At 33.0% G+C, this 136,726-nt stretch overlaps 8 protein-coding genes across 8 annotated transcripts; 3 read left to right on the forward strand and 5 right to left on the reverse strand.

Annotated features, from left to right (window-relative positions):
- Nucleotides 1-4,256: 4,256 nt before the first annotated feature.
- Nucleotides 4,257-15,519, reverse strand: LOC133187625 (uncharacterized). The gene is made up of 2 exons (XM_061323044.1): nucleotides 15,503-15,519; nucleotides 4,257-6,342 (listed from the first exon to the last, which is right to left on the reverse strand). Exons 1-2 carry the CDS (start codon nucleotides 15,517-15,519, stop codon nucleotides 4,257-4,259), a joined length of 2,103 nt encoding a protein of 700 aa, XP_061179028.1.
- A 3,541-nt stretch (nucleotides 15,520-19,060) lies between these two features.
- On the reverse strand, nucleotides 19,061-41,834 carry LOC133187527 (thioredoxin reductase 1, cytoplasmic-like). Its single transcript, XM_061322931.1, has 19 exons — nucleotides 41,751-41,834; nucleotides 41,018-41,181; nucleotides 35,599-35,659; nucleotides 35,010-35,096; nucleotides 28,570-28,697; nucleotides 28,172-28,244; nucleotides 27,387-27,455; nucleotides 26,953-27,003; nucleotides 26,796-26,833; nucleotides 26,268-26,372; nucleotides 25,432-25,547; nucleotides 24,988-25,213; nucleotides 24,372-24,461; nucleotides 24,068-24,141; nucleotides 23,555-23,711; nucleotides 22,723-22,830; nucleotides 22,087-22,182; nucleotides 20,500-20,634; nucleotides 19,061-20,284 (listed from the first exon to the last, which is right to left on the reverse strand). Exons 2-19 carry the CDS (start codon nucleotides 41,123-41,125, stop codon nucleotides 20,222-20,224), a joined length of 1,785 nt encoding a protein of 594 aa, XP_061178915.1. The 5' UTR covers nucleotides 41,126-41,181; nucleotides 41,751-41,834; the 3' UTR covers nucleotides 19,061-20,221.
- A 2,408-nt stretch (nucleotides 41,835-44,242) lies between these two features.
- LOC133187539 (aminoacylase-1-like) lies at nucleotides 44,243-65,232 on the reverse strand. Its single transcript, XM_061322939.1, has 16 exons — nucleotides 65,117-65,232; nucleotides 61,363-61,427; nucleotides 61,019-61,123; nucleotides 57,645-57,716; nucleotides 57,106-57,128; nucleotides 55,468-55,547; nucleotides 55,025-55,114; nucleotides 54,841-54,897; nucleotides 53,715-53,788; nucleotides 53,420-53,469; nucleotides 52,884-52,947; nucleotides 52,708-52,756; nucleotides 49,374-49,480; nucleotides 48,882-48,961; nucleotides 45,948-46,008; nucleotides 44,243-45,420 (listed from the first exon to the last, which is right to left on the reverse strand). Exons 1-16 carry the CDS (start codon nucleotides 65,190-65,192, stop codon nucleotides 45,268-45,270), a joined length of 1,206 nt encoding a protein of 401 aa, XP_061178923.1. The 5' UTR covers nucleotides 65,193-65,232; the 3' UTR covers nucleotides 44,243-45,267.
- A 761-nt stretch (nucleotides 65,233-65,993) lies between these two features.
- LOC133187626 (uncharacterized) lies at nucleotides 65,994-68,503 on the forward strand. The gene is made up of 4 exons (XM_061323045.1): nucleotides 65,994-65,998; nucleotides 66,402-66,706; nucleotides 67,700-67,879; nucleotides 68,298-68,503. Exons 1-4 carry the CDS (start codon nucleotides 65,994-65,996, stop codon nucleotides 68,501-68,503), a joined length of 696 nt encoding a protein of 231 aa, XP_061179029.1.
- Nucleotides 68,504-77,017: 8,514 nt separating this feature from the next.
- On the forward strand, nucleotides 77,018-81,925 carry LOC133187867 (uncharacterized). The gene is made up of 5 exons (XM_061323259.1): nucleotides 77,018-77,685; nucleotides 77,836-77,868; nucleotides 80,882-81,033; nucleotides 81,141-81,422; nucleotides 81,751-81,925. The coding sequence occupies exons 1-5, from the start codon at nucleotides 77,037-77,039 to the stop codon at nucleotides 81,919-81,921; spliced, it is 1,287 nt and encodes a 428-aa protein (XP_061179243.1). The 5' UTR covers nucleotides 77,018-77,036; the 3' UTR covers nucleotides 81,922-81,925.
- An 810-nt stretch (nucleotides 81,926-82,735) lies between these two features.
- LOC133187627 (uncharacterized) lies at nucleotides 82,736-90,546 on the forward strand. The gene is made up of 4 exons (XM_061323046.1): nucleotides 82,736-82,781; nucleotides 82,958-83,001; nucleotides 89,988-90,047; nucleotides 90,198-90,546. Exons 1-4 carry the CDS (start codon nucleotides 82,736-82,738, stop codon nucleotides 90,387-90,389), a joined length of 342 nt encoding a protein of 113 aa, XP_061179030.1. The 3' UTR covers nucleotides 90,390-90,546.
- An 11,239-nt stretch (nucleotides 90,547-101,785) lies between these two features.
- Nucleotides 101,786-111,171, reverse strand: LOC133187869 (uncharacterized). Its single transcript, XM_061323260.1, has 6 exons — nucleotides 111,103-111,171; nucleotides 108,246-108,384; nucleotides 107,853-107,930; nucleotides 104,929-105,070; nucleotides 104,350-104,499; nucleotides 101,786-103,593 (listed from the first exon to the last, which is right to left on the reverse strand). Exons 2-6 carry the CDS (start codon nucleotides 108,372-108,374, stop codon nucleotides 103,322-103,324), a joined length of 771 nt encoding a protein of 256 aa, XP_061179244.1. The 5' UTR covers nucleotides 108,375-108,384; nucleotides 111,103-111,171; the 3' UTR covers nucleotides 101,786-103,321.
- Nucleotides 111,172-124,270: 13,099 nt separating this feature from the next.
- On the reverse strand, nucleotides 124,271-127,890 carry LOC133187628 (proprotein convertase subtilisin/kexin type 5-like). Its single transcript, XM_061323047.1, has 3 exons — nucleotides 127,715-127,890; nucleotides 125,199-127,097; nucleotides 124,271-124,351 (listed from the first exon to the last, which is right to left on the reverse strand). The coding sequence occupies exons 1-3, from the start codon at nucleotides 127,859-127,861 to the stop codon at nucleotides 124,271-124,273; spliced, it is 2,127 nt and encodes a 708-aa protein (XP_061179031.1). The 5' UTR covers nucleotides 127,862-127,890.
- Nucleotides 127,891-136,726: the final 8,836 nt, after the last annotated feature.

Genomic DNA, 136,726 nt, shown 5'->3' on the forward strand with positions numbered 1-136,726 from the left:
TTTGCATACAAATATCAAGTTTTTCATTATGAATATAAACATTCCACAAGTCTCTGAGTCTATACCCTGGATTTTCTAAAAATATTCATTAACTGTTACTTCCAAACTATTCAAATGTAAACAAACCCTACAATGTCTAGACACTGAACATCTAAAACAAAATCCTCTTCTTGCTCTTCCTTTTTTTTCAACAATAGTCCAGCTGCACACATCATTGCTGATGATGTTAGTATACAAATGTAGTTGAAAATAACCTGAAATCAATCATTTTATGGCACTAAATCGAGGAATCCCTATCTTTCAAATGGTGACAGAACTTCATTTTTATTATGAAATTCTGTCGAAAATTATGCGAGACAATGGGCGGAATATGAAGAGTACCTTTTGTCTTGACACCTTTTCAGAATTGATTCATTATTACATTTAAAAATCGGTTAGTAAGTTAAAAAGCCAACCATGAGTTTTAATTTCTTACATCACTTGCATATTTAGAAAAATACAGGGTCAGTTTGGTATTGAAACCGTACCTTGTTCCTCACGAATACTGGTTATTGCTGTATTTATATAAGCTATAATCATAAAATATTACTTGAGAGCGAAATTTTTGCGAGTAAACAGTCTCGCGTAATAACGCCAAAATAAAGTTCTCGTGAAAGTGTTTTACAGTATAGTGTTAACTTTGACACTTTATTAACAGGATTTTTGGATGACAAATGCTCCTATATAAAGAGTTTTTCTTAGTAACACTCAGGTAGAAAAAACATTATCTTCGAGGTTGAGCCGTCTGGACATACCATTGCTTACAAAGCCATTAAAAATTTGTTAAAAAATAAAATTTATGATTTATAGTTTATTATATACATAGAAAAGATTATGCTAATTAATTGCTCAAAAATTCATTGATGTACTTTGAGCGGTTTTAATTTTATGGGACAAGTCCACGAACTTTTTGATAGCTCCTCGTATATATTATTTTTAGACATATAGCAAAGGTATCTTACAATTTGAATAAGAAGAATAATGTTTTAGAGACTTAAGTGATGTTTTAGAGACTTTTGGTATATTTTCATTAAAACAGAAGAACAAGCATTAATTAGCTATCCATTTTGTAAGGCAAATAAAAAGGGAGATGCAAGCAATTTTAACCAAAACTGCAAGTAAAACTTTCATATAACTCCAGTAACCAAAAAAAAAAAAAAAAAAAAAAAAATAGAATCAATTAATCATATATCGACCCTAAAGTGCAATTAATTTATGTGCTTTACATATGTTTCATCTTTGATTTTCTGGATGCTCTCCTTTATCAGAGGAACAATAAATCTTGCATAAAGAAGAAACATCAATTCTGTTCGAAAATATATGTAACTCGATGCGTTGATCCAGCAAACATCAGTTCTTCGGAACAAAAAAACTCAATCTATTTTCTTCTAAGTGTATTTAATTTGTCCGAAGGAAGAACTTATTTGTCCTCACAAATATTTTTTTCCTAACGAAGACCAAACTTGTCAGAATAATTATCTTATTTGGCAGAACATATATCAATTTCTGGGCCTCAACGGCACAATGGTATTCTATTATTTTCCGTATTTATAAAAGTTAAGGATTTCAATGATCTAAGTTTGTTATTAAGATTCTAAAATTACAAAATGCATAACCTTAAAAAATATTTTTTTTTAAAAAAAAAAAAGGAAAAATACTAGAAAAAGTGTTATGTAAAATGGTTATTATAATGACCCAGGGATTTTCAAAAATACTGACTTTGATTGAAACTGTTGAAACCCTGTAACATCATCTTATTTGTCAGTATCCTGCCTCTGTTTATAAGATCGTCCTCCCGTTTGTCATATAGTTAACATGTTAATTGGCCATTAGGTATATGATCAGTAAAATACGAAAAGGATAATGTCAAAAGATTAAGATAACAGTTTTTAATCAAAAGCCACTATAACAAATCGTTCGATTTTTATTGTGTGCTGAAAACACGAGGTTAGATATGAAGATAACGAACAAGGATCATTCTCAAAAGTTCATTGGAGCATTACATGGGAGAAGGGCAAACACGGACCTCCAAAAATATAAGAGGTGGGATAAGGTGCCGTTTAGGAGTAAGCATCCCCTTCGACCGCTCTCACACTTGCTGTGTGCTCCTTGTCAAGATTGGACAAACTGAAAAATCAGTAGAAAATTCGGTGTAAAAATAATGTATGAAAAACGTCAGTCAACATTCGACTTAACGATAGATTGTATTTCCTTACAAGATCATTTCATCGACCATAGAATTTGCGAAATGTTGACATCAAATGAGACTGTTGATATCCTTATATCATCAACTCATTTGTCAATAGCTTGCCTCGTTTTAGACATTGCTTGTACGTAGAACGTAGAAGACGCTCTTGCGTTTCGAATCAACTGAGAAACACAAAGCCCATATACAGATGATAATAATATATTGTAATATAAACAAGCATTCTGAGAGTATTGCATTAGCAATACTAGTCCCCTACCGGCAAGTGTAATCTGGTTCCGGCTAAAAACTGAAAATGCCATAATTCTGTCAAAAATCAACGAAGCGGAATGAAATGCAAACTTGATATATAACTCATCAAGGTAAAGTAACATACCAAAAATCAGCTCAATATCTGCAAGCGTTTAGAAAAAAATTGCGGAAAACCTTGAAAAATTGTAAAGGTCGTGATTCCGCCAAAAATCATTGAAGCGGAAAGAAATGCAAACCTGCTCTGTAACTCATCAAAATACACTCACATATTAAAAATCAGCTCAATATCTGCAAGCGTTTAGGAAAAAAAGTGCGGAAAACTTTGGACAGTCTCTGTCAGTATGGTTCATTTTAGCTGCAGAACTGTATAGCTCTCCGAAAAAAAAAAAAATAGTCACAGACCGGAGAGCTACAGTGCCACCCATTGAAAAAATGTATATTTATTGCGCACAAAAAAGTGCTCTGTTTCTCGATTTATTTCCACCAGTTTTTAAAACTGCCAGCTCAAAATATTACTTACCGTGTGTTCCTAACATATTTTTTTACCGTTTCCACAACAAAACATTCCTTAAAAGTGTTGTTAATAGCCCTCCTGGCCCTGAAATTGAGGCCAACGAAAATTCCGCCTATTTATACTGCCATTTTGGTTTGCGGTCCAACGCGCTTCGTGTAGATGTCAACTACGAGAGAATTTGATAGAGGTGTAAGGATTTTTATGAAATCTAGCCTTTTTGTAATTGAGGTAAGAATTTGGAGAAATTAAAATCCAGTAACGAGCGCAACTTTTTGTGCGCAATAAATATACAGTTTTTTCAATGGGTGGCACTGTAGCTCTCTGGTCGTCCATCCCAATTTTTTCAGAACAACGAGCTACAGATCTGTAGCTAGGTTCATTTACTCTTTCTATCTTATAACAGGTCAGGGAGTGTTTTTCAGTGAAGGAAAATCCCGAGTTTTGTTGCACTTCTGATATTCTTTCACACTGTACCAGATTCTTTCACACTGTGACAAAACGTAATTTTTATTCAATAAATGATTTACAGTACTTCACTGATGAAAGATTTAATAAAAACATTTTAAGTATCATTCAAACAGAGCAATCAAAACCTAATAAGAAACAAGAAACTAAGCCAATACTAGAAAAAAAACATATTATAAGAAAATTAGATTTTATTTTTACAAATAACTGATTTATTAAACTCGCCTTAAATTAGCATCAATATACAAATTCGGCTTCAACCAAACCAATCCGTTTTATTGCATAGGATCTGTATTTTTCTGAGAGATGAAGGGAGCATGTAAGAAGTCCTTGTAATATACCACAAGGGAAGGATAAAGAGAGTCACATCATGTGAAGAAAACCCTATCCTAACTCTAATAGGGAGTAGGTTAATAGAAAGAGAGAATTTAATTATGAAATATATGGGATCCTCCCATATAATTTGGAACATTCAATTAGAAACAAAATTATCCTCTATGTCATATTAAATGTAAAAAAAAAATAATAAAATGTTTTGATCTCTGGCAGTTAATTTTACTGTACTCTTTCATAATTGTCACTAGGACGAAAGGGAAATTTATTTTTCTTCTTTGCGTAAATTAGACATGCAATGGCAAATATCACAATCCCTATGGTAATTACAAGAGTCCAGCCTAATACGTCGGCACTTAATCCCAAAAATCTTGAATTACCAGTATCTATAAAAAATATATACATATACATCTTAAAATATTATATAAATATTAAAACTTAAATGATTCACTTGAATTTTATAATGTAGCTTTGGTAATACTCACCACCATTTGATTGTTCGTTTTTTATTTCATTTAACCAACACGATGTATAACCATGTGAAGGTTCTGGAAAATTTGGAGCACCAGTTGAGTTAGACGGTACTGACAGAATCATGCCCATTCCGTTAGTATTATGTAGATCAATATGACAGTGAAAAAACCATGGCCCAGGGTTACTGGCCTTGAATCGGACAATAACATACCCGCCTGTTGGAACAATTATCGTGTCTTTTTGTGGTTGGTATTGCATTTTTAGACCGGGAATAGAATCAGCATTGTTCCATGATTTGTTTCTCCAAATTTCAGCATTGCAGAAGCTATTGTTGCTCTTTCCTTGACATTGGATATCATTTGTTTCTGAGATAAACTTTGCCGATGTTCGATCATAAGAACCAAATCCCATCTTGACAACGTAAAAATAATGACCATGCAAATGCACTGGATGTGACCAACCTTTTCCGTTACCTATATTCGTTAAAACAAATTGATAAGCTTTTCCTTTATCCAGTTTTTCATAATACGTGCACTTACATATGCTGTCAATCCCGCAATTAGCATTTTCGCAACTTGATTGTATATTTGAAAATCTGTACAAAACTGGTTCACTGGGAAATTCAAACTCATGTCCATTAACCGAACCCGGTGTATAACCATGATCCCCAGGAAACGCAAAATTGAAAAATAAGGTTTCTGAAACATTCTGTATTTCCGTGGAATCAGATGATGGTTCATTGCTGTAAACGTCATCAAAATTCATGCAATATCTAAATGATTCTGCAGGATAATACAAATAAGGACAATTAAATGTGTAGCAAGGTTTCTGTGACGAACAAGTAATTGGAGTTGCCTTTGAAGGATATTTAAATGGAGAGCCTTTATAATGAATGATTGCCTCGGCAGCATGATATTCGTTGAGGGAAGGATCCAATACCTCAAGACTTTCGGCTACGAAGAGGTAGGTGTCAGGTTCTTTCGATGTTCGTACAGTAAAATCGAATCGCTCCCCTGGATGAATGATAAACGATTCAACAACAAGATCTTTACTTTGTTTTCCCACCCCTTCAACAATCTCAAATCCATCGGAAGCTCGTATAGTTAATTCGGGATGGCCTTCAATGTATACGCGAAAGGGATAAAGTGTTGCTGCACTTATTACACGAAATCTATAGGTTTTCATTTGATCTACTTCAAAAACTTGTAAAGGTGATCCATTGCTTGTTGATGAAGTATCATAAAAACGACCCATCCCATTAATCAATCCGGAATGAAAATGAAATCGGCTAAAATTGGCACCATCCACAGAAAATGTCGTCGGAATTAATTTTCTTGTGCCAGGATCATAAACACCATTGAGCATACGCTGGTATAGAGTCTCCGGGTCATCATTATGGTTCCAGTCTTGTAAAAGCACAGTGAATCCCACTTGCGGCTGGGAGAGAAATTTATTTTCAGGATATATAATTAGCGCACCATAGAGTCCCATGCTTCGCTGATCTCCAATATGAGCGTGGTAGAAATGGGTTCCATGAGGTTTCGCTTTAAATCTGTAAGTATAGTTTTGACCTGGTAGTATCGGACACTGAGTTATAAATGCCACTCCATCAGAGTATGCAGTATTGAGTTGATGTATTCCATGCCAGTGGATTGTTGTCGAATCTGTATGCATAAGATTTCGGACATGAACAATTATATCCTGATTCTCATGAGCGACTATTGAAGGGCCTGGAAACAAACCATTTACAGTTATTACTAATCGAGAACCAAAACCATCTGCAGTTATAACGTTTTGTGTTCTGTTAGCTGGTAGAGGGGAGCTTCCACTTTCATCATCGAAACGATAAAGATTGCCATTTTTTGGCCACACAAGAACGGGATTTGGTAACGTCATCAGCGTAAGTCTGTGTTCTATTGTGAGGTAGCATTCACAAGTCTTGTCTTTTTCGCTACAAGTCCCAGGCTCTTTACATGTTGGCCCATCCATCGATCTATCCCACCACGTATGTGTGGCAGAAGGCTTGGATGCATGCACCACCAACACCAGTAGTGTCAATCTGTAAAAGGAATTCAGGTTATCCCTCAATAAACCATCGTAAATTATCTGCCTCTTCCAAAATTGTGAAATCCATGGCCCTAGGATCAGGGGTTCTTGAGTAATCTCTCTCTCTCTCCACCTCTCTCTCTCTCTCTCTCTCTCTCTCTCTGTGTGTGTGTGTGTGTGTGTGTGTATTATTCACTTAATCAGGGACAGTGATACTAGGTACAGTACCAACCAGACCCAACCTGACACCTAAGCAGTCCCAGAAAGCAGTCCCGGGGACTGCTTTTGGACCGCTCTGGGACTGCTGTGGGACTTCTCTGGAACCGCTCTGGAACTGCTCTGGGACCGCTATGGGACTGCTCTGGGACTGCTGTGGGACTGCTCTAGAAAGCAGTCCCAGCAGTCCCTGGGACTGCTTTGTTCACTCTTGCGTGAAAAAGGTTCTGAGTGACATGACAGCTCCGCCCCTTGTGTATTCTGAATTTACAGGCTCTCTGTTGTTGTTTTGTTTACTTTCAGCAGAGAGATGTTTAAGATAAAACAAGGATTTCTTACAAAATTTAAATAGGTAGAGATAGTTATACATGTAATTACTAAACGTCTTCAGGGGCTGTTAATTTACACAATTTTAGTCTAGAATGTCAGGAGATGATTTTTATTCCTTAAATTAAACTTTAATACAGGTGTTTGAAAAAAAATTATCTAGGCCTATTTATTTAATTAATGCTGTCAAATTATTTACTCAAAGTTTGCATTAGCACTATGAAAAAAACAAAACAAATAAAAATCAAGCAAATTTGTCATTTCACTAAGATATTCAGGGGGACATACTGTAATGGATTTTTTCTCAATTAAAAAACTAATACCATGCTAGAAAAAAGAGTATTCCATGCTATTTTTTACCGCCCTCAAACAAAACCTAATAAATTGTAATTAATTAATTGATCAAGAAATAAAATTAATCTACCATTCCTCATCACATAAACAATGTGAATAATTATTGGGGATTTATTTATGAATTACATGTAGTTTTTAATTTATAAACAACTTATTAAAATATTTTATTTATTTAAAAAATAAACATTTGAAAATATCGGGAATTGTGACTTATTTCTTATTTGTTTGTGTTTACCTGCTCGATTAATAAAATGCAATACAATTGTATAAAATGGTGTCAACACCTGAGGTTTCAATTGCCTTTGGGCATGATTAGCAGAAAGTCAATGCATGTTATTTGGGTATCAGTGTTACACATCACTGAACACGCTGGTCGACAATGACACTAATTTCAATCTATGTACTGCAAAAAATCTTTGTTTCAATAAATTTATTTCGGGATTAATTAATTTTGAACATAATCTGAGGGGAACATTCGCGTGATTTACAGATACACACTCGAACGTTTATATGATAAAACACTTAAAACTGAGTGTTATTGTTTTCTGTTACATAGAGAATCTAACAATAATTAAATTGGCAAGTCAGTGAAAAAAATCATGACTGAAATATTATATTCGGCAAAACTTAACAAGGAATTTTTCAAAAGCTGCAATTCTTAAGAAAAATGCATTCAGAGTATAGTATGTGAATCGGCCTTGCTCTATAATTATAAGATCTATTTAAAGCTAATAAAAACAAATTCAAGTTTAATTTTCTTTAAAATATAAATAAATAAATAAATATGGAAACCAATAGCAATCACAGAAAAAAATGATTTATTTTGGCGAAAAATTAAAATAGCACATAATTGTGTTTAAATAGTAGGTGTGAAGGTCTTCTTCTTTCAATAATTATTATTTGTTTCTATATGCGTACTAGGATTTTCTTAACAGTTCAGAAATGACTGTCGCGTAAGAATTGTAAAAATTTGTCGATGCTACTCAGAAAGAAATGCATCATCAATTTCAACTGCCTTTTATAGTTACATTGTTTATCGGTAATCTCATTTCTGAGTAAGCTCCGCCCATTAAAATAATTAACCCCGCCCACTGGGACTGCTTTCTGGGACTGCTTTCTGGGACCGCTGGGACTGCTGGGACCGCTGTGGGACTGCTATGGGACTGCTTTGGGACTGCTTTGTGTCATGTTGGGTCTGGTTGATATTGTAAATATCTTAATCAATAAGGTGTACTACATGCCTATACCCCCCACAAGATGAAACACTTCCTTTAAGTTTGGCTTAATGGTGGCTTATAGGTCCTTAATGATGGTTTAATGGTTGTCTTTAAGTCACCATTAAGCACCTTTAAGCTACATTTAAGTAATAAATACACCACCATTACGTTACCATTAAGCCATTTCAATGTCCTTAATGGATGCTTAAAGGTAGCTTAATGGTGGCTTAATGGTGGCTTATAGGTGCTTAATGGTAGCTTCTAGACAATCATTAAGTCACCATTAAGCCACCATTAAGCTAGACTTATAGGTGCTTAATGTCCAAACTCCATTAAGCTACCATTAAACGACCTTTAAGTCACCATTAAGTCACCATTACGCAGTCGATAAAACTGCTTTTATGGGTTAAATATTATTTTTATAACGATTTCTTCACAAAAATTATAAATGTCGAGTTTATACGTTTGTTAATTCGGCGAAAATAATGTAAAAGAAACGAAATTAAAAAAAAAAATGAAAAAAAAGCATTCCCAACAGGATTCGATCCCACGACCTTTGGATTGAAGGGCGAACGCTTTAACCACTGAGCTATCGAGGCTGTGAAGTGAAATATAAAACCTTTATTTTTAACAAATCTTGTTTGAAATAGTTACAAATATTTTTCTCTTATGTTTATATTTATTAATCAATAACACAAATAATTATATATATTTAAAAAAAAAAGAGAAAATTTTATAAAGTTTTATATTACGTTAATATTCTTTAACCGTGGACCGGAGTTCGGTGTGATGGTGTGAAACAACTTTTTGATTTTAAGTAACTGAATTCCTCGTTCTGATATTCGCAGATTTATAAGCATGAAAAGATTGAAATTCAACAGATATAACAAAATTTTGTTATTAAAAAGGAATATATCATCGACAGAGAACGATGGGAAAAAAGCCAGATTATAGTTCTTATAAATATGTTGCCGATATTTACGATTTTTGACAATCTTTGCGTAACAAATAAGTTATAAAATATTTTTGTAACACATCATCTCCAGTTTTAATTCTTTTTATATCATTATGGGTATCAAAATAATTGTCTTTTTGTGTACAATCATAATTTCTAATTTGCTATATGCTTGCGTAAATTTTAAGTTTTGTAAAAATAATATATCATCAAAATCTGTCACTGTACGTTCCCGTGTATAGTTTCCCGTTAATTGATCGGAAACTGGTGGGGACACCTAATTAAGGTCTATTGTCTAACTAGTCGATATACTGTACACTGATTATTTTACCCCGCTTCTCAATGTGTATAAATCTGTTCGGATGCCCTGTTTAATCTGATCGGCTGTTCTTCTGAAAATTGATTTTGAAATAACAATCATTGAAGACGGACTAAATTTTGATCAATTCTTACATCTGCATTATTTTAAATAAATTCTTACTTTTGCAGTATTTTAAAAGAAAGGAAAAAATAAAGGCACTTAACCACGAATTTATTCAAATTATTCATGAAGTAATTCAATGATTGGCAATATAATCTATACCTATATATTTTTTTCTATCTTAAACATTTCTCTACCCAAAGAAAAATTAAGAGACTTAGAGATATTCCAGAAGAAAATGACTCTAATTAAAACATTTCCTATGAACTCGGCGGCGGAACGTGGCTCTCCAAACACGAAAGAAAAATATGTGATTTTTAAAAAAAATAATATATATTATGTATTTATGGATAAAAATAATTTTAAAACACGTATTCAAACAAACTGATTTTAGGGAGCGAAAATTTTAAGGCATTTGGTGAAGCTGTTCTCATTTCCCGAGTTTATACGCATTGACAAAAATGTTAGAAATAGCGAGAAAAAAATTATGAATTGAATAAGTATTTGCGTAAATGATACTGAAACAACTTCAAACTTAACAAGTTAGTTTAAAGACTTGATACTGGATGCGTTAAGGTGGTTTAATCAAGTTTGGACATTAAGCCACCATTAAGCTGTAGCTTAAAGGTGGCTTAATGGTAGCTTAATGAAGTTTGGACATTAAGCACCTAGAAGCTGCAGCTTAATGGTGGCTTAATGGTGGCTTAAAGGAATTAACTTCTATAAGCCACCATTAAGCTACCATTAAGCCACCATTAAGCGATTGCTTAAAGATGGTCTTTCGTCCTGTGCCCAAAAATATGATTAAATTTATGAAATATGTAGGTATATAAGTAGCTAATTCTTATTTCCCAGTATTTTGATCCATATTTTAGTCAGACGTAGTGTGTAAAGGTCCATGAAATGATGAAATGAATCCAGCTATCCCATTTGGGTTTATTCATGTAACTGAAGAAAGATCTCAGAAAATAGTTCAGTGTAGAATATGGTGTAAATATCAAACCAAAGGCCTTTCAGTTCTACTCAAGTTAATTATCTCTAAAACAGGAGTACAAAAAAGCAATTTGCTAAAATAACATGATTGATTGTAATATATAACTGCAGTGTTTATATAAGGATTAAATCAAGTTTATTTTGTTCTTGGGTTTATAATCAATAATAAAGCTTAATAATTTTACAAAACTGAAAAGAAATTTGAATAAGCTAAAGCTTCAATTTTGTTCTCAAAATAGAGCCAGGGAAATGTTCTGCTACAGAATGCCTATTGGTAAGGGACCATGAGTAGTGATACACTCTGAATATGTTAAATTGCAGTTTGAGACATATTAAATAATATTCAAATTCTGTTTTTATGTTTATTTTATTTCGGAATTTTGTATAAATTGAATGAATTTAAGAAATAAAAAAATGAGACTTTGTGTTCCCCAGTATTTCCCAGCTAAGAGAAAATTTGTAGCATTTTATCGGGGCGGGAAATACCGGTATTTACCACTGGCAATTCCCACTACTTGTATTTCCCGTCCAACCTTGATATATATATATTTAACGAAAGTATTCAAGCTCAAAAGTCCATTAAACATTACAAAATAGGAGCAGAGCAAACATCTCAGTTGATTCGATATGCAAGAGCATGCTCTACGTATGTACAATTTCTAAAAAAGAGGTAAATTATTGACAAACAAGTTAATGAAACAAGAATATTAGCAGTCTCGTTTAATGTCATCATTTCGTAAATTCTATGGTTGATACAGTGACCTTGTCAGTAAATACAATTTATCATTGAGTCAAATGCTGACCGACGTTTTTCATACTAATTGTTAGGCCATTATTTACACACTGAATTGTCGACGGATTTTTCCGTTATTTCTCGATCATGACAAAGAGCACACAACGGATGAGATCGGTCGGCAGGGGATGCTCACTTCTCCATGGCACCTGATCCCACCTCTGATGTTTTGGAGGTCCGTGTTTGCTCTGCTCCTATTTTGTAATGTTTAATGGACTTTTGAGCTTGAATACTGTTCGTTATCTCCATATATTTCATATATATATATATATATATATATATATATATATATATATATATATATATATATATATATATATATATATATATATATATATATATATATATGAGGGGCATTTGAAAAGTTCTGAGAATTGTGTTTGATAAAATATGAACTGTTTCATAAAAGTTAATAAATTTGATACCATTGAAAAGAGCTGGAAAATTTGCACTTATTTCGATGTCACTTTCTTATTTTTATGACGTATCAACTCCGAAAAGGACGTCTGAATCTCGAATGTTTAGCATACTGAAAAGTCGCGTTTTTGTCCACATGAGAAGATCGAAAAGTGCTGTCAAAGGCTTCTTTGAAAAGATATTTCAAAGAAAATTTGTATTGAGGTAGAGTAAGACTGAAATAATGGTACTGTTTATCTACAATTCCATATTTCATTTTATGGTTGGTATATAAGCACGGTTTATGTCCGGCTATACTATCATACGCATTCATTTCAGATTTTTATTTATGTGATACAGCTGGACTTTCGCTCTATTATATAGCTCTCCATTGTATTAAACAAAACATATTCTGTATAAAACTGATGTGTTTCAATGCAGTTTTCCACAAATGTATCTTGAGTAACAGAACTCTTACCGTTTAGGAATAAAACGTATAAAAGTCTTCCCCCGGACTTGTTTCTGTGCGTATTTTTTTCCGTATTATTTCGACTTTGGCGCTCCTAAACTCACTATTGCTTTAGACTTTCGCCTCAAAAAATGAATCCGATTCATTGCCATGTTCAATCCTATTTATTTTCCATGAGTTAAAATATGCAAATATATTGAGTTATGGTGGGGTTACAACTATGCCGGCGCCATTTTGGTTTTTACAAGAAAAAATGGGGCACCCTAAACGTAACTTCTCTTGAGTTTTAATCGTTTCCACAGAATTAGTTTAATCAGCTGACGAATTAATGCCAGCAAATTTTGTAACACCGTCCACTATTCTCCTTTGATTGTAAACTTTGTCTTATTTACGCAATATTTTGAGCGAGATTCGATAATAACATGCTATATTTGATACACTCTTAAACCATCTCAGACCTACATGTATAGGATCTCCTAAATAAAAAACACCATATGATAGAATGTAGTCTATGTAAACATTATCCCATCTGGCATTTGTCTCCGTTAGCGTGCATCCGAGTAATGAGAAAAAATTGACTTTAAAATTTGAAATTGTGTCTCTTGTAACGTCATTTTTATTATCACTATCCTAAACACACGGGATTCTGTCGTCATATTTTGGAGTTATTACGTCATAAAATGAAATATATGGAGATAACAAACAGTATTCAAGCTCAAAAGTCCATTAAACATTACAAAATAGGTGCAGAGCAAACACGGACCTCCAGAACATCAGAGGTGGGATCAGGTGCCATGGAGGAGTGAGCATCCCCTGCCGACCGGTCACACCCGCCGTGTGCTCCTTGTCATGATCGGGAAATAACGGGAAAATCCGTCGACAATTCAGTGTGTAAATAATGGCCTATCAATTAGTATGAAAAACGTCAGTCAGCATTTGACTCAATGATGAATTGTATTTACTGACAAGGTCACTGTATCAACCATAGAACTTACAAAATGATGACATATAACGAGACTACTGATATTCTTGTTTCATAACTTTTTTGTCAATAATTTACCTCGTTTTAAAAATTGTACATGCGTAGAGCATGCTCTTGCGTATCGAATCAACTGAAAGATATAAACCCCGTATGCAGGTGATGAAGGTATATTGCTGCATAAGTAAGGGAAGTTGACGATTGAAAGGTTAAAGTCATCACGTTTATCATAAAGCTTGGTTGTTAGATTACCATTAACGTCTGTTTCAAGTAAAATGTCCAAATATGAAACAGATGTGTCAGACTCTGTAGTATCTTTTATCTCAAGTTCACCGGGATATATCGTATCGACATAAGAATGGAAATAACAATTGTTAATTGACAATGTGTCGTCGATATATCTAAATGTCGAGTTGAAGGCCACAGCAAGTATTTTCTTCTTATCACGTATAAGATTTTGGACAAATTCTGCTTCATATGAATACAATAAAGGGTTTGCTAATAACGGGGCGCAATTGGTACCCATGGGAATTCCAATAGATTGTTTGAAGACCTGGTCTCCAAAAACCACATAGATATTGTCAATCAGAAACTCGAGCATCTTTTTAATGTTAACTTCAGAGTACTTGTTTGTACAATCAGAATGTTTTTTAACAAAATAATTTTGCGAATGACCAATGACAAGGTAAGTAAATTTACGAGTTCCATTATTGAAAAAGCAGTTGTCAATGATATCAAAAAGCCTGGATTTTAATTTATCGTTGGGAATGGTTGTGTATAAAGTTGAAAAGTCGTAAGTTTTAAAACTGTTGATTTTGGTAAAATCTTGTGATTTCAAATTTTCCAAAAGTTCCTTGGAATTTTTAAGTATCCACATCTGATTTATACCACTTCTCGAATATATTGTTGCACAGTACTCTTGAAGTTTCCCCTTCACTGCTGTTAATATCTTAGTGAGGAGTAAAGAGAGAGGCTTGGTTGAACATTTACTGGAACCCGCTATGTATCTTTGTTTGTAAGGATTTTTTATGAAGTTTCGGAATCCAATATAGATATGGTAATTCAAATTCATTTTGGTTGTTGGGAATATTAAAAATATTTAAAACTGACATATGATTTTGAAGAATTTCTTCCTTAGAAAGAGGACTATGAGTATAAGTTGGATTACCACTTGTAGAATTCAATCCAAGTTCATCTAAAATACATATAATATAATGAGCCTTACAAACAAAGACAATGTTGTTACCTGCTTTGTTAGCAGGGACCAGTACGTACTGATCATGTAATCTATCTAATTTTTTTTCACTTCTGGATTATTGAATACAGAAGGATAGATGGTTCTCATATTGCCCCTCAATCCTTTAATGCGCGATTTTAACAAACATCTGATACATTTAATCCATTCTAACAAAGTGTCAAAGTCTTCTTTTTCATGTCTGGCCAATCGCCTGGCGTAATCCTCTACAGAATCCATAATATTTATGAAATTCCGAATTATGAAAAAATAAGAAACTGGCGTCACAATACGTGTATTTTTTTTTTTTATCTTTCCATTGATATCAAACTCAATTTCCGCTTAACGGTTAATATTTTATCAAACAGTTCTCAGAACTTTTCAGATGCCCCTCGTATAAGTAAAGGGCTTGATAATAGATTTTGATCACGTTGCAATCAGTATTCGAAAAGGTAACTAATTTACTAAAATTTTATGTTTATCGTTTCTGTTTTTGTGCTTTGTTTTATTTTTTTAAGATGTCTTCTTTCCTTAAAAGAAGATATTTAAAAAAAAAACAGAAAGCAGATAAAAAATAAACATAAAATTTTAGTAAATTTGAAATCTTATTGTTCTTATATTCAATTTTACATATACACTGAACATGTATTTTTAAAAATCAGACGAAAAAATACATCCCTGAACAAAATTTTAAATGTCTTTAGCTTCAGAAATACTTCAGTATTAATGAAGTGTATTTGACCTGATACTTACATGAGAATTCAAAGGAATATGCAATTATCAAATACAATAAAATCAATATATAAATAAATGAAGTACCTGATACGTAAAGCCATCATTATCGATATATGTCTAAGGTTTTCCTACAATGCATAGATTACATTCGATTATGTTTCAAATAAAGGTAAAATCAATAAAAAATTAAACTTTGTACAGTTGGATAATTAAAACAATGAAATGGTTAGAAGCACAAGATAAAAAAAGATAAAAACCTGATTTGATGCGACATGAAAAGATTAATTCTCGGCGTGAATCCATTTTGATGAACAAGTTTGTCATCACTATCTGTTGCTTATCTGAATGTAAGATTGCATCCTGTGTCGTAATAGGAAATTTTATAACACTTTTAAAGTATTTGTTTCCACTGTTGGTCTTGCTTAAAAAAATATTGTGAAATATGGAGATAACGTACAGTATTCAAGCTCATAAGTCCATTCAAACAATACAAATCGGGAGCAGAGCAAACACAGACCTCTGAAACATCAGAGGTGGGATCAGGTGCTATGGAGGAGTGAGGATTCCCTGCCGACCCGCTGTACTCCTTGTCATGATCAGAACAAGAGGCCCATGGGCCACAACGCTCACTTGAGTAATTTTGGTCCTGCTTTTCCTCACCAGACTTTCCCCCATGTAATACCTATTGTGGCCCCATCCTACCCCCAGGGGTCATGATTTGACATTTTTTAATCTACACTACTCCAGGATGCTTCCGTATAAGTTTCAGCTTTTCTGGCCCAGTGGTTCTTGAAAAGGAGATCTTTAAAGATTTTTCGTGTATATTTCAATGTAAAAATTAGATTCCCTATTGTGGCCCTAACCTACTCCCATGGATCATGATTTTAACAATTTAGAATTTACAGTATCCCAAGATGCTTCTACAAAAGTTTCAGCTTTTCTGGCCCAGTGGTTCTTGAGAAGATTTTTAATATAAAAAAAGGTCTTCTAATTACGGGGCTCAATTGGTACCTGGTCACCAAAAACTACATAGATAGTGTCAATCAGAAACTCAAGCACCTTTTTAATGTCAACTTCAGAGTGCTTGTGTGTACAATCAGAATGTTTTTTAACAACATAATTTTGCAAATGACCAATTGCAAGGTAAGTAAATTTACGAGTTCAATTTTTAATGAAAGAGCAGCTGTGTTAAAACCACTATTGAAATAACGACCACTGTTAAATAATTATTTCAATAGTGGTTGAAAATGAATTTCAAAACTAAAAAACCTGGTTGAACTACTATTGAAATAACGTTCACCATTGAAATAGTTATTTCAATAGTGGCTAAGAATGCATTTCAAAACTAAAATCTTGGTGGCAACTACTATTAAAGTAACATTCACCATTAAAATAATTAGTTTAATAGTGGATAAGAATGCATTTCAAATTCAAAACCAGGTTACAACCACTATTGAAATAACATCCATTATGGATTTTTTTTTTTATTAATTGTTCATTATGTTTCCAACTTTACAAATGAATTTGTTGAGTTTTAGATATGATATGTAATTTTATGTTTTCCCTTTTTTTGTAGAATTGTAATATTAACACACGGACATCAATGATTTAACCGAAGTACCTCATCAGAGACTTAAAGAGGCTAGGGGGTTGTGGCCATTTTTAGACTATATTGATCTCCTTTAGAAGAAGAGCTCCATATGAAGATATAGAAAATGATCAAATTTTAAAACTAAAATTTTTGAAATTTTTCTTTGCCAAATGATAGTTGACAGCTTAAGATATCATATCTAAAAAAATAAGTTAAATCTGGTGGTTAATTTGTGGTTAATTTGTTGACCCCCCAGCCTCCTTAATTTGTTCATGTCACAAGGTATATTTCTATGTTGCAACCACTATTGAACTACAGTGTAACATTAAATAACATTAAAATAACATTCAAATACCTAATCAAAGACTGATACTTACTAATGAGAATATGGTTATGTTTTATCAAAGTATAAAGAACAGACCAAAAATGTATCTTTCATTTTATAACAAAAGATTACTTTTCCATTGAAACGAGCATTTATTTTGAGTTTTCAAAGTTAATATGAAAAATTTAAATGCAATCATAAAAATGACCTACCGGTAAGCTTCACACTGTAGTTTCCAAAGCTAATATTTATCTTACCCTGCCACTTTATTTTCCTATATTAAATTTAATATCAGTTTATTGACTTAGCTACCACTATTGAAATAGTTATTTTAAAGACGATTGTTATTTCAGTAGTGGATGCAATAAAGTGTTGTTTTTGAAACACATTTTCACAATAAATAATTATATCAATAGTGGTCGGTATTTCATTAGTGGTTACAGTATAGTGCTGTTTTTGAAATGCACTCTCTTCCACTATTGAATTATTTCAAAAGTGGTCGTAATTTCAATAGTGCTTGGTTGCAACACAGCTGTCAATAATGTCAAAAAGCCTGGACTTTATTGTGGGAAATGGTTGTATAAAATGTTGAAATAAGGTCGTACGTTTTTATGTTATCGATTTTGGTAAAATTTTGTGATTTCAAATTTTCTAAAAGTTCCTTGGAATTTTAAGTATCCATATCTGATTTACACCACTTCTTGAATATATTGTACAGTATTCTAGAAGTTTCTCCTTCACTGCTGTTAATATTTTAGTGATGATTAAAGAGGTGAAGTAGAACATTTACTGGCAACCGCTACATGTATGTATCTTTGTTTGTAAGGGATTTTAAGAAGTTTAGAATCCAGCATAAATATGGTAATACAAATTCATTTTGATTGTGGGAATATTAAAAATATTTAAAAATGACGTATGATTTTGAAAAATTTCCTTCTTAGAAAGGGAGCTTTGGGTAAAAGTTATATTACCACTTGTAGAATTTAATCCCATTTCTCTAAAATACAATTAAAATAATGAGCCTTACAATTTACAAACAAAAACAAAGTTGCTACCTGCTTTGTCAGCTGAAACCAAAACAATCTGATCGTGTAATCTGTCTAAATTCTTTTTTCACTTCTGAGCTATTGAACACAGGATAGTGGTTTTCATATTGCCCCTCAATTGCTTAATGCGAGATTTTAACATCCATTTGATACATTTAATCCATTCTGACAAAGTGTCAAGGTCTATGTTTGGCCCATTACATTATACCCTAGTCCACATCACAGGGTCTTGGACAATATTTGCAAAAACTGGTATTTTCACCTTTTTGCCCAGATTGTTTTAAGAGCCTGTGGTCCAAATAGATTAATCTAGAATCAATTTAGCTGGGCGCAGGTACACAAATACAAAGTTTATCACAAAAAAAATGGCATTTCTATCTTAAAAGGGGGGGGGGGGGGGGGTGTCAATATCAAACTCTTGATCCGCAGTTTATGAAAGAAGGGGGGGGGGGGGGCTTGTCAATATCAAACTCTTGATCCGCAGTTTTTGAAAGAAAGGGGGGGGGGGGTTCTCAATATCAAACTCTTGATCCGCAGTTAATGAAAGAACTGCTTTAAATCCAAGAAACTAAGGCCTTTTAGACCCTTATCTTTTCGTAATTTTCTTAATGGGAATAGAAAAAAAAATACCTACATATACTAGTATTTATTATCATGCAACAATAGGGAAAAAATACGAGTGTGTTGGAAACAAAAAATTTAATGTCAAAAAGCAATATATAACAAGATTGTTTTACACCAAGTTTCAACTTAATGATAGCACTTGTTGATTATGTGATTTCCATAGCAACGGTCACATCAGGTCATGCCCTGCCTCGTTTTGAGGTTGATGAGTATGTCCCTCATTAAGAACACTTCACACGTGTTACAGACGGTTATCATGGAATCCAATGATGACGTTTTCCTGCCGCGGAAAGCTCTAACTCCACACCCCATCACAAAACAGTGAAGATTACTGAAAATTACATATTTGTGGCAATGCCACTTCTAAAATGTTTGCATTTTATGTCACTCTATACAATAAAAGTATATATGGAACTCATTTTAATATGTCTAAAATAATTTTACAAAAAAAGTAAACTCAGCTCAATAGTTCTTCCAAAGAATAATATCTACATAATAAATGGTGAGCAATGCTGGAAAATAAGCTAAAACTCAATAAATAAACTTTTAAATACACAGTATTTAGAAAATGTAGATGATTAAGGAATCATTCTCAATACCTGAGAAGCTCTACATAGTAAAAAAAACATACCAAGCAATGTACAGATTAAATTCTCATTAACTACATGTACTTATGAAATAAATGCCAGTATAAATACATGCATCAGTAGATTAAAGAATACATGTTAATATCAAAATTCTTTGACATATATGATCCAAGATTTTCTTCCTGATAATTAAAGCATGATTTTCCTTCTTGAATAAACAGATAATCTAATATTATTTTTTCTAAACTAAAATGACAAAAATTATATCTACTCCGATTGATTAGCAAATGAATATCTGTAAATTAAACATATGTACTATGCAATATCTGTATAACAATACAGATATTGCATAGTACACTCATTTTGTGGCTCAATGTCTGTTTTTACTATTGAAATTCTCCAATGTAACATCCTACTCATTTTACAACAAGCTTATCACAAGATACATGTATGTGCAATTACTATCATCAACCATATCCAGATTTGTTTAAGTAGATATGAGATGACAGAGCAAAGTGTATTAGTATGAAGAATGTATTTAAGTCTACAGTTTGTTCTGGGGGTTTTACAGTCTAGAGTTTGGCCTGGGGTGGGGGTTAGAGCTTGCTGGTCCAGCGGCAGGGTTTAACCTCAGCAGCCCGACTGTTGAGTGTCCATTCCACTTCTCTTGGTCACGTTCATTGTAGTAAAGGTCTAAAAATTGAGCATCAATTTGAATTCTTTGTACATTTACAAAAAGTACATGTATATTTTTGGAGTTCATGAGCTTTACTTCTGTTGAATAAAAATTTAGATTTCTTAATGAAAATGTGCTCTGAAAATTAAACATGTTCAGATATGTTATTTTTTCAAACTGATACATATGATATGGTGTTTTAATTTAATGAGAATTAAGTACAACTCCTAACCTCTGCACAAGTAGGATGGATTCCAATAGTGGCATCAAAGTCAGACTTCTTAGCCCCTAGTCTCATCCCCACTGCAAATCCCTGTGTCACCTCCCCTGCATTGGGACCTAATACATGGAAGCCAATTACCCTCTCCTGAAAAACAAAGTAAGTATTATACATAAACAGATAACAGAAAAGGTGGAAAATGCTGTACTTGCTAAAAAAAAAAACATCGGAGTATAAATGTAATCTGATAAGCCATATGGCTTAAGGAATAAATAAACAAACAAACAATAAATTCTTTGAGATCTCAATACCGGTAATGCTCAAATTTAAGAAGAGTCCCAAGGGCCTTAACAGTCGCTGAGTATGTAAAGGATCCATAGAATGGCCATTTGATGATTATATAATAAAAGAAACTAAATTCACAGAGGAGGTGATGTTGCTCATAAACAAAAAAAATAGGACAATCGTTGATCAACAAAATAGTTGTCTAGTAATTTGCAACAACTCTGAAAGTAGATTTACAGTTGAGTTTTGTTAATCCAGACACTTCTGTTCCTAAGCAAATCATCCGGATCATACTTGGTATATATGAATAAAAAATTGTTCCCCACAAATTTCTTCGGAAAGTGAAGTATCTGGATTATTGGTGTCCAGATTAAAGAGGACACACTCTAATTTTCAAAAAAAAAAAATCTTCCTTACTCCACATCAAGCAAACTGCTGGCATGATACAGTAAAACTCAGATATAACGAAGTCACTGGGACCTGTGAAATTACTTCGAAATATCCATAATTTGTTATATCCGTATAAGAAATTCGTTAAATTTATATAGCTGGGGATCCAAGAAAATTTTGCTATATCCGTGAATTCGCTAGATCCGTGTTCGTACTAAATGAGTTTTACTGTAATAATCAGCATTAAGCCCTCTACTGAAATTGTGAAATTCATGACACGTTTTCTGGTGTTAGGATGAGGCTCTATTGATCATAAATTGCAAAAGCCTAAATTCTTTAAAAATCCCTCCCCCATGTTTTTTGCAGGCAATATTAAGTGCAATGATACGATGAACAACTATGCTTCTACCTGAAGGATCTGGTGTTAGTGTGGGGCTCTATTGCTCTTATAGTAAAATTGCATGGTTATGATCTCCTAATGTATATTGAGCAGACAAATTAAGTGTATAGCTATCATGAGCAAGGGTGCCTTTTCCAAAATTGTGAAATTCATGGCCCCTTGGTCAAGGGTTCTGGTGATTGGGCACAATTTCTCTACAAATTATAAGAGGAACCTTACATTAATCTGGATGCTTCAATAACCCAGATGATTTGCTCAGGATCACAAAAGTCCAGATTTACAATGCTTAACCATACATTAATTTTGATGGTTTTGGCCCCATCCCTCAGGTCCCAGGGAGGCAGAGACTATGAAATTCACAATTTTTGTTCCCCATACCCATAAATGCATATAAATACATATACAAAAATTGGTTGAAAACTGGCTCAGAAGTTTAGGAGAAGACAGAAAATGTTCAAAAGTTTACGACAGATGAATGGCGCATGAAAACAGCAGATAAAGATATTCAAGATCAGACATAATACCTTTTCAGGAATGAGGCAGATGAGTTTAGCATAGCAGGAATTCTCTGGTCGTTTGGCCACTGTCCACTCCAGAGGCCAGAAGTTGGTGTGATAAACCTACAATGAAGAAATCAGTTATTGTGGAATCATTAGATTTTGTGGTGGCTCAAAATTTGTGGAATTCATGGGTACTCTGCAGTGCATCCACAATTCACAACCTTAACGAATTAATAATTGGGGTTCTCGAGTAATCTTTCCTTTTGTAGATATGAGTGAATGCACAAAATTACATCCCCTCGAACCTGTAAAATTTAGGCTATCCACGAAAATTGGCCTCCACAAATTTTAATGATTTCACGGTAAGTTAAGCCAAGCATGAACTTCTAAATCAAACTTATGACAAGGACTTCAGTTTCATATATCAAACATACAAACATCAATCCAACACTAATTTAAATCTCAATTTTTATTCAGTCTCCTCTGAATACTCAAATAGCCATTTTATCTTGATTCATATCAATATATCTTGACTTCCTAGTTACCACTAAAAAACAGATTGTTGGAGGGTTTTTTTTAAATGAAAGTTTGCCGAGCACCAGGCAAATATACAAGAAAAAAGTTCCAATGTTTAGAAAAGAAAATCCCATGTTAAATTACCTCAAGTTTGTCCTCCCCAAACTTTTTGATGGCGTCTTCCTCTGAGTAACCAATACAGCCATACTCTAGGGGGGTGAAAACTGTGGTTGGCACATTGATGTAATCAGTCTAAATCAATAAAGAAAAAATATTCATGATTGGAGTAACATGTTCTTCAGGACAGATGGCAAACAAACCTTAATTTTCAAAAAAAAAAAAAAAAAACAACTACAACAAAAAACAACTAAGTCTATGTTTACATAAGTAACATGAATAAGTTTATCTGAATAAAATTTCAATTTTCATTCAAAGCTTCTCAGCAGTGTCCTATAAAGTGTGAAAAATTTGTACAGATTTATAAGAGTGATGACAAAAAGGAAGAAATTTGAACATAAAAGAAAGTCTACAATTTCTCAATAATTTAGAGATTTGATGTAAGCATCAATTACAACCAAATTAAGTCCAAAAATGTATACCAATCCATGCATCCATTTTTTTTGTTTGTAGTATGTGTCTTAATTGAACATGTAAACGGTACCTTCAAACAGGTGTTTAAAAAAAAATTTTTAAATGTGTGTATATCAGAGTATTGTACATGTAGCATATCTAGGTGAATGGAGGTGTGTTAAAAAAAAAATAAAACCATGTATCCAGGTACTATGTTTTAACAAGGTTATAATGTTTACCAAGAATAATTTAGTTCAAGTGCAACATAAACCAACCAAAAAACCAGAATATATGGTGCAGTGAATTTTTAAAACAGCAACAACAAAAAAAAAAGAAAAAAAAGAAAAAGAAATTGTTTAACTGATGATCTTGTGTATAGTCTACTCACTACTGCGTTAGAACTCACCAGTTCCTTACTGAGCCCATACAGTCTATTTGACAGGAGTTTTCCGGCCTGAATCGCTACAGGAGTCAGCTCAGGCTTCCCCTCACAGATGTCCCCGATAGCGTAGATATTGGACACATTGGTATTCTCCTCCTCATCCACAGGGATAAACCCATTCCTGTAAGATAAGTGGTTTTCTATGTTTGCAAAATGGTGGATATTATGTAGTTCGCCATTCGTTGAGTCTCTGCGTGCATCTTGCTTTGAACAAGCCAAAACCAGAGAAAAAACACTCAAACACATAAATTCTGTGGTCACAGGTTCAGTACTTGTTTTTTTCCCCAACATTTTGAATTTTGCTTTAAATTTTTTTTCTCAAAAATTGATAAAAATATGCCACTGTAGGTTTGTTTGTGTCTGTGTGTGTGTTTGTTTACATGTAAGTAGACAGGCTTTTCAATTATAAGCTGAATAGAGAGAAAATACTTGGAATGGCCCTATATATTTGAAATTGTACGTAATAAACTTGCTCACTTGTTCGTTTTAACTCCCACTTTTTCCAGACCAATGCTTGATGTACATGGATCTCTTCCAATTGCAAATATCACCTGAAAACAGCATCAAGAATTTAAGAACAAAAGATAAATGTTGTCTCCAACTACATGTACAGGTATATACAAAAGTAGAAACCAATTTTGTAATACATTTCTTTTTCACAAAGTCCTAAAAAATTGGAGTTGATTTTCGACTTTAAGATATTTATCAAAAAAAAAAAAAAAAAAAAAACGATTCATCATATTTATAGTTTAATCAAAAATTACTTCTGATGATTGCTTACAGTGTTAAATTCATCAGTAAACTCCATTCCATCTTCATATTTCCCTGTTACCCTGTATTTCCCAGGCTTACCATCCTCTAGCTTTTCAATCTGTCAATTCAGAAAAGTCAAGTGAGGCAAGCTAAACACACACACAGATGATGTGAATAACAATAATAAGCCATACAATTTTTATTTTTTTAAAACAGATGATGAAAAATTGTGCACAAATTATACATGTAATCTGTAATGATGGTCTATCTTCTCTGCTAAGTTTTTTTTTACATAAAACACACATCAGGATAAATAGCACACGTGTATCTGCAAATCCTCATGCTCTTACAGTTAATTAACTCATAGTCATGGACCCCCCATCCCCATATTTCAGACTCCAAAGAGCTCTTCTTCAAACAAACTTTATCAATAAACTAAACATGAATCCCCTAAATTTCAAGTTGCACTCATATAATCATGGAACTATAAAACTCTTATTTCCATATAAACTTTCAAAGGTAAGTTGTGTTTTGATGCAACATATACAACATGTGTCAGTGTTTGACATCTTGTGATGCACATCCACTGCCAACTAAAACGTCCAAAAAACTATGGATAAAACTGTACTATGAGGAGGATTAACCTTGGTAGGCACACAGGGCCTTATGAAGTTGATCCCCTCCTGTTCCATGTAATCTCCAATCTTCTCTGCCATCTGCTGGTCAAATCCTCGAAGCAGGATGGACCGGACCATAATGGTGACATTAAGCCCCAGGGCATGAAGAAAGCCCCCACACTCCAAGGATACATAGGAAGCTCCCACTAGTAGTGTTTTCCCAGGACAGTATGGCAGGGAAAACAGATCATCACTATAAGAGGTAAAAAAACTTTTAATATAAATGTTTATTTAACCATGTCATGAACAGCCATTTATATTACATAAAAAAAAACAAACAATAAAATTAGACAGCTAAAAAAAATGCACGTATAAAATTCAAGTTTTAGTAATCTTTCAGTGTGAAATAATTTTAAACATGCATGGCATTCACATGAAATTATGTAGCAATTCTTTTAACCCTCAACATACCTAGTGATTCCATATTCCTTGGCCCCTGGGATGTCTGGGTATCGGGGTCTCTCCCCCATAGCTAGGACAAAATGATTGGCTGTCTTCTTTATCTCCTGGCCTTTCTTATTCACAGCCTGCAACAGACAGCTAGCGATTATTTTTCATTATACATTGTATACATGCATCTTATGTTGACTGTCAAGATGTCAAAGTGAATTTTCAAATTTTGATTATACATAATATAGCACACATTGCACGATACATAATGTGTTGTATAAGAAAAAGGAAGAATATATAATTTCTATAGACATTATTAAAACTTTACATTACTTGATCGCAGTGTTTGAAATAACCTTGGTCCTACAGCCTGAGATACATAAATTTTGCCGCAGGAACAAATTTGCTTGTATCAACACCCTGCTGTATGTGATTAGCAGTAATTAAAAATTTACATTAATAAATCTGTCTCATATTGTTTTATTGTCCGGGTAGCAAAGTGTAACAAGCAAAGTGGCAGAACTCATAATCACTTCAATAGAAGAGACAACACATCTTTTGAACAACTTTTTAGGATTGGCACCTGCCAGACACAAGGTAGTCAATGTAACAACTTATGTGGTTTATTATACTAATGTATGTAAATAAAAATAATTTTTGAAAAAGGCAATTACTTTCTCTGGCTTGTAGATCTTTGGCAGGGCTGACAACTTTTATCAGCAATTGGTCCTGCATGTCTAGCTATAACCTTATGGTGAGTTTCAAACACTGTTAATTATTAAGCCCAATCACTTATTCAGTCCAATATGCTTAATAAAGACAGTCTGTGCTTGTGTGAATGAGTTTATATATTATACCTTGATAGTGTGTTCATCTATGAACTCGGCATAAGCATTGTGGTAGTCCACCTTTTTGTCCCTCAGCTGGACCCTGTATCCCCAGTTTAGGGATCCAATGTAATCCTGTAACACATATGTACATGATTTTACAAACGTCAGTTTGTCACCCATATCATATCACAGATCTGGGTGCAAAAATAAATAAAATTCTACTACCTGGTATTATGAATAAAAATTTAAAAGGGCATTAAGGATATCTGATAATTTTTTTCCCCTGATTGTTATATATTTCAGCATATTTTCTTTTAGCCTATATTCCATATTCAGCATTAAAAATGTTACATACTTCTGTTAAATTCAATTAAAGAAATCGTAAAGTTTTTCATTATTCACAATCATTTGGTCTTTTCAATTTCTCCTTAAATTCTCCACATGCACTATTCTATTGATATCATATGCATTAATGAGACACAAATCAATATAAACGTAGATTTACTGTGTACAGTAATGAGCACACCATCAGGTGTACACAGTTCAATGACTTACCTGAATGGCATCCTTCATTGTTGTCCAATTATGTTTAACTGCAGAATAAAATGTAGAATTCTGAATTAACATGCAGTTTATTATCTTCTTCAAATAATTATATATTTTAGAAAAAGGTTCAAGTTTCTGGCAAAAGAATCCTATGTATTGAACTGACCATTTTCTGGGACTTCCCATCCAAAGTTACGGGCATCCTGGAGTCCATGTCCTTAAAGAATTCAAGAAGACATGATCAATACTTGAAATCAATTAAGGCATCAAAACGCAGGATTCAATCTCTTATTTCTCTACTGCCATGAGCTATACTATCATTTAACGAACAAAAAAGCATGACTGTATATCATTTTATTTCACAAATATTCACTATTACTACACGTACCTACATTTAAGAGACACAGATCAAGAGATGTTTGTTGTGAAAGCAGGTTGGGGGAGTGTGAAATTTTGTGTTATGAAAAGAATTTTATGTAGCAGGAAAAACGTTCTTGAAAAATCATGGGGTTATTGAGAGAATGACGATGAATTTAACAGCAATAATTCAAGAACTGACTGTAGATTGGAAACAGTTCAAAAGGACAAATCTTTCCTTACCTAATATAGCAGCCTGATGCATCAGCTTCTTAGGGATACATCCAACATTGACACAAGTCCCTCCCAAACCTACAAAAATGTACAGACATTGTATGAACAATGTCATGTACTTCTTATTTACTGTGCAGTAAGATTTCATATCTTTCCAGTAGGTTTCTTGTCTAATATAATTTTTTTATCCTTTCTCTGCACAGAATTATGAGCTAGAATACCGTAAATAGATTTTATTTGGTGTGTACGATATTTGGCGGAAATTGATTTTTTAACAAGTTAGCATAGATTTGAATTAGCACTTTCTGAACGTGCTTTATATATAATGAATATATGTAAACAAGACATTTAGCGAATTACTTGATTAAGCGGAAGATGCTGTCAGTGAAAGGCACTAAATAGAATACACAGTGAAATGTAATACAATTACAGTATTCATTTTATTTTCCTCTTTTGCAGAACATTACCTGACATCATAAATGTACTCAAAATAATATGTTGTGCAAGTCTTGCAGGTGCATTTTTGTTTGTTTTTGCACTTTGTGAAATTACATGTCATGATTAAAAAAAATGAAATTTTTAAAGTCACTTCATTAAAAACAGACTCTAAAAGGTTGCAAGCCGTTATACGTTAACATGGCTGAAAATAAATTTTACCTTCAACAACTATTTACTTTTGCATAACTATATCAAAATATGTAACAAGTAGACAGATATTATGTGCATTTATCATGTTTATGTCCAGACTTAAACTTTCTTGACACCCCCTTTTCCCTCCACTAAACTGTCCATACCCCAGGTTGTTCCTATTGGAGTTGGTTTGACAAAATCAAATACAGCCACCTTCTTTCCAAGGCCTGCTGCCTCCTACAGGAAAAATTACAATAACTATTAGTGAACTTAAATAAAATGTATGACAGGCCTCCTACAATAAACATGATTAGAATAACTATTAGTGAACTTAAATAAAATGTATGATAGGCCTCCTACAATAATATGATCAAAATAACTACTAGCATTAATTAACAAAGTAAAATGAAAAATGGGACAAATGAAAAAAGACTTCTACGACATAAGCTACACTACATAAACTTCATAGCATAAAGCAAGACAAATTTTTATTCTATAGTTATATCTTTTACCTGCAGAAAAAAATCAATAGTAAATCTTAAAGGAATATTGTATAACATACCTTAGAGGCTGCCAAACCACCTGATCCACCACCTATAACAATTAGATCATAATCATAGGAAGTTCCCATATTTAACATCTGCTGGAGTCTTCCTTCCTTGTGAGCCTTCAGTGTATCATCGCATCCTCCTTAAATATATATAAAGCATTGCGTTACATACATCCAAGTCAGAAAAAAATAAATAATAAATAATGGATGTAAAAAACAGGGTTCACTAAGGAATTCACTGTGGAATCATGATTGTTCTGACCAATGTTCTGGGATTTTATAGGTCACGCTCACTGTGCTTATATACAAATTTACGTCCCCATGGGAACAATAACCTTGACAACATATTTGTTCATTGAATTCTCTGTGTAAAATTTTGTCCCCAGGAACCAGTAAAATTTCAGGTGCCAACTAAAACTGGCCCCAGACCTTGTTATCTCAAACTCAATGGGACTGGGAAAAAAACTTTGAGACATCCAAGGATTCAAAACATCAAGGTTGAAATACATGATAGAGGAAGAATAGTTCAGACTTCCAACTCACTTCAACATATCCATGGTCTTAGAGATATTAATGTTCAAAATAACAAAGTTCAACTGTAAAACAATTCCACAATATTTATAGCCCTGTGAAATTTCTCTAACAGCAACATCAATTACATTGACTTTAAAACATGCACCTAAAATAACAGCTAATTACTGGACTCTCAATATTCCTAACATCTAATAACACTGACAGTTTTTTCTTGCCAACTCAATCTATTTATTATCATGACACTATATTATATATTAAACATAGGTAATCAGAGATTACAGAGCTCACCTCAACGAATGTTGTCTTTAAGTAAGGCAAAGTCCCACACTAAACTAATAATCTAGGAGTGTGCATCCCTAGATACAACATTTATGCAATTTTGGTCTGATAGGGCTTGCAGTTATTTGGGAATAGACTTATCTGAAAACTTAAAACTAGTCACTCATCCAGAAAATGTAAGTCAAATCCAGCATCCGAAGCAAGTTTTGAGATTGTTCGTCCCTTGATGCATCATCCATGCAAGTTTGGTTCAGATAGGCCTTATAGTTACTTGGAAATGAGATCTGCTCCAAAAACTTTAACCTGGTCACTCATCCGGAAAATTTAGGTCAGATCCAGCATCCGAAGCAAGTCCAGTAGTGTGCATCCTTAGATGTATCATCCATGCAAGTTTAGTCAATATAGGGCTTATAGTTACTTGGAAATGAGATCTGCTCCAAAAACTTTAACCTGGTTACTCATCCGGAAAATATAGGTCAGATCCAGCATCCGAAGCAAGTCCAGTAGTGTACATCCTTAGATGTATCATCTATGCAAGTTTGGTCAATATAGGGTTTATAGATACTTGGAAATGACATCTGCTCCAAAAACTTTAACCTGGTCACTCATCCGGAAAATATAGGTCAGATTCAGCATCCGAAGCAAGTCCAGTAGTGTGCATCCTTAGATGTATCATCCATGCAAGTTTGGTCAATATAGGGCTTATAGTTACTTGGAAATGAGATCTACTCCAAAAACTTTAACCTAGTCACTCATCCGGAAAATATACGTCGGATCCAGCATCCGAAGCAAGTCCAGTAGTGTGCATCCTTAGATGTATCATCCATTGAAGTTTGGTCAATATAGGGCTTATAGTTACTTGGAAATGAGATCTACTCCAAAAACTTTAACCTAGTCACTCATTCGGAAAATGTAGGTCGGATCCAGCATTTGAAGCAAGTTCAGTAGTGTGCATCCTCAGATGTATCATCCATGCAAGTTTGGTCAATATAGGGCTTATAGTTACTTGGAAATGAGACCTGCTACAAAAACTTTAACCTGCTCCAAAAACATTAACCTGGTCATTCTTTAGCTGAAATTGCAGCATCTGAAACCTTGACTGGTACAATGAAACACATTAGAAGCATCCTCCATGCATCTCTGACTAATATAGGCCATAGAAGTACTTGAAAAGAAAACTGCTCTAAAAACCTTAACCTGGGACGCCGACACTGACGCTGAGGGTATTACATAAGCTCCCCCAACTTCGTTGAGGTGAGCTAAAAAGCACTGTAAGTTCCACTTATTAAAAATTTCATCCAAATTGATGCTATATAATATGGAAATTAAATGATGTCAATAAATCTTGATCTACGTTCGAATATTTGAAATACAACACATGTGATGTTAGCATACCTTGATAAAAGCTTATTTTAACATTCCTTAATTGCAATGCTTATTTTCTCTTCACTATACTAATTAACATAACACTTCAAAATTCCTAATTCTTGGAAATCAATACAGATACCAACACTTACCACACATAAAACACATCATGATCATGTCACCAAAATCCCAAAATTATAGATCCTTTCAGCATCTCACAATTTACGATATTAATCATACTCATTTTTCCATTCCTGCACACTGAAACAATCCCCTTACTCATACATTTCCCCGATAATCTGACAGCATGCTGCATGCATCTTTTCAATCATAAACTCTTATTCCTTAAATTTGAAACAATTTCCGGCAAAAACAAACACTGACCAATTTCTTGTGTATTAGTGCTTGTGTATTAGTGCTAAACATTATAAGGTCACAAGACGAAATTCATGAAGCCTGTCATCAGAGTCCAAGTTTTTTTTAATTATCTGTCAGGCAGGTATTAACACTTTCATCTTCACCTGGGTATTCACGAGCTGATTAAATCTCAGCTCTTTTATTGAAGCGGTTTCCAGATGAAAAGTTAATTAGTAGATAGCCATACATGCATATCCTTGAATTAAGATACTGCTGTTCATTTGCATCAAAAATTAGATTGTATTCATAGCTGAAGAGCAATTTAATACTAGCAAGGAATATCACATGGGAACAAATGTTTGAATAAAAAAAAAAGGTTTATTAATTAGTTTAGGTACTTCCACAAATAAGAGGTTTAGGGCTTTTTAATAATATCAATTACTTATCAAGCATTATTAGTTAACTTTTTCAGCTCTTTGACAGAGATATGTGAATAACAAACAGAATTCATTTGGTAGAGAATTGAAGGACACAAATATACATAGCATGCCTCCTGGGAGGAAAAAATCTATTATATATAGAGGATATTCAATGTTTTGTAGATGAATATGGAATTTATTTCACAAGTGGGACAGGATTTTTTTATATTTTCACAAGTGCGAAGCACGAGTGAAAATATCAAAAAATCCTGTCTCACAAGTGAACTAAATTCCATATTCATCTACAAAACATTGAATTTTCTGTTTATTACATTTTCTTTGATTTTCCCTTTGCCTCTGTCTTTTCTTAACACAGTGTCATAGGCTTGACGTCATAGATGAACGGTTGAAACGTCATAGCTTAGAAGTTGTGCGACTGAAAACATTACATAGCATGGATTTTAGCAACATATTTGGGAAGAAATTTGCAGTTTTAGCTCTATCAAGATGCTTAGTCACTATCTCTATCTTATGACAGGCCAGAAATTATTTTTTACTTACTTTGATATCCTTTCACACTGTGAGAGAATATCATTTTTGGTATCCTTTCACACTGTGAGAGAATATCACTTTTATTCAATTAATAAATCACAGTATTTCACTGTTGAAAATGTAATAATATGAAAAATGTCACAATAATTCATCATGTACAATATATGTATAATATGAAAAGAAAATGATGACTTGCAAGACAAATTGACTGAACATACTTGGGCCTTATAAAATTCTTAAAATACCAATACTTTATGTGTGTGTGTATAAAATTACCTCTCTGACAGATGTGTAAAATTCTGCCTCAGAAAGTTTAACTTTTGGACAAAATTTACCAACTCCATCCTACGGTACATTAAATTAGCCTACTTTCAATCATGACATAAAATAATTTTTTGGAAACTTTTGAGTTAAAGCCTTTGAATCTCTTTCATCCCTGCACAACCTGTACTGAAAATCACTTCTTTGGACTTTTCTGTGTAAAAAAGAGGAAGAAGTGAAGCAATATTTTTGTCTTGGGCAGAAAAAAAATTTCCAAAAAAGTAGATTTCCTTGGTTCTGAAACCTGTAATTTTCTGAAACCTAATACTTTCAAAAATTGAACAAAATTTGCATGGATGATGCAAAAATATTCTATTTTTATAAATTTTCCCATTTTGTGTCGCTTTAATAATAATCTCTCTGATGTTGATACTATCCAAATGACCTTGGTTCATTTTGTAAATAGAGCATCAGGTCAAACCAATTCAACAGAATAAGGATACTTGATGTCTTTAAGTATTTTTTTTCACTTTCAACACGAAGCCTCAACCATTTGGACAATTTTTTTTTTTACAATTTTGAAAGGAAATCTTTAGGAAATCTTAAAAATCTGCTAACTTTACAAAACAAATTTAGTTGTAAACAAATTAAAATTGATTACCTCATTAGTGGTTCTTGTGTACTCATTAGAGATACTCAGCACAAAACGGATCATTGTAATGAGGCAGATAGAACGTTGCCTTGCCAATTACAGGGAACACTTAACAATCACTTTATTTGGAGATCGACCTTGAATTCTTCAGGTTACTGCTACATGTATTAATGAATATTGCTTCAATTAACATTAGGACCTCGCAATCGGAAAGGTACATTTATATTCACTCATGAGATAGCATCATCCTAAGAAAACAGGTAATCAGAAATTGCAGAGCTCACCTCAACAAATGTTGTCTTTAAGTAAGGCAAAGTTCCATACTAAAGTAATAATCTAGTAGTGATCATCCCTAAATGCATGCAACGTTACATTTATGCAATTCTGCTCTGATAGGGCTTGCAGTAAATTGGGAATGGTCTTATAAAAAGATTCTAATAGTGTTGAAGTTCTAGCAAAAAAAAATTAAAAAAAAATGTTTTCCACAGCAGAAAACAATTTAATTAACTGTATAAATGCCTATGCTAGGTTACAAAATGTTCAAGTTATTGCATGACAAATTAATGCTCATAGTAATCCTTAATCTCATCCCTAGACCTTAACCATGATTCCAAAATTTACAGATACCTTCCTCAAACTATTCTCCATCTATACACTATATATATATAAATATATATATATATATATATATATATATATATATATATATATATATATATATATATATATATATATATATATATATATATATATGAGATCTATAAGATACAGATCTATATAGTTACACTGTATTGCATAACAATAACCACATCTATAGTCTGGACAGCGATTTTTTTCTACCCATTGGGAAAGGGTCTGGTACCGGTTCAGTTGGGAAAAATAGCATCGAAGTAGATCAAAGGAGAATTTTCTGGCATTTAAACAAATGAAACATATTTTCAGTTTATTCCAACTTCATTACATATTACCCCGTGTTTTAAAGAATAAACAACAAGTATTTATTGTTTTTCATATCACTGTCCCTTGTTTTCACATTTTCATGCTTTCAATTTGTCAAAATGTATGACATTACGCTGTCTACACCACAGGTCCTGCCATATTACGACTAATCTCTGCTTTCGATTCAAGCGGAAGTGAAACAATTAGTCAACTTGTACAACATGTACAATGTTTCATTTAAAAAGAAATACAATGTCATCATCGTCTGTTGCTTGGCAGTTGAATTGGGAATTTTTAGTCTCAAAATTGGGAAAAATTAACGTTTTTTGGCATTGGGAACGGTACCGTTTATCGGTACCAGTTATATAAGGAAAAAAAATGCTGCTGGACCTTTGACCTTGACCACTGACCTCGATACATAAATCTTTCTGACCATTCTCTCCCTATACACTTATAAATGATTATAACAAAATGCCCTAGTTGGTTATGTACATCAAAATGATTATCAACAATCTTGACCTCAACCAAACGACCCAAAATCAGTAAGTATTTTCTATCTACTCTCCATCTTTCTAGTAAGTAGAAAAAGATTTTTCAGATTTATCATATACAAGATATTGCATAAAAATAAGCAATGATAATGGTATCTAACTGAACAAATGACCTTGACCTTTCACCTTAAGACCCCAAAACTACACTTGTCTATCTCTATCTCTAGCTATTCACCACTTATGTTGAAATAGAAAGAGATGAAAGGTGATCAAGTTATAGCACCACATAAAATTAACAATGAAGAAAAGGACACATGGACTTTGTGATTACAATAGGGTATCCACGTCTTGATGCAGGGTCCCAATAAATACCTTTCTTTAAAATTCATTTTTTTTTTACATTTACATATTCTATGGTTTAATCTAAAACTAAAGATAAGTTTTCATATGAAGTTGAATTTCTGAACCCTTATAATTATATACATGCTTATACTTCTCAGTGTTTCTTGTTCACAAATTATTAGCTTATACATAGTACTAACATACAAAAAACAGTCATTGACCTTTGCAGGCTGTTGCCATGGTAAATGTATGTAGACCTACCTAAATGTTGTCCTGCTACAAACACGTTAGGAACTGTCCTCTGTCCTGTAATCTCTAACAAAGCATTCTGTATGTCACTTCCATTAGCTAGCAGAATAAGAAAAAACACATCAAAATTCAGGAAATCCTATTACAACACACACTGTACTAAATGTAGAACACACGGATATCTTTAACCTGACAGAAATGATGATCCTGGAGGCAATGTTCTGAATTCTGTCTAGGCATAAATATTATTGAAACAGTAAAAGGAGGCAATGCATATTTTATTGATTGAGAGAAAATTGTGCTCAGGTGGAAAAGCTTATATGGTTGTACTACAAATTACACAATGTTACAACCATTAACCAGAATAAAAGACAGTCCAGATTCAGAAATCAATAAGATTTCTGTATTTCTTGCTTGTGCAATGTCAATTGAAAGTTTTATAAAATATGCAAAGGACAGTCTCAAGTTCTCACTAATTTCATCTGAATGTTCACCTCAGCAAGCATTTATAGCTGATCTATAATCTGTGTATACTAAATATAAACTATAATCAAAGAGTAGGACACAGAAGTTATAGTTGAAATGACAGTTTTAAACTCACCTTGTTTATCCAATTCCAGCACCTCAAAACTTACATTCATCGACTTAAACAAGTCTTTCACCTATAAAATGAAAATTTTTAAAAAAAATCAATAAAGCATTCTTAGCAATAAGATATCATAATGTTCAACTACCATTTATGAAATCAGACCTCTCTGACGTCATCTTTCTTTCCTAACTGTCTATTTAACTGTTTTATTTTACTGCTTTATGTCCTTATGTCCAATAAATTACCCATCAATGCCCAATAACCTAATAATCATTGGGATACTACGACTAGAATGGAAAAAGAGAGAGGCCCATGGGCCACAATGCTCACCTGAGTCACCATGCCACTTCTGTTCATTATCAGCAGATTTTTTTTCCCTGTATATTCCTATGTAAAACTTAAATCACATAGTGTGGCTTCATCCTACCCAAGGGGAAATGATTTGAAAAAACCTGAATCTACACTGCCTAAGGATGCTTAAAAATAAATGTGACTGATCATGGAATTGCTGTTCTTTGAAAAGATATTTCCTATATTACTCCCCTATAAAAATTTGATCATCTATAGTGTCCCCACCCTATCCCTAGGGGTCATGATTTGAACAAATTTTGAATTTTTTCTGGCCCAATGGTTCTTGAGAAGAAGATGAAATGTGAAAAGTTTTATGACAAGAACAACAATGACGATGACAGACAACTGACAAATTTCAATCAGATTAGTTCATTTGAGCCTTTGGCTTAGCTAGGTGAGCTAAAAACAACAAGCAAATTAAACTGTTGAAATCGTCTGGGAAAAAAAATAATGACCAAATTACCGGTATATCATATTTGTGATGAATCTGCTTTTAAAAAATGAAAAGAATTTCTTTACTTTCAGATACAATTTACTCCTTTCAAGAATTCTAAATTTGATTTATCCACTAAAAAAAAATTTAAAGACATATTATCATGATTATCTGAATCTGTACACATATTCATGTTAAAGCAACTTTTGATCTCTGAATTAAATCTAGACTGAGGCTTGCAATGGGAGATTTTATATAATATTCAAGATCTATATTTACTTATCTCAAAGGGGAATTTTTACTTATTTTTGTCACTTGACATAAAATGAAAGAGCATGAATCTTTTAGTTACCATGGTAACATACAAAAACATCAGGTAATGATGCTTGCAGAAAATTTTAACATCTTGTTTTCAAGCTCGGAAATATCAAAATGGTCAATATATATATATTCCAAAACTTGCAATTAGGAAAATTATTGACTTTAGTTTCTTCTTTCATTGGTATGATTTCAACCAGGAAATGTATCTTGTCTGGCAGATTAATAGGATTTTTTACTTAAATGAAATAAATGTTAACTACATGCACATGCATGCTTTCTTTGCCGCAACCTACCCCAAAATAAATTATCAAACTGAAAAAAGCACAAGTCATTATGTACACTTTTAAGGCCAATGACTGTCAAACTTGTCATAGCCTAAATAATGTTTTCAACAAGATTTACACATTAAATGAACAAATTGTAAAAATGACTACACAATATATACAGGTATACCTTAGCCTATCTTATCATGCCTATCGGTTATGTCATGTCATTAATCTCATTCATTACCAATCAGGCTATATTTTACTGACCAAATTGAAAAACCATTGCATTAACATGTTCAGGTATATATATATTAAAGCCTAACTTATTGGATATGGTCACAGATGTATGTGAAATATGAAGCAGTATAATGAGCACATGGCATTGTTATAGCAAATAGCTAAAAACTCACCATGAAAAAGAAATGTCTCAAGTAAGATGTACTGTAGAGATTACTCGCTATATTATTATTAACAGTAAAATCAATAATTTAAGAAATATGATGCATTTATCAAAAGAACATTGCATATATTACAGTCTAAAGACATATAACTTCTATTTACACAAATTCAAACATCTGTGAAGTGCCAAAGTAAAAAAAAAAGCAGAATTATACATCTGCAAATTAAACCTTAAACCTCAGTAACATTTTAAAAAACAACCAACGACAGACGGATTTTGAGGTGACAATTGGCAGTTCATCGGCCATTATCTTGCCCAATTTTGACCTATTTTTTCGTTGGCAGACCAATTTTGTGTCCGTTGGGCCCAGTTATAATTTTTTTCTGTGTTGGTGACTGTTTCTTCAATTGAAGCAGTCTTTGAATTGTCCGTCGACCAACCCTCGATCAATGTCCGACTATCTGCAGACAGTTTGTTAAGTCAGTCGTCGGTTGGTCGACATTTAGCCACTGGGTTTTTGTAAATGTGGACCGACAAGGAAAATCAAACTGCGGGTCAGCTCTTGATGATTGGGCGACCATTGGCTGACTTATGAATAATTTAATTTTTTTTAAAAATTATCTGTGTTCCTAGTGATTAATGTGACTGCTCCACATTGCCCAATACTAGTGTCGGCTGATCATGTTTTTCAACATATGATACGATAAAAATTTGGTCGCCCATCCATCGGCTTAAATGTGACCTAGGTATTACACAATAACATGTATAAGCCCCTGTCAGATAATTTTGTCAGATATTGGGATTCCACCTTGAGATGTACATCCTTGGACTATCTTACATCTGATATAATGAACTGCTTTAAAAATTAACAAAACTGTGAGCATGTTGGAGATAACAACACAATGAAACTGTATTTTACTTTCACTATTCATGCATTATTCGCTAATATTTGGGTCAATTGAGGTGCTCTCTAAATGTTTAAGATTGAAAAAAAAAGTTTCAAATTATCAAGAGATGAAATGCATCTAAATATAGAGAGATGATGTTGGATTTTTTAGACTGTGAAAGATGTTTTCCTTTTTTCAAACATAATATAAAAGCTACAAAGAAATAGAACTTAATTTGTTTTTGTATTTTTTTTATTGGGAGGTTGGAGAGATAGAGATCTCATCTATATTTTCAAGGCAGATAAACATACAGATATATGTGCACTGAGGCAAAATATTCTTTAAACTATGATAAATAGAAATTTCCATTCAGGTGACCCATTAGGCTATGGATATTGATCAATACGCTCTTCTTTTTTAATGTAAGCATTCTGTTAAATTAATATTTGTCTTGCTGACAACATCTTGAAAGCATTTGAAATCCTTTCCTCTTTTATCCCTAATGAGAGCTGTGAGTAGGCAGAAAGAAAATTTACAGTTCTAGGAAATGTGGCCATCTCAAAAAAACTAATCATAAAGTCATTAAGCTGAAGTTGAAAGATTTATAATGAAGTGCTGACTCAATTTGATATTAATCTCTCTACAAGACACATTTTCTTTGGATCAATAAAACACAGGTAGCTATACCCTAGCTGAAACAATGATTGCTCTCTGTAACTGGAAACAGTAGGATATTATTTATCACCTTTTTTCTATAAACTTCTCAATAAAAAACCTCATGAACTGCTGCAGTATAAAAAGGGTACTTTAATGCAACAAATATGTGGGTACATACCTCTAATTATTTTTAGAATCGGTAGGGAAGAAAGTAGTGCAGAAAAAATTACAAAGTTCCTTAATTTGCAGACCTGAATAAAAAAAACTGTGATAATGTATTAAACTGAGCCTCATCCTTGTTGATAAGGAGTATGTTCCCTTGCAAAAAAGCTTGGCAGATGTAATTTATCAAGAAGATCAGCAGAATTATTTTATGTATTATAACACCAGTGAGAAGTCTGGAATTCACCTACTTTCACTTTCATTTTCAGAGGTTAACGCAGACAGACGCATTTTGCAGGAAAACGAATCTGACATGCCACCTTGAGATTTTAACCAAGGAAAGACAACTTGATGTGCTTTGATTTGAGGGGTCACTCACTGCTGAACAAAAATTAGAGACATTGCTATGTGAAGAAACGTTTACATTGCCGCCTATGGGAAAACAATTAGTGGACTGTACCCATGTGTGAACATATATTCCTGTACGACATTTTCTATATTTCTGTCTGAAAGACCACTACTACCTTGCATATAAAATAACCAGACAATAACAGTTCTCCAACAGTCGACTAAACATCAAGGACACATTGGTACATTCTTTGCAGTAAATTTCAATAGTTCCTGTGCCAAATTAGGTCTGGAAACTAAAAAATAAACACCCATATACAGAGAATTCATCATATACTGATTTTTTTTTATGGTATGTCCTGTTCCCCTTAAACATGCAAGTGATATTATTATTATCCAGGTCCAATCAAGGGTGTATGGGGATTTACCCTGGGTTTTATTCCATATACCCTGAGGCCGAAGGCATGGACCTGGATAACAAATTTATTTCATATGTACCCAATTAACATGATTAAAGTCTTTCTAAACAAGTCCAATCAACTGTGTTTCAAGCTATATATAAGATTTACTATGTCCTACAATGCTTCATGACTTCATGTTATCTGCTTTTATAGAAACTATGCATTAATTGTGACGTCACATTTTTTTACTACCGTCTCAAGTTGAAAATTTACATCAGACTTTGTAACCAATCAAAGCTTGTGTTACAAGCTACATAGGAAATAAAGGTATATATTGCTACACAAATGAGTGAACTTGACGATAGAAAAGTTGAAGTCACTACATTTAGAGTTTAGAGTAAAAGTTTAGATGTTAGTTTGCATTGTCTTTCTGCAGTAAAATATCCAAATATGAAACATGTGTCAAATTCTGTGGTGTCTTTTATAAAGCATTGAAATTAATTAATTAAGCAATTTTCTACTGCTCATGCCCGTGCAAAAAACCCCAGGAATATCGAGAAATCTTTTTTTTAATTCCTTGGTAAATACTTGCTTTGAATCGTCAGATATTTGAACTATTTTTGTTATACCATGTCAAACACCTGCAAGGATGAGCATTTTTTATATAGATCGACATAACAGTATATATAAACCAAGTCTGATGATGTGCAAATTTTAACTATGTGGTTGACAAACAGGATGCAAATTGTATCATTTTATGCACTACAAATACTTGATAAAAATTTCCTTAATAGCTGAATTTAAGTGAAGATGGGTGTCTGAAGTTGTTTGCCATTACACCAGTATGAAAGGTATCCAATAAACACACATGATACACAGAAAGTGATATTTAGCTTCAGTCTGAGTAACCATATACATGTACATAGTAACATTATTTGACTTGTGTAAAGGCAAATAATGGCAAATTACTTCTCTGAATACTCTTTCATAAATTGGCATTGGATCTTAGTAAATAAGTTTATAAGTGTTAATTAATTTTCTCAGATTTGGAGGGAAAACATCTTCACATATCTTTCACCGGTACTAAATAGATAAATTCAAAACATGGAGTATACGTAGAGAAATTCAAAAATCAGTTTTTCTGTCTAGATTAAAACTACCTATTTAGTATTAGCAGTATTAGCATCATTAGTAGAGTAGCTCACCTTCTTACAGAATGGACATGTGGTTTTACTGAAGATCATAACCTTGTTGTTGGAGACATAGTCACTGATGGTCTCCTTCAGACCCCCATTACCAGACACGGGGGGCATCTTGCCTCCTCTAGCCTCACTCCGATCTCTGTTAATTCGTTTTATATTGTTTCAAACTACATGTGAAAAGCAGAAAAAAAAAAATCTGACATAAAATCTTTGTAGAAATATTAAGTCAATTTTACTAAAAACGTGTTCATCATGCTGAAATATATATTTTTTTCTGTGGAAAAATCAGAATGCATCATGCATATACCATTTACCATCACCAAAGAAAAAAAAATACATGAATCATACTATGAACAAAGACATGAGTCTTTTGAGTTCATGCATGAGCATTACCAACTGTTTAGCATTGTGATACAATGTAATAATAATCTTTAAGACGGGTCATCATAATTATAAAAGTTTACAAATCTGAGGAAATTCGAACTAAAAAGTGTCCCATTCATTATAATCATTCATTACCAATATTCCTCTTTGTTTTTCACGCAAGTACAGTTAATTACAGTTTTCCTCTTATATTATGATTCAAGAATAACAGTATAAACAAATAAAGACTGAATTAAACTTATTAGGCCAACCGACAATCAAGTGTCTTCACACTTTATCCATTTGTAAACATGTTGTAACAAAGTGACATCGTAAGTGAATACAAAATCATTTTTAATATAAAAAGGTCTACCTGTCTTAATTTGGCATGGACAGATTCCTTTCGAGTACGAGTCTCATTTACTGACCCCTTCAAGACTAAACCAACTAAGGCCTAAGCTAAGTATAGAGATATTGCCAACCACGTGGTACAAATCTGACGTCATATGTATTTTCTGCCTCGTCACGCTGGCATTCCCGGGTTGACATTCCAAGAATGTTCACAAAATTTTCCTTCCAAGAAGTAAAATATCTTAAACCGGGAGGAGATAAAAAGGGGGATACATACACATAGATCTATAAACTAATAATAATAATTCTTAAAAAAAAAACTGTTCAGTTGCCCCAGAATATCCATGCATTGAAAATATATTCTTTGTACTTCTGATATCAGAAAATAAACAGATTAGGGGACCCTAGCTGATATCAAAAATGGTTTTTCATATATCAAAAAATTCAACAATATTGCTATTAGCAGTGCTCATAAAAATAATTTATTTTCCCCTTGCCTCGCAAGTAAAATCTTGCAAAAACAGTCCAAATAACAGTTGAATAAAGAAATTATTCTTAATTATCATTAATTTTTAAAAAATTACCATTATTTCCAATACGCACCTATAAAACTCAGTGCATTGCATAACAAAAGTATATTTATAGTTACAGTCATAAAAGAAGAATGCTGTCAGTCAAGTAGTTTATTTTCATTTTTTTTTTTCAAAAGATTCAGGACAGAATAGGGGGTTCTAGATGGCGGTTTTGAAAAAGGAATTATCTTACTAAAGGCAAATTATTCTGAATGCAATTGTCTCATAGTTTTGAATCTCTTCCAGTTGATATTTTTATTTGTTTTGACATTTAAGGTCGAGATTCTAAAGCAGGAGGGCTGGAAACATTCCAAGAATGTAAAGTACCATATCACTTCCCTTCTAAGAAAGAAATACATGTATCTAGACCCTCACGTTGCAAAAATTTTTATGAGGTACATGTACTCGTATATCAGTGTGACTGAAAATTTAAGTTCGAGGGTTGTTATACTAAAGGGCATTTACTACTACTTTGAAAATGACATTAACTTTTTAAATTTTGGATAAATTTTAAGATACGATGCAAGCATCGGGGGAGGGGGCCTGCCTCGCCCCCCTACTTTTTGCCAAACATAACTTTTTACTATTGAAAATGTTCATGGTAAGGCTGGTCCCTCCCCCTTTTGGTTGCAGTATATAGTCAAATAAGGGTAAAGTAAAATCTGGTACTGAAATAAGTTGGACCCATCCACCCACCTACCCTCTATGGGCCTCAAATTACAATCAATGGAGGACTTCTTCAAACATTAACCTTGGTCATAACTTTTGAAAGAGAAAAATAGGACTTTCATATGTAGCTTGTTCATTACCTGTGACAAGACCTTTCCATTCTTGAAGCTTGGCGTAAATTTTGACATTGGCTTTAACTTTTGAATGAGAAAAGATAGGGCTTTCATATTTGACATGTGTATTACCTGCGACAAAACGTTTTCAAACATACTATGATTTTTAAAATCGTGACCTTGACTTTCAAGATTGACCTAATTTTCAAGCTAGTTGATAGAGTGTTCATATTTGTGAATTACCTGTGTCAAAAAGTTTCGAGCGTGCTATGATAGTCAACCCTTTGATCTTGAAGTTTGACCTAATTTTCAAACATTTTTCATTGCAGCTAACTTTTGAAGGAGTGTAGATAGGGAATTCATATTTAACACTATAATTGCCCATGACGGGCATTTTTCAAATTTACTATGAATTTTAACCCCGTGACCTTGAACTTGAAGTTTGACTTAATTTTCAAAAATGTTAACATTACTGATAATTTTAAATATTGAGATAAGATAGGGCATTTACATTTCCGAATGTACTGTTTTTTTTTTACTTCGTGACCTTGACCTGAAAGTTTAACCTACAGGCTCTTTCAAATTAATTTTACTTTGGTAATAACTTTTGAATGAGAGAAGATGGGGTTTTCACATCTTTACATGAACATTACCTATGACAACACCTTTCAGAAAGATAAACCGTGACATGTATATCATTTTTGACTTCATGGCCTTGAGCTAGAATTTGACCTGCTTATCAAAGATTTTAACTTACCTATTTTTTTTGGGGGGGGGGGGGGTGTTAATTTTACTCCCAGACCTGCCATATGCTTACTTTGCCGAAATAATCTTTATTCAAAACTTTTCCAGAGAGGCTTATCAAGAGGGCATTTTGACCAAAATATGCCCATTAAAATGAGTCCTAATTGGAAAAAAATTGTGTCATATCACACAGTATTATTGTTCATTTACGTAGCTAGAAATAAAACTATTTAGCACGGAGAAAGATTTAATATTTTGGACAAAAACACAGAAGAACAAATTCAAATTTTCTGCACTCTGTTTTTGCCGATTTTCATTCTTTTTTTTCCCTTAAGGCCATATGATATTGTCCCTTTAAGCTTCAGCATTAAAAAATGAAACAAAATAAATTTCACATCTTTATTATCAATTTCATTTTTTAACAAAAAATAATGTGTCATTCAAATAAACTATTTTTATAGATATTAGCACCATTCATTTATTGATACTAGGTATTTCAAACATATCCATGTGTTATATATATAATTATATATAAAGAAAAACTCGGTTATAGCGAAGTTCTGGGAACCTGCAAATCCACTTCACTATATCCGTATAACGAACTCCTAAAGTATACATAGCGAATTCACAATAAAGATTTTATGTCAGTTCATATTTCAAAAATTTAGATCTTTGAAAATTCGCTATGAAAGATGTAAATTTCGTTATTTTTAACTTCCTGGGTTGATGGAGGAATCAAAATTAGTTCGCTATATAACTGTAAATTTGTTATATCCGAGTTGGTTATATCTGTAAATTTCACAAGGAATTGTTAAAAATTTCACTGGGAATTTCATAAAACTTCGTTATATCCATGTTCATATTAAACAAGTTTTACTGTACCTGCAATTTTAAAATTCTCTTGTTAAATTTTTAGTAAAAAAATAGCATTTGATATATATACATGTAACAATTATTCATAACAACACAAATATTGTTTGTACACAGTTTTAAAAAATTTTAAACTGAACTTAATGGCACTGCCTAACACATGAAATAATTTCTGGGTATGCCCTTAATAAACTCCGATTCAATTTTTTCTCTTGCAACACATGTACATGTACTGGTATAATTTCAATTCATATATAGACAATGCCACCGTACATTGTAATATGATCATGAATACAATACAATGAATATTGGTACATGTATAAATATACATAATTAAGCAAGAAGAAAATAAATTTTTTAAATAAATTTTCAATCACAGATATTGCTCTGACTAAATATATTTGAGACAAATAGACGTACTTTATATCAGTGAATATAAATATTTAATTAACTGATGTGCCAAGAATTTCACATTCAGTTGTGAAGAGAATGAACTTTCTGTGTTGATATTGTTAATCATATGATTTTCATGCCTTTTTCCAGCTGCCTCAATGATATCATAATGTTGACATTATTTCTTTGGTACATTGGCTAAAGCTGGGATAAGCTCACAATAAATGTCGATTCCACGCAGGAAAACTCTCTCATTCAGAAACTCATTGTGGTCGTGCAGCAGTATTGGGGTGTTATTCATTGGAGAAAAACCTAGAGCTGGAATTCCCAGCTAAAGAAAAATAAAATAGAGTGAAATAAATATAAAAAATTTAGATTTTAAATCAAGCATATCAATTGTCCTTCAAAATGACAAATTTTTATGCATTCATTCACCGTGAGTTGGGTATACATGTTATATAGCAAATGTGTCGGAATAATCCATAAAATTAGTGCAGTACACATCCAATAGATGTCATCCATATATAGTTGGACTTCATTATTATCCAATGGCAAATGCATTCTACTCCGAGACAAAACAAATATATACCGGTATATAGAGGATTTCTAATTTTTAAAGTTGCTTGGATAATGAATTTATTTCACAAGTGGGACAGGATTTTTAAAAAAAAAATTTTCACAAGTACAAATCACAAGAAAAAATATCAAAAATTCATGTCTCAGGAGTGAAATATATTCTATTGCTTGCATAGACTTGAACTGGTGAAAAATACATTTAAAATCACAATACTAGTATCCATGTTGACTATAATCCTGTTTTACTGTATACTGATATCAGCTACATTGATAGATACCTACCTCCCTGATATATCTGATATCTGTAGCAGCAGGGAATATCTCAGTCTCTATCTTTATATTTCTATAAAATCCCAATGTAAATAAATTATAGATTCAACATTCAAATATTTTGAGAAAGATCTATACAAAGGGGCCAACTATACCTAAATTCAGACAGACAGATGATAAATTGAACAATTTGTGTCTGCCAAGCTACTTGTATACAGGTTTATTTTCGCCCCATGTTATTTTGGCCCTTTCATACTTGCAAATAATTTTGCCCCGTTTTAAATTTGCCCAATCACAGTTCTGTTTAAGAAATTAAACTGTGTTTTTTGACTTCACCACGTTTTAAATTCACCCACCTGTGAGTAGGGCGAAAGGTGCGAAAATAAGACAGGGGCAAAAATTTCCCTGTATACAGTATGTAGAAGAAACCGGAAGTTTCTGACAAGACTGTAGCTCTACTGGTTTATAATAAAAACAAGAAGTCTCTGACGAGACTGTAGCTCTACTGGTTGTACTTATAAAGGAAGATAAAAGAAACGCTTGGACTTGAAACTTTACAACAGCAATACATAGAATAATGATCCTTGGTTTAGTCTCTTTTTGTGGCACGATTTATTGCAATCAGACTAAAACTGTAGGAGGAGTAGCCTTTTAAAACAATTTTACAGAAATTTTGATTTAAGTAACCAAGGCAACATCATTCAACAAAATCCAAAAACACTAACGACAATTATTTATCTCAGTGTAGTCTACTTGTATGCCAAGCTATACTGAAATCAGACAAAAAGTGTAGGAGGAGTAGTGTTTCGAAAGTATTTCAAGAAAATTTCTATTTTTAGTAACCATGGCAACAATGTTCACTGAAATCCAAAACTGGTAAGGAGAATTATGTATCTTTGTGTAGTCTGCTTGTGTGCCAAGTTAAACTAAAATCAGACCAAAACTGTAGGAGGAGTAGCATTTTGAAAGTATTTTGAGGAAATTTCTATTTTTAGTAACCATGGCAACACCATTCATTGAAATCAAATACTGATATGAAGAATAATGTATCTTAGTGTATTCTCCTTGTATGCTAAGTTATATTGAATTCAGATCAAAACTGTAGGAGAAGTAGCATTTTGAAAGTTTTTCACAGAAATTTCTATTTTTAATAACCAAGGCAACACCGTTCATTAAAATCAAAAAATGATATACAGAATTATGTATCTTAGTATGGTCTATTTGTGTGCCAAATTATATTGATATCAGACCAAAACTGTAGGAGGAGTAGCGTTTTGAAAGTATTTTCCAAAAATCTCTATTTTTAGTAACCAAGGCAACATCGTTCATTGAAATCGAAAACCGATACACAGAATTATGTATCTTAGTGCAGTCTACTTATGTGCCAAGTTATATTGAAATCAGACCAAAACTGTAGGAGGAGTAGCGTTTTGAAAAATTTTTTACAGGCTGACAGACAGCTAGACAGACGACGGACACCATACTATCGCATAAGTTCTTCTGGTCTCTGACCAGTAGAGCTAACAAAAGAAGAGAAATTAAGCATTTGGAATTGAAACTTTGCAAGAGCAATAAATACATAATAGTGATCCTTTATTTTGTCTCCTTTTGTGGCAAGATTTATTGCAATCAGACTAAAATTGTTAGAGGAGTAACCTTTTGAGAGAATTTCACAGAATTTTAATTTTTAGTAACCAAGGAATACTAGTGTTCATCAAAATCAAAAACCGATTTATATAACTATGTGTCTCAATGTAGTTCTACTTGTGTGCCAAATTATATTAAAGAGACATCGTGATGGACAAACGGGAAAATTGACAAAAGTAGAATTTTTGCAAGACACACACAAATTTTATTCAACTCTTGAACATATTAAGTTTCAGAAAATTACAGATTTCAGAACCTAAAAATCTACTTTTATGGAGAAAAATACAAAAATAATGCTTCACTTCTTCCTCTTTAAGGTACGCATGCGCAGAAAAGTGAAGTTACCATGGTGTCAATTCCATAGATATAAATGTCGGATGACCAAGAATTTTGATATAATCTTCAAAAAAGATGTTCAGAACTTATTCACACTTCTGATTGCTCCAATTCAATGTTATTTACTAGTTTCACGCTAAAAATAAAAGACACATGACCTTGACAATAACAACCATGCCATAGATAGGACTTTTCTTTTTCCGGCACTTACATTTTGCAGTCTTCTTACTTTCACTGTGCAGTTCATATCTCAAAACTTCGTCTTTTTCATATATCTCATAAATCTTTAGCTATATGATACAATTATCTTAAAAGAAACGCATGATATTGACTCACTATGTAACTTTAAAATAGACCAAAACTGTAGGAGGAGTAGCATATTGAAAGTATTTCACAGAAATTTCTTATTTTAGAAACCATAGCAACACTGTTCATTGAAATCAAAAACCAATAATCATATTTAAGCATCTTAGTATAATCTACTTGTGTGCCAAGTTATACTGAAATCAAACCAAAACTGAAGGAGGAGTAGCATTTTGAACAGTTGTTTACAGATGGACAGACAGCTAGACGTACAACAGACACCTTACTTTATTGCATAAGCTCTTCTGGTCTCTGATGAGTAGAGTTTAAAATAAGAATTTTCTGATACCTACTGTCTTACAGTATCACACTGGTATATTGAAAATGATATTACATTACTGTAGATAACCAATTTTTCATGACGCCTTATTTTCACAGTATAGTTATTTGGTATTAATAAGCGAGATACCAATTTTGGTTTATGTAATACATGTATAAAATCTTTGATAATTTGAAAATACGTGAGAATGATATTTTTGAGAGCAGAGGGTCTAGTGTAATATTAAACACAAAAATAAATTTCTCGTGAATAAAAAATGGTTACAGTAATAAGAAAACTAACAGCAATAGGTCAAAGATGCAGAGTGCCTGTATACTCACAATTTTTCAAACACTGAACTGAAAGTGCTCCACCATGGACAGTTTTTGTCTGTAGCTGTCACACCCTGCATGGGATTGTACTTCAAGGAAAAAAGATAAATGACCATGCAACTCTTTTACATGTAGCAACACATCATTTATATTACAGGCAGAAAACATCCCTAGCTGTATCAATTTTTTTTTTTATATGCATGAAAGTGGTCCCACATACATGTATATATGCTGAATGAAACAAAATTAAAGTACGGAAAATGTACACAAAATTCTAAGTAAGAAATACTATCTTACTTTACTATTAATTTAAAAATGATACAAAAATTGTACTACATATAGTTACAGTATTTTGATTATGTTGAGTATTGTTCATCAAGTAGGCTGTTGCTATCTTATCATGGGAGAGCTTACATAGACAGTGTTTGCTACCTACATGTAACAGCCTAATTAGCATATGTTTGATGTTTAAAAGTATTAATAAAATATTGACTGCTTCACCTGTACAAACTCATAGGTAACATCTTCTCCCGCTTCTTTCAGCCAATTCTTCATCATTGCCTCAAAGTCCTCCAACTTCTCAGTTGGTGGAATTCTGATGTCAAAACCTGTAAGACAATCATACTTCACAAAACATGACTCAAAAAGTAAAACATGCATTTTTTTCTCTAGCAAACGTCAAAGATAAAAATGCTTTTAAAATGTGTTGTTTTTTTTTTTTTTAAGACATTTTTACGGTTTACAGAAATGTGCTGATATCATGAAATCTACAAATAATAATAAATCTGACATGACAATCAGTCACATGCACATATACAGTCAAATCTTGTTATCTTGAACTCAATGGGACCAAGAAAAAATTTCGAGATTTCCGAGGATTCGAGATATCCAGGGTAAAATACTTAAAGAACAAGAGGCCCCTGGGCCTAAACGGTCACCTGAGTATAAAACAACGCTGTAAAGGATCCACAGACATTTAAAACAAATTAAATTAATTGACAGATGAAGCTCTTTTGCCCAAAAATTTCATGAAGCTCTTTTGCCCAAGAATTTAAAAAATCTGGCAAAAATACCTTGATCTTCTTGGGATTGTACTTGGTTTTCCCTAGTATTACAGGAATGATAATGAATGCAAAATATACAAATACAATGGACACTTTCCTAGTGTGTAAAATATTCAATATATACAGATATATGTTTGTTATTTGCCTAGTGCTACAATTAAGTACACAAAAAGAGACTTTGCTATACAATATGGCTATTTGCCAGTATTCACTAACTTCAATCAAATAACTTGCTAATTAAATTATATACAAGGATTTCTTGATTTAACACAATTAAGCAAAGGGGAATAACTCTTAATGGCTTCACTTATTACAATTTTTGTACTCTCTTTGCATTGCCTCCTAGCTATACAGAAACAGAGAAAAGACACATTTACTTATATTTATATAATTTACATTTTATATTATTGCATTTAGTCTGTTTGCTTAATACTCAGGGACAGAGGAGAAGATTTTCAAAGAATTAATGCATTTTGCTACATACTCAGTAGAGCCCCACCCAAATACCAGAACCCCTGACCCTGGGACCATGCAATTCACAATTTTGAAAGAGGCACCATTCCTCATCATAATTATACATTTAGTTTGGTTGCTTAATACCCAGGAGCAGAGGAGAAGATTTTCAAAGAATTAATGCATTTTCACAATATAAACATTAGAGCCCTGTCCTAACATCAGAACCCCTGACCCAGGGGTCATGAAATTCATAAGTTTGGAAGATGCACCCATCCACATCAAAACTATGCATTCAGTTTGTTTCCTTTATATCCAGAGTAGAGGAGAAGATTTTCAAAGAAATAGTGCATTTTCACTATATAATCATCAGAGCCCCGCCCTAAAACCAGGCTCCTGGGTCATAAAACTTAGTTTAGCTCACTTTTAATCTCAGTCTCACTTTTCCACCACTAATTCCTTTTGTTAAAGTGAGATTGAGATCAAAAGTGAGCTTGTCTAAGTTTTATGGTCTCTGAGCCAGAACTCCTTACTCAGGGGCCATGAAATTCACAATTTTGGAAGAGGCACCCTTCCTCAACATAACTAGGCATTTAAAATTTGTTTCCTCTACAACCAGCAGCAGAGGAGAAGATTTTCAAAGAATTAATGCATTTTTGCTACATACTCAGTAGAGCCCTACTCAAATAACAGAATCTCTGACCCAGGGGCTATGAAATTCACAATTCTGGAAGAGGCACCCTTCCTCATCATATATACCAGTATGTACTTAATTCTTCAGCTCAATACCCAGGAGCAGAGAAGAAGATTTTCAAATAATTAATCATTTTCAATGTATAAACATTAGAGCCCTGCCCTAACACCAGAACCCCTGACCCAGGGGCCATGAAATTTACAATTTTGGAAGAGGTAACCTTCCTTATCAAAACTATGCATTCCTTTATACCCAGGAGCTAAGGAGAAGATTTTCAAAGAAATAATGCATTTTTACTGTATAATCATTTGAGGCCTGCCCTAAAACCAGAACCCCTGACCCAGGGGCCATGAAATTCACAATTTTGGAAAAGGTACCCTTCCTCATCAAAACTATGCATTTAGTTTGTTTCCTTTATACCTAGGAGCAGAGGAGAAAAATTTCAAAGAAATAGTGTATTTTCACTGCATAATCATTAGAGCCCTGCCCTAAAACCAGAACTGACTCAGGGGCCATGAAATTCACAATTTTGGAAGAGGCACCCTTAGTGAACATATCTATGTATTTAGTTTGTTTGCTGAAAACCCAAGAGCAGAGGAGAAGATTTTTAAAGAATTAAAGCACTATATATTCAACAGAGCCTAACCCTAGCACCAGAACCCCTTACCCTGGTGCCATGAATTTCACAATTTTGGTACAGGGCTCAATGCTTATTACAATCATGCAATTAGTTTGACTGCTTGATGTCAAGAGTAAAGAAGAAGATTTTTTAAAGATTGCATTAATTTTGATGGTTTTAGCCCCACCCTTCAGGCCCCAGGGAGGCAGGGACCATGAATTTCACAATTTTTGTTCCCCTTCACCTATAGATGCTATATGCCAAAATTTGTTGAAATTGGTTCCGCCCTCTCAGAGAAGAAGCTGGAAATGTCCAAATGTTAATAAATGACGGATGTAGCATATAACACACGACGACATACAAAAAGAGATAGCAATAGGTCACCTGAGTGACTCAGGTGATTTAATAAGGGGTCGGGACCTCCAAATCACTTCAACATATCCATGGTTTTCCAGATATCAGTGTTAGAGATACTGATGTTCAACTGTAAAATGTACTTTGATCTTGATTAAAACTAAATCCTTGTCATTTGTGTGAGTATTACCATATTAGCAGAAATTTTAGTGAGGATTTAATTTTGGCATTAGCGAGGGTGCTGAGATTGATAAAATTGAATATCACTAAAAATTAATTGCGTTTTATTTGTAATAGCTTTCTTAAGTGAGGATTTTAAAATTGCTAAAATTACTTCCTAGCTAAAAATAAAATACCAATTTATAAGGACAAATTGCTAAATTTGCGTCTCGCTAAAATTTCCACTTATATGGTAGTTTAATAATTTCAATACTGTACACAAGGAAAGTTTTGCCTCTGTGTTTTATTTTTGCTCCATTTGCCATCATCACTAGAAGGTGAATTGAAAACATGGTGAATTCAATGAAGAAATCTCATAAACACAGCTGTGTCTGGGCAAATTTAAAATGGGGCAAAATTGTTTGCAAATGTGAAATGGTGAAAATAACATGTGAAGAAAATAACTGAATACACTAGATTAATAGCACGTACCTAAAAACATTTCTGTAGGAACAACATTAAAAGACCCTTCAAATCCTCCCTGTCAAATGAAAAAAAAAATACAATTATACAACATACAAAAATTCAAATTAATCATAAACAACAGTGCCACCTAGTGGACAATCCTTGGCAACATGAATCACCAAATGGATTCATCATACACTGACCTTGAGATTAGTCAGGTTCAATGTAGTGACGTTCCCTAGTTTTAAACAACCATGTGTTTTTAATCTGAAAAATTAAAGAACAAGCATTTATGATACAGGTATATTTTATATTGTAGGCTATAAAATGTGTACATTAAGCATGCAGTCAGGGGCATGATTGAAACAGATATTTTTCAGAATATTGTTTTATTTTTTTAGGGAAGTTAAAGAAGACCCATTTGTGTTTTATAACAATTTCAGCACAAGTATCTTATTCATGAGAATTATGCTTGGTTGAAAATAGGTCAGTTCCTCATTAACTTTTAACCTCACTAAATTGAATAAGTCACAAACTGTCTTGGATGTATTTCCCCATTTTATCTTAAAGTGTTGTCATACAACTGCAACATTACTTTTCATCCAACAGTGGTAGATATATCAAAGTACTGATACATGGGAGGAATATTTTTGGCAAAAAAGATTTACTCACATACTTAAATAAATCACAGTTAATTGTAAACTCCCCCCTTCACAGTTACTGTATATTAATGTATTACTTTTTCTCCTGTTCATCCCTATATGACAGGAAGCTGTTAATTACTCTTCTCTGGAAAAAGAAAATAAATTTTAACAACACTGCAGAGACAAAAGAAATAGCATACTACAGGAATTTTTTCTGCCTTTATTTTTTAATGAATGACACCTGTATAGTACCCATAAAAGTTAAAACTTCATTTTTCTATTTTCTGTATTATCTCAGCATTTGTATTACAATGTAAGCGAACAAATATCTCACTTTTCTAAAGATTTAAAACTTTTGTTGTAGTTTTAAATTTGTACATGTATACAGACCACTTTTTCTGCTGCATTGTCCTCTATGAACCTTGACCCATGACCTGGTTTCCCTGGACACTTGACCCGTATCCCTGTATTGAGACATTTTTTCAAAATTTATTTTATAAAATCTTTCTATTTATAAACTTGAGTTAAGGTAATCAATGTATAACGAAAGGATTTTGAACAATTTTGAATCGTTTTAAACTAGTTAAAATTACATTGCTAGATAACGATGAAAGTGAAATGAACCAAATTCACATGACTGATAACAAATGAGAAGCTGATCATTTTGCACCTGAAAAGTTTTTGAAGAGTTGTCTGCCCTTGAAGAAAAATTTAATTTTGTCAAAATATCTGTGGTAAATGATTTATTTTATTTCATATTTTAATAAAAAGAGAGTTTATGCATATTTTCAGCAAGAAATTTGTATGAAATTCACATTACTTTTTACAATATCTTAATAAAATATGCTCTGCCCATAGACGTTAATGTAAAATTTAAGGTGCAATGAATTGGACAATAATCAAAATTTTGTAAATTCCTTTGGAGGAGCATGTTTATTTCACAACACCTTCAAAATGCTACCATGATTAATCGTTTCGGACTATTCATTTATTAGGTACAAATATGGTCGTTATACATTGAATACCTTAAGTCAAAAATGGTTTCTTGCCAATGGATATTTATGATGAATTTGATACCATATATACAGCAGTGTTTGAAACTCACGGTAAAATTAGCTAGACATGCAGGGCTGACTGCTAGTGAAAGTTGTCAGCCCTGCCAAAACTCAATTAGCCAGAGAAAATAAAAGTCTTTTATCGATATGTTTTTAGCGATTATCATATGTGAATGGGGCAAGATCACTATAACTTCCATCCCGAATCTATAGGCCGTTGAATTCAACCCCTTTGCTTGTTACACTTATAGCTACGGATACTATTAGTTGATTTGAGAGATATTTATCAAATATATGAATTTTTATTCAAGGCAAATTTTAACACGTCCAGCCGGGCGTTGATATATGCAAATCTGTTTGTCCACGGCAAAATTTGTGCATCTTGGGGGGTTGGGCGGACGGTTATTTCAATTAAACACTATATATATACAGTAATGTTTACCCCTCATTTTGTTACTTACACCACGGTGTTCTCTCTCCATAGAAAACAGTGAAAGCATCAGTAGGATTGGCTAGTCCTGAACAGAGAACATTTATTGTCATTTAATTATTTCACTTTTATATCAAACAGACATCTGTTTCTATTGTTTGAAGAAAATCAATGTATTGAACATCGAGTACATATCATAACAGTTGTTTTCTTACCTTCATCTAGACCAAAACCAACATTCAGTTTCTTAAATTCTTCATGCTGAACAAATTTGCTCATCCCTAGTTTCCCTCCAATTTCCTCATCTAGTTATTGAAAGAAATTTTTCAAAATTTTAAGCTTGTACATTCATTCTTTATTGCATATTGTATTGAAAGTAAACTTTACATGCATCAATTAAGTAAAAATATAATTGTACAAGATAAGTATTTAAGAACATGTTTATTTCAATACTGTACAGTCAAACCTCACTATCTCCAACTCGATGGGACCTGATTTAACTGCAAGATATCTGAGGATTCGAGATGAGGGTAAAAAACATAAAGAAAAGGTAGTTTGGGCTGCCATCTCATTTTGACATATCCCTGGTATTTGAGGTAACAAAGTTCAAGTGTATATAGCTATAGATAGCATTGAATGTAAATCAATAAAATCAAACCTGGTGTCCAAGTTACATGGATTGTCCTCAAGAAATTCAATTTATTCTCCTTCTTTAATTTCCTAATGGCCTCTACATACCTGCAAAGAATGATGAATTAATATTCCTATTTAAATTCTTGCATGTACATGTACATGTTGTATGAGGACAAATAGAAAAGTTGAAGTCTTCAAAATAAATATAGATTATAGTTGTTAATTTTATAGACCACCACTAAAAGCCCATGGTTGATTTAGTTTAAATTGTCTGTCCATTGACAAAGAGAGGAATATGCAGCTGTCAACCGAAGGTTCCTGATTAGATGAACAAGGACGTAACAAACTTCAAAGAAATAATTTACAAATTCTAAAATTTCAAAATTATTATATTAGTCTTTTAAGATGTTAACATGCAGTGCTATAAGACTTTTACTCTCCTACAGGTGAAACTGGAGGGGACTATAGGTTTCCTCCTTGTCTGTCCATCTGTCTGTCTGCCCCACTTGGTTTTCCGCACTCTTTTCCTAAATGCTAGCAGATATTGGTCTGATTTTTGGTGTGCCAATGTATCTTGATAATTTACTGATCAATTTTTCATTTTTTGGCTTTATGACAGAATTATGGCTTTTTTTGATTTTTAAGAGAGAACCATGCAGATTTCCCACTTGGTTTTCTGTATTTTTGTCCTAAACGCTTGCAAATATTGAACTGATTTTTTTGGTATTTGAGTGTACCTTGATGAGTTATAAATCGAGTTTGTATTTTGTTCCACCTCAATGATTGTTAAGAAATAACAGTCTTTTGAATTTGAATTTTTAAGGGGAACCAGTTACACTTACAGGTAGGGGACTAGTACTGCTTATGCAATACTCTCACATCGCTCTCTATTGTCTAGATTTGGGGACATTCAAAAGCCCCATTCCCAATTCAAAAAAGTTACTTTTTTCCCCAATAGAATGTGTTACATGTAATTTTCCCAAAAGTCATTTCTCCCCCAAAATTTAAGAACATATAGTAAAATGCATAATAAGTGAACTTGCTATTCATTTTACTCTATACAAAAAAAAAGAAATTTTATTAATAGCAAACACCAGAAACCCGATGTACAATGATTCTAATTTATAATGTTTTTCAAAAAGATTCCCTAAAATATTGCTAATTTTCCCAATTTTTATGGCCCTGGTCCCATCCCAAAAATTGGTGTAGAACTCTGTCTCATAATGCTTGTTAATATATGGGTAAATTAATGAAATAACACAGATTGGATTTTCTCCAACTCCCAAATAAATTAATGTTAAGAAGTTTCCTAAAATCCATTTCATGTACTGTAATCGTACTCTTTTCCGTGGGTCAAAATTCCACAGAATCATAATTTGTGTTCAATTCGTGGGTGGAAAAATATGCAAATTTCTTAGATTTCCACTATATGCTTTAAATTGTACTTTCTGTATGCTGGAACAAACTTCCGCAGAAAATCTGTGACCACATTCATAGCGTAAATTAATACCACACGAAAAAAGTAGTTATACAGTATTTCATTGATTTTTCCGGGTGCATGTAATTGGTAGTACTAGTACTCATTCTCTCTCCAAATGCATATAAGCTCACAATAGCTGGAACGGGCGAAGAGAGTTTCACATTTCCGACAAGAAGTACTTACTGTATGCCAACACTTTTCATGTCCTATCAAAAAGAAATCAAAATTACTAAAGTACTGTATAGTTAGTAATTAATTTTAAAAGAGCAAATCTTGTAGAACTTGAGATTTTTATAGACATATTGCCTATAAACATATGCCACTATTATATTATGTGAAATGCAACACCTCTACTCATGTGGCAACTTATAAACAGATATTTATCTGATGAAAATATTAAACTGATTGTTGCATATAATCAAGCAAAAAGGTTGTTTATCAGTTTTCTGAGAGTATAGAAGATTTTAAAATGTTACAATGTATTTTCAGTTTATGATCAATTTATCCCCGCTCTGGAGTCAATTAAAACCCATGACAAAGACACAAGATTGGTAAAGAGGACAATACTTATAACATATGTATGTATATAATCACACTCAGTTTGTTCAGAAAATGTCAATGACTAATGCTAAACATTGCTTCATCCCGAGACAGAGATTTATGCAATAAAAAGTGATCCAAATACTATGTCATGTCACTACAAAATGAAGTACAACACACACCTGAGTTCCTCTAGCATAAATATCTCCATTCTCCATCTTCTTGGCTTCAAATGGATCACACTTCCATTCATTCTACAATGAATAACAGTAGATTTTTATCATGATTATATATGTATTAGTGCAATCAAATGAGTACAGTCTTGATTGATTAGTGGAATCTCGAGTCTTAAAAATGTCATGAATTATTTTTAACATACATGACTTAGCAGACAAGAATTAAGATGCAGCTAGTGAGGTGCTAAAATATGATTAACACGAAGTAATAGAATGGTTATAGTGTGTCATAAACTCACAATTTACAAGTTTTAACTTCACATCAAATGCAGCTCTTCACTAGTCTTAGAATTAATACTTTTCAATCAAATAGATGTAAGTTAAGACATGCACTACCATTTATTGGTTTGTATTTGTTTGTTTAAATCAAAACATATCCTCAAGAGACTGTGCGAGCATTCAAATCCCTGATATGCATGTATGTAGGGGAACAACTTCAGAAAGAGTTAACTATAGCACAAGTTTCAGCTATTCTAGTCAAGTGGTTCTTCATTAGAAGATTTTCAAAGATTTTAATGTAAAACTTTGATTCCCAATTGTGGCCCCAACCTACCCCCAGGGGGGCATGATCTGAACAATTTCAAATCTACACTACCTTAGGAAGCTGACACATAAGTTTCATCTTTTCTGGCACACTTCTTGAGAAGAAGATTTTTTAAGATTTTTCCTACATATATATCTCCATGTATAACTTTGATTCTCTAATGTGGCCCCACCCTACTCCAAGTGGACATGATTTGAACAATTAAGAATGTACACTACCTCAGGAAGCTTCAACATAATTTTCAGATTTTCTGGTCCAGTGGTTCTTAAGAAGATTTCAAAAGATTTTTCCTATATATTTCAATGTTTAACTTTGATTCCCTATTGTGGCCCCACCCCACTCCCAGGGGACATGATTTGAAAAATTTAGAACTACACTACCTTAGGAAGCTTCCAGATAATTTTCAGCTTTTCTGGTCCAGTGGTTCTTGAGAAGAGGATTTTTAAAGATTTTTCCTATATATTTCAATGTAAAATGTTGACATCCAATTCAATTGTGGCCCCACCCAAGCCTTGGGGGCCATGATTTGAACAATTAAGAATCTACACTCAGTCTTATAACCTTAGGAAGCTTCCAATATAAGTTTCATCTTTTTTGGTCCAGTAGTTCTTGAGAAGAAGATTTTTTAATGACCCCACCCTATTTTTGCCATTTCGTGATAAATTGCCCTTGGAAGGCAGCTTGGCCCTTCATTTTAACAACTTAGAATCCCTTTTACCCAGGGATGCCTTTTACTAACTTTGGTTAAAATTGTTCCAATAGTTCTTGATAAGAAGTTGAAAATTTGAAAAGTTAACAGATGGACAGCTGGACAGACGTATTGATGACAGACAATGAGTGATCAGAAAAGCTCATGAGCTTTCAGCTCAGGTGAGCTAAAAATCAAACAACAGCCTCATCAGTGTTGGTCAGTTAGGGAGTTAACAGTTGTACATACTTCAAACACAGGGATGCATGTCCATCAGTGTGAGTAAGTTTACACTGAGACCTGTTACCATTAGACAAGGAGGTTACATACAAACCTCAAACACAGAATAATGGTCAGTTTACACTGAGATCATTAGTAAAGGAATTCGCATACTATTACATACCTCATACACAGGCACCACATCAGTATGGGAAACATGTACATACCTCAAACACAGGCACCACATCAGTATGGGAAACATGTACATACCTCAAACACAGGCACCGCATCAGTATGGGAAACATATACATACCTCAAACATAGGCACCGCACCAGTATGAGAAACAATGTACATACCTCAAACACAGGCACCACATCAGTATGGGAAACATGTACATACCTCAAACACAGGCACCACATCAGTATGAGAAACATGTACATACCTCAAACACAGGCACCGCATCAGTATGGGAAACATGTACATACCTCAAACACAGGCACCACATCAGTATGAGAAACAATGTACATACCTCAAACACTGGCACCACATCAGTACGGGAAACATTTACATACCTCAAACACAGGCACCACATCAGTATGGGAAACATATACATACCTCAAACACAGACACCACATCAGTATGAGAAACAATGTACATACCTCAAACACTGGCACCACATCAGTATGGGAAACATATACATACCTCAAACACAGGCACCACATCAGTATGGGAAACATATACATACCTCAAACACAGGCACCATATCAGTATGAGAAACACATACATACCTCAAACACAGGCACCACATCAGTATGAACACATGTACATACCTCAAACACTGGCACCACATCAGTATGGGAAACATGTACATACCTCAAACACAGGCACCACATCAAAATGGGAAACATGTACATACCTCAAACACTGGCACCACATCAGTATGGGAAACATTTACATACCTCAAACACAGGCACCGCATCAGTATGGGAAACATTTACATACCTCAAACACAGGCACCACATCAGTATGGGAAACATGTACATACCTCAAACACAGGCACCACATCAGTATGAGAAACAATGTACATACCTCAAACACAGGCACCACATCAGTATGGGAACCATATACATACCTCAAACACAGACACCACATCAGTATGGGAACAATGTACATACCTCAAACACAGACACCACATCAGTATGGGAAACATGTACATACCTCAAACACAGGCACCACGTCAGTATGAGAAACAATGTACATACCTCAAACACTGGCACCACATCAGTATGGGAAACATACATATCTCAAACACAGGCACCACATCAGTATGGGAACCATGTACATACCTCAAACATAGGCACCACATCAGTATGGGAAACATATACATATCTCAAACACAGACACCACATCAGTATGAACATATGTACCATATATTCCCGCGTATAAGTCGGTCAGCCTATAAGTCGGTTGTATTTTTTGAGGTTATTTTAGAGGGATTTGCCATTGACCCGCTTATAAGTCGGTACAACTTTTTGTTAGAATCAGTTGACGATTTCAAACCAATGCTCTGATGTTTTAACCTGGTTTCGGTAAATATTCTTAGAAATGACATCGATATTTAATTTTAATTCATTTAGAAAAATACATAATGCACACTTTAAATAAAAATAAAGTTATTAAAATATGTAAATACTTGTACTTTATGTATAATCTCAGAATGCATAAATGATATGATATATCCATACTACATTTCGACGTCCAGATAATACTAATCTTTTTATGACTCACCTATAAGTCGGACCTAGAGTTTTGGACCAAAATTTAACTCCCAAAATACCGACTTATAGGCGAGTATATACGGTACATACCTCAAACACTGGCACCACATCAGTATGGGAATTCAGCATGACAGATGGCAGAGATGGATCTGATCCTGGTATTGTCATAATAACAACTTCTCTCCCAGGATGTACCTAAAAATGTATTGGATTTATATAAGGTTAATGGAATATGAAATCAATAATAAATTGTTATATACTATATTTTTTAAAGAAAAGTACGCCACAGATGATTTCCATGCAAATATGATGCAACATTATGTACCTAAAATAAAGTATCTTAATATTTCTTCCATTTAAATCATTTTAGATGAAATAGGAAAATCCAGCATCGCCATGATATACTGTTACCATGGTTACCTTCATACATATACCTCAAGTGTTCTGCACTGAATCCCAACATCCTTTGCTAAATTCTTCAGAAACTCAACTACTTCATCTAATTAAAATATACAAGACAAAGTATTAATTAATATTTTTATCTGAAAAACTTTTGCATACATGGTATACATTAAAGCTGAAATTCACTGTTTAATAACTCCTTCACAATTAACATGTGATTAAGGTTCTTTTTTGATTGATAGAATTTGAAAAGTCTCTCTAACATTGTAGATTTTTAAAAGATTCTATTATAGTCCCTGAAGCAGTTGACTTTTTATCTTTTCAAATGAATGGCGAGTGTGCAGAAACTTGGATGAGTGTAGACATGTTTGTTTTCATTTTCCTTACTTGCTACCTGAAAATACACTTCCATATAACAAAAGGCAAAATGGGAACCCTGAAAATTTACTATAAAGGAAGAATGAGAAATATATATCTCAGCTTAGGAAAATGGGATTAAATACATTGCATCAATTTCTGATTTCATTAAAATTAAAGGTTTTGCCACATTTTCTAAATATACAAGCAATGCATACATGGCAAAGCATTTAGCTAAAGGCTTAATTATGTTTGATAGTTGTACCTTCATGAAGATTGCACAAGTATTAATTTCATATTATACTAGAGTTGAACTTCGGTATCTCGAACACTGATATCTCGAATACCATGGATACGCGAAGTGATTTGGAAATCCCAGCCGTTTATTCTTTTTAAAAGTTTTTTAAAATTAACCTTTAGTTAGTAGATACCTCAAATCCTTGGATATCTCAAAGTATTTTCTTGGTCCCATCGAGTTCGAGATAATGATGTTTGACTGTATGTGAAAGTTAATAATTTCATTTATTTTCATGTTATTTCATATTCCACCTACTGTCAATCTAGAATTATAGTGAAATAAATCACATTGACCTTTAGGTTATAACCTCAGGGCTCACAATTGTCTATATAATAATTGGGACTATTCAACATGTTCAAATGCTCCATTCCCAGATCAAAAATGGTACCACTTTTTTCCCAATTGAATGTGTTAATTTTCCCAAGAGTCATTTCTCCTAAAAATCAAAGAAAATAAAAGGGATCTTCCTCACACTGATTCGCTATCTACTTAAAAGCATTATAAAAGGTAACCCCTCCCCCACTCCCCTCAAAAAATGATAGTAAGGCTATCCAACGTTAATTCTATGTTTAATGTCACCCGCGCGCATAGGTTTAAGAGAAATATGTCTTTGAAAAAAACAAACAATTCAGAATTTTAAGTATCCGTTTCAGTTTGAGTTTACATTTAGTGACATAATTTTGCATCCCATAGTGAAAGTGCTATAAGAAGAAACTGGTGATGAAAACAGCATGCAATCATAAAAGAAACATGGATGGTTTTATAACTGAGATTAATGAAAATGTTTGGTGAGTGTTTTATGTCAGTGGTCAGGATATCACAGATTCTCAGTTCATCATATTTTTGCTGAACCATTCACTGTATTGGAGAGAATCATTCAGTAGAGCTCTGAAAACCAAGATTTTATAATATACAGTGAGATATATCACTTTAACATGTTAAATTTTATTTAACAATGTAGTTTCGATCATCTTAAAATATTGCTATAAAAATTAAAAGGAGAAGTAAGTTGATGTGATTATACACATATTATTCATGTAATCACAACTTAAAAGAAATGAAAAAAATTGACAGTGACGCTTTAGCAGGAAAAATCTTTAATACAGAAGAAGAGAGCTTTCAAGTGAAAGGGTCGGTGTAGCATAATATTTTGATACTGCGATATATTGAACCCGGGTTTAATATATCGCATAATATTTTGAACCCGGGTTCAAAATATCGCAGGGTTCAATACATTATATGACACCGGGAAGGAATGAGAGTGGAGGAAATATTCCAACGACCCTGTCTTGTGTGTGTGAATATCAGATAAATTTAACTATAATCAGCTAACAGCAATGGTACACCAAATATTGTACTTTCCCTTTCAAAACCAAATACTAGACTAATACAATTAATGTAAATAACAGAGAAACATAGCATATATATGTTCAATTTTAAGATACAGTGTATTTCAGTAAAAGAATGCAATAAATATTGTCGTCATTATTTTAATTGTAGATACCGGTCAACTATTTCCACAGGAAGAAGCATTTTCATACAGTGTACCATGTATGCGGTGATATAAATCCAATGGATATACTACTAGACCTAGTTGTAAGCCACTCTTCTGCACATCCTGTCTACTTTGTGTGCTCAAAAAATGACGCAAGCCAATATGTGTATTTAGGAAAAACTTTTTACTTGTGAAATGCAAAACTGACTTAGCCTTAGATATCAAACTTATACTCTTATTACACAACATTGTTCTTTTTATGTACTGAATAGGTTAATTTGCATTGAACATATAATCATTTGTTCAAAATTTTTGTTTGTTTATTTTTTTTTCCTCCCTCCCTCATAGGTTTTGAATTTTGTAGGTGACGTTAAACATAGAACTAACTTTGGACAGCTTAAGGCTGTATATTTAAATACAATGTACCTGTCTCTCTAAATGTATATATTTGATAGAAGCTAATTTGTGTGACCCAGTTTTTTTCTGTTAAAGATTAGATTCTAGGTATCTCTTGTTTGCTTATTTGATTTATGATTACATGTATTTGCATTTGGCCCTTAAATAATAAATACTAAAGTAAATAAGTGAGACAAATTAAGACTTAAACTTAAAAATCTTGTAAGCATCAATATACCTAAGTTGTCTTTCTTCCAATACCATATAATCATTTATAGTATATACTCGCCTATAAGTCAGTTGTATTTTTTAAACCTTAAATTAGAGACATTGACCAGCTAAAATACCAGTCTTTTTATAACTCACGTATAAATTGAATAAAGAGTTTTGAACCAAAGTTTAACTCCCAAAAAACCGACTTATAGGCGAGTATATATGGTAGTAAAAATCTTAAATATTTAGGATTGTTTGCATGATTTCTATTAACAATTAATTATATTGCAAAATTTGTTAATCATGTTAAGTACATGTAAGTAGTTTGTCAAATATAATTGATATTAATTTCTAAGTTGTAAGCTTCATTATTCTCAAACTGATTTATATCCGGATATCTGCAAGTTCATGTAATCAGTTCCTGTAGATATATATATATTGTCCATGTTTGATGTGTGCTTCATACGACTTATAATAAAGATATTATGCTTGTAAGCATGGACATGCCAGGTACTCCAAGATAATGTGGCTGCATACTTAACTGTCAGGAGTTTGCAATGAAAGATCACTCTTGCAATATGGAGAAAGAAATAATATTAAATGAACTCCAAACAAACAATGACAAATATTAATTGACCAAATTAATTCTGTTAGTGCTCTGATGAATTTGTTCATCATAAGAATGAATGCAAAACATCTATTCCATTATCATCACATTGAATTATAATTATCAAAAAGTTAAACAATGTATGAGGATTCTTGAATTTTCAACAATTGAATTTATTCAGAAATCTAGGTTCCTGAAATATCAATTAATCAAATTATGAAAACCTTTATCAATATGAAATTTTCTCAGTTAGTAGAAGAAAATTGAACAAATGAAATTTGTAATTGAAAGCAAATAGTTCTTAACAAACAGCTAAATTTTCAGATATCATAACTATTATCTGAGTGTCACTCAGCTGTCACTTGCGGGTTGTGATCAAATTGATCGATACATAAGCATTTTCCCTTCCCTGTCACTTACCATAAGCCGGTGTTGGATGCACAGTTTTTATTCGCAAATAATCTCTGAACACTGTCACAGCCCTCTCTTCAGTCATTCTTGAGTAAAACAATTTAAACTTAACTTTCCGAGCTCCCCAACATGTAGGCCTTCCACTTTCGAGGAAATTCGAAATGAACTGTATCTCGACCCCGACGTAAATTATGCAACATCACGAATCGTGTATGCTTTCGCATGGTTAGTACAGATACCGTCATTGTATATGTAACCCGATTTTTATTGTTTATTGTGAAACGAAATTTTGTCCTGAAATTCTCCGTTTTTTTTTTAATTCAAACAATTTTCAAAGAAATACACCAAAAGATGTGCAAAAATAAAACACTCATACAAAAGTAAAACAAAACAAAATTATATATATATTCCAGTAACCAGTTACAAATTGCCGTTCCTAATTTTAACATTCCTTTGACTAATGCAATAAGTAACTACTGAAAAGTTATGACTTCTTAAAAAAAAATCGTTAACTCGCTGTTTGTATCAATACTTGTTAATTGCAAATTATGCTATATACTTCGTCTTCATTACATCATTTATCTACGTACATGTAGATTGTTTATTAACTTTTCTCCCTAAGCTTTTCTTTAGAATTCGGACCAAACACGACACTTAACAGTACAGACTCTGTTCAAATAATTACACAGTGAAAGTTTACAATATACCTTAGACAGTTTAAATAAAACAAAAAATTGATTTCCTTTTCAACAAATGGCCATATTCTCAAGTTCCTTTCAGTAATGCGTAAAAAGAAGTCAAAAGTCTAAAGCGACGATCGAATAAGATAATTTGTATAAATGCATGTTTTAAAATGATGAAATCATTATAACCTATCCGTTACAAAATGGAGTATTGGATACGAATGTTTACCGTGCTCTGTATAGTAAAAGGTGGGTGGCTTCAAAATTTTGCATCACGTTCAAGACGCTATTAATGAAGTTAAACAGAAAACACTTATCATTTTTCGTGAAAATTTGTGCTTAGTTCCTTTATATATGTTCAAAAGAGAAAAGTAAGAGAAAAGAATGGTATATATGGAACATTGTGTATAAGGCAATTATTTTTTTTGGTCATTATAATTCGATATAAAGTTTTCAAAATTAAACAGCAACCCCAAAAGGATAATTAAGGATTACATTTATATCACTGCTTATATATAGCACCTGTTTCGGAACATTCAGAACTTAATTCAGCATCGCGATCGACTCCTCACTATTTTTAAGATCCCTATATTTTCGAATATATTGTATAGAGATTCTCAGTATTTTGGTTTGATCCATTTGCTACACATCTTATTGTCATATTTGTATGTAGTTTGCAGTGCGGACATGTTTAACATAATTCCTCGACTGGTAGACAGGAAATCAGATGGTATTCCCATGGCTACAACAACTGTACCTATGATATCAATGTGTGCCTACCTGTGTAAGGCGAACAGTTCCTGTCGGGTATTCCACTACAACAACATCTCACAGGAATGTGGACTTTATAACAGTCAGAATCACAGAGATGTCGGTATAAAAGTGGGGACCAAACACTTTCAAATAATGCCAAAAGGTGAGAGAGAGAGAGAGAGAGCTCTTTTGAAATACGTATTTTCCATATATCTCCTTTCCCCTCCCGCCAAATTTTATAATTATTTGTTGCCTTGTATCAACTCTGCTCAATTTATTTCTAATTTCTTCTCAGTTGAGTCCCATGAAATTATTTTAGATCATGAAGTCGGCCCAATATCATACCTTTACAAGGAATTTTACATTTTATAAGGACGTTTCCTTATAAATGAGCCACGATTTATAATTGAATTCAATTGACATTTTTTTCTTCGGCAACGAAACTTGGAGAAGGTTACTATTATAATAGTATTTTCATCCATGTGATAACTTTTTTCGTCTGTCTGTCTGTTTTCTGCAAAATATATAGATTTGGGTGATCTCCTCCTCACCATCTAGTCCTTGTTATGTCCGTGGGCACATAGGGTAAGGGATTTGGGTGACATTTTAGGTTAATTTAGGTATTGTACCTTAAAATGGGGATCAGTTTTGAAGATGCAGATGGTGATTTCGTTCTCTCGCCTTCATCAAATGTTGACAATATGACTCAGAAGTTGTAAACTGCAATTTCCAATGAAAGGGCATTTTCTCAATGTCAAGTTTTGTTATATCGTTCCTCTTCACAAACCCTAGGGTTTAATTGTGTAGAAAGAACGAATATCACAAAACATTGACATTGTGAAGATGGTGAAAGGGGAAATTTAAGGGAAAATTTGCATGTGCGTTAGAGGCAGAAACATCCAGTGAAAGGTAGACTGAGGTTTTTTTTGTAAAGCCGTTTACTTGGTATCATAATAGACCACACTGTAAGAGATGCATTGTAGTTTTAGTTTACATGTATATTCCATCTAAAAGAATCTAATTTCAGAATGACGGAGGAATGCAATCTTTGTTTGCTTTCTTTTTGTATGTGTTATGAAAAATAATTTTCAGGCTCGACCTGTGTACATATATAGCTACAATCTAAATATTTTATCCAAGTTTTGTTTTTCTGTAGAGTGTGTTCCAGGAATAGATGAGTGGTTCCCAGATATAAACCAATGTATCTACATTCATACTACCACAGTGATATACGGAGATGCCCAAGGAACGTGCCATTCAATGTCCAGAGAATTAATGAGTATATATGGAGGGAAGTACCTCGCCGTCAAAGCAGTGATGCAAAAACTTGATATTTGTGAGTACATGTACCATTGTAAACCAACTCCATGAACGAAAAATGAAGTCGCCCGCGTGGCGCATTGGTTAGAGCGTTTGCTCAAGAGTCGCGGCGTAGAGTTGATCCTTTCAGGTTCGAATCCACTGTGCGACGTGGAGACCGGTCTTTCGGATAAGACCGTAGAAACCGAGGTCCCGTGTCGCAGTAGGTGCTGGCAAGAAAAAAAAAATCCTCACTGCTCAAAGGCTGTAAGTGCCGAGTACAGTACTAAATTGCAGTCCTCCACCGGCAAATGGTGGCGTCTCAATATGAATGAAAAATTCTCGAAAGGGGACATTAAACAACAAACAAAAAATGAAAAAAAATTCTTTCTTCTAAATGCCAACTTACTTTGCCATCCTGGAGACATACAGAACAATATTTTATTCTCTTTCAGTGGGAATTCACGTATACGCTAAGAGGGTCGGTGCTTTCTCCTATGAGTGGCGGAATGGTTCGGCGATCACAGATCACTGGTGCCCTGGTGAGCCTCTGGAGGACCGTGATTGCGTTGCTTTAATTGAGACTACATGGTGTCCAGAGTTAGGGCTGGACGATAGCTCCTGTACTAAAGCCAAGAGAGTGTTCTTTTGCGAAGAATGAGTGCATTATTAAATATGTCCGTGACTATCAGCATTTAACTTTGCCTTAAATGATTTAAAATAAAACCAGACTCTTTAATTTGGCCACATGCTACATGCATCTGATTCGTCGTGTACATACAGTAATTGAATTTCACATTTTGTACATCCATAATGCTATATAGCTCTAACAAAAGTCTAAATGTTCACTTTTTTGGTTCCTGTACAAATTCAACAAGGGCAGCGCAAAGCGGAGCATATCGATCATCCCTAACAAAAATGTACTATATAGTTAACTATAGTTTACTATATAGTTAACTACAGTTTACTATAGATCAAAGTTTTTACTGTGTAGAAAATAAAAGTTTTCACTATAGTAAATCAAAGTATTTTTACTATGGATTTAAGATTGTTATATTTTATGTTCCATAATTCATATATGCTTATTTTTTCATATTAAATGGATCTTCACTCGTATACTAACATATTATTTATAAATTTTACATCATTGGTTTTAAATTTAAAAGATTTTAAACTTTAAAATCTGAAAAAAGTTCTACATCAAAGTTTTCACTGTAAATCAAAGTATCGAAGTATTTACTATAGTTAACTATAGTAAACTATAGTTAACTGTAGTAATTTTTTGTTAGGGCTGATATGAATTATCACTTGCTTAACTTTTGTTACGCACCAACTCCCTCCCCCACACCCACCCACACACCCTCACCCCCCCCCCCCCCCACACACACACACACACAAGCGTTACTATGTCCTCTCTAACTTCGTTGCGAGGGGATTTTTTTTTTTCTCTCAAGGGAAAAAACAATTTTATTTTTTAATATTTTCCTTGGAGAATACTTTTATAATTCTAAGTAAATAAAAAGTTGACACTTGATTTGAAATACTGAGCATGTTAAGTTTTATTGACATGTTCCATGTCATGAGGTATGTGGAACGCTGCTACAGTTTGATTTATTAATCAGTGTAAATTTATTTGAGCAATGATCATTATGAATGATTTCTGATCGAGTTATAACTGAATGCGAGTGACATACTCTGTAGCTATTATTCTTTAACTACAAATTTTGCCTTGCTGCAGTGAACAAAAACGTTTATAAATGTTGATTTTCAAAATTTCTTTCTTGACCAGAGTGTTTATTAATTTTTCTGTGTTTCAATTTGAAGAATATGGCGTAAATTACATACGAAAGAATCGGATCTGAGACAACCCGTGATTGGCGACTTCAGTGTACGTAGGTAATTCAAGCTACATGTATTTAGCTAAATATAGTGATTGTTCAAGTGCTGTTAAGAGGAAAATGTTTAAAGGGTTAAAAAATACCGACAATAATCGTGGATACGTAAATAATTGGAGACTTTACTATGCGTAAGTAACTCAAGCTACGTAGCTAAATATGATGTTAACAAAAATGTCGAACTCGATTGCACACAACTGATCAATAATAATTTACACTTGGGAAAAGCAAAATACTGTATGTTATATTTCATTATCCCCTCGTTCAATTTTATTTATGTGATTGGGATATGAGAAGATCAGTCAATAGATGAATGAATAAATATATAATTTATATACATATATTTCAATCAAGTCAACATTCGATCCCGGTGCAAATTACGTCACTTCCGTTTCGCATATATGACAAATTAACCCACCCACAAAAACACACACGCATAGCGCGTTACTATATCTCCTCCGCAACTCCGTTGCGAGGGGATATTGAGGACTTTGCCGTGGTTTGCTTTTGAAAAACCTAAATCTAAACTACACTGAGGACACACTGCATATTGGGTTGTTAAGTTAACAATATCTAATTAAAAGCAATCTAAAGTAATCTCAAAGTACCGTATAAACAGAATTTTTAGGGAGGATTCAATTTTGGCATTATTAGTGATAGTTCTGAGATCGCTGAAATTGAATATCGCTAACAATCTATTCCATATCGGTTGTTATAGTTATCTCTCTTGACATTATAAAATCGCAAAAATTACTCGCTAAAAATATATACCAATTTTGGGGGATAAATCGCTAAATTTGCGTCTCGCTAAGATTTCCACTTATACGGTAATTGACGACATGTTTGGTTTTAACAGTGAGTTGTTAAATCTTGGTTCTTCAAAACATTTACTCGATAAACACAGGATATTAAAAGATGTTAATTATGTTGCATCTTAGATGTATGTTGTCAGATACTGGTGTTAGTAAGTAAATTTACCTATATCAAAATTAGCTCCTAATTTATTAATTTCAGAATTTGAATTTCTATTAGAAAAATAATAAGATCGATCTGAAATCAGCAAACCAATAGGATCCCGAACATACTTGTAAGTTGATTGTTGTTTAGTACAGGGTGTATCTTAGTTCATGGTCATCTATGACAAAAGTTATTAAAGATTATCTACTAAAACCATCTACAGGACCCCTTTATCGTCTCCCCCCTTCCAGGTGTTTATTATCATATACAGCTTACTGTATACCAGTTTTGCGTTGGTTTAGTATTATCCAATATTGGGACCAAAGAACTATATACGGTAAGGGCGTATTCCGGCCCCCATAATAGTCAAATTTTGAAAATCTCTTGAAATGAGCAAAAGTGCATATATTGTATAAAATAATCCAAATTAAGACAATATATTATGAAATTGGAAAAATTAGTTGGCTTTTCTTGTCTCTGTGACATCACAAACTATTTGGATTTCCGTTATTTTTAAAATAGAGGCCAAAATGCACAGAGTTTGTTCAAATTTGACTATAGTATTTATAGAGCGCAAGCTTGCTCAGGTACCATATTCACATATTTCATTGATATTATCATTCTACACAATATATCAAAAGATCTAGTCTGAGCAGACCTGCGCTCGATAATTTCCAATCAAAATACCGACGTAAAATACACTATTTTCTCTCAAAATCATTGCAATTTGGAATTTACGTCATTTTATTGACGTCATATCTAACTAATGATGTCATAGTTGATAAAAATATTTAATGCTTTGAAGTCTGCAAATATCCACCTGGTTTAGAACATAATTAAAGATTTCTCCATCAAAGTTTTATTTTGGGGGCAGATACTGGCCACTACAGAATATAGTCCTTTGATAGATTTTTTCCTACATCGATTATACAGCTGTATACATGTACATACATGTACGACAATAGAATAGCAAAATTGTACAGCAAAAATAACCAGAATTACAGTATTTGCTTTGAATTATACACATCTAAAGAACATCTAGTAAATGATTTGCTAGAAGAACTTGGTGTTAATTCTACTTTTGGAAATCAAACTTATACCCCCAGTTCACTTTCTAAGGATGAAATTCTTCAAAATCACGTTTTAGTCTTTAATGCTTAATATTCAAGTCAACGAAAGTGAATTCAATTTACCCTACCTATTCTGGATTCAAAGATACATGCAGGTTCCAGCAAATCCTCTACCAAGTCCCTATTAATACTCCTCACAAAAATATTAACTGCTGTGAATGAGAAACTTCAGACGTACATGTACTGTGCTACACCATATTCAAGAAATGGTGTAAATTGAATGTAAAATTTCAAAACCTCCTACGATCTTTTAGAAAATTAGAAATCACACATTTTTTTTCCACAGTCAGTAACTTCAAAACTTATGACATGATTTTAAACACTTATTACAATGAAATATGGAGATACGAACAGTAATCAAGCTCAAAAGTCCATTAAACAATACAAAGTGGGAGCAGAGCAAACACGGACCTCTAAAACATCACAGGTAGGATCGGGTACCATGGAGGAGTAAGCATCCCCTGTTGACCAGTCACTCCTTGTACTCCTTGTCATGATTGGGCAAACAGAAAAATTTCCGTAGATAATTCAGTGTGTAAATAATGGCCTTACAATTAGTATGAAAATGTCAGTCAGTCAGCATTCGCCTTAATGATAGATTGTATTTGTTTACAAGATCATTGTTTTGTTTGTTTATTGTTTAACTTCCCTCTCAAGAATTTTTCACTCATATGGAGACGCCACCACTTGCCGGCTCCCCTGACGTAATTGTTTATCTCCTCGCACTAAAGAGTTCCTCTATGGTCTGTTTTCATTTCTATGAAAAATACTTAAAAGCCACAGTAGAGGTTCAGTATCACATAAAAGAAAACAGACTGTAGGAACTCTTCAGTGCAAGCAGATAAACAATAACGTCAGGGGAGCCATATTTTGAACGGAGATTTTAGTGCATGTTTTTATGGTGGGATTTACATGCCTAGACGGTAAGCAATGTGAAAATAATAGTGACAGAGAGTTAATTGAACAACTAAATGACTTAATTGAAGCGAACGACAGTGTCGCCTAGATGAATAATCCCTGATATAGCCGGCCGAAGTTAGGGCTGAATCTCTTGACGTGAATTATGAAGGACTGTCCCGAAATTCGGTGGGCGTCAGACCAAATATCTAGCCCAGCCGAATCTCCACCGAGATTAGCCGTTGGAGGTCTGCAAATTTTGACCTATACTCGGCACTCAGGGCCATTTAGCAGTGAGGGATCTTTTTTGTGCCATCACCTACTGCGACCTCGGTTTATACAGTCTCATCCGAAGGACCGGTCTCCATGTCCCCCAGTCGGATTCGAACCCGCGACGTAGGGATCAACTCCTTACTCCTCGACTCTAAAGCAAACTCTCTAACAACTACGCCACGCGGGCGACTCATTGTATCGACCACAGAAATTGCGAAATGTTGACTTCAAACAAGACTGTTGATATCCTCGTTTCATCAACTTGTTTGTCAATAGCTTGCCTCGTTTTAGAAATTGTTCAACGTAGAACATGCGTATCAAATCAACCGGGAGGCATAATCTCCATGTGCAGGTGATAAGGGTATATTGCTACATAGATAAGGGAAGTTGACGATAGGAAAGTTGAAGTCATCACGTTTATCACAAAATTTTGTTGTTAGGTTACCATTTACATCTTTTTCTAGAAAAATATCCAAATATAAAACATATGTGCCAGGCTCTGTGGTCTTTTATTTGAAGTTCACTGGGATATATCAAGTCGACATAAGTATGGAAGTAACTATAATTAATTGTTAATTGATAATACTAAATGTTAAGTTAAACATAGGTCTGCTAATAAGGGGGGAGCAATTGCTACCCATGGAAATTCCAACAGATTATTGGTAGACTTGATCTGCAAATACTACATTCATTAGATATTGTCAATTAAATCTCGGACATCTTTTTTTTTAAATATGAACTTCGGAGGACTTGTGTGTACAATCAGAATGACTTTTTTAAAAAATCATTTTGCCAATGACAAAGTAAGTAAATTCACGGGTTCCATTTTTATTGAAAAATGTCAAAAAGGCTGGGCTTTAATTTATCGTGGGGAATGGTTGTGTAAAGTGTTGAAAGGTCGTAGTTTTGATCTAATTGATTTTTGTAAAATTTTGTGATTTCAAATTTTCTAGAAGTTCCTTGGAATTTTTAATTATCCACATTTGATTTACATCACTTCTCGAATATATTGTTGTACAGTACTCCCGAAGTTTCATCTTCATTGCTTTTAATATTTTAGTGAGGAGTAAAGAAAGAGGTCATTCCTGATGATAAATGAAAGATTAGGCTTTTTGATATAGACAACAGCTTCTTCAAGAAAAATGGAACTCGGAATTCATCTGAATTGTATGACAAATGGGATGATTTCACCTTTTCCACGAAATGTGATGATAGTCATGCTGAAAAGTCCAATAAAACGATACAAATCGTAAACAGAGCATACAGGACCTCTGAAGTTGGATGAGGTGCTATGGAGAAGTAAGCATCCGTAGTCAATTCAGTATAAAGATAATGGCCTAACAATTTGCATGAAAGACGTCAATCAACATTCGACCTAACGACAGATTGTATTTGTAATCAAGGTTATTGTAGGTCATTGTATCGACCATAAAATTTGAGAAATATTGACTTAAAATGAGGTTAGAAATACCCTTGTATCATTATTTGCCTTATTTTATATCTTTAAATCTTATATTTATAACTTTTTTGTCAGTAGCCTGCCTCATTTTTAGAAATTGCCTTGCTTATGTCTCAACTGCGTGACATAAACCCCATGTGCAAGTGATACTAGAAATGGTATCATAAGAGAAGTTGACGATAGAAAGGCTAAAGTCCTTACGTTTATCATAAAGTTTAGTTGTTAAATCGCCATCAATGTCTTTCTTTAGTAAAATATCCATATATGAAGCAGATATGCAAGACTCCGTGGCATTTCTTTTATTTCGAGTTCGATTGGACATATCAAAATAATGTATGAATGAAAATCAGTATTGTTAGTTGATAAAATATCGATACATCTAAATGTCGAATTGAAGGCCATAGCAAGAGATTTCTTCTTTTCATGTTAAGGTTTTTTTTTTTTTTAATTAAATGAATTCTGCTTCATAAGAATAGAAAACAGGAATCTATTGTATAGTATGTGAATCATATACGGTACCAATTTTGATGCATCAGATGCGCTTTTCGACAAATTATCTCTTCAGTGATGTTCATGCCGAAACGATGGAAATCCGAAATATTTAAATAAAAAGGACTTTGAAGAGCTGAAAAAAGGGGACCAAAGACTGGAGCTAAATACGTCGAAGGATCAGAGCTATGCATGAGGGAATTAATCCTTAATTTTGAAATAAAATGTTAATTTTACCACAGCAATTAAATATATATCCGTATTGCCGAAGTAATTAGCCACTGAGCTGTAGAGATCCTCGGGAACTAACAGTCCACCAGCAGAGGCCTCGAACCAGGGATCATAAAGTAAATCATATACGGTACCAATTTTGATGCACCAGATGCGCATTTTGACAAATTATGTTTCTTCAGTGATGCTCATGCCGAAACGTTGGAAATCCGAAATATTTAAATGAAAAGGACGTACTTTGAAGAGCTGAAAAAGGGGGCCAAAGACTGGAGCTAAATACGTCGAAGGATCAGAGCTATCCCTGAGGTATATAATCCCTAATTTTTGAAATAAATTTTACCAAAGCAATTAAATATATACCGTATTATCAAGCTAGTACCGAAGTACTTAGCTACTGGGTTGTAGAGACCCTCGGGGACTAACAGTGATGGCATATACTGAGGAAAACAGCCACCCCATGCTCTCTGTGCCTCAGCCGGTTCCTATGAAGCTGGTGAAATATTAATCCAAATGAATATGAATGAGTAATTTTTAAATGAATAAATCATAATCGTAAACGTCAATTCATTTCTATATTTGTTTTTATGCTGTTGAATCTTGACCCGGTTTAATAATCAAAATTCAACGATTTTCACTCGCTGCCGCTAGGGTCTGAATTCAACACTGTTGGTCTCAAATTCAACGCTGAAATATGACCCCGGGGTCACTGTTCAACTCGGGTCAAAATTTACGTTACAACGGTGTATTTTTTTAAAAAAATATTTGCTACCTTCTTGAAATACTGCTAGAAATTGATTAATTAATTTAGCAGAATAACTTTGATTAATCTTTGAAAATGATCAAGAGGCCTTTCGGTCTTTTATTATGTTCAAGGGTCACTCTGGACTCCTTTTTGATAAAAAATTATTACCCTACACTTAACATTAATTGTAACCTGAGAAGTTTTCATATGAGTCTAAAGTCCTTTTAAAAGTATCAAAAAGCTACAGTTTATATGTATCGTGCTGTAACAGTAGTGGAATTATAATCAAATGTTGATTATTAAAAAATGAAAGGAATTTAAAAAAAAAAAAATTGAAATAACAATATTTCTCCAAAATTATTACCAGCAAATGACAGCTTACAAAATCTTTCCTGTTGTGTTGATTTGGTCCAAAGAAGCTGGTATCAGGTTGACAGCAGAAGCTTTTAGAAGATTTTAAAAATGACGCACCATTTGACAACCTTAAGGGTGTTCAACTGTAACAAATATTCTGAGAGTATTGCATTAGCAATACTAGTCCCCTACCGACAAGTGTAATCTGGTTCCCATTAAAAATTAAAAATGCCATTATTCCGTCAATAATCATTGAAGCGGAACGAAATGCAAACTTGATCTATAACCCATCAAGGTAAAGTCACATACCAAAAATCAGCTCAATATCTACAAGCGTTTAGAAAAAGGTGCGGAAAATCAAGTGGGACAGACAGACAGACGGATAGACAATTGTGGAAGAAACCTACAGTCCCCTCCGGTTTTACCGATGGTGAACTAACAACTGCATGTATAAAAAAGGCAAACTAATATTATCATCATCATTAGTTTGCATTGGGTATACATGCATCATTAACCATTTATCCCTTGATATTGTTAATTAGTTTCCAAAGTATCCGAGCTGATATAAAGGTCAATGTTGTAAAGACACTGTAATTGAGTGGGACGCTGTATTAAAAGAGCGTTATGGTCTATATGCCACATACTCCTGTACTAGAATTACAATCTCACAAAGCTATTTAAATATCAATGGAAGGAAAAGTAGAGAGCGTAAATACCTAACTTCTCTAAGCGGTATATACAGGCTTTTTGTAATCCAATTTGTAATCATGTTGTCAGATCTCGAAAGTTGTCCTCTTCTAACCAGCAACAGAAATGATAATTTTGAAAATGCAGGTGAAATTTCTCTACAATCACTGAATACAGAATCACAAGAACAGCAAACCGAAAGGGAAGGATTTCAAAGGTTTATCGAGACAGAAACAGAAACTCTGGAAAAGGAACTTTTCCAGCAATTAAGCAATACTCCAGGCCCATCACCAGAAGACAAGGAAGTACCACACATACCCCTGCCACCCGGGAAGAAACATCATTTGTTTGTGTCTTACTCTGTAGAGGATCATAATGAAGCAACGAATATTTGCGAAGAGTTGAAGAGAAGATTTAACCTTAAATGCATGAACTGGTATCACGATTTTCACCAAGCTAAAACTATAGAGGAAAATATCCGTCATGAAATGCAGCAAAGTGTTAAATTCCTCTTATTGATGAGTACGTCTTACTTTGAGAGTTTCTGGTGTGTAAATGAAGCACGCGAAGCGTGTCAACAAACTTTTACAGAAAAATCAAATGTTATTCCGGTATTATTGAATCCTCTGAACACCGAATTGCCCATTTATCTGAGTTCATGTGTGTATATAGACAAAGGTAAGGAAGAGGATGTTGCAGCCAAAATTTATGAGGTTTTTAATCGTCCAGGTAAGTGTCTAGTTAAATTTATTTCATTTTAATTTTATCTATATGACGTATTCATCTTACAATTCCTTTGGTATTACACTTCTGGTATTTCAAATTCTTTTAAATTAAAGGGTATAAAAATTTAAATACTTTATAATATATAATTTATAGAAACCTTGGACCAATTACAGCTGGGCAGGCCAGGTATGTCCCTAATATGAAATCTAGTGCAATGCTAATTGAAACAAAATTCGCTACCACTTATAATCAGTTTTGCGCATATAAAATTAACTCTACATTGCATCTCAGAACATGTAGCTGCAAAATGAGTGTTGACACAGAAAAATATGATTTCAACAAACTCCTAAAAACAATGAACATATTTAGTCACATGTTTAAAAAACATCTTTTGGTCAATATTATGGTCATTAAACTCAACTCAATTAATGGTTGAAAGGAGTCTTAAATGACTGCTAGTATTAATTGGCCATTCAGTCAACCACAAGATTGATAAGATTCCGCCTCCTTAAAGAGGCGAAGACATTAATTTGAAGTTTATATTCTTAAAAATTTTAGAATGTCATGACTTACACGTGACAAGAAAGTTTCAGACCAATATATTAGAATGAGCGAAAATTATCTTTAAAAAACTCTAAATGTCGGGGGAGTTTGATTGTTTTACAGCATAGAACTTCAAAGAAATAAAATCTATCCCTAATATTTAAGAAAAGTGGAAAATCTGTTGTGTATAAATAAGACATATTTAAAACTGTTATCAAGAAAAATCAGAATAAAATATAGGAAAGTAATACAACACACCAGACTGAGTGTTATCTGTTTGCGTTCAGTGATGTGTGCAGTGTTAGCTAATCGAAAAAAAACCTGCTAAAATGTAAGCATAAACATTAACAATTCCCATCCTTATCTTTACAAACGCAGGTGTATATTGTGAGGGTTATGAAGAATGAGGTTGTCATTGAATATTTCAAAGAATCTAATAGATACAAACAATACAAATCTATTAACAGGGCATAACCACCCCCCCCCCCCCCCCCCCCGAGATAAGGTGCCGAGGAGGGGTAAGCATCCCCTGTTGACCGTTCACACCCTACATGATCCCTGTGTATTGATCAGGTAGACGGAAAATCCCGTAGTCAAAATTTACTTTGAAACAAAGGCCTGAAACACGTGGTATGAAACACGTCAGCCAGAATTCAACTCGGTGATAGGTTATGTTTTGCTAACAAGGTCATTATAACGACTTAGACTACATAGAACTTTTTTCAGTTTCTAATGCTAAACCGTTAATTTACTCTAATTAAGACCCATTACTTTTACTTGCACAATTATCTTTTTGACCTCGCTGGACTTTACGCGGTAAGTTCTTAAATAGTTTTCGTTAGTCCATTAAATGAGAGAAAAAGTGTAAATTGACAGAACGTTAAAGGTACCCAAGCTATAAAAGATTGATTAACAATTGTCATTAAGATTCTTTATCAAGGTGGTATGGGATACCAAACAAAACTTCTCCTGCATATTCATTTACCAAAATTAAGAGGAAATGAAATGCCCCCACATTTCAGTATGTTAAATTGTAATTTTAATAATTTTTTTTTATTATTTTAATGAGAAGTACAAAACTGATTTTTTTTCTCATATAATTCTTTTTTTCAAAAGTTTAATATCATAGGCAGGAATTTACTAATATAAAGTGTATATAAAAACAAAAATGACAAGAAATATGTCTTAGTATTTTTTTTAATTTTCAACAAAAAATTAAGCGTAAAAACTGGGAAAACTTCATTTCTTGAAAACAGACTAATAACATTTCATGAAAGTCTACAATTAGAATGTATCTTGATATGTAAGTGTAATTTCTATATTTTACATGCATAGGTTTCTTTAAATAACCTTGCAAACAAAAATAGTCAACTAAATGCTTATATAACATGCATTTTAGTGATCTACATATATCAGATATAGCTTCTTGTTTAAAAACATCACACATTCTATTGTATGTTATGTCTAATATAATACTATCCTTTTGATTACTATGGTACAAGTCACCCAAACCTAGAGTGTACATTTCATTTTTTATACTCATATTCAGGGATCTTTATTCTCTACCATATCTTGATAACATGCACTCAATATACAATTATAATTACTTTTTCTTAATTTTAACCAATATTGTAATATTCTGCGCTTTCTGTATATATCTAGTGGTATTCTACCTAACTCATAATAAACAGCACTATTGCAAGTATTTTTTCTTACACCAAGTATTCTTTTACAAAAATTAATATGCACTCTTTCAACATCTTGACCTTTATGAAACCCCCATATTTCAGCTCCATAGCATAACACACTTTTAACACATTAATCTGAGTCAACATTGAAATTTAAATCTTTCATTTTACTATAAATACTAAACATTGCCTTGTTACCTTTATTTGCACAATGTTTCTGTGTGGATAAGAATTTACCATTATAGTTAAATAACATTCCTAAATAGTTAAATTGATTCACAACTTCCACATTGTTACCATTATATTTCCATATAATAGTGTTTCATTTTAAAGAAATTTAGAGACGTGATAAAAACCCTTTAACATTTTGATTCAAATTCTGGAAAGTATTTCTATTACAGAACATCCTCTTAATTTTCAAATGATCTCATAATATATTTAAAAAGTAACACAACCTAGCAAATTAAGGGATTTTAAAATGCTATAGGTTAGATGATGGAAAGCTTCAGTCCAATACAGACGTATGTCAGGATTCCTTGGAATAACTTTTACACCTAAGCTTTTGCACTGTCAATAACCCTATTTAAATGAATATCTTTGCCGCCTGAATACAAATAACTCCATATGCAAATATTATTTTAGATTTTTTTTTTTAAAGAAGTGTATGGCATTGAAGTTATTTTACATTTCATTTACATCTCTTATAAAGTTGGAGAAATTTAATTACAAAAAATGTTTAAAAATCAACCGTTGTCCACTGCCTAAAGTGGATAACATGGGAAATTGTTTCTATCTTTTCATATCTTTTACTATCAAAAAACCCATTCAAAATGTGCTTTGTTTGCTTCTTTTGGAAATATTAAAGTGGTAATTCATGCTATTTAATACATTTTTCTATTAAGAACAAAGAACTCAATTTTAAAAAAATAAATCTCTGATTATGACAAGATCATTAATTTTCTTTTTAGCTGCCACAACTGCCACACATAACGGTGCTTTGATATGCCAAAAAGTTGCAGAAAAAGCAAAATTTGCTATCCATGGACTTGCTTTCAGATTTGCACCTTTAGAGAAATATGAGCTCGGGAAAGCTACTCAATTTGACATAAGTCAGAAACAGGTTTTCATTGTTTTTAAATTTATTTTCAATAAACATTCAATATAATATTAAGAAATATTAAGGAATATATGAAACCAAACTCATAAATGCTTTACCTTATATTTCAGTTTGAGAACCATTACATCACTCTCACAACGACATTAAATAATAAATTTTTGTTCAGAAATTATCAAGTACTAACAACAGTGGAGTGGCGATGCATGGCTTTGCTATTCCTATTTCTAGTAGCTGTAGCCATTGAGGGATCTTTAGTAGTCTTAAGTAAAACCAATATTTACGAAACCGAGAAATATAAAACGTTTAACCTGATAACGCTGACAGTTGGATCAGCAATGACGATTTCAATAGTTCCGATTGGATTTTGTATTATACATATATGCAGAAGAGTTGTAAGTAGTAGACGGACTTATCTCTCTATTAATTCTCTCTCTCACTCTCTCCTCTCTCCCTTTTCTCTCTTACTCACCTCTTTCGTTTTTCTCCCTCTAATATCTCTCCCATTCTCTCATTTTCTCTCTCTCTCTTTCAGATATGCCTCTTCCGCTTTTCTCCCTCTCCCTTCTCTCATTAATATTTTCTGTCTCCTTATTTCTGTCTCCATTCTCTCTTTCTTTCACTCTCTCATGAACTCTCGCTCATACACATAGGAACGTTTTGTGCTCTATGTAGCCTATATATTTTATTAATTATCTAATTTCATTTTTTTTTTAATTAAAGCTTTGTAAAGATGTCCACTTGATTGTGCTTAAATACAACCTGATGTTTTACAAGGAGAGTAAATGTCTTGTGTACTTTGACAACTCGTGCCTTTCCAAACCTACAATATCCTTAAAAATTCGTTCAAGACAATGCAAATTACAAAACAAATATTATTTTTCATCCTTTTAAGTAACATGCAACAATATGGACAAAGACTATAAAAACAATTAAATAAAAATCTAAAACACAAGTTGGTTTCTTTAATTTCATTGAAAGTATATATCTTAGTATTTCCAACATTGTGGATCTTTGTTATCTTATATATGCACAATGATCATATTATACAATTATTGCTGTTTTGAGGTCAATACGATGATTTAGCCACCTGAGGAGTACAATATTCACCGATCCCGAAGAGTGAATATTTTACTTCGATGGTGGCTAAATCATCGTATTGAAAAAACAAAAAAAAAAACAAAAAAACAAAAACACCAGCAATAATTGTTTTATTATATGATTCAAGGATTAAGTGATAAAAACACATTAAGCAAACCATGCTATGACGTTTGCTGAAGACTTGGCCAAACGCAATGAAAGAAGCGGGGCCAAAATAAACAACCAGTTGTAATAATTTGGAAATTTCTTAATCTATTTTTGGTGCGATGTAGAACAGATAAATATAAGGCATTTAGCATCGATTTTGAAAGGGGGAAATTTACGGGAAAATAACAACTTATCTGAAAAATCTTGTTTCTTGGGGAGGGTGTTAAGGTCCAATAAATTTTTGGAAATATAATACTGTATCAAAAAGTGGGGGAAAGGGCCAATCAGATTTTTCACTGAACATTTTCAAACTACATTGAGAGTAAAAAATTACGTTCAGAAAAAGTGGGGTGCCTGAATGTTGTGTTAACCTGAGTGGAAATCATGTGCAGGTGAAATAGCTTTTCAGAACTAATTGTATCAATTTGTAAGTTCTAGATCTCAATCTATTTTTAATCCAATGTACAAAGAAAAATCCTTATGTTCACCTGGAAGGTCACGTGCAGGTGAACTTAACAACTTTACGTAGTAATTTTTCTACAATGTCGTAACTCAGCCAAACAAAGAGCTATGAACAATTCAATCATATAATAATGGAAATTATAAGCAATGAAACATTAAATTCTCTACACATTACAACCTGTACAATTACCTTTTAATTTCATAAAATTTTCTTAACAAGTGAACCAGCTTTATATCTACAGATACGGTACTTCAGAATGCGAGGTAATAATATCTCATGAGTTCAGTACTTCTTATCAATTGGCTCATTTGAGCTTTCTTATAGAAAAAAACCCTTGTCTTGCGTTTTGTTTCGTTTGTTTTCTGCAAATCATTTACATGTTCGATTTCTTCTCTAGAACCTTTTACTTAATTTCAAGCAAATCAGACAGAAAGTAACACTGGCTGAATGGGACTTAAGTTTATTCAAATGAAAGGTCATGTGTTTCTTCAAGGGGAGACATTTAGCATTCAGAACTGGTGAATGTGGCTATAGTATGGGGTTATCTAAAAATCCGCTTCAGACAAAATAAGACAATCTTATACGAAATCCCCCTTCTACAATGCAGAATTGAGTTTGATCAAATCGTACCCCTTTCCCACTTGGGTTTGGGTTGGGTCAGGATAGGATGTTGAAGTTTTATATAGGAATGCATACAGGAATAAAATAATTTCAAAATCTCAAGACCGGCCGAGCAAGAATATACCATCCAATAATATGGAAATATGATGATTCCATTGAAGTTTCGTTCAAATAATGTCCCCAGAATGAAATGGAACCATAGCAGGGGTTAAATATTACAGTTTTAACATAGGGTGTATAAATATTTTTGTCATAGAATCTTTTTTCTCAGGAAGATTATTATAAGTTAAATTAATATGAAGACATCCTTACATGTATGTTGTGAAGACGCAGATTTCTTTGACTCATAGCCCGTGGATCAAGGGTGAAACCACAATAGGATTCAAAGCTTCACATGATAGGAGGGTCGTTAACTAAATAATGCAAAAGGTCATCTAAAAATAGGAAAAGCATGTAAAGCTCATTCTTAATACTTTCAATCCCTCATAGCATTCCTTGTTAACATTTACACAGGTGTAAAGTCTTTGTACCCATGACCAGAAAACATCAGCATACTCATCTTTAGAGATGCTCTAAAGACACTGATGAATAGCACTTTCCATGATATACCTGAAATTGTAAAATCTTCCTTTGATTAATTTCATATGTTTTTAGAAGAAAAAGATCTCACAATGGCTGAGATCTAGCTAATGTGGGGGATGCCCAAGCTCTGTAAACTTTCCTTTCTTCAAAATTTTATTTATTTCTCTATGCTTATTTGCAGCAACGTTTTCATATGCAGAAAAATACTCCGGGGACGGGTATTTGGATTTGCTTTGCAGGAAATCTGCTCAACTTTTCTGATTGAAATTTTCACATAAAAATTACCATTGATAATCCTTCCTTTGGCTGTATTACCTGTTTTACTAGACCTCTTGAATAAAAAGAAAACCAATAAAACATATTTGGAAGTCTTGCTTCTCTTTGCAATAATAGGACGACAGCTTTCTCTTTTATTCCACATTTTATTCTTGATCTTCCATCTCGGCTATAAAAAGTACACCCATGTTTCGTCATCCATAACTCAAGTTTATTAATTCTTCTTTTTTGTCACAATGTTTATTTTCAAATAGACCATTGGCACATTTAATGTGTGTTTTCTCATTGGCATTTGTAAAGAAATAAGGCACCCATCTGATAGAATTATTGATTTATTTCATTTGTCAGAACTCTATAAACTGTTATGACGATGAAATGTTTCGTGTTTTAGCAAAGACTATCAAAGGAAATTTGGCATTTTCTGATATCATGTTGCTCACAGCATCGATATTTTTTGGTGCACCTACAGATTTCGATCGATCAGTTTGACTGCATTTTTTTAATTTTACTTTTTTTTCTTTTAAATTTCCAAATCCATCTGAAAACTATACAGCGTAAAAGACTAGTCTTTCCACATTTCAAAATCATATCTTTTATATGGGTTATTCAGCTATTTATGTAATGAAGTAAAGTTTTCACATACGCCCTCATTTTTATCTTCTTGGCAGAGATCATTTTTAAACAGTTTTCAGCTCAGTGTATTGACCATGCTTACTTTAAAAGTGAATTCCTTTGCAACAACAATAGGAAAAAAACACGGTGTTTTCTTCAATTAGGAGATCTAAAATAGGACCTTTCATCTGTTAAAAAATAAAATTCAAAACTTCTACATTCATTATGATAAACTGTATGTTGCATTACTTATTGAATGACCCTCGCATATAAACAGCTACCACCTGCATATTCTCATATTTTTTTCAAGCAGGAACCATGCATTTCGCTCTTGTGGGACTACGGTTGGGGTCAAGAGCCACTGCAACTATTATCAGTCATAATTTGTCTTCATCCCCATAAAGCGTAGTCTCACGTATGTTCAAATCATGACCCCTTGGCTAGAGTAAAGCCTCAACAGTTTTACAGATTTTGATTGATGAAATATGGAGATAACGAACCGTATTTAAGCTCAGAAATCCATTCAAACAATACAAACTGGGAGCAGAGCAAACACGGACCTCTAAAACTTTGGTACATTCTTGCCGTGCGGCGATAAACAAGACCCAAAGATGTGTATTTTAATATTTTATAAAGTATTGCATATATCTGAATGAAATTTCAGGACAAATAGATAGAGATATTAGTATATGAAGTTTTGTTTAAAAATGATTAAAGATTTTATAGCAGGTGTGACATTAGTTTTGGATCAACCCTCGCATATATGTGAATGAAATATGGAGATAACGAACGGTATTCAAGCTCAAAGTCCATTCAAAAAATACAAATTGGGAGCAGAGCAAACACGGACCTCCAAAAACATCATGGGGTGGGTGGTGGGGTGGTGGTAATATTTTTTCTTCAATGAAGTCGTCTGTATTACCTCAGAGATTTTTGACTGATTCTCTGCAATGATTCGAACAAAATTAAAGTTGGTTTGTAGTACATACTGGCAGTGAAATTTCATTCCATGTTTAAATAATATGTTTCTAAGTTCAAATAGCCATACCATAAAGATTTGCAACTAGTTTTATTGTTTTGGGTGATGTTTTAAATAGTCCCTAACGCATGTTACAATAAGGAGATAATAGTTTATAAAGCAAGACTTTTATTTCAATGTAATTTTCTTCCGTTTTATGTTTGTTATTTTGTTTTTAGTTTGTATGTAACCTAAGGGTTAAATGGAACACGTGATTTCCAAACAACTTACTTACTTACTTATCCTCTCCGTGCCCCGGAGGACGCATGAGGCCATTTAATAAAGAACGCCACTTACGGCGGTCGCTGGAAACAACCTGCCCCTCCTTCCAGCAGCTCCAATCCAGTTCTCCTCTTTCTTTCTCAACAGAGCGTTGTCGGATGTTCTTTGGCCGTCCTCTTCTCTTTCCCTCAGGGGCCCATGTGAGAGCTGTTCTTATATGTGAGCTGGCTTCCCTTCGGAGGATGTGGCTTATCCGTTTCCATCTCTTTCCTTTGATCGTCCTTGATAGAGGTATGGATCTTGCTCTCTCATACATGTACAATTGTTGGTTGGATATCTTTTCAAGCCAGTGTATTTTTCTGATCCTCCTAAGGCATATCCGATGGGATGAGTCAAGCTTTTCATCGTCTTTCTCAGCGGTTCTCCATAGTTCCGAACAATGCAGCAACACAGATAAAACATTTATGTTGAAGATCTTAAGTTTGGTTTTTTTGCTGTATTGTGCTGACTTTCATTCTTTGGTGAAGGATGCGAAAGCAGTCCCTGCTAAACCTAGCCTTCTCCCATGTCTGCCTCAGTACGAGGGTCATTCAATAAATAATGCAACGTACCCTACATCATAATAAATGTAGAAGTATTTTATTTTATTTTTTCACAGTTGAAAAGTTCTTCTTATCATAGAAAATCCCACGATTTTTCATATTGTCCTCGCAAAGAAATTCACTTTCACAGTAAGCATGGTCACTACACTGAGCTGAAAACTGTTTAAAATAATCTCTGCCATGAAAGATGAAAATGGAAGCTTATATGAAAACTGCTTCTTTACATAAATCGCTGAAGAACTCATATTTAGGATATGATTTTTATGCCCCCATATTTTGCCCTGTCCGTCCGTCTGTCTGTCTAGCTGTCTGTTTGTCTGTTTATCTGTTTGTCCTCAAAAACTTTAACATTGCTCATAACTTTTGATTGGTTGGAGCTATGGCTTTCATATTTTACATGTGTATTTCTTGTGACAAGAACTTTCTTTGGGTACCACCATATTTGACCTTGGAGTTTGACCCAGTTTTACAAAATTTCACACAACTTTAACCTTGGCCATAACTTTTGAACAGTTGGAGCTAGGGCTTTCGTACTTCACATGTAGTCTTTGTGACAAGACCTTCCTCTGGAAACCAACAACTTTGACCCTTTGATCTTGACCTAGGAGTTTGTCCTACTTTTGAAAAACTTTAACCTTGGTCATAACTTTTGAACGGTTGGTGCTAAGGCTTTCATACTTCAAAAGTGTAATCCTTGTGACAAGTCCTTTCTCTGGATACCAACATCTTTTACCCTTTGACCTTGACCTACGAGTTTGACCTATTTTTAAAAAACTTTAACCTTGGCCATATCTCTTAAACGGTTGGAGCTAGGGCATTCATTTTTCACGTAAGTAATCCTTGTGACAAGTCCTTCTTCTGGATACCAACAACTTTGACCCTTTGACGTTGGAGTTTGACCTACTTTTGAAAAACTTAAACCTTGGCCATAACTTTTGAACAGTTTATGTTAGGGCCCTCATTCTTTACATGTGTAATCCTTGTGACAAGACCTTCCTTTAGAAACAAACAATTATAGCCCTTTGATCTTGACCTAGGAGTTTGTCCTACTTTTGAAATACTTTAACCTTAGTCATTACTTTTGAACGGTTGGTGCTAAGGCTTTCATACTTCAAATGTGTAATCCTTGTGACAAGTCCTTTCTCTGGATACCAACATCTTTTACCCTTTGACCTTGACCTACGAGTTTGACCTATTTTTAAAAAACTTTAACCTTGGCCATATCTCTTAAACGGTTGGAGCTAGGGCATTCATTTTTCACGTAAGTAATCCTTGTGACAAGTCCTTCTTCTGGATACCAACAACTTTGACCCTTTGACGTTGGAGTTTGACCTACTTTTGAAAAACTTAAACCTTGGCCATAACTTTTGAACAGTTTGTGTTAGGGCCCTCATTCTTTACATGTGTAATCCTTGTGACAAGACCTTCCTTTAGAAACAAACAATTATAGCCCTTTGATCTTGACCTTGGAGTTTGACCTACTTTTGAAAACTTTAACCTTGGCCATATCTTTTGAACGATTGGTGTTAAGGCTTTCATATTTCACATGTGTATTTCTTGTGAGAAGGCCTTTCCTTGGGCACCATTAAGTTTGACCATTTGACCTTGACCTTGATGTTTGACTTACTTTTGAAAAACTTTATCATTTTCCATATCTTTTCAATGGTTGCTGCTAGGGCTTTCATATTCAAGAACTTACTTTTGATACATGTACCAACATATTTGTTTTGCATTTGAGAAAGTTTAACCTTCGCTATAAGTTGCCATACGGGGGGCATCAGTGTTTCACAAACACATCTTGTTATATGTGGAAAGAATAGTCTTTAATACTGTATAGTTTTCAGATTGATTCAGAAATTCAAAAGTAAAAAAGGAGAGTTCAAATATAATGGTCAAACTGATCAATTGAAATCTGTAGAATCCTGACAAAGGAAATGAATATAATAATATTTCTATCATACAGGTGCCTTACATGTATTTTCTTACAAATGCTTAAGAGAAAACATGCGTTAAATGTGCCAACGATCTATTTAAAAGCAAATATTTTAACAAAATAGAAAATGACATAAACTTGTGTGATGGATGAAGAAACATGGGTGCACATTTTATAACCGAAAAGGAATATCAATAATAAAACGTGGAATCAAAGAGAAAGTTGTCTTATTATTGTTAAAAGAAACAGTGGGCTCATAACGTGTTTATTCTAGTTTTCATTTTTTTCAAGAGGCCCAGTAAAACCTGTAAATACACCCGAATGAAGGAGCATCAATGGTAACTTTTATGTTCAAATTGCCGTTAGGAAAGTTAAACAGATTTCCCGCGAAGGAAGTCTAAATACCGGTCCCCAGAGTAATTTTCCTGTACCTGACAACGCTGCTGCAAATGAGCATAAAGAAATAAATGAAATTTTGAAGAAAAGAAGGTTTATAGAGCTTTGTCTGTAAACAAGAACGAAAACAAGGCAAAACACCCCCCCCCCCTAAAAAAAACAAAACAAAAGAAATAGAACTTTGGAAACACCAGAGGAGGGACCAGGTGCCTAGGAGAGGTAGGTATCCCACGTCGACCAGTCACGCCCACCATGTGCCCTCGATATTGATTAAGTAAAGGGAGCAATCCGTAGTCAAAAGTACAAAAATACATTCGCCTAATAATTGATATGAAATTTTGTAATCGCAAACAATACATGTACCATTATGTCTACCATAGAATTAACAAAATGCTGACTTTAAATTTTTTTTTAGAAATCTCTGTGACATCAACGTATTTGTCATTAACCTGTCTCGGTTTAACAATTGATTTTATAAAACATACCCTTGACTACCATATTAGTTAGGGGACATAAACACGATAAGAAAGCTGATAGTTGAATATTTTTTACATAAATATAGGTATAAATTTAGGTACGTTGACGGCTGAAAAGCTGAAGTCATTCATTCCGTTTGTCAGATAGTGTAGTTGTTAGTTTGCTCGTAAAGCTTATTACCGGTAAAGCATCCAGATTTGACTAGATGTGGCAGTTCTGCCATATCCATTTCAAGAAATCTGTATTATTAAAATTGACAACAGTTTAGTTTCAAGATGTACTCGACCTTTGTTGTTAATTTTCTGATTCTTAAGTTCTTTCCAAATGAGTAATAAAGTAAAAGGGTTTGAGCAGATCAGATTTTAAATGTATAAAAATCTTACGGACAAAATGCCCATAAAGTTCTCTTTTCAAGTGAACTTAACCCACAATAGAATTTGATCCTGTCATTGATTGAAACATGCTCACTTGTTTAAGATTTATATCAAAATTCAGATAAAATATGTTTAGGAACACCTGTTGTGTCTATTGAGAACAAAAAGACCCTCAAGAGATGTGGACACTATCAAAGTGAGTTTTACTAGAACTTCTATACCATGCATGTTTTCTAATTATTTTATGTTTTTAAATCGTAAATCATTGCTATTGATTAAAATGAAATATGTTGACAAAATGATTTTTTACTTGATAAACAATGATTAATTATGTCCGTATTTTCAGAATAAAGTTAAAGACTTAATTGAAGAAAAATTGAGAGAGTTTCAGAGTACCAATGCTATGAAGAATTGGACTAGCATATCAGAGAGTGCCACTAATCGTCATCCAACAAGGAATAACCGGGCTTGTCTTTGTGAAATGATTGAGGACTTTGTGAACAAGAAGCTTGATAATCAAACAGTTATTGTGGCCTGATAAAATGGAATCTTTTAGAATATTTTGTTCAAGTTTAGAGCTAAGCTAATTAAGGCTTTTAGCTATAAATGTTTATCGCATTCATGACATCTTTAATGATTCTCAGTTCATAAATATGCTTTTAGAGTTTAAAAATATGTGATTTCTAAATTTTTGAAGGAACAGCTATAGAATTTACTTTTCTATATTCTGCGATCATCTATTTCATTGAAAAGACTCTTTACTTAAATTCTACAATATGCAATGTTTCATAAATTTAAAAATGAAAATAAAAAAGTAAATGCAACATTTAATAACTCTAAAATGACTTTTTATAAAGGATGTCATATTTACCTGTTTGTATTTCAATATACTGAGAAATTACGAAATGTTAAATTTCTGTTTATTATTTTTTTTTCATCATGCTTTTTATTACAGTCTTGTAATTTACGGTCCGCTGTTATTTCTTATCGTTGGTCCTATTATTGTTTCAACGGTATACGTGGTTCAATTTTGTTACGTAATGGCCAACCTTAGTAAAAGTTTGATTTTGATTTAGTCCGCATTATCTTACAACTTAACTTTTAATATTACAGGTTCAAATTCTGGATTTTTAATAGTCTTTTTTTTCAATAACAATTGAATTAATTATACATGTAACAGAGAAAAATAGGTTGTGATTCGAAAACTTCAGTTGGTTACATTGTTCATAAACAGTTTCTCCCGATTAACCAGTATAAAACAATAATCATTACATGTAAGAAGTAGCATAGATAGGCAGTATAGAAACATAATTTTTCATTCAATTTTTATGCAAGGAAATAGTTGTATTAATGTAAATCACAAAAACATTAATTTGACTTAAACGTTACATTACATAAACATTTATTACTATACATGTACTACATTAAAGATAATAAACTTTCAAAAACAGCATTTTTTTTAAATGTATCTCTTGGTAACAATAGTTCTAGTTAAATAAAATGTAAATGTGAATGGAAGACAAAAACCAGATGAAAAATAAATTGCAAACTTATTATTCCTCCGTGTAAAAGTTGGTTGTACAGTAGTAAATAGGGATATGTGTGTATAGATCAGAGATGTACTGAGCTTAACAGGGATGCGTACAGTCTGGTCCAGTGATGTACAGTACCAAACTGTGATGCGTACAGTGAACAACAGAGGTGCATTATGCTGTACAAGGTTAAGTACTGTTTAGAGCTGTGCTGTACAGTGCTCTCCTGTGATTGCGTACAATGACAAACAGTTTTGTACACCGTGCTGTAAAAAGGGTAAGTGTCTATACTTATAAATTAATAAATTTTGCAAATAAACTCCGAAACGGGTGCACCAGAGTTCTTACTAACTCCTCTATGAATACACTAGATACAAGATGAGGTCCGTAAACTATATTCAGATTTCACTTTCATAGTAAGTATCGTACATTGAATTTAAAGTCTACTTTCATTTTCTATAAACAGCAATGAAATAGTAAAAACTTGAGTGCGGTGGCGGTTCCGGTTGGCGGATATTATACACTTATTTCATGACTACGAGGGGAACAGTCAAACTGTTGTCCCGAGGTAATGGGGAAGACCTGGGAAACTGTTGCCCGAGGCCGAAGGCCACACGGAGGAAACTTATTATTCCTCCGTGTAAAAGTTGGTTGTACAGTAGGCCCCGTGTAACGTGTAATATTCAAATCTTCAAGACATCATTATGTTGTTAACTACATGTTTTTGTTTAATTTATTAGTGAATGATAATATCACACCCATTAATTTTTCTGATTTTACACCAATCGGTGTGAGAATTTGATTAATATTAACTTGTTTAGTTTGGTTTTAAAAAATATCAAAAAGCACAGATGATCACGGGTATTGTAAAATGAAAAAAAAACTTTGTTGTCCATTTAACTGTTTAAATGCCTAAGGGATGCTGCTCGTTTTCCTTAACCTTGAAGCGCTAGTGTTCTGAACGTGGTACAGACTACATTTTTTATATCATTTTCTAGTTAACAACGTAACAACAAATTATAAACGCCCGTAGCATCTTTCATAGTTTTCTACTCTGTTTACTTTTTCATTAAACAGTTTTTTTTAAAAATTGTTTTTTTTTTTTGGGCAATCCATTCAATATCGATTGTAGATTGAGTTGAACCACGTGTTCGAAGTAAAATGTAAATATATAGGTGTAGGGTTGGATACCGGTACTCGGTACCAATACCGTACCGAATAGTTACTTCAAAAATACCGGTAAAATACCGTTTCATTTAATACCGGTACTAATAACGGTATTTCTCAATCTTTGAAACATTTCAATACATTCAAAATGATTTTTAAAAAAGAGATTCCAGACTCGCTAAAATAAAATTCTCCGCGCATTGAAAGGGTAGGCTATTTAACGAAATGGATGCTTAGTACGATACTTGCTTTTGACTGCCGATATTCGAGGTAAATCAATACGTATATTTAAAAATAAAAAAAACATTCACATTAATCGTGTTTTAATTTTATTTATAAAAACTGATAATAATTGTAAATAAAAAATGCAAAATGTCGCAAAAATGTGATGTGCATCTCTATCCATTTTTAATGTTTTGTCGTTTAGTGCGACCAAACAAAATGGGTCCTGGCAAGTGGCAACCGGGTGAAGCGGTCAGCTGTATCTAGTTAGATTAATTTGTTTGAGATTCAATTAATTGTTTTGTTGATGATTTATTAAAAGATTGAAATATAACATAGTTTATAGGTTCATTTTAGATTATATCATTGAATGGTTAAAGTTTCTCATTCATCGAGGTATAGTACCGTATCGTTAAAAATACCGTATCGTTTTAAAAATACCGGTATGGTATCGTACCGTTTCATCCTTAACGGTATCCAACCCTATATAGGTGTCAAGTTAACGTTGCTTTTCATTCAATGATTGGTCAATTGTTGGTGGTAAGATCCTCTGTGCGTATTAATAACAAACAAACAAACAAACAAAAAAACAAACAAACAAACAAACAAACAAACAAACAAAAAAAAAACAAACAAACAAAAGCCATAAAAGGTAAACAAAGGTTTGTCATATACACTTTTTTCTACCAGCGTATCGGGCAATTTTGAAAAATTAACACTACTAAGCTCCAATTTTCGCCGTAAATTATCACAAAAGCGAAGATTAATTAAGTAGATTGTGATTTTTTGAATCCCACCCATCTTTGTTTCAAATCTTGAAAATCTTTCAGGCAGTTTTTAAAAGAAACAGATTATAGCATTTTCCTGTTTACTGCCAATCTTATTTATAAAACCGATTCTACCTTATAACCTTTGAATGGGTCAACCTACACCACGTGTCTTCAATTTAAATCACAATAACATTAGTAGGGGTGAGCATATTCAGGGACTGTGACGGTACATAATGTCGCTCTGTACGTACAGTCGCCGGCGACAATATGTACCTACCCTTAATGGCAAAGGCGACAATATATATCGAGACAAGCCTTTTTTTCCTCCTGCAGAATGGACGACAAAATGTCACACATCGACACATATTGTCGTCGGTCACAATACATACTGTGAACATTTGTAAATTTTGTCGCCAAAACATTGTTTTGAAAACTATTTTCAAAGCCAAAAATAAAAACAAACAATATACAAGAAACACTGCTTTTGCAAGCCGAAACATAAATATGTCCCCTCGACCACAGCGGTGTTATATTGGATTTGAAAAAAGTAAATACTCTTCTAAAGTTGTGCAAAATTTCAAATTTCTAGAAATAAATGAACCATTTTTAGGTCACCTGAGTCACCCAGGTGACCTGTTGCTATCTGTTTTTGTCCGTCGTCGTCCGTCGTGCGTTAACTTTTGAACATTTTCAACTTCTTCTCCAAAACCGCTAAACCAATTTCAACCAATTTTGGCAGATAGCATCTAGGGGGAAGGGGAACAAAAACTGTGAATTTCATGGTCCCTGCCCCCCTGGGGCCTGAGGGTTGGGGAAACCACCAAAATTGATGCAATCTTTAAAAATCTTCTTCTTTACTCCTGGACACATAGCAGTCAAACTGTTGGCGTGATTGTAATAAGCATTGAGCCCTCTATCAAAATTGTGAAATTCATGGCCCCAGGGTCAGGGGTTCTGATGCTAGGGTGGGGTTATATAGATCATAAATGTACATTGAGGCTTTGGGACATGTTGTCCTAAAAGTAGGTCACAATGAACCACATTTATCTTTTAGTGTTGAATTCTTTTTTCAGTTATTTATATTGAACACTACGAGGTGCAGGATCACAATGATCTACTAGCATATGTTGACCTAGAAGTAGGTCACAGTGACCTACTTTATAGCTTTCACGACTACTTATTTTGATTTTTTTCAGTTAATTATATTGAACATTACGAGGTGCAAGGTCTTCAATCTATGTGAATTGATGTATCGTAGCAGAAGTAGGTCATAGTTCCATATTGTCTAAATTTTCCGACTATTTATTTAATTACGTTCAAGTCTTGTAAACAAAATATCGTGAATACTAAGAGGCCTAGAATAATCAAACCTTATCATTTACTAGTATATTGATTTAAAAAAGACTTTAGTCTATCCTACATTTCAAATACAAGTTTTATATTTTATATTTTGAAATATTAGAACTCTATGAGAGGCAAGTTCACAGCATCAAGATATTTGATGCAACCTGGCCGTGGGTTCCAGGAGTGTGTGAAGTCAAAATTATATCATAATGAGATACATGTTTTTTCCCCTTTTACAGCTACTAGTATTCTTTTTCATGCTTAAGTTGTTGGATGTGGGGAGTATATCTCTAGATATGTAGAAATTGTAATGTTGAGGATCATCAGACCTTGTTGATTGATAAATGTTGGGATGTATGTAGCAGTGACGTTGCCTTATTAATACCATAAACGGAGAACAGACTTAAGGACAGATGATACAAACAAACTTTTATCACAAATCTTGAAAATAACGTTTATATAATTAAAATGAATACGTTTAACCGCATAGATTTTAATTTTTCATTCAAAGTTTTACAAAAATGGGATTTAACGTGACAAAAATTGTATCTTAGTTTTATTAAGATTGTTGCAGAAAGGTAGGTAGAATTTTGAACATCAAAGAAAGTTTACAATTTCTTAATACTTAAGAATTGTATTATTTGCATCATTTGCAACCGAAATAGGTCCAGAAATATATACCGATCCAGGCATCCATTTTTCATTTTTTTGTTTGTAACATCTGTCCTTAAATCAAAATTTCAAATCGATATAACTTAAATTTTGAAATAGTCATGATAAATTGAAACAAAATTTTCATCATTTGTTTGTATTTGAATTTTAAAGACCCCCCCTTTTTTTTAATCTTGCACATCTGTGAAATAAAAATGAAAGTTTGATTTAAGTCTGTTCTGAGTTTGTGGTCTTCTGATCTGTTTTAGGAATGATACGGCTTCTTATTTTCAAATCTTTATGGATAAACATATATGATTCCAATAACCATCAAAACTTAATTCTGACCTACTTTTGAAGTTTTATGGCTATTTATTTTTAAATCCTTTCAGAAAAATTTCTATGAGTCTAAGGACCATAAGCCTATTCTATACATACTTCTGATTCCCCCCCCCCCCCACCCCCCACCCCCATTTTGCAATTTATCATGCAGAAGTGCCTATATACAATGTAGTTCCCGTTGCCTTTGTACAATATACAGTTAAAAATGGCCTTTGATTGAGCTCTCTGCATTTTTGAATTTTTTTTTTAAATATTTCGTCCGGTTAAATTAAATTAGAGGGGTAACTGAAGAATAATTAAGTTGTACACATACTTGTGTACTTCAATCTCTTCCATGGTAGCACTTGCAGATTTATATATATATATATATATATATATATATATATATATATATATATATATATATATATATATATATATATATATATATATATATATATATATATATGTATGTATGTATGTATAATGTATTAACTCCTAATAACAAATTAAATATTCTTTTATCTTGTCAAAAATGCTTAGAAATAGAGCGTTGCTATGGAAATTAGCCAAAAAAATATGCGTAAAAATCTGAAAAATATTTTATTTCCTTGGATACCATTCATACCATTGCATGTAGATTCCCAAAGCTTTTACGATTGATATTTATGAACAACTAACCTGACTTTCAATTTTGACTACCACCCAATCTCTAACAAAAAGCTGGCACATAAGGTTTAATATCAGTATAAAAATTAACAAAATCGGATAATTTCACTTCTTGGTAACCATGGCAACAGTGTTGTATTTTTCAACAAACTTTATCAATGTATGATATTCAACCCCTGTTCTACCAGATAAGTACTATTCAAGGTGAGTCAAATAATATGTTTCTTGATTAAAAGGTTAGTAAATTCCTAAGGCAGTAAAAAAAAAAAATCACTTTAAACAACTGGTACGTTGTTTCCATGGATACATGGCAAAGTAACAACTAATCTCAAATTCTCTTACGTTGTGGGTGTTGCAAGGTCCTAAGGATGTATATGTGCCAGTCATGAATTTTATTGCTTTTCCTCAAGATAGTAGCATTAACCCAATCTTAACAACAAATTTTGCATGGTTACACTGTGTTACCATAGCAACCATGAAAGTTATTTTTAGAATAATATTGCAAATACCTAATTACTTAAGGTCAAATATTTTTATTGTTTTTCTTAGGTTGTTGACTGAGTTCATCATGTAACACCTATCATTAGTGAATATTGAGTGTTTTTCAGCATTTTCAGCATCTAAAATGCAATCCAAATGTACCCATGGTTACAACTTACTTAGAGACAAATTCTAAATAGTTTCTTTATAGCATAAGTGGCAACAATGTGTCATGTTTTTGAGAGAATGGTTTGTTTGTTTTTTCTTAGTCTTTATTAAGGCTTAATAAAGATTCAAAGTAGCTGAAAATCTCAAATTTTCCAACTTTTCTGGCTGTTACCATGGCAACCAAGACACATAGCAACGAAATTTTATTTGATATATGTTTCTGGTGTCAAGTTGTAATAATGGGCAAAGTTTCATCATAATTGGTGACCATACGTGGCAAAGAAGTTAAAGTGGTTACAGAGAATCGCTATTAATACATTGTAACTCGTTATAATGAGTTAATATCTCGTTGTAACGAAATCTCTTTATAACAAAGTAATAAACTCGTTATAATGAATTAATTATTTTGTTATATATATATATATATATATATATATATATATATATATATATATATATATATATATATATATATATATATATATATATATATATATATATATATAATTCTGACTGTAACGCGCAATTTGATTATTTGATTGGATTAAAAAAATACTTATATAAACTGGATTGCCTACGTCACAATGACTTGCTTAAAACGTATCGATCCGCCTGACGTTACATTTAAATTCTGTACAATTTGAAGTCATTTTTTATGGGCAATTATTTTTTTACATACACTGAATGAATGAAAATTAAATTATAAGGAATGAATTTAATAGCTACCCAATTTACACGGTATAAAGTGGGTTGGATCAGTTTACGCTTTTTTATAAAGCATAAACTACCCCAACCCACTTTATACCGTAAAAAAATTGGGTAGCTATTAAATTCATTCCTTAAATATATATTGAATATTATCTCCTTTATTTCTTAAGAAAACCATTGTCGTTTGCAACTCAGTAAACACGGCTAAGCATTTCACCTCAACAGATTTATTGAGCAGTGGCTCTTCCATCAATTAAACGTACAATGACGTACATATCAATAAAACAATATTTAACATACTTAATCCTACTTTAAATGAGTATTTGTACCGATATAAATATAAACAATAAAATGTCTTTCTTTGTTTGTTAGTACAGGAATTAACGTTGAAAGCTATTGCAGAAAAAAAATTACATTGCTTACGCGGCTTATGTATTTTTTCTGCTACAGCTGCAACATTAATTCCCGTACTAACAACCAAAGAAAGTATTTTGTTTAAATAACGAGTTAGTCATCTCCCTATAACGAGATATAATTAATTATCCCGTGAAAACACGTTAAATATTTCTTATCTTGTCAAAAATGAGCCTATCCTCCTTTAATTCGTATTAACACATGTACACAGGATACATGCATTCTTTTATCTGGTGTATTTATAATTTTTTTTTTTGTTCATTTTATCCAAAAACTCTCATGATATAAAAGAAAAGAGTTATTAATTTACGTTAAATGTAAACTGGGTTAAGCAACAGATTACAAAAATTAAATTAAATCATTCTTGTATTTGAAAGAAAAACTATGATGAATGGGTTTGATTAAACAAAGAAATCTGACAAATGACCTTGAATTCCCAGGATCAAGATTTTTTTCTGTTCAGTTTAGCACCCTCACGAGATGAGACTTAAATCAGAGCTAGTATCAAATCACAGATTGCTTGCAATCCATACTACAATGACTATTTGTGTTGTCATTTCATCTAATTTTCCTGCACGCTGACTTGCTTGTATTTTATCTTATCATCTGTGCTTAAAACTCCATGACTGTTATTCACGTCTTTTTTTTTTTTATAAAAAGGAACGTGGGAAAGGTTAGCTTAAGAACCTCTGTTAAAAAAAATTACTCGACGAGATTTCTGTTTCAGTTTTGATCTGTATGAAGAGTTTATTTATTTTTATTTTGATGACAGGAATTACAAATTAAAGCTTATGTCAAAATCTATTAATGCAAATATCTCATATACCTCTCTGTTAATTCTGGTAAAGTTAGATACTGTGGAAATTTCAGTGTTCATTGAATTCGTGGGTCACCCTTAACCACAAATTTTACATCCCCATGATCAATTATTTTGTCAACATACGTATTTATATTCATTGAATCCTCTCTATATACGAGTTACCCATAGAATTATCTCCTCAAGAACATTGACCCCCACGAACTTAAATGATTTCAAGTAATTAATATCCTTCGTGGTCCGAAAGATCATCCATCCGTGTTTCTTTGTTCACTTGCACTTAGTTTTACAACTAAAATTATTTGATATTTTATTTTCCATCATGAATTCAATTGTTATTTCGACTTTGATTTTTGAGAATATACAGCTGTATGTTCCATTTCAAATGAACTCGATAGTGATTCAAACAAGCTTGCCCTGACCACTTGAATCTTATCAATGGCGACATACAACGTACAAACATAATAGACTGTGTACCGATACTAATGATCATACAGTGTAACTACATACACTTTACATTGTATGACTGCACTTCTATAACCAAACATTTTTCTGGAATGTTGTGAATTAATATGAATGTTTATATTCACGTTCGATATTGTCAAAATTTACACAATACATGGTGTCTAATTTAGCCTTTACTAAAAAGTTCTAATAAATGTAATTAGAATACAAAGTCCCCCGACATCCTGTATTATACGTAATAATTCTCCACATGCCCCTGTGCTAAAAATATTGCCGAGCGACTTTTAGTACAATAAATAGAAAAAAAAAAAAACGGGGCGGGATACTTTGAGAGGGGCGAGAGAGGCCATGGGGATTTATGGTATAAAATTTCATTGCAAAAGCTTCTTGAGATGTCGCCCGAAAACGAAAGTGTTTCACACAGACGGAATGTATGAATTTACGACCTTGAACATTGACTTTTTGACCTCAAAATCAATAGAAGTTTTCCTTAGGCCACAGGGAGTGGTTACGTAAAATTTCATTGCAAAAGCTCAAAGGATTCTCGAGATATCGCGCGGAAACGAAAGTGTTAAAACAGAATTTATTAATTTATGACCTTGACCTTTGACCTTTTGACCTCAAAATCAATAGGGTTCTTCTTGAAGCCATATGGATTTGCTTTGCAAAATTTCATTGCGAAAGCTCGAAGGGTTCTCGAGATATCGCGCCGAAAGTGTTACAGACAGACAAACATACAGACGGACGGACGGACAGACCCAAATTAATATCCCCCATTTTCAGGGGGACAAAAAGTCTACTTCTAATTTAAGCATGTTAAGCGCATGTGAAGAGACAAAGATTCAAAATAATATTTCTTTTACGATATTTGTATCATAAATAGAAAGATATGGGTATAGCGAAGTTTTGACAAACTCAACTGCACTTTATTTAGCAAAGAATACACAATATAAGTGCCGAAAGAAAAACAAGGGTCGTATCTACCGTATTATTGTTATCGTCCATGTCAAGGTCATGCCACTTTTATTGAAATGTACATTGAATTGAAACCTGCAAAGATAGGCAGTATGTTCTGATCATCTTTGACGAAGATTTATCAAAATCCTCGGTCTATACCAAATACTCGGTCTACCTTTTATGGAAGGCACTTTTCAACACGTGACGAAGTTTTCGTCAAACCCATTCTCCAATCAATTGAATGAGTTGCAAAGCATGACGGTCTAATACGTGTTTACGATTCAATAGCGACAAGTGGTTTTCGTCGGTTTACTGCATAATATTTACTTGGTCACCGGAAAAACGGTACAGCTTCTTTTTTACTTTATAAGGCTGAAATTGAAAGATTATATTCCAAAGACACTGTTCCATGCTCACATTTGATATTCGAGTTGTTTTAGATGATTAATAGTTGCTTCAAATACCGTACAAATGCTTTACCGTTTGAGAGTACATAAACACATTTTGTTGATAATGAGGAATTAAATAATAATTGCGCACCTTGTACTGCTGTCTAAAACTATGTTCATGTATATCACGTGAAAAAAAAAAAAAAAACACACTCAATGCTTTATCGACACAATAGCACCTACGTCTCTTCGAACAATGGTTTACGCCGATGTATAACCAGACTGATTACAAGTTGATATAAGGCTTCACAAAGCAAATTTTGTAAATACGAGCGTAGAAATGAAAGATTATACATCATTTTCAATATTTCTTTCATGAATATCAAAAAAGAATTGAAAATGAGTTTCCAAGGAACAATTCAAGTTGCCCTTCATTTTCAACACAACTGAGTTCGTATTGATACGTGTAATAGCCCATAAAGCACTGCGACTCATTCAACAGTCGGTAAAGTAAACAGATAGCTAATTTACATGCAAATTTATGCTGACGTCAGAAAATCTAGTGGTCTCGACCTGATTAAACCTAATGCTTTAAAAAAATTGAAAAAAAAATGGATGACCCATACAAAAATTTTATTTTTGTCAATTTTCCTGGTTTTGCGTCACTGTGTCCCTTAAAGCAAACTGAAAAAGCGGATATTGTGGCCAATCAGATGATTCAGTCGAAGCATCCGGTTAATTAACCATTTTCTGTTTACTTACTTAAGTTTTATGTTCTAATTCGTTTCAATCAAACGAACATATAAATTATTTACAATCATAACACGAACACATGTTTAGTGAAAGAAGCTTGTTTGCTAGCATTTAATAAACGTATACAATTACAAAACACAAGTCTGCAATGGTACCGATTCTTTAACTTCCTTCTACAATGTATCAAAAATGTAATTAATAAAATATCACAATACATCAATGCATTTTCAACACAATGTTCATTTTGTCCACACTTCACTGATTACAACAAAATGCATTTTAGCCAGGCCCTATACTGTAGATTCCTTATTTTTCGCGAGTACTTATTATCGCGAAATGGCTCTTCAACGTCAAATTGCGAGAACAATAATTCGCGAGTGGACGGTTGATCGAGGGATTTTACATTGATTTCAGCACCATAAAAATTAACGCGGGTAATTTCATTTCGCGAGTGGTGCTTCTCGCGTAATTACGCGATAATTAATTCCTCGCGTATATTTAGGAATCTACAGTAGTTTTACCACAATAATCAAAGCTATATAATATAATTATGTATAATGAACACACTCCCTCGCCGCCCAGGAAAAGTCATAGATAAAAAAACAACATTGATTTATGTTGAAAAAACTATGGAAACCTGTAAGTCCGCAGCAGTTGCGAGGTAAACAAAATGAATGGCGGACTCATTCTCACAAACTTACGTAAACCTGTCATTTATTAAGATGTACAAAAAAATTGACCTGCTTGAGCCTGTGTAAAAAATGTATATTAGAAGTCTCTGTAAACATATCACCAAAAATAAATTTCCTTTGGCTATGAACCATTACACAACGATTATACAATTCCATTTCGACGCAAGGAATTGTTTTTCCGTCGTAAGGACAACTCAATTCTTTAAACAGAATTTATTTAATTTACTTTCTTTTATTAAGGTTTTTGTCAAAGGTCAACATGTCCAAAAATTTATTTGTACAATAGCTCCAAAACTATGTGGTTTATAAAGTTAAAACTTTTACAGTTTATAAATATATCATTGATTAACAGATAGAAAGTATCACTTGATAACAAATACTTTAAAAAACATTAAGTAATATAATTCACTGGAAAAAACAAACCTCCTTTTCTAGAGGCCAAGATGAAACTTCGAGATACCAGAGGATTCAATTGTTTGATTGATTGTATGTTGTTTTACGTCACATTCGAGAATTTTTCACTCACAAAGAAACGTCACCATATAGTGAATGGCTTCAAATTTAGACCTTTACTCGGCACTCAGGCCATTGAGCAGTGAGGGTTCTCTATCGTCCCAACGCCTACCGTGACCCAAGGCCTCGGTTTTTAAGGTCTCATCCGAAAGACCCGCGACTTTCTCTTCGAAGTGCAGAGCGCTTAGCGAAGGAACAGTTGCTATCTATTTTTTATCGACTTAGGTCAGTCGCGCCTGTGATTCGAACACATGACCTTCCGATCACGGAGCGAGCGCTCTACCGTGACGGCCCCGAGAATTCGAGATAACGAGGGTAAACACATAAGAAAAAAGTACTGAAAATAATGAATTTGAAATTAGTAAAGGCGAACCACCATTACTTCTACAAGCACTTATTTTTTGATTGTTAATGAGAGAACAAAGAACATAAAACAAGTCAATCAGTCCTTATAAGGGTTTCATTTTCTTCATCTTGCAGTCTGTTTGTAGCCTTTTGACGTAATTTCTTGTACAAAACACATGTAAAGGGTACGGCCAGTGCGCTAAAAATCAAGCCTTGAGCAGCTAGAAGGATGGAGTAAGGAAATCTGAGGCGCACAATATTTTTTCTTTCTTCCCAAAGCTTCGCATTTTCAGTGGAATGATAATATTTGTTAGTGTTTATGTTCAGTATAATCCATCGAATAACCAGGATGAGTTCAATTACAACTGAAATGAACATGCAACTTAATGATTATTAAATATTCACTGAAGCTACTTGCACTTATTCAATTTCATAATAAAACTCTGCTTGAAAAGTTCCAAATTGTGAAAATGATTACATGTACTTAGAATATAATAAACATGTCTAAAGGGTGAATATAACAAACAGTGAACAATCTCACAAATCCAGTAAACACAAAGAATCGAGAATAGGACAAAATCAGGGACCCCTGGAAACACCAGAGGTGGGATCAGTTGTCTAGGAGGATTGAATAAACATTCCCTGTCGACCGGTCACATTCGTGAGCCCTGTGTGTTGATCAGGATGAAGGAGTATAATCTGTAGTCAAATTTATTACATGTATAAAAGCAATGACCTAACAAATGGTATGAAACATGTCAGACAAAATACATGTACAATCCAACGAAAGGTTGTACAAACAAGGTCATTATAACGATAGTATAATTTGCTAAAATCTCCTTTTTTAATGGGATTTTTGGAATCCTTGTAATATCAACTTATTTGTCAGTAGCTTGCCTCGGTTTAAAAAATGACCGTATTCAGAGGATGCTCTTGCATTTCTTTTCCCCCCTTAACTACTTCACAATTTCTTCCTCCAGATTATTGATTATCATAACCTAAGTATATAATGTCAAAAGTGGTATTTTGATATGCTATTAAGAATTTTATTTAAAAATCGCAAAAAGAGGAAAAAAATCTTTTTTAAACAACCAGTATATATACAAATTCAAAAACATTACCTGATACAAACAAGGCCATTCCCCCAAATAGAACTTTACGGTCGGATCCAGAGTTCTTCATGAGGAAGAAAAAGCTCACCAAACATAAAACTAAGACAGCTATAAATGCAGCATAATGAATCTGCATCTCAGACCAAGAAATTAAGAGATCTGAAAGTGTTATCGGAAGATTATTTTTTCTTTCTACAGTAAAATTTATCCAATCTGGATACCACTAATTTCTTAGAAATTGGCCTAATTAGACAACACTCTGGATTACACACTTTAAACATAAAGATACGACATAAAGTTTTCATCATAATAGGCAATACATGTATTTTGAAATTCACAAAATCCAGATTATACAAGTTTTACTGTATATTGCCAAAAAAAAAAAAAAAAAAAAAAAAAAAAAAAAAAAAAAAAAAAGATACTCAAATATTTCATAATAAGATTTTTTAAATTAATCCACAAAGCATACGTGACTTGTACATGTACATCTTGCAAGATCTTGATCCTTTTACTATCAAATGAATCAGATGACTTTATTTTTATTTTGGGGGAATATTTATACAAATGATGAATAGATAAATAGCTTACAGTCAGTTGTATTATTTGTTGTGTCTGCCGAGCGTGGGTTAGACAGGCATTTATTTGTACGTTTTCCATCTTTTCTTTCGTAGGTACAATTCTTCAAGTAAAAGATACTTTCACTGAATATGGTAATTTGTATCTTTTCTACCTGAAAAAAAAAAAAAAAACACCTCCGATATATAAAAGAAATTAATATAACAAATGCAGCCCTTTCACACAATCAATTCATATAGATACACCGCCTTCACATAATCGAAGTACTGAAAGTACTGCATGACAGAGGCATGGCAATTTAAAGTGTTTAAAAACATACTATATATTGTACAAACCATCCTGACAGTATTCAATATGAAGGATGTTTTCTCAGTTTCGAAAACTAATAGTAACAGATCGATTTATGCTGACGAATTGCGAATAAAAGTTATCAAGAATAATCTAATGGTTGGAAGACCCATGAAACACATGAAATGGTTTTTGAAAATAAAGATACTTCCTTGGGCCTGTTTTTTTTTTCTTTTTTAAACATTTCAGTTCTTTATTAAGGAGAAATGATATTTTGAGAAAACGCTAACTAAAAAAAGAAATGGGCATAAAATTTTCTAATTAATAATCAGTCGAGTATACCTTATCAAAACTTTATAAGCTGAAAGAAACATGTAATCACAATTAAGCCATGTAGCATGCATAAATACTATAGCACAAAACTGTTACGAGTTTTGAGAAGCCTGTAAGTTCTCCCAGAGTATAACAAATTTGTGATTTAAATGTAAGCTTTGAAAATATAGGACAAGTTTCTCTACTTTGATTATTATTTTGTATCAAAGATTTTCATTTCTTAATTGTATTCATTTATTTCATATATGATTTATTTACGTTTTTTAGGCAGGGGGTATTTCTTTGTTAATCATAGGCATCCTTGTACATATATATTTTAGTGTTTTGGCATGGTGGAATCAACAATTTATGAAAATTAACAATATTCACTAGAACGAAAAATGCAAGGTTTAATTAATTCGACGACAAAAACAAACAATGGAATTTTGGTCTGAAAAAAGGATATGGCTCAAAGACAGAAAGAAATATTCTTGGTATTTTTCTTGCAAACACAAATTATATGTTCAAGAATCACAATCAACTACTAATACAGTTTTCTATTTAAAGAAAAAACTTTGGCAATAAAACGCTATAATAAGATGGACCAAACATGTCCATGCCAACCGATATAAAACTGAGTAGGGTTGACAGTTAATGCCATATGATCTATAATGGCCGGTAAAATAAGTAAACGTACTCAGTGTGGTACAGCTACCCTGCATAGCTAAAATAAAAATACTCTCTTGATTATCTAAGCAAAAACAGTTTACTAAAAATGTTAATAAATAAATAAAATAAGGTTAAGGATTACTGTTATTTTTAATGACCACTACAGCATTTTGATGTCATAAGAAAATTTCAGTTAATTACAAATTAATATTCTGCATTCAGTTGTAGTCTTCATTATCGGTTATGAAATCATTCATTTGTACAACTTGGAAAAATTATTCGACCTCATGCCGATTTTAATGAGCTCGCTGATGTGATAACTCGTTACACTGAAGTTCTTATCTAAATCTATTTTTTTTATTCCGATTAATTAAATATAGAACTATTTACATGTACATAGTGTCAACAAATAAAAAAAAAAAAATCAATTTTAAGATTCTTAAAATGCGGGATATAAAAATCAGCAGGAGGTGCGGAAGATCGTTGAAATATCGGGAGATCACGTGAGAAGAATCATGTATTTATTTATGTAGTATAAAAGAAAAACTACAAATAAGAAATAAATTCCGCTTTATTGCAAGAGTCGACATTTCGTGTACACGGCTATCTTCATGTCCATATTTAAACACATTCATAATTTTGCTTGGTTTAAAAATGGCTGTATACACAAAAATTAAACTTGCATTGACAAATCATCAAAATCATGAAAATTAAAGAAAATCAACAAGAATAAACGTTGTTTTAATCTCCCTTGCAGAGTTGTCGATCGTTCCTCCTTCAGCGCCGATTATGTTTGTTTCTGACTTGTTAAAGAATTCCAGCACCAGGTGGCGATCACGTTTTCCAAATGCGATAGCAAAGCACGCGAGGCTCTCTGATTCTTCAGATAAACATATATTCATACTATTTTATGATCTACCAAAATATTAACGAAATAATAGAAATTGACGAAAGAAATGACTTTAGCAGCAAAATCCTATTAACTAAATTCTGATTAGTAATCTGTTTATATATCTATGTTACACTGTGAAACCTGAAGAAATTTGTCCAATCTGGCCGCTAGGTGGTGTCTGCCCCAAATCTTTCTTGTTTATTATCGACGTCACATGCAAGATTACCAGTAGCAATAGAGGAGGCTCATAGGCCTCCGTCTAAAAAGCATATCGACCTTGTGGTGGGTCGATGAAAGATGAAGATAATAAACAGTAATCAAGATCAGAAGTCCATTCGAACAATACAGATTGAGCGCAAAGCAAAACTTTAGAGGTGGAATCAGGTACCATTAGGAAGTAAGCACCCTTTTCGACTGTTCATACCCGCCGTGTGCTCCTTGTCATGATCGGGCAAATGGAAAAATCCGTTGATTCAGTGTGAAAGTAATGGCCTTACAATTTATATGAAAAACGTAGGTCAGCATTCGACTTAACGATGATATGCTTTCTGCAAAGTCGATATATCCATAGATCAACCTCATGAAAAAGTTTTTTTTGTATAAAGTTCGCGTCTCTGTTTTAATGCTCCCGCTAAGATACAAGAATTATAGGACTTAATCGAAATCTTAAGTATAAGTGATGAATCATGCAGACAAAATTTACTATCTCTGTGGATGTAAGGTACATGCATTATTTTATTGGTTTATACATTGATTGAAAGGGATTCAATCTTACCCGGCCTTTGATGAACTGTTCATAAAAGGTGTCATTTATGAAACCTTGCTCTGTTGATAATTTTTTCCATAGTCTCTTCTGTAAAACGAAAAGTTTTGATTTAAAAAAAAAACTTAAAAGATTTTAAAACACACAAAACTACTCATCATTTAATGTGATGCTAAAAAGTGTCTTTCTCAGGAAACAAAATATGATAATATTTTTGAAAAAAAAAATTGCTTTGACTTTTGAGGAGCCTTAGTCGCACGAAAATGAAGTTCTCGTTAATATCAAAATCAAATACACTGACTTTAATGAAATGATAAACTATTTCTGATCGCAAAATATATCAAATTTATCCAAAAAAGGTAAAACTTTGAATAAAACATTGGAATTATATATGGATTATCATACCATGAATTGAACAGATGGATATGGCTTCATTACTGATGAAATTCGCCAGCCTGGTGTGACCAGGGCCACGAGCCAAAATCCAAATGTCAAAAATACTAATACCAACATCAAGAAACGTTTTCTTTGCATTTTGAAAGACCTGGATAAATATATTACTCAGTATATGAAACATTGCTTCCTATCTAACATAACTAACTTTAGGGTTAAATTCAAACGTTTCACACGAACCACTTGGAAATATAGCTTAATGGTTTCACAGCGTTCAAAAAGTGTTATGCCATCAAAATATTTTTCCTAATAAAAATTTTGTTTAGGTCTCATTATCAATATTGCGATTATTGTTATTTTAAACTTGTATCATTCAAGTTTGATTATTTGTTTGTTTGTTGTTTATCGTCCCTCTCGAGAATTTTTCACTCGTATGGAGACGCCACCACTTGCCTGTGGAGAGCTGCAAATTTCGACCTATGCTCGGCACTGAGGGCTATTGAGCAGTGAGGGATCTTTTTCGTGCCAGCATCTACTGCGACACGGGACCTCGGTTTATACGGTTTCATCCGAAAGACCGGTCTCCACGTCCCACAGTGGGATTCGAACCCGCGACGTAAGGATCAACTCCTTACTCCGGGACTCTAGAGCAGACGCTCAACCACTGCACCACGCGGGCGACCATTCAAGTTTGGTAAGAACACTGAACTCAGTTGTCGATTAAAGTAAAAAAAAAAAAACTAGAATATTCCATCAACGATCAAAAAGCTTGAGTGAGTTTTTTGATCGAAATTTCTTCGTTATCGTCATGAACTGCACGAATTTCAAGCAAATGTGGCCCAAGATGCACTTTAGTATAGGGAATATAAGACTTTTCAGATAAAAACATTTACCCCTTCTAAGGGGAGATAATAAAAGCAAGGTAAACATTTAAATAACCAATGCGCCAGAAAAGATTGCACTTTTTTTTTAAGCTACTAGATGAAATCCCGCGCAAGCGCGGGGAATTGAATCTATACTACTACCGACAGAAAATATTTTGTAGTTTCTACTGACAGCCTACAGGCTTAATACTTCGTTCAAAATCTCGCTAGAAGTAAATGTACGTCTCCACCCCCCACCCCACCCCCCTTTGTAAAAACTTGACGTTTATTGTGAAATCTGTTATACTATGTTATGGATATTGTACTTCAGATGCTCTTATTTCATTTCCGTTAAGGATAAAAGCACTGAATCTGCACATTTTACTGATAAATTGATTTGGGGGGGGGGGGGGGGTCAAATGTCACAGGTACTTGGGTCTTGGTTTATAAATATGTTTGTACCTTACTGATATGTAAATAATGTACTATACTTTCTTACATATCAATAAGGTACGTACATATTTATAAACCAAGACTCAAGTACCTGTGTAAAATTAGCTTTTAATGCCCTATAAATAGGCCGAGTATTTGATACAAAAGACTGTTTTCAAAAAAAAAAAAAAAAAAAAAAAAAAAAAAATGAAATGTATTGATTAAAGCACAAAATTTTACATCTTTAATTGTTTTTGAACAATACCTTATTCATTAATTTTCTCTTTACATGTAAGCAAGTTTATTACGAAGTACAAATTGTACTTCGGGTTCGTTGCCACGACGCTCTAAGTAAGGAATATATACAAATTTTACCGACAAATTTATTAGGAAAACCTACTACATACATGTATATATATGTAATGGTCTTTCGATATATAAATATATTCACAACTTATAGTGTTACCAATGATTTACCATGATTTCAATGACCAATCACAGAAAAGTTTTTTTTTATGTTATGCAGCTATAAGTGCCTCTGTTTTTTTTTAATATCGGGCTCGATGCTGTATGATGTTCTAGAAGCTTCCGTCAATATCAAGATCGGTGAATGACGAAAATAATTTGCATATTTCCCTTTTTAATCGGTTATCACAACTTATTTCTTTTATATAATTTAAATCAAGTTTTGATTGAATAATTCAGTGATGACGTTTTATGAAATAAATAACGATTGCTTGTTGTCAGTTTCATTAAAAATTGCCAGTAACTTAGATCCGCCAACCGAAAACGCCACCGTACTCAAGTTTTTGCTATTTTATGGCTGTTTATAGAAAATAAAAGTAGACTTTTAATTTAATGTACGATTCTTACTATGCAAGTGAAATCTAAATATAGTTTACGGACATCATCTTGTATCTTGTGTATTGTTAGAGGAGTAAGTAAGAACTCTGATGCACCCGTTTCGGAGTTTATTTGCAAAATTTATTAATTTATAAGTATAGATGTGAGGTAGTTTGTTCAAGTCAAGGCCACTTATGTAGATTTTGGTAACAAAAAGGATAAACTTTTAGCTTGGAAATATATATAAAAACATTCATAACAGTTATCTTCCCAAGAAAAGCAGGACCATAATTATTCATATTAATAAACAATTATCTGAAGGTAAGTGTTTAAGTTGGTGGAGCAGGTATACCCTGGAGTTTTGTATGGAGGTAGGTAAGAAATTTAAAACAAAACTGTGTTAGAGTAGGAGTGCCACACCTAATCATATTTAAATGCAAATATACAGAATACATAAATGGTACCAAATAAGCACTTCAAAATAAAAATAGCTTTAAAAATTACACATCTAAAGGAAAATGTTATTTAACATTTATGAAAATGTACAATTTAATATAATTGATAATGCAACGTATTTAATTCTTTTGTTTATGCTATTAACTTTAAATCAGCTAGCAATTATACAAAAAGTTGAAATGTAGCATTACAAATGACGACCAAATTCATACAAAATTTGTAAAATAAACATAGACTCTATGTTTTATAATGCATGAAAAATATTAACTACTTACCTAAACACTCAAACAGAAATATGAAATCCTGACCATTATAATATGAAATATTTTCAGCTGTTTCAAAAAGAAATGGTCAATGAGTGCATAATGCTTGAATTTCAATCATAAGCACGAACAATACAAAGAGCTGGATTTTACGGCGGAAAATCCAGGTGTCTAGTCTACGTTATATTTAATTATTTATGCACATAACCTTAACATTTTTACGATGCCGGTGATTCTTTGTTACAGCTATTAAAGATCTTGTTCAATTCACCCAAAAGGCTTTCTGTTTGTATGACTACTATCTCCCCCAATGTATTTAATTACAGAGTGTCTATTTTATATTTTGGATGTTTTACACTAAGGACAATAAGGACCAACAAACAACTACACTGTACACTGTAAAAAAATGATGTTTAACTTGTGTTTTAATTTTTAAACAGTCGTGTTTTACAATTAAACATGGTGAGTTTAAATACAAAACATTAACGTTTAACATATAAACACGACTATTTAAATTGGTGTTCAATAAGTTGGGTGTTTAATCATCCATCTTAAACACGCAATGTTTATATGCATCAAATCAAAAAATTAAATTAGGTGTTGCTTCTCAGTATTGCTGTGTGCATTTGTTATTTGTACAATTTCTTAATTTATGAAGTAATTTCGTACATACTAGTAGATATTTTTCGACACAGAAAAAATATGAATAGCCAGGCAATACGTTGACTTTAGATCATACCAAAAGCAATTACAATTAACATTAATTTATGGTAATTTTATGCCAAAAATTCATAAATTTCATAAACTGTTAAAGGGGAAAGAGAAACATATACTATGATGACTTCTATAATTTTATCAATATTTTAATCACCGGTGTTTAACACGAGTGTTCATTTCTTAACCATAATATATTTATAAATTAAACACTTGGCATATATATAGAAATTGCAAAATAAACACCTGCGTTAAATACGTGATGATAGAAAATGACGCAATTGATTATGTCATAACATGCCATTTGAACGCAGAAGATGCAGAATCACGCATATACTGGCAAAAACACCATATCTAACAAGGAAACAGGAGGTATTTATACATTTCTTTATATAAAATCTGAAAAAAATTGAATGTTTAATACATTAGAGATTTATACTGCTTTTCATTTATGAAATGCAGGATTGTTAGGCTTATCGTCTGAGTGCAAATGCTGCCATGTGCAGCGGTCGGCATAAAATATTTGTAGTCTTTAAGTATTTTGCGATATCTAATTAATTTGCAGGGACGTTCCTCTCTTATTGTGAATCCTGAGAAGAATACATTACTTGATAAAGGAAAGTGATTTTAAACGAAGATCACACTTAACCTTGAGAGGTGAGTTTAAAGGGCATTTCAAAGAAAAAGGGGCACCCCCCTTACACACACACACCCTCACACACAACCCCTTACACACACAAACACAAACATCATTGTTTCCTAGCCTACACTAGTTTTGGGTCTCCCAGTAACATGAAATTTAAGTAAATGTAATCCAATTACCTGCCCTTGATAAAATTTATGCTCCCTATCACGCATTATTATGATTATTTGCTGACCATACATAACTTAACACATAAGCGTTAACAACAACACTTTCCATCCCCTGCCAGCGCATGTATTCTTTAAGGAGACTTTACATTTTTGGGGAGTGTTGTTTACATGATAGAAAATGCCTTGGGTAGCCCCCCCCCCCCAACCTTCCCCCTTTTAATTGTTGCTGTTGGGCTGCTCCTGCAGGTACATTAATATTTAATTTTTTAGTGTATACATATACACTGTTTGTATGCTTATATGATTTATTTGTATTGCAGATTTTTATTTCAAACTCGTTTCTCAATATGTATTTTATAATTAAAACTGGCGTGAAGGATAACAATTTTTTTTTATCTCAATGTATTCTTTCACAGATAATTTTCTGAATTTGCATAGTGAATATTTTTTATCTATCTATTTTTCAGGATATTTCTGATAAGAAGAAGGAATTAGAAATACTAAGGTTGAATAAAATTTTGGAGAATGGAAAACTGGAGATCATCATCCGTGGCAGAAGAACCTGAATTTTACACACAAGCAGAGGAGACTGTTTAACTCGGTTAGAATATCATATGAAATTTAGTGAGTGATGCCCCGGCAGCTCTTGTGAAGTTGCAAGAATATTTAATGAATTAGTCGTTTACAGGTAAAAACTGGAAATTTTCTTCATTTGGTTAAAACTCTGAATATTAGTGAAAGTAAAATTATACGGGTACAACTGGATTTATTAACTGCAATACATACACAATGTATATATCCCGTACCCAGGCAATAAATAAGATTTTCAGTTTTTGTGCATTATATTTAATTATGAAATTGTTTGTTTAATTAAAAACGATGTAATGGACGCCCTTTCCCTTTTTTAAGATAAAGTTTCAAAATTTTATTCCTGAAAAATAATATTTCATTTTATTAAGCGATTTTCCTATTTCACCCCCCCCCCCCCCCGCCACCAGTTTTATTGAATTTAGTTCACATGCAGGTTTTACATGTTCATGCTAGATTTTTTTTTTTTTTATATAATTCTATCTTTTAACTTGAATTGAATTATGTATCTACATGTGTGTGTTAGCAAATGTTGATAAATGTTATAATTGTTTATAAAGTTTGAATCTCTATTCAACATTAAATCATTTATTAATTAAGCTTTATGTACATGTTCCTCATCAAGAAGATGTGTGTTTTGTACTGTTTTATGTTTGTTTCAAATAAAAATGTTGAAAACTTATAAACACGTTTAAGTGTTTATTTATTTTGTAAATTAAACACGTTGAAGTGTTTAAAAAAATGACGTATAAACATGTTTAAGTGATTATTATCTGTTGCATCGAATAAACATGTTTAAGTGTTTAGGTTGAACGTGTTTATTAATAAAACATGAAATGTTTAAATTTTAAACACGTACGGTGTTTATTTAGTAAACTCCTTGTGTTTATTCAGTGTTTAATCTTTAAACATTTTGTGTTTTTTAAGTGTTTAGTATTTAAACAGAATGAGAAGGAAGTATTTAAATATTAAACCTCATGTGTTTAGAATTTAAACATTCTTACGTGTTTATTTCTTAAACACTTCACGAAGTGTTTAAATTTTAAACGTGTTAAAGTGTTTATTATCTGTGGCAATTTGGTGTTTATTTTTAAAACACTTATTTTTTACAGTGTATGACAAACAAGATGACTTCAGCTTTTCCATCGTTATTCTACTATTATTCTACTATATTCATCGATATTCCACTATCACGTGCATATGATGTTTACAACTCTCTTATTCGATACTCATGAGCAGAGCCCGAGCACGAATTTCTAAACCAAGGCAGGCTGCTGACAATAAGTTGTTAAGGGATTTCAACAACCCCGTTTAAAGTCAACATTTCGTGAATTCTGTGGTTGTTATAATGACCTTGTTATATTTTGACTGACATATTTCATACTAATTGTTAGGCCTTCGTTTTTATGCTCAATTTGACTAGAATATTCCGTCTATCTGATCAATAGGATCACATTAATGGGCTCACGGCTGGAGTGAAAGGTCGACAGGAAGATGCTTACTTATCCTAATCACCTGATCCCACCTCTTGAATTTCCGGGGGGGGGGGGGGATTTTATGCCCTGTTGACATATTCGTATTGTTTGTAGGTTTTTTTTAAAGATCAATCACTGAACGTTATCGTCATCTCTTCATCTCTCTTTTATTTTATACTCCTTAGACTCTGCATGGCGGTAAGAAATACATAGAAGAGGGGGTCTCTTTCTGGCTTTGTCCTTATGTAAGGTTTTTTAGATCAGTGGTCTATGCTGCGGCCTAAAAAAAATTAAACTTCTAAAAATGTTGTTAAGAAAATACATGTAGTATTTAGTAAGAATTGAACAGACATGCTTTAAAAATTCGCACAATATCTAGTATGAAATTCGTAATGGTGTAGAGCACAACTGAAGAAGTGCAATTTCTAGTACGTGATATTCAATACAAGAAGATCGTTTGGTAACTTAGTGGTAGGGGCGTTCGCTTCTTGATCGGGAGGTCTGGATTTAATTCTTGTTCGCCGCGCCGCGTCAAACCTAAGACGTAAACATAAATATGAATACAAAGTCATAATGTAACAAATCGTTCCATTCTTTCGATGTCCCGAATTGTAATCGACTTTCCTTCCTACTTGCCGGCAAATTTCCTTGGTTGTTTCCCTCTGATAGAGATTCATACATACACAATTGAACGTTCATTATCAAAGGAATATCGTTGATGTCATAGTTTCCACCATCCGCACTGTATAGTTGATTTATTTAACACTTAATCCATTCGTTGTATTCATCCTACGACCAGCTATTCGACACCTATGTCATTTTAGTACCACGTAACCGTACCTTTTCCTGCGAGGACGATAAATCACGGGCGTTTTATCGCCTAATTAGGACTGTTTTCAGCTAAATTAAACGTTCAGTTCAGTCAATTCTCTCAAAACCATGTAAATGGTACATGAGGTATTAAAAAAGAACATATATACATATATTAATACAATGGGTGAAGCAAGAAGTTTGAGTCGCATCTAGCTAGAGGGAGAAAAGACCAAACAAATAATTTTAATAATAAATGTACACAGCTTTTTTAAAATTTCACCATCTTTTGAGCACATGTTTTCACAGAATTTTATAATATTTGGCTTACAATAAAATTTCGGGCCCGAGAATATTTTCTTCAAATATTCTAAAGCATTACATTCCAAAATATATTGGTATTCATCTATATTTTTTACTATCGCACAAATAACAAAGTTGTTCATTTCTTTGTGTACAATTCCATCTGCCTGTTTCGACTGGGAGATGGTGATTTGTTGTTCTAAATTTTACAAGAGTTTCTCTCAATTTACCGTCTGATTTCCAGTCCGTTGTAGCAGAATGTTTTATATACAGGCGATATAGTGTCTTGATTACTGTCACTGTTCGCAGGGCTTGATCCTGTCGTTGTCCACGGTGTATGTACACAGACGGCGCTGGTGCTGTGCGGCGAGGCGAGTTCGTCTCTTCTGGGGCGGGTTCCATATTTTCATACAGGTACAGCTAGCGGCCAATGTAAGGAGTGTCTTTAACCAGTTTTACGCATGTCTTCTCTTTTCTTGCCTGTCAGATTCCTGGATATCGTCTTTTTATCTAGCTCTTTATCGTCTGGGAGAAATAGCTCATTTACCTACAGCTTCTAAGAGGCATGGAATCAAACAAATTCTCTGTCTTGAAAGAAAGAGAATTTTGCCGCTATATTGCAAGGTTTGGAGCTGAATTCATCATAAATTCCCATTCTGTGAACTCCCTCAAATGAAATCAGTCGCCTGCTTGGCGCAGTGGTTAGAGCGTTTGCTTTTAAGTCGCGGAGATCCTTAAGTGATCCTTACGTCGCGGGTTTGAATCCCACTGCGGGACGTAGAGACCGGTCCTTCGAATGAAACCTTATAAACCAAGGTCCCGTGTCGCAGTAGGTGCTGGCACGAAAAAAGATCCCCCACTGCTCAATGGCCCTGAGTGCCAAGTACAGGTCAAAATTTGCAGCCCTCCACCGGCAAGTGGTGGCGTCTCCATATGAGTGAAAAATTCTCGAGAGGGACGTTAAACAACAAACAAACTCAAATAAAATATAAGCATGGATTTTTAGCTTTCATTTTTAAGAAGTTATGTAGCACTGCCTCACAGTCTTCATCTTTCCTTTCAAGAAAACCACAGAAACTAAATTGTCTCTCATTGATCTACTCTTGTGATCAGTGGTGGATTCCTGCAGTTCGTCGTTTTTCTTTACTAAGGAGTCAACACTTGTACCAAGTTTTGCGTCAATTCTCCTTGAGGCATCTTTTACCTCTATTAGTTCTGTATAAGCGGTAACTTTGACACTATCAAACATGTCACTAATAGATTTGGTTTCTTTTGTTGTTTTCATTTCACATTCAAATATATTTGCATTTTATTTTTTGAGTGAGACAACGGCCTCTGCTATCGTATTAATCGAACACATTTTAATCTCAATGTCACACCTTCTTTTTTCCAAAGTAGAATTATTTGCTGAAATGTTTGTAAGGCGTGTATCAGTTTTCTATAGAATGGGATGTAGAGTGCTAAGTGAAATATATCATGATCAATAGGCTGATCATGAACACCCAGCTCACTTCCATATATAACTGGATGACTTTGGGATAATAAATTCGCTTGTTTCTCTTAGAGATGTAGTAAAATTCATATAAGCTAGTCCTATAGTCCTGGATAAATTGAATACAATCTATTTCAAAACTCACCGAAACTTGATGTTTTCTCTCCCACGAGATTTACATAATTCTTAAACTAACTGCACCATTTTTCAACCTCACTGAATATTCTTTGTAGCGTTTTCTCACTTTTTCCACAAAGCGAATTTTTTATACCACTTAATTTTACTTGACTCTTGACCTAAGGCTGTGTAACGTTAAAACGATTATAAGTAATAACAAGACTATAATTTTGTTTTGTTTGATTTAATATATCATACATGTAGGTTACATTTAACACAATTGAAAAAGCCAACTTTTTCAATATAATTTTTTGGAGTGAATTCCATAAGATTTGAAATATCGGTCAAAGTCAGACAAAGTGATTATCGGTAATTGTGCATTCATGTTTACTTCTTGTACTGTAAAATTCAATATTTCATAAGTCTTCAATCAAATTGTTTCCAACTTCTTTGCGCAATTTTTGGAACAAAACAAAAATCCCATACATGGTTAGAATGCTAAAAAGCAGACTTTCCCCGGCAAGCATGATGGAATAAGGAAACAGTGCTTCCACTGCTGTCTTTTCACTGTCCCCAATTTGAAGTTTAAAACGCTTTAATCCTTCTTTGTTACTTTCGATCGAAGAGATTATCAGAAGGAATTCAAGTAAAGCTGTATAAAAACAGGTACAAAAAAGTTGTTAGGTTTTACTCATTTAAATCTATCAGATAATAAAAATTAATGAATAAGATTCATTTAAAGCTTAGTAGCCATGATGCATTTTTATAAATATATATTTAATGGAAATAAACCTCTCGCTGCATAATTTATACAAAGACTGCTACATCATCTACTGGCACATTGTTTTGATTATTATACCACAAAATAGTCCATTGTCCGAATTTGAACTAAATCTACTATCAATGAGACAATAAAACAACTTGCCTGCGAGGAACATAGAAATTCCTGCTGCGAGAACTCTGTGGGAAGATCCAAAGTTTAAAAGGAGAAGAAAAAAGGTAACAGAGCAAAGACCTAGGACAGCAGCAGAGCTAATCATCTGACCTGAAAAAAAATACATCTTTTATATTAAGCTATAACAGGACTCATTTCAGTTTTTCTTTTTACAATACTTAAATTGTTTTTATGATGAACTCTTCCAGGAATAGAGATAAATATATGTAACTTACTTATAATAAGGACAAGTGCTGGAGAATTGTTGCCAAGCGGGCGACGATGACAAGTTCGATTTCGATAAGTATAAAGGTCATAGCATATATCAGTATAAAAGAAATTTCCCTTTAATTCCCAAAAGATGAAGCGTTGAACCTAAAAATAATGCTACAATTAATATATGTAATAGGTTTGCCTCTCTGTCTCTTTCTCTCTTGTATACTCTCTTCGTCTACACTTAATCACAATAATAATATTTCTAGTATTTCCAAAAATATATTTCGAACAATCAAATGTCTTATAATTACGTAATCTTTGTAGAAATATTTGTAATAGTGTAAGATTGTGTTATTCCACATCATCTGCTCCTGAAAAATGAAGAAAAATATTTCAAATATGTCGGAATGTACCGTGAACTGCATGTTAGGGAAGAGGGGTTTCTATTTACTTAATATTTCGTTTTTCTGGATTGAATTGTTACTCAACAAAAATTGTTTCTATTTGCATAGATAAAATAAACTAACGTCTTGATTTATATAATTGTGATATGCTTTATGTGATGACGTTAAAATGGAATTGGAGATCAGGAATTTTTTTCCTTTAAACACCATTTTTCAGATCTTATTTTTGTCACATGAAAAACAACAATTCATTTGCACGAATACCTTTACAGACTTATTTGGGACGGGAATGTAAGCTGAAAACAGAATCCACCCCGGTGTGAGTATGGCGGAAATCCAAAATCCAAATGTTATTACCACCAAAGTCAGCGTCAGCATACTTGTAGTCCTTATTTTCATCTTGAAAGCTTTGAAAATATTAAAAGTATAATTATCGGTAGGAATACATCGACAAATCTTTAAAGACGCATTGCCTTTGTGAACATAATAACATTATCCAAGTGATTTGAAAACATAAACTAGATGTCTCAATCTTCATCATAATAGCACAGACAGTTGGTTACTAGGTGTCAAGATACAAAGAAAAAATCCAAAGATGTACATCGTTTTCAATATGTCGTCAATAAAGATTACATGGTCTATAACTCCTTATTAACGTCTAAATAGATTTTTAGATATTCCAGAGTAAATATGAAAATACATGTATTTAGAGACAAAATGTGTCTCAATAAATGCTGGTTCTGTACAATTGGCATCTGAATCCTCTACTCAGGTGTCATATTTCTTTTAATTTTAGCAAAACGTGGATGGCGTCTCACAATGATACTAACTACATATATTTTTATGTTCTGGAAATAGTTATTCAAACATATTTATCGCATTCTCATTTCGTGATAAAAATATTCCAACAATCGGGTTTGAATCAATAACTACCCAGAGCTTTTCTCTCTCTCTCTCTCTCTCTCTCTCTATATATATATATAATAGACTATATAATACAGTATAGACTATATAATACAGTATATATGTTTGAAATTCCTGTAGTCTTTTCAAAGAACTACCTGGATAGTGTGGTCAATTTTTTTATGTTTCAATGATAAGTTCAGCCCTTTATCATTTACATGACGTATAATTCGTAACAAATAAAAATAGATGTTTCTAGGCCGAGTTTCATGTAATTATTTGTCCCCTACCGGTGAAACCGTAAGGGACTATAGGTTTCCTCTGAGTCTGTCTGTCTGTCTAACTGTCTGTCTAGCTGTCCGTCTAGCTGTCCCTCTGTCTGTCTGTCAGTCTATCCCACTTGGTTTTCCGCACTTTTTCGTAAACGCTTGCAGATATTCAGCTGATTTTTGGTATGTGGGTGTATCTTTATGAGTCACAGATCAAGTTTGCATTTCGTTTAATGCAATACTCTCAGAATGCTTGCTTTCATTTACTGAAATGTAAAAAGAGAGTTTTCCATTCGACGAGTTTCATCATATACATGCATATATCTTTATATTATATATATTATATTATCTTTAAATTAAAATCATGTCTTTTGTGTTATCAAGAAATATCATTGCTTTTGTGAAATACTTGTATCTTACATATGATGTCATTCACATTCCCTCACATTAAAATATTTAAAAAAGAAAATACAGACGATGCACGATAATAAAAAAATAAACAACATTTTCACATTTTACAACGGACTATGCCGTTTAGAAGCATGATAAATTACAAATATAGAATGCATAACACAAGGATTAAACCCATAAAATATACTTACGTCAATGGTATTTTGAAGGGTTTTTTTTTATAACCACGACGCTGAAATTCAATGGAATAGAAGTCAGAAAAAAACCTGAATTTTGATGGGGAAAACCCAGTTTCACATAAATATATTATAGGTCTTCGTTCTATATAATTCGAGCTCACATTTTAGAAGGTAACTAATCGAATATCACGGCTATAAAGTTTAGTTGGTTACAAAGTGTGAAATATTCAAAAGTTAAATAACAAGAATTGTATATGATAAGTATCAAAACGTTGTAGTTAGCATTAAATGCACATAAAGTGCGCCAAGTTTTGAATTTGCTTTTTTATGTCGATGATTTCAGAACGTGAAAATTTATAAATATTGGTTTCAATGCTCTTCACAGATATACAAATGTCAATAAAACAAATGTTTTAATAAGAAAAGATTGCATGAAACCCAGTATGTGTTAAAACATACTATTTACATCCCTGTCGGAAGTAGACTGTGAAGTGACAAAAGAATTAAAAAGATTACAATAACAATACATATGTAATGGTTCCAGCTGACAAACCTTGCAACAGCATAGTCCTTGTTTGTAAATTTCACTATAACAACTGTACTTTAAGAGAACTTAGCTTTAAATCCACATGTGGTAAAACAACATATACTGTAAGCTCTCTTTCTAAAGATGCAAGTCTTCAAAACCACGTTTCAGTTTTAAATATTCTCAAAGTCCCAGTTAACATGAGTGAATTTAAACTACCGTGCTTATATTGCAACGTACATCAAGGTCAAGAAAATGTTTCTTTATCTTTACTCTTCTCAAAAATAGTTACTGTTGTGAAGAAGAAACTGTAGAAGCACTTTACTACAACATATAGGAGAAGTACAGTAAATCAAATGTTGACTCTAAAACCACCCAGAGGGTTTTTCGAAAAAATTGAATTCAACTGTATAAAAACTTACGATGTTTGAAAACAATTTTGCAGGTTTATGACATCACAGCCAACTACTTCCTCAAAAATATGGCATATTTATATTTTATGATCAGTAGACTACCAAAATACTTTGTGATTCTACACTGAAGTGTACTGATTTTGATACTGAAGAGATTCTGGCGTTCCTCATGAAGAATATATCTAGTCTTTGGAGATCAGGTCTACCAATAATCTGTTGGAATTCCCAGGAGCACAAATTGTACGCCTTTATTAACCGACCCGACTATGTATTTTTACGAGCAAAATTTATTTCAATTTTAAGAACTTCTTCTTGAGAGGAAAAGACTCTTGGTGTGGTCTTCAATTCGACAAGTGGACACATCTAAACCTTATATCAATTAAAACTTTTCATTTTCATTCATTCATTCACTCAAACATCCAATTAAACATTGAATATAAAACACCTCAGAGTGCGCAACATCTTTCTTGCCATCAATAAATCTCCCTATTGACACTTTTATAGCAATATTTCATTGTCACATACCTAAAGCGTCTGTTTCCAAATGAAATAGGTGAAGATAAGAACAGTGATCGATCTAAAAAAAATTACAAATAATACAAATCTGTGAACATGGCATAACACATGAACCCTGAAAATTACAGAGGTGGGTTCAGGTGCCTAGGAGAAGTAAGCATTCCCTGTCGACCTGCCACTCCCTCCGTGATCCCAATGTATTGATCAGGTACTAGACGGAATATTCCGTAGTCAATTTAAGTTAAAAAAAAAACAACAAAGGCCCAACAATTGGCATTAAATGTCAGTGAAATACGATCTCATAATAGATTTTACATGTATTTGCTAACAAGGTCATTATAACGACCATAAAGTGAACGAAATGCTGACTATAAATGGGGTAGTGAAATCCCTGTAACATCAACTTACAATTTTTTCAGTAGTCTGTCTGTGTTAAATATTGATCGTACTCAGAGCTTTTCTTGAGTATCGAATATGTTAGGAAACATAAACACCATGTGCAGTTGATAGTGGAATATTACTGCAAAAATAAGAAAAGTTGACGATTGAAAATCTGAAGATATCTCGTTTGTCCTACAGTTTAGTTGATAGTTGGCCAAATACATTCTATGAAACAGATGTGGTAGACTCTGTCGTGTCTTTTATTTCGAGTTCACTGGGATACATCGAGTTGACATATGATCACTATATGACCATTGAACACTGTTCTGTATCTTCACCTTTTACATGAATGGAGTAAGTATTGTTAGTCGATTGTTCAAATAAGATCGTACATCATTGCTTTTATTATTGACGCAAAACAGTGAGCCTAGCAGCTGATCTTAATAAAAAATAAGGCAGTGTTCTCCTTTATGGTTACATAAATTTAATCCTTATCAATTATTAAATGTTAATTTTCCTTATACTCAAAGAATACACTGATATATTTCATTGTAGAATATTGATACTTTTTTTTCGGAAATAAGTTATATGCTTCTTAGGTTTATACTTCAGTATAGGTTACAAATCTTTATTGGAAAGCTTGATTATGCTTAAATGTATTGCACACACTAGAATAAAAACTACATACGGATTCTTAATCAAAATATACCTTTCCTTGATTCGTTCAGTGACTGAGTATGAGGGTATACTATATATGGGATAACTGTAGTCATAGCCAATGCAAATTATTAAGAAGTGTACTTGTGAACGTTGCACCTTAAATATACGTATAATTGACGACATCACGTGCAATACATCAAAAATAATTTTATATTGGGTTGGAATGGGAAACTAAGTTTACCTTGGAAAAATCACAAGCTCACAATATTGTATGAACTACAACGTAACGTAAACCGGAAACATAAATAATACGATTTATGAATGCATCCCAATTCAGCATATTAAGAATTTACGAAATACAAATTTATCGTACTCCCTCTCATACCTTACACAGTTAAGAGTTCACCTGAGTCACATTGGCCCTGCTTTTCTTAAGATTTTGTTTGATTTTTATTCCCATGAATGTTTGGATCCCATACAGATTTTTTAAAAACATTCTCCCCAGAAAACATGCATTACGTAGAATTTACTTTTCAATTATGGCACTTCTTCCATTTTTTTTTTTTAACTTTTCATAGCTCAGCTGTTTTTCAGAGAAAAATTTGATTTTTTTCCAATAAATTTCCATGTTAATCCTCACTCTCCTATTATGGCTCAAATTTACCATCTGGGGTCATGATTTAAATGAAACTGAATCCACACTGTGTTAAGAACCTTTCATATTGATAGGACTAATAATGACAGAGCTGTACTTCAGAAGAATTTTAAAGATTTTTCCCTATATATTGCAATATATATTGCAATGTTAAAATGCTACCTCCTATTATGGCACCACCCTACCTCCGGTGCCCATGATTTAAACAAATTTGAATCTACACTACCGAAAAATGCTACCATATTTATATGATTAATCATGGATCTGCTGTTTTTCATAAGAAGACTAAGATTTATTCCCAAGTTCAACGTCGACCTCCTTTTGAAGCCCTTTATTGAATATATACTAACATACCACATATATGCCAAATAACTTTAAATGCATATAAATACATTAAGATACTACTGGTTTTCAACGTCGTCAATCTCTATTCCATTGTTGTCGACTGCAGCAATTAAATTTCTTGTCTCTGTCGCAGACACCTGTAAAATATATAGATAATAGTTTGAAATGTGAAGATAACGAAAAGTGATCATAGTCAAAAGTTCAATTAAACAATACAAATTGTGATTAGAGCAAACATGGTCCACCGAAAAAAAGAAGTGGAGTTGTGGTATTAGGTGCCATGGAGGAGTGAGCAGGCCCTGTCGACCAGTCACACCCTCCGAGTGGTCCCTTGTCATGATCGGGTGAACAGAAAAGTCTCATTTCAGTGTGAAAATTAGTGGCCTAACAAATTGTATAAATTTCAGCCTTATGATAGCTAAAAATACAAACAATGGCATTGTATCGACCATAAAATTTGCGATATGATGAGTTTAAACGAGATTGTTGATACCCTGTATCATCAACCTATTTGGCAGTTGCCTGACTCGTTTAAAAAAATGTTCGTACATAGAAAATGCTCTTGCGTATCGAAACACATGGTATACATCAACCCCATATGAAGGTGATAATGGTATATTGATACATAAATAAAGTAGACGATGAAAAAGTTGATGTCATCACGTTTACCATAAAGTTTATAGTTGTTAGTTTGCCATCAGTGACTTTCTGTAGTAAAACATCCAAGTTTGAAACAGATGTGTCAGACTGTGGTGTCTTTAATTTAGAGTTTGATTGGATATATCGAATTATCACAGGAATGAAAATGAATATTGCTAATTGATAATACGTCGATGAAAAATCTAAATTGCGAAAATCGAAGGTCAGCAGCAAGAGAATTCTTCTTTTCATGTAGATTCTGCTTCAGAAGAATACAAAAAAGCCTGCTGAAATAAAATTGATAGTTTGTAATTTTTTTTTTATTTTACTTTGAATATTACCTACCTTCCCAAAACCAGCACAGTCTCGAAATAAACAGCGAGGTAATCCTTGAAAACAACATATTAAGTAGAATAACAAAGTACATGAAACACCAATAAAACCAAAAGTGCTTAAATCAACAGCAGAGGGTGTGTTATTGATGTTCTCGCAAACAAAGTACGTATTTATCTCACTAATAAACGTATGTGATGGACAATTTTGATAGCAAGTGTTTTCATATATGTAAAATTTTTTACCGAAAAGGCACATAGAATGGCTGATACATTTATTCAGATAATTCACATACGTATCTGGACACACTGAGTAACAAACGGTTCCATTAAGACTTTCGTTTCTTAATCCATATGGCTTTGTGCTAGTGCAATTGTTAACACATGTGCCATCTACGATAACCATGTTCTGAGGACACCAGCGGACACATTTTCTTCCGTTACTGAAATAGGATATCGGGCATTTTGTTGTACATCGATAACCATACATTGGATCTAGAGTGACAAAATAAGAATTAGGACACTTTTCAACTTTTGAACACACATTATCTATCACAATATGTGTTTTCATGGGACATTTTTGAATGCATTCTTTTGTATTTTCCAACAAAACTGTTTCTTTTGGACAACTTTCCGAATAGATACATACTTTGCCAACATCAGACACTATATAAAAAGAAGTGTTTTTGCTACAGTTTGAACTACAAATTCCGTTTTCAACATGAAATAGGTCTTCAGGGCATTTTCCGTCACAAATATTTCTATTTAGTACATGGCCTTCTGAACATTTTCCAACACAAGTTCTGTTGTGTTTATATAAAAAGGGAAATGATCCATAGCATTGTTCTACACATGTAGATAAATAGTGCACCAAATCTGCAGGACATTGACTGTAGCAGGTATCATTATAGAGAAATTCATTTTCTTCACAATATTCAACACACGAAAATGTTTTATTGTCTTTTACAGACATTATACTTTTGTAAGGATGAGATTCGGGACATTGTGAAAGACAGGTGTAGTTAAATAAGGAAAAGTTTTTCGGACATTCTACAATACAATGGCTTATGTTGTTCAAGGATAGAACATATTTTTCAGCAGGGCAACGGGAAAGGCATTGCTGATGATAAATAGATGATTTCAAAGCTGGATTTGCATTTATATATGGTCGAAGAATATCACACTTTTCGACACATTCCTTCTTTACACTATCAAGATAAGTATTGTTTGGACATACAGAAACACAGACATTTTTAAAAGATGCCATGTTGGACTGACATTTTGTGGTGCAGACCCATATCCTGTTGAAGGAAGATGTTTTGAGATACATAAGTGGGCTTGTTGTTGGGCATTCCTTTGTACAACTTCTATTGAAAAGCAAAGGAAGCCCATGTGGACACACCGTATCGCAGGAATATCCGTTAACTGCTGTAAAGTCTGGACATTCCCTTAAGCAATGTTTAATATCACGAGAATGGAAGACAAATGGATGGGAGTTTGGACAGGTTACCGAACAAGACTTTTTCCCAGAGTAACACACACCATCACAAGAATAGGCTGTCATATATGGGGCTTCGTCTGGACAATGCATTAGACATGTTTTGTTAAAATCAACCGTATATTCGGGACAGTAATTTAGACAATATCCATTAAAACAGTACAGGAGTTGCTGATTACACATAGCTTTAAGGCATTCTAAGTTTCTGTTGGGGCTATTTATACAATATTTTATGAATCCATTGTCCTGTTTGAATGTCAAAATTGGGCAGTTGTCGAAACATTTTTCTTGAAAAACATACTGATTTCCTGGACATGTTTCTTTGCAAAAGGTTTTTGAAACGAAGTGTGTTTTAGAATTATATATCCGTGTTGTAACAGTCACTTCTGTTGGCAAGCAGTTTGTTTTAAGAACCTGAAAAGGAGCATAAATGAAATCTTAATTAAAACATAACAAATTTAGCATGAAAATTTTGAAATACATATTTAAGAAACAAATAATCTCATTTTAAATAATTATGAGTTTACAATGTAAATAATATTTAGAACATGAACTTATTGCAATTGACATCGTATCTAGTCAGTTCCTGAATTATACAACGACAGGATGTATTGCCTTCTGTTTATTTGAAAGCAGAGATGCAAAATATAAATGCATCAACATGCAATAATTTCAGGGTTTAATATTGTTCAGAAAAAAGTCATCATAGCCAATTAATGTGTCTTTTTCATTGGCATTTATTATTTTTGCGTGACTTTAATAATAGAAGATGTATACATATATGTCCTTTCGTTTTATTACCTGATGCAAAACCTCCAATAAATTTAATATTTGCAATTGTAATTAAAAAAACCATAATAAATTAAATCATCTATGGCATTGTATACATATTTCATATACAATACCTTACGGCATTACATTTTTGTATTTTTTCTCCATCTGTTAAACTGTTTTATTTTTAAAAAATGAAGTTTGTTATCTTGAATGTAAAAAAACTTAAAGGGAAATATAAAGCGAATTATTTTCCTTACCTCTAAGTGAACAAAAATGCCATGGAATTGAAGTATCTCAAGTATTAAGCCGATGATTCTCATTTTATATCGATGTGGTTGTGTCGAAAGTTTGAACCATTGAATCTGACGAAAAAATAAATACACTAAACAAAATAGGCCGATCATGCAGGTATGGATGAAAATGAATCCTTGATCCCTTGTCAAGAGGATCACATGTTCAAACACTAGAATTTTCATTAAATGTGATTAATAATACATATAATCTCAAGATGAAATACCATGTTGAAGGATCTGGAAGGTGAAACATCAACGACTGAATTAATAACGATAACAACGACTGAATTAATAACGATAAAGATATGAGAATCGGTTTGTAAGTTGTTAAAATATTTTACCTAAAATATCTAGATAAAAAGTTACAGATTTCAAAAATTCATAATTGTGTGACTAGTATAAAAATATTTTGGATGATTTTCCTTATACACAGAAAAGATCCAAATAGTTTTGCATTTCATAAAGTGAAGTTATGAACTTGTCCTAAGGTTTTCAAAAAAAAAGCACATCGGAGCATGAAATATCTCAAAAGCTGAGGTTTTACCTGGGTTTTCCTTATTCAGTAAATGGATTGCTGTGTTTTGCACATAAGTAGGTCAAGCATAGAATACCTGTGTATGAAACGTTTATGAGAAGAAAACGAAGGCAAAAATAAAACTGGGACAACTGGTATCCTTTGCGCAGTGAATGTCAACCTTCGTTTTGTGAAAGAGATTGTATTACATGCAGGGCTTTACAGACGTTTTTGAAATAATACATATTCGTTCGGAAAATCCTGTATTTGGTATGAATCATCAATTTGGGTTTTCCTCAGGTTGATGAATGACAAAATGATTTTTTCCTCACGTTTGTCGTAAAAAAATTTTTCTGAAAGTGGCATAATATCATTAAACCTTGCATTCTAAACGCATATGAAGAAACCTAAAATAATCTTCTTACCCATGCAATAACATTTTTTTCTTTCAGGTTGTGTAATTTTGATTTGTATTAAAAGAAATTATGCTAGTCTAAAGTATGTTGACTAAGCATTTTTACCCGTTGTATTATTTCTTATATATTTCATGAAATATGAAAGTAACAGTACATTAGTAATTATCTTGAAAGAATAAAGAATTCAGAATGGCAGTATCTGTCATAACTTTATTTTGTTTTACTTATAAGGTAATTACAAAATAAAACAATGGTAACAAAACAATGGACAATGATCAAGCATTATAGCAAGTGTCAGTGAGTAAGCGCCAATCCTCAATCTGGCATACATTTGCAAAACAAAGAGCCACATGGTGCTGACAACCCTGGAAGGTAACCAGAAGTTGTCAGTGATGGCTTGTTGCAAAATTCTGCAGAGTGTCGGCATCAATTGCAGTCTGGGAGGGTCATTTAAGCCCTGACGATGGTCGATGTGGCACTGGAATCATAAAATTATTCCAGCAGAAACACAGAAGAAAACTACTACAACTTGTACAACGAAGATTTATGCTCTAACGTGTCTATACCGAAAAACTATATGTTTTGCTTTTGATTTTAATTTTCTACAGTTTGAATGACCAATCAAAATTTAGCTTTCAATTCACTTGTGATTGTAAGCGGAAGTAGAGCAGTCTAGCAAAATTCTTAGGCACTTGGAGGTGTAAAAACGTCTATTTCGTCAAATAAAATGCATTAGAGCGAAACGAAGCAAGATATACATTGTAAGTAAAGTATATTGAGAGGATTTATCGCATCAGGCCGTTTACATAAACATCAACAATACCCCAAACCCAATTTTGCCTCAAAAAGAGTGTCCTACCCTTCCTTTTTTATGCATATACATACTCAATATTTACATAACTTCCAGTGCCCGTGGGTGAGAGTGGTTGGGTGTTCAAAATTGATGAAGCGGAAAGGATGGGCGCACAGGCGCATTTTATGACCTGGGACTACTTGGGAAATTTGGTTAAGGGGAGCAGAGTTATCGCGCTTAGACTATTCTTCTTCGATAAGTTGCACGTACCGCACATGGCGGTAAATGCAATTATGCTCAATAGTCCAATTAAACCAGAGAGCAGAGCAAATACAGACCCCTGAAAACATCAGAGGTGTCATGGAGGAGTGAGCATCTGTATATCTAGTAACAAAAATGAGTAGCAGTAAAAAGATAAATACTAAATATTTTATTATGTACAAAGATTAAAAGAGAGTCAAAATGTTACCGATTTTTTTTTAAATTAACATTAAATAGCACACAGAACAATCAAGGCATTAAATTTGAAAAAAAAGAAGAGGAAACTTGCATGCGGACTTTCCTTTATTTAGTGATTGGAAGGTGTCCTATGTGATCCAGAAATAAAAAAAAAATGTCGTAGGATTATCTTACGTTTAGGAAAATGTACTGAAAAAAATTACATTTTCAAATGTCTTTGTGAAACTACAAATGAGGAAATCGCTTTATATCTTCATAAACCCAAACGCTCATCGCGTGACGGAACTGCCTTGTGTGGCATAATAATGCACTGAGCCGGGCTTGTTGGCATATATAAAATTAATGTTAATTAATATCTAATTTTTTATTGAATCAATAACCAAGTAAAATGGCCTTTGTCGTGTATCAAATTTACACCTGATCAATCTGTTTGATCATATCATTACCCCCCCCCCCTCCAAATAATTAAAAAATAATCATAATAAAAAATAATAAAAAAAAGGTATGCTAGTAAAAGTACAAAGAATTGAGTCAAGTGGTTCCCCTTTACATTTAAATGACAAGCTGCTTACTTTGTGCTTTTGAGAATAACTCATAGCTCTAAATACTTTCTACATGTAACATTATTCGAAATTTAACCATTAAATAGAAATAACAATTACTTTATCTGAATTTTCTTTATCATCTTAGTTTCATTTTTGGTCAATAAATAGAAAAATTCAAATTTCTTGATGTACATTACTAAAAAAAAGTGTATTTGAAAAGCAACTCAATAGTTCTAATAAAATCCAAAAACGACATTTCAAAAATTCAACATTCCTTATTAAATAAAGGGTGTACTTTTAGGTTGTATATTAAAAAAAAAAACATTTAAACAGCAATTAAATGAGCTTATTTTAGCCTTATCAAGCTTCTTTACCAATAAATTGATTTCTGCTTTATTACTTTATTCACAAAATACACCATGGATAGGCAAAGCCTAACCTTTTATCAGTGAAGAAAATACAATTCTATATGCAAAACGAAATACAAAACAATCAGCTTTAAATAAAATCAACAGATTCAATTGCAAAATCAACTGACTCCTTCGCAAAACGAAAGATCACCGATGCAAAACTAACAGTCATTTCTGTTGAAAATATTAATAGTAAATATTACTTTAAGGTTTGCAATAATATCTGAAAATATGTGCAATTAACCTATGAGAGCGTCTGCATTATTTAGACTCGTTCAATTAGACAAAAATCTAAATGGAATAAAGGACTTCACAGTGCTTATAACATGTACAACAAAATTATGACCGCAACATCTCATTTCATAGGATGCTTTTTTTTGAAACGCATCGGTGTTGATTCTAGCACTGTAAGGAAGATAACTCAAAGACTACCTGCAGAATAGCAACGAATTGATTCGACAAAAGTCACAATGATTTTATGAAGTGAGATATTGAACACAGGTAATGCTGAAAATTTTCGATATCTGAAATACTGAATCATTTAAGGCCAATAACTTAATTTGTTTATTAGCTCTAATTAAAAGAGGTGTTGTTTTCACCAATCTTTGTCAGTTTTTCGATCGGTTAAGCTTCTGTCACAGACATTGGAAAAAACGAACAAATTTCAATAGAAATTTAGAAAACAGCGTAGCTCAGACTGAACAAGAAGAAATCAGATCCCCCCTAAATCAAAAGATTCAATTCAATTCAATTCTTTATTTTCCTTATGCCGTATGGCACATCAGATAGTACGATACAAAATATACAAACGAAAAGTAACACATGATAATTTCAGTAGACTTCCTACATTATATATATACTGAAACGCAAAAGAAACGCAACAAGCAGTAATCTACAAATATTTGAATTTTTCATCTAATGATTTTCATAAATGAATACACTAAGGTAAAACTTGATTTGAAAACATCAAAGATTTGATTAAAATGTTAAATGATTATCTTTTAACTTTAGAAAGTAACACATGACTGTTAAAACACCCCCACCCCGGCCATTCAATTACAGCGTGCAAGTCTGCCATACACAACAATTGTAGCTTGATTTCTACGATGCAATAGGTTCATCAGTCGCGAGATCTGAGCGAAAGAAATATTCTTTGCCATTTTTAAATGCCTGTTTTCCAGATGATGAGGTCGAATTTTCTGTAGCCAAGCGCAAAGTAGTAACCCTTGGACTTCCGGTCCAAGGGCTGTCATTCATGCTAATGATACGTAAGAGCCTGTTGAGGCGTGATATAGGTCATATTTGCTTCTGCAACTCTCCATCACCTTTATTTTGAGATTTTCCAGCTAGAGCAATGGAAATGCCTTCTTCAGGAAGCCTTGGCATCGCTTACGGAAAAGATAGGTGAATTCATTTTTCGGAACATTGCTGGTTTACTTATGATAAACAGATACAATTCCTTAAAACCCCATAATATTCCCAAATATTTTGTTAAACATGCAATTTTTGATATTTGTTAAGCAGACTCAAATTTAACTTCCGGTAATGGTATGAAAATCATTCAATCGTTAAATTACCGATATTTACAAAGTTGAAGAAGTCCTTACTTTTTAGATACAAAATTATATCCTATATGTATTATTTCCCCCTAAGATATGATGTTGCGTTTCTTTTGCGTTTCAGTATGTATACATATATAGACCTACATATACAAAACTATTCGATTCTTTCCGTGTTATATATATTAAATATGTATATACATATTATATGCTACACAAAATTTAGTGGTTCTAATCTTCGTTGTGAAGCGCTAAACAAAACTCTCCCTAATTTTGACATTTCTTTAACATTTTGAACACTTAACAATTATTGTATAAATTTAAAGATGGAATGATCTCTATCTGCAGATAGAGAATTAGATAATGGGCATCCTTGCAACGAACTATACAGTAATTTTAACATTAGAGATTCTGAAGAAGAAAATTAAGAAACACTTTCCTCTTCTTCTCTCCTAATTTATTCTTTGAGCATCATCTGTGTTTTTGTCCAATTCATTTTCTTTATAGGATTTATGAGATTGCTTATTGTTTCTTTATCTTCACCTTTCAGAAAAAAAAGTGTATTCATATGACTGATTTTTAGAAATCTTTAGAAGTTTTTTGCAAATAGCTTGCTTATTCGTGGAAATGAAAGTTTAGAAAAAAAGGTTTTCCATTATAATTCTTTGATCATGAAGAATAACCTGAGAAACTGTACATATCTGCGGAGTTTTAGTGATGGAAAATCATTTTTTTTTAACTCAGTGAATAATGAATGACTTCCATTGTCTTTCCTGTTAATAATTAGTCGTATGTCTTTTTTCTGGTACATTAGGGAATCCCATTAAATTTTACAGATAAGTGGATAAGGATGAAGGTTCAGAAATGTTCAATTTAATTTGTATACATTTTTCCTCATTTTGCGATATGCAATTTTTAAAGAAATTGAAAGCCAATTTCCAAATCGTTCCGAGCACTATGTACAACCTTCGACATTTTTTGTAACATTAGAACTTTTTCACTTTAGCTGCTTAACGTAAATGTGATTATTGTATCTATTTATTTTTTTCTTTTTGGCATCAATATTTTCTTATCACAAAGGCAGTCACAGTTCCTTCGCTAAGCACCCGAAATCGGCAGTGAAAGACACGGATATTTCGGATGAGACCCTTTATACCGAGGTCCCGTTTTGCAAAGACACGGCGTTGGCACGATAAAGAACACTCACTGCTCAATGGCCCTAAGTGTCGAGTGTAGCTCTAATTTTAATCTTTTCTCCGGTATATGGTGACATCTCTAAATGAGTTTAAAAATTTCGAATGGGACGTAAAACAACATACTATTAATCAATCTTATCTTTTATATTAAAGAAGTTTTGAATGTATCTCTTAAAGTGGAAAAGGTCGTGAGTTAACCATTTATTTCCATACATAAAATCTTCCTTTGAAAACACTTGAAATATTGATAACAATACGAATGATTTTGTCGGAATGTTCCTTTAATATCACAAACTGTTTTAGTCTTTAAAATTTACATTACATCGAATAACTTTCTAATAAACCTCTAGCTGCAATAATGTAGCCCTCTCCGATTTTTTTAATCTGATATTTTGAGATGAGGGCTACAAATCCTACAATTCCACTGCATCTCCGTAATGGTGCAAATATATTTTTTTAGATACGGGCGACTTCAGGCAAAATAAATTGTTTTTGCATTCAACTTACTTCCAAAAAGACAGAATTTTTAATTTCTATCAACAACATAGCCCTTCATACGAGAAAACCAAGTAAACTAAATCTGCGTGTTTACCAGTCGTTCTCCACAGCAGCCATGACAGTTCTTGTGTGATGTACTGAGACTTTCGATTGAAATTTAGAATCACTTTATAAGGTAAATATCGGTTAACGCTAGATGGTACAATGTACAGGTAGGCGGTAAATATCGGTGTGGATAAATGTTTGTGTTGTTTGGTTTCACTAAACATCGATAAATAAAAGCATTCCATGTGATATTTTTTTCATAAACATTGATATTTATGCTTAAAATAAGGAAATGTTAATAAAATACCCACTTACTGATAATTTGAGCCGAAATTTGTGCGGTAGTGAATCACCCCCGCATTTGTACCATTACGGAAAAAAAAAAAAAAAAAAAAAAAAAAAAAAAGAGGGCTACATTATTGCAGCTAATAAACCTCATGAATATTTTTTGTCAACCATCCTCAAAAAAATATTTAAAACATCTGAGGTAAAGCAATTAGCCAAAAAAAAAAAAAAAAAAAAAATCTCAGATATTTGCCTGAATTGTATTTAGAAAGCATACTCTATTTTAAAAGATATTATTTTTTCAAGGTCTATCAATATAGAATTATTTGGTATATTTATTAAAATATAATGTAAATCTTCTAACTTCTGCATTATTTTCACGTCAACTTTCTATTAAATGCTTAACGGTCAACTGTACGCAGTTGAAAATAAAAAAAAAAAAAAAAAAAAAAAAAAAAAAAAAAAAAAAAAACTATTGTGTAATTATTCCACTCTAGCTTTAGAAAAGCATAGAAAAGAATATTCGTGTACAAATTGTAGTTTTAAAATTTGAAATTCAAGAGGCTCATTATTTTAATTGTATTTTAGAGAGACTTGGATTTAATTCTACGAGTGCTAATTGAACTTAAGGTTCCTTTTCAAAAACGGAAGTTCTTCAAAATCATGTGTCAGTTTTTAAAATTATTTACAATACCTATATTGGATTCCTAAACTACATGAAAAACCTCAGAAACAAATATATAATGCAGTTTCCATGCAGTAAATGTTCTACCAAGCCTCTTTATTTATCACTTAAATATTAACAACAGTGAAGGAGAGACTTCATGAGTACTAAACATATTCGAGAAAGTAGTGTTAATTAGATGTGGATATTTAAAAACTCCGAGGAACTTTTCGAAAATTTGAAATCACGAAATTTTACTAAATTCAATTACATCAAAGTTTATGCCTTTTCAACACTTTATACAACCTTTCTCCACGATAAATTAAAGTCCAGGGTTTTTTTTACATCATAGATTAGTTGCTTTTTCAATACAAATGAAACTCGTTTATTCACATACCTTGTCACTGGTCATTTACAAAACTATTTTGCATTTAAAAAAAAAGCCACTATGTAAGTAGTCCAAAATATACATGTATATAAAAGATTCTTTACTTACTGATTAACAATATCTATAATTTAAGATGTATATAGTTTTTGAAAATTGATTCTTCCAACAATCTGTTGGTATTCCTATGTGTTATAATTGTGTCCCTTTATTTACATACCTATTTTTATATTCATATGAAGCAAAATTTATTCAAAAATCTCTACAAGAAAAGAAGAAGTTTCTTGCTATGACCTTCAATTCGACATTTTAGATACGTGACGACGTTTTATCATTTCACAATATATATTTTCATTAATATTTTGAATTGATATATCCCTTTGAACTTGAAATAAAAGACATTACAAATGAATCTGAACTTATTGAAGTTAAGTTCATCTGTTTCATATATGGATATTTTACTAGAAAAAGACACAACCTAACAACAAAACATTATGAAAAATGTGATTTCATTTATTCTATCGTCACCTTCTCTTATTCATGTAGCAATATACTGTTAGCATCTGCATATGGAGTTGATTTGTAGAGAACTCACTACATACGATTTGTTTTAAACGATACAATCTATTGACAAATAAGATGATGATGAAAAGATATCAAAAGTCTCGTTTGAAGTCAACATTTCGTAAATTCTATGGTCTATACAATGACCTTGTTAACAAATACAATTTATCATAAAGTCGAATGTTGACAAGTCAAATGCTGACTGACATATTATACAAATTGGTAGACCATTATTTCCTCACTGAATTGTCTACAGATTTTTTCACTTTGTCTGATCATGACAAAGTGCACACGGCGGCTTTGACACCGGTAGACAAATATTATTATCATTCTATTACATATCGCCTTTCGGCTCTACGAGGGTATCATGTAGCATTATCTCCGATGCGTATCTCAATTTAAAGAAGCTAAAAAAATGACCTGTGTGACGTAAACACACCTGTGGTCAGTAGTATATAAAGCACAGCTCCACGTGCCGAAGTCATTCTTTTTCCCTGAGCGGCGTGAGAGTTTACCTGTACAAAAGGTAAACATTATCAAATAGAGATACTTTATAAACTTAGAACTTTGTTCAAAATTTTTAAGGGGTTTTTACTGCTGTAAAACAACTCTTGTTAGATATTAAACTGTTTGAAGGTAAGTT

This window comes from Saccostrea echinata, unplaced genomic scaffold (genome assembly GCF_033153115.1).
Source record: "Saccostrea echinata isolate AGI-Se365-2 ecotype Australia unplaced genomic scaffold, CSIRO_AGI_Sech_v1 ptg000015l, whole genome shotgun sequence".
Taxonomy (NCBI): domain Eukaryota; kingdom Metazoa; phylum Mollusca; class Bivalvia; order Ostreida; family Ostreidae; genus Saccostrea; species Saccostrea echinata.

What these genes read in the sequence shown, in the direction of transcription:
- LOC133187628 (XM_061323047.1), bottom strand. Translation starts at nt 127,861, where the DNA reads ATGATCGGCCTATTTTGTTTAGTGTATTTATTTTTTCGTCAGATTCAA. An exon ending in GCATTTTTGTTCACTTAGAG is followed by an intron (nt 127,098 to 127,714) that starts GTAAGGAAAATA and finishes GCTCCTTTTCAG; the next exon opens with GTTCTTAAAACAAACTGCTT. An exon ending in ACTGTGCTGGTTTTGGGAAG is followed by an intron (nt 124,352 to 125,198) that starts GTAGGTAATATT and finishes TATATTTTACAG; the next exon opens with GTGTCTGCGACAGAGACAAG.
- LOC133187627 (XM_061323046.1), top strand. Translation starts at nt 82,736, where the DNA reads ATGTACAAAGAAAAATCCTTATGTTCACCTGGAAGGTCACGTGCAG. An exon ending in ACCTGGAAGGTCACGTGCAG is followed by an intron (nt 82,782 to 82,957) that starts GTGAACTTAACA and finishes TTTCTTAACAAG; the next exon opens with TGAACCAGCTTTATATCTAC. An exon ending in ACGGTACTTCAGAATGCGAG is followed by an intron (nt 83,002 to 89,987) that starts GTAATAATATCT and finishes AAATATGTTTAG; the next exon opens with GAACACCTGTTGTGTCTATT.
- LOC133187867 (XM_061323259.1), top strand. Translation starts at nt 77,037, where the DNA reads ATGTTGTCAGATCTCGAAAGTTGTCCTCTTCTAACCAGCAACAGAAAT. An exon ending in TGAGGTTTTTAATCGTCCAG is followed by an intron (nt 77,686 to 77,835) that starts GTAAGTGTCTAG and finishes TATAATTTATAG; the next exon opens with AAACCTTGGACCAATTACAG. An exon ending in TACATATATGCAGAAGAGTT is followed by an intron (nt 81,423 to 81,750) that starts GTAAGTAGTAGA and finishes TTTTAATTAAAG; the next exon opens with CTTTGTAAAGATGTCCACTT.
- LOC133187527 (XM_061322931.1), bottom strand. Translation starts at nt 41,125, where the DNA reads ATGCCCCCCGTGTCTGGTAATGGGGGTCTGAAGGAGACCATCAGTGAC. An exon ending in CATGTCCATTCTGTAAGAAG is followed by an intron (nt 35,660 to 41,017) that starts GTGAGCTACTCT and finishes TTCATTTTATAG; the next exon opens with GTGAAAGACTTGTTTAAGTC. An exon ending in ATGGGAAGTCCCAGAAAATG is followed by an intron (nt 26,834 to 26,952) that starts GTCAGTTCAATA and finishes TTTATTCTGCAG; the next exon opens with TTAAACATAATTGGACAACA.
- LOC133187539 (XM_061322939.1), bottom strand. Translation starts at nt 65,192, where the DNA reads ATGACTGAAGAGAGGGCTGTGACAGTGTTCAGAGATTATTTGCGAATA. An exon ending in TGGTTTTGGTCTAGATGAAG is followed by an intron (nt 54,898 to 55,024) that starts GTAAGAAAACAA and finishes TTCTCTGTTCAG; the next exon opens with GACTAGCCAATCCTACTGAT. An exon ending in AGTTCAGTGTTTGAAAAATT is followed by an intron (nt 46,009 to 48,881) that starts GTGAGTATACAG and finishes GGGATTTTATAG; the next exon opens with AAATATAAAGATAGAGACTG.
- LOC133187869 (XM_061323260.1), bottom strand. Translation starts at nt 108,374, where the DNA reads ATGCAAAGAAAACGTTTCTTGATGTTGGTATTAGTATTTTTGACATTT. An exon ending in ATCCATCTGTTCAATTCATG is followed by an intron (nt 107,931 to 108,245) that starts GTATGATAATCC and finishes TTCGTTTTACAG; the next exon opens with AAGAGACTATGGAAAAAATT. An exon ending in AACAGTTCATCAAAGGCCGG is followed by an intron (nt 105,071 to 107,852) that starts GTAAGATTGAAT and finishes TTTTTTTTTCAG; the next exon opens with GTAGAAAAGATACAAATTAC.
- LOC133187626 (XM_061323045.1), top strand. An exon ending in CTTTCAAATAATGCCAAAAG is followed by an intron (nt 66,707 to 67,699) that starts GTGAGAGAGAGA and finishes GTTTTTCTGTAG; the next exon opens with AGTGTGTTCCAGGAATAGAT. An exon ending in GATGCAAAAACTTGATATTT is followed by an intron (nt 67,880 to 68,297) that starts GTGAGTACATGT and finishes ATTCTCTTTCAG; the next exon opens with TGGGAATTCACGTATACGCT.